This window comes from Triticum urartu, chromosome 2A (genome assembly GCF_056163025.1).
Source record: "Triticum urartu cultivar PI428250 chromosome 2A, HENAU_Tu73, whole genome shotgun sequence".
In the NCBI taxonomy this organism is placed as follows: domain Eukaryota; kingdom Viridiplantae; phylum Streptophyta; class Magnoliopsida; order Poales; family Poaceae; genus Triticum; species Triticum urartu.
The window spans coordinates 758,719,531-758,863,709 of record NC_141874.1 but is presented as its reverse complement, the minus strand read 5'-3'; the positions used below and the strand labels follow the sequence as shown (position 1 = coordinate 758,863,709).

Here is a 144,179-nt window from a genome sequence, read left to right as displayed (position 1 = left end):
ATATTCTGACGTGGCCACATGCCAAGACATCAGCATCCTTCTCAATTGTACTGAGAATCCGAGGGATGTGTATCAACAAGAGACAGTAAGAAAGGTTTACGCAGGGTCTTAATCTAAAAAGAATCCTTGGAACGGGTCCCTGCTGCACGTCTGCGCTTGTGTCTCCGTTGTGTCGTATTCTGGACGGGTGTAGCACGATGGTCATCTGAAAAAGAGAGGAACTTAGTTGAAAAGTTGTCGTGAAAAAAGGTAGGTTATACTAAATAAACTATATATAGTTCAAGATGAGTAGAGTTGAGCCTGATTGCCACTTGTTTGCGCGCATTGAGCCCCTTGTATTGTAATAGGGGTATAGCCATCAAACCTGTATCAATTACATATAACTGCGCCAGACTCATCTAACCGCGTCAGTGGTCTTAACGACCTGTCAGATGCTTTAGTTGGTGAGGCCGTTTAGTGTGCGGCTGCCAAGGCAGCCGCACGGTCTTCCGCGCGCAAGGAGCGCTCAATATTTCCATTTACTGTAATTATGCCGCGTGGACCGGGCATCTTAAGCATGAGAGAAGCGTAATGTGGTATTGCGTTAAAGCAAGCGAAAGCTTCGCGTCCGAGTAGTGGTTGATAGCCACTTTGGAATGGAGCGATGTGGAAGGTCAACGTTTCGCTGCGGAAGTTATCGGGAAAGCCGAATATAACCTCTAGTAGCAGGGAGCCCGTGCAATGGGTTTCTGGGCCTGGCGTTACTCCTTTAAAGTTAGTATTGCTATGGCTAATTTTTACTGGGTCTATCCCCATGTTGCGGACTGTGTCCTGATATATCAGGTTTAAACTGTTGCCGCCGTCCATCAGGACTTGTGTGAAGTGGTATCCGTCAATTATTGGGTCTAATACCAAGGCAGCCCATCCTGCACGCCAGATACTTGCCGAGTAATCCCGATGGTCAAAGGTGATCGGTTGGTACGACCAGTGGCAGAACTCCGCGGTGATAGGCCCTGGGGCATGTGTCTCTGGGAGTGCGACTTTGTTTCTCCCCTTTATCACGTGTAACACGTTGACTGTTTTGACTTTTGGTGGGAATTTCTTCTGTTCCCCAGTGCTTTGCTTGCGAGGCTCGTCCTTGTCTTCGCTTGGTATATCCTGCCCCTCATGTTCGGCGTTGAGCTTACCGGACTGCTTGAAGACCCAACATTCTCTATGGGTATGGTTTGTAGGTTTATCGGGGGTGCTATGGATCTGACATATTTGGTCCAGAATCTTGTTTAGGCTGGACAGTTCGTCTCTGTTGCCTTTGTGGGGGCGGCTTTTGCTGACCTGGCCGAGAGCTTTTGAATCCGGCGTTTACCGCCGTGCTCTTCGGGCTGTCTTCTTTATTCCGACGCTTGTTTTGCTGCGTCGTGATTTCCCGTTTCCGTCCCTGACTTCAGATGTACTTGGGTCACTGGTGCTGCATCGGGCCAACCAGTTGTCCTTGCCCGCGCAAAAGCGGGTCATGAGGCTTATTAATGCTGCCATTGTTCTCGGCTTTTCTTGGCCGAGGTGTCTGGCAAGCCATTCGTCTCGAACGCTGTGCTTGAAAGCTGCTAAGGCTTCTGCGTCTGGACAGTCGACTATTTGGTTCTTTTTAGTGAGGAACCTGTTCCAAAGCTTTCAGGCTGACTCTCCGGGTTGTTGAGTTATATGACTCAAATCGTCTGCATCCGGTGGTCAGACATAAGTCCCTTGAAAATTTGCCCAAAAAGCGTCTTCGAGCTCTTCCCAGCTTCCAATGGAGTTTTTCGGGAGGCTTTTAAGCCAGTGCCGAGCTGGCCCTTTGAGCTTGAGGGGTAAGTACTTGATGGCGTGGAGATCGTCTCCTCGAGCCATGTGGATATGGAGGATGTAGCCCTCAATCCAGACCCCAGGGTTTGTCGTTCCGTCGTACGCCTCTATGTTTACGGGTTTGAATCCCTCTAGAAATTCATGGTCCAGCACCTCATCGGTGAAACATAGGGGGTGTGCGGCACCCCTGTATTTGGGTGTACCATGCTGTTCAGATGTTTGTTGTGTTGCATTGCATGCTGGATCGCGCTTACATGGCCCATATATGGATCTGGTTGCGCCGTCCTTTTGATGCGAGCCCTCACGTGGATCGCGTACTGGTTTATGTGCGACGTCATTTACCGCTCTATGTTGGTCACGAGGTCGTCTATCCGACCGGATGGCCATTTTGCTTTTTAATTGCGGGGGATCTAAGGCCTCCTCATCAAATTCAGGTAGCAACTTTCACTTCGGCTAGCTCTTGGTGTGGCGATTATCGCCGTACTTCGCTACAGTGTTGAGTACTTCACTCCATCTGATTCTGAGTGTATCTTGTGCAGCCTTGAGCCTTTGCTTCTGCTTTTTCAGACTCCTCGCAGTGGCAACAAGTCTTTGATGGGCATTTTGTTGCTCCGGGTGCCTGTCCGGTGTGATGTCGTCCGGACTGTTATCTTCGATGGAGTTGGGTTGTTCGGTTTGATTCTCCATTTTGCCGTGGTCTGGCGATGGTTCACCCTGCTCTAACGCTGGGTCTATATGATCGTTGTTTCTGCCGAGGCTGGATTTGGAGCGGCGCCTACGCCGCCGCTTTGACTGCTTCTCGAGGGAACAACCCTTCGCTGCATCCTTCCGTTCCTCGTCGTCGTTTTCTTTGGGTGTGTCTGCCATGTATACGTCATATGATGAAGTGGGCGTCCAGTGCCCTGTGGGCAGTGGTTCCTGTTCGTCTCCTGCATCGTCGTCCATACCGTCGATGTCTTCGGAGTCGAAGTCGAGCATGTCGGTCGAATCGTCGACAGTGGCTACTAAGTGGGTGGTGGCTGGGCAGTGAATTTCTTCTTCATCCGCATCCCAATCCTACCAAACATAGTTCAGCCCGGACTCTCCTGACAGGGAGAGAGACCTTAATGAGTTCACTATGTCGCTGAAGGGCGAGTGCTGAAAGATATCCGCGGAGGTGAACTCCACGATCGGCGCCTGATAACCCACAAGTATAGGGGATCACAACAGCTTTCGAGGGTAGAGTATTCAACCCAAATTTATTGATTCAACACAAGGGGAGCCAAAGAATATTATCAAGTATTAGCAGCTGAGTTGTCAATTCAACCACACCTGGAAACTTAGTATCTGCAGCAAAGTGTTTAGTAGCAAAGTAATATGATAGTGGCGGTAGCGGCAACAAAAGTAAAGACAGCAAAAGTAATATTTTTGGTATTTTGTAGTCATTGTAACAGTAACAACGGAAAAGTAAATAAGCGTAAACCAGTATATGGAAAACTCTTAGGCACCGGATCAGTGATGGATAATTATGCCGGATGCAGTTCATCATGTAACAGTCATAACATAGGGTGACACAGAACTAGCTCCAGTTCGTCAATGTAATGTAGGCATGTATTCCGTATATAGTCATACGTGCTTATGGAAAAGAACTTGCATGACATCTTTTGTCCTACCCTCCCGTGGCAGCGGGTCCTATTGGAAACTAAGGGATATTAAGGCCTCCTTTTAATAGAGAACCGGAACAAAGCATTAGCACATAGTGAATACATGAACTCCTCAAACTATGGTCATCACCGGGAGTGGTCCCGATTATTGTCACTTCGGGGTTGCCGGATCATAACACATAGTAGGTGACTATAGACTTGCAAGATAGGATCTAGAACTCTCATATATTGATGAAAACATAATAGGTTCAGATCTGAAATCATGGCACTCGGGCCCTAGTGACAAGCATTAAGCATAGCAAAGTCATATAGCAACATCAATCTCAGAACATAATGGATACTAGGGATCAAACCCTAATAAAACTAACTCGATTACATGATAAATCTCATCCAACCCATCATCGTCTAGCAAGCCTACGATGCAATTACTCACGCACGGCGGTGAGCATCATGAAATTGGTGATGGAGGATGGTTGATGATGACGACGGCGATGAATCCCCCTCTCCGGAGCCCCGAACGGACTCCAGATCAGCCCTCCCGAGAGGTTTTAGGGCTTGGCGGCGGCTCCGTATCGTAAAACGCGATGATTTCTTCTCTCTGATTTTTTTCCCTCCGAAAGCAAACATATAGAGTTGGAGTTGGCATCGGAGGGTCAACAAGGGGCCCACGAGGTAGGGGGCGCGTCCTAGGGGGGCGACCCCACCCTCGTGGAAAGGGTGTGGGCCCCCTAGTCTTCATATTTGGCGAGGATTTTTTATTGTTTTTATAAGACCTCCTGTGGAGTTTCAGGTCATTTTGAGAATATTTGTTTTCTGCACATAAAACAAGATCATGGTAATTCTGCTGAAAACAGCGTCAGTCCGGGTTAGTTCCATTCAAATCATACAAGATTGAGTCCAAAACAAGGGTAAAAGTGTTTGGAAAAGTAGATACGACGGAGACGTATCAACTCCCCAAGCTTAAACCCTTGCTTGTCCTCAAGCAATTCAGTTGACAAACTGAAAGAAAGAAAGAAAAACTTTTACAAACTCTGTTTGCTCTTGTTGTTGTAACTATGTCAAGCCAGCATTCAAGTTTTCAGCATAAATCATAACTAACCACATTTGCAATAATTCTCAGGTCTCATCATTACTCATATCAATAGCATAATCAACTAGCAAGTAATAATAATAAATCTCGGATGACAACACTTTCTCAAAACAATCATAATATGATATAACAAGATGGTATCTCGCAAGCCCTTTTTGAGACCGCAAAACATAAATGCAGAGCACCTTTGAAGATCAAGGACTGACTAGACATTGTAATTCATGGTAAAAGAGATCCAATCATAGTCATACCCAACATAAATTAATGGTGATGAATGCAAATGATGGCCGTGCTCTCCAGCTAGTGCTTTTTAATAAGAGGGTGATGACTCAACATAAAAGTAAATGGATAGGCCCTTCGCAGAGGGAAGCAGGGATTTGTAGAGGTGCTAGAGCTCGGGTTTGAAATAGAGATAAATTGTATTTTGAGCGGTATACTTTCATTGTCAACGTAACAACTAAGAGATGGCGATATCTTCCATGCTAAACACATTATAGGCGGTTCCCAAACAGAATGGTAAAGTTTATACTCCCCCTCCACCAACAAACATCAATCCATGGCTTGCTCGAAACAACGAGTGCCTCCAACATACATCAGGTCCCAGGGGGAGTTTTGTTTGCAATTAATTTTGATTTAGTTTGCATAAAGCATGGGACTGGGCATCCCGGTGACCAGCCATTTTTTCGTGAGTGAGGAGCGGAGTCCACTCCTCTTGAGAATAACCCGCCTGACACGGAAGATAAGGACGGCCTTTGTTGATACATGAGCTATTCGAGCATACAAAACAGAATGTTCATTTGAAGGTTTAGAGTTTGGCACATACAAATTTGCTTGGAACGACAGGTAGATACCGCATATAGGAAGGTTTGGTGGACTCATCTGCAATAACTTTGGGGTATAAGGGATTGGATGCACAAGCAGTATTCCCGCTTAGTACAGGTGAAGGCTAGCAAAAGACTGGGAAGCGACCAACTAGAGAGCGTCAACAGCCATGTACATGCATTAAAATTAATAAACATTGGATGCAAGCATGCGTAGGATATAATCCACCATGAACATAAATATCGTGAAGGCTATGTTGATTTTGTTTCAACTACATGCGTGAACATGTGCCAAGTCAAGTCACTTAAATCATTCAAAGGAGGATACCACCCCATCATACCACATCATAATCATCTCAATAGCATGTTGGCATACAAGGTAAATCATTATAACTCATAGCTAATCAAGCATGGCACAAGCAACTATGATCTCTAATTGTGATTGCAAACAAGTTTATTCATAATAAGCTAAATCAAGAACGATGGACTCATCATATTTACAAAAACAAAAGAGGTCGAGTTCATACCAGCTTTTCTCATCTCAGTCAGTCCATCATATATCATCATAATTGCCTTTCACTTGCACGACCGAACGGTGTGAATAATAATAAGAGTGCACGTGCATTGGACTAAGCTGGAATCTGCGAGCATTCAATAAATAGGAGAAGACAAGGCAATATGGGCTCTTGGTTACATCAATCAATAATGCATATAAGAGCCACTTAAACAATTTAATTATGGTCTTCTCCTAGTGACCCCCAAAGAAAGGAAAAGAAATAAAACTATTTACACGGGAAAGCTCCCAACAAGCAAAAGAAGAACGGGAAATATTTTTGGGTTTTCTTTTTAATTATTACTACTACAGCAGAAAAATAAACTACTACTAATTTTTTTGGTTTTTCTTAAGGTTAAGCAAACACACAAGAAGAAAGCAGGAAAAAGAAAATAAACTAGCATGGATATTACAGTGAAAAAGTATGAGCACTGACATCTAGCAATGAGTGTGTGTGAACATAAATGTAATGTCGGTGAGAAATACGTACTCCCCCAAGCTTAGGCTTTTGGCCTAAGTTGGTCTATGGCCACGGCTGGCCTGGCGGATATCCATAATAATAGTTGTTGGGGTCGTACTGCGATGAAGAATAGTTGGGATCATACTGTGATGAAGAAGAAGACTCTGACTGCCACTGGCTGATAGTCATCTCTGGATCCCAAGAATAAACAGATTGTTGCGGAGGCTCATCTTGTGGTTCCTGTTCTGGCTCCTCGACTGGTGCAGGGTTTCGGTAGGTGTGAATAGCCGTCAACGGAACAAGGTACGTGCCTACAGTCAAATCAAACAAAGAAGGAGCAGGCAGGGTGAGGGAGTCCTAGATTAGGAGGTGTTCGGGTAGCCGGACTATACCTTCAGCCGGACTACTGGACTATGAAGATACAAGATTGAAGACTTCGTCCCGTGTCTGGATGGGACTTTCCTTGGCGTGGGAGGCAAGCTTGGCGATGCGGATATTCAAGATCTCCTACCATTGTAACCGACTCTATGCAACCCTAACACTATCCGGTGACTATATAAACTGGAGGGTTTTAGTCCGTAGACAACAATCATACCATAGGCTAGCTTCTAGGATTTAGCCTCCTTGATCTCGTGGTAGATCTACTCTTGTACTACCCATATCATCAATATTAATCAAGCAGGAGTAGGGTTTTACCTCCATCGAGAGGGCCTGAACCTGGGTAAAACAAAGTGTCCCCTGTCTCCTGTTACCATCCGGCCTAGACGCACAGTTCGGGACGCCCTGCCCGAGATCTGCCGGTTTTGACACCAACATTGGTGCTTTCATTGAGAGTTCCTCCGTGTCGTCGCCTTTAAGCCCGATGGCTCCTTCGATCGTTAACAACGATACGGTCCAGGGTGATATTTTCTCCCCGGACAGATCTTCGTCTTCGGCGGCTTCGCACTGCAGGCCAATTCGCTTGGCCACCTTGAGCAGATCGAAAGCTACGCCCCTGGCCATCAGGTCAGGTTTGGAAGCCTAAATTACACGGCTGACATCCGCGGGGACTTGATCTTCGACGGATTCGAGCCACAGCCAAGCGTGCCGCACTGTCTCGATGGGCATGATATAGCTCTGCCGCCGAGCAGCGCCTTGGAGGCCGCACACTTATCAGTTTCGACAATTGATTCGGAACCTACTGCGCCGATTGAGGATCAGTGGTTGGACGCTGCCTCAGGGGCTGCTATATCAGAGGCGATCGAGCCGAACTCCAGCCCTACACTCTGCATGGCCCGTGACTCCGAGGACCGGATTCCTCTTCGAACTCCGAGACCCCCGCACCCCTGCCAATCGAATCCAATTGGGCGCCGGTAATGGAGTTTAGCGCCGCAAACATCTTTCAGCATTCGCCTTTTGGCGACATCCTGAATTCCCTTAAGTCTCTCTCTTTATCAGGAGAGCCCTGGCCGAACTACGGTCAGCAAGGGTGGGATACAGACGGTGAGGAAATTCAAAACCCACCCACCACCCACTATCGACGATTTAACCGACATACTGGACTTCAGCTCCGAAGACATCGACGGCATGGACGACGATATAGGAGACGAACAGGAACCAGCACCTGTAGGGCGCTGGAACGCCACCTCGTCATATGACATATACATGGTGGATACCCCAAAAGACGGAGATGGCGATGGAACAATGGGGGATGACGCCCAAAAGAAACAGCCCAAGTGCCGACGTCAGCGGCGCCGCTCTAAATCCCGCCAAAGCAAAAATGGTGATTCCGGCATGGGAGATAACACTACCCCGGATAGCGCCGAAGAACACCCACCCCAACAAGATTCGGCACAGGAAGATGGAGAAGCCAGCCCCCATGAGAGAGCGGCAGACCGAGAGGTCGAGGATGATAACTATACGCCTCCCTCCGAAGACGAGGCAAGCCTCGATGACGACTAATTCGTCATACCATCAGACTCCGCCGAACAAGAGCGTTTTAGACGCAGGCTTTTAGCCACGGCAAGCAGCCTCAAGAAAAAGCAGCAACAGCTTAAAGCTGCCCAAGATTTGCTAGATGACAAATGGACTGAAGTCCTTGCGGCCGAAGAGTATGAACTCGAACGCCCCTCCAAGAGTTACCCGAAGCGTAGGCCGCTACCCCGATCAGAGGAGGAAGCACCTACATCACCTGTGCATGACATGGCAGACCGGCCACCTCGTGGCCGCGGCAGAGAGGCCTCTCATCCCTCCACCCAAGCCATGCCCCGACGTCGCACAACTAAGGCACGGGAAAATGCACCCGACCCGCGAGACATACTGGAGGACAAGGCAAGACAGACACGATCGATCTACGGATCGCGCAGGCGCCCTACGGCATGCGACCATGATCTTCACGCCGGATACAACAAATCCGGCCGGGCCGAACACAACAGACATAGCTCTTCCGAGCTGCGTCGTGATATAGCCCAGTACAAAGGTGCCACACACCCGTTATGCTTCACGAATGAAGTAATGGATCATAAAATCCCAGAGGGCTTTAAACCCGTAAACATCGAATCATACGATGGCACCACAGACCCGGCGGTATGGATTGAGGATTATCTCCTTCACATCCACATGGTGCGCGGCGATGATCTACACGCCATCAAGTACCTCCCGCTCAAACTTAAAGGACCGGCCCGACATTGGCTTAACAGCTTGCCAGCAGACTCAACTAGTTCTTGGGAGGACCTGGAAGCCGCATTCCTCGACAACTTCCAGGGCACTTATGTGCGACCGCCGGATGGTGACGACTTAAGACACATAATTCAGCAGCCAGAAGAATCAGCCAGACAATTCTGGACACGGTTCCTAACAAAGAAAAACCAGATAGTCGACTGTCCGGACGCAGAGGCCCTAGCAGCCTTCAAGCATAACATCCGCGACGAGTGGCTTGCCCAGCACCTGGGACAGGAAAAGCCGAAATCCATGGCAGCCCTCACGACACTCATGACCCGCTTTTGCGCGGGTGAAGACAGCTGGCTAGCTCGCAGTAACAACTTATCAAAGAACCCTGGTAATTCGGATACCAAGGAAAAAGGGGCAGGACACATCGAAACAAACAAAAACGCCGCGTTAACAGCGACAGCAATGAAGACACGGCAGTCAATGCCGGATTCAGAGGCTATAAATCCGGTCAGCGGAAAAAGCCATTCAAAAAGAATACTCAGGGCCCGTCCAGTTTGGACCGAATACTCGATCGCTTGTGCCAGATACATGGCACCCCCGAAAAGCCAGCCAATCACACTAACAGGGATTGTTGGGTGTTCAAGCAGGCAGGCAAGTTAAGAGCCGAAAACAAAGACAAGGGGCTGCACAGCGACGACGAGGAGCCCAAGCCGCCGAACAACAATGGACAGAAGGGCTTTCCCCCACAAGTGCGGACGGTGAACATGATATACGCAACCCACATTCCCAAGCGGGAGCGGAAGCGTGCGCTACGGGACGTATACGCGATGGAGCCAGTTGCCCCAAAGTTCAACCCATGGTCCTCCTTCCCGATCACTTTTGATCGGAGGGACCATCCCACTAGCATCCGTCATGGCGGCTTCTCCGCATTGGTTCTTGACCCAATCATCGACGGATTTCACCTGACAAGAGTCCTCATGGACGGCGGCAGTAGCTTGAACCTGCTTTATCAGGACACAGTGCGGAAAATGGGCATAGACCCCTCAAGGATCAAACCCACAAGAACGACCTTTAAAGGCATCATACCAGGTGTAGAAGCCAACTGTACAGGCTCGGTAACACCTGACGTGGTCTTCGGATCCCCGGATAATTTCCAAAGCGAAGAGTTAATCTTCGATATAGTCCCATTTCGCAGTGGCTATCACGCCCTGCTCGGACGAACCGCATTCGCAAAATTCAATGCGGTGCCGCACTACGCATATCTCAAACTCAAGATGCCAGGCCCTCGAGGAGTAATCACGGTCAACGGAAACACCAAACGCTCCCTCCGTACGGAGGAGCATACGGCGGCTCTCGCAGCGGAGGTACAAAGTAGCATTCTTCGGCAATTCTCCAGTCCGGCCATTAAAAAGCCAGACGCTGCCAAGCGCGCCCGGAGTAACCTACAGTAGGACCACCTGGCACACTCCGACCAAGCGTAGCAATGCGGCCCCAACCCCAGCTTTCGCGACCTAGCGAAACTACTACCTCGCGTACATAACTACGCCCTTGAAATACCATGGGCACAGGGGAAGGGGCAAAATAACGGCACGCACAAAATAGGGCTTAAAACGTACCAAGGGCTGCCGGATTCTTTTTTTAATTTTTTCTTACTTTCAGGACTCCATACTTCGGACGACCTGTTCGGCAATTAGATTGCCGCACAAACGATGCAAGATCCAGGAAGGCAGACAAGCCATGCCGCATTATGGAACTCCCAGGTGGTCTCTGTTATGAGCGATATACCTACTTTACATATAATTCCGCAGCCTGCCCCTGGTCAGGACATACTGAATAGTCCAATATCTTTTTCTTACCGCACCATCTGTATCGTTCGGCTTTGATAAATAGCCTCTCCATAAACAATGCCTAGCTTTTTGTCTATTTTTTCAATTACTCTTTTCATATATATGTTCATTAATGACATGTTGCACCCGTACATTGTGGTACGGCAAGTACGCCAGGGGCTTCAGTACCCTTTAACATGGTGTGAGAAGTCCGTACACTTTCACAAGTGCGGCACCCCGAACTTATAGCACTATATGCATCGGCTCCGAATCATGATTTGGGTCAATAGTTGGGTTTGCCCGGCTCCTATGTTTTGGTGCCTTACGTTCCGCTATATCGGCTAAGGTAGCACTAGGAGAACCACTGCGATTGTGCCCCGGTTGAGCTGGGTTAAGCACCTCAGTGGAGAAAGCTAAAACTGACTGTCATGATGAGGCGAGAGACCGGTCGCTGTTCGAGAGGTTTTTCGAGTCCCTAAAGGCTTATGCCGCTTCGAGCGAGGAGCTGGATAACTCCAGCCAAGGCGTGGATAGCGCCCCGAACTCGGACTTCCGAACTAGGGGCTTCGCCGAAATTTAAAATTATAAAGTTCTATGGCTAAGTGAGAGTGTTCAAGCATTATAGTCCGATTGCCTGGTTCGTCGTGCTGAGCGCCTCCCTCGAAGGACCCAACCATGGGAAAAAGAGCGCCCAGGTTTATCACCGAACACCCCAGCACTAGTGGCATGGGGGCAGAAGCCGACGACTGGCCATCTCTCAATTTTTAATAAACGGCCGCACAGAAAATAATATTTTAAATTCAATAAGCATTGCTTAGTGCATATGAACAAGTTTTCAGCGCACAGGATAAACACGAGCGAATTCATTCAAAAATTACATCCTTGGTGCACTCATCTGCCACAAGGCGGGCACCTGCAAGAACATCCTTATAGTAGTTCTCCGGCTTGCGATGCTCCTTCCCCGGCGGCGGCCCGTCTGTCACAAGCTTCTCACCGTCCAGCTTACCCCAGTGCACCTTTACACGGGCAAGGGCCCTACCGGCACCTTCGATGCAGGCGGAGCACTTGATGACCTCGAGCCTTGGACAGGCCTCCACCAGCCGCCGCACCAGCCCGAAGTAGCTCCCAGGCAAGGCCTCTCCGGGCCACAGCCGAACTATGAAGCCCTTCATGGCCTGTTCGGCCGCCTTGTGGAGTTCTACCAGCTGTTTCAGCTGGTCGCTCAAGGGCATAGGGTGTCCGGCCTCAGCATACTGAGACCAGAATACCTTCTCCGTCGCGCTGCCCTCTTCAGCTCGGTAGAACGCGGCGGCATCGGACACGCTGCGGGGAAGATCTGCGAAGGCCCCTGGAGAACTCCGGATTCGGGTAAGTAACAAGTAGTTTACTTTTATCACTAGTAGAAAACAGGGCTATGGTCCAGGCCGGCTCAGCCCATTAGTCCCGGTTCAGTCTAGAACCGGGACTAATGTGAGCATTGGTCCCGGTTCGTGCGGCTAAGGCATTAGTCCCGGTTCACTCGGGCACTTTAGTCCCGGTTTAAGACATGAACCGGGACTAAAGGGTGCGATGACCTTTAGTCCCGGTTCGTGCCTCAAACCGGGACTAAAGATTAGACCTTTAGTCCCGGTTTGAGGCACAAACCGGGACCAATGGGGTTGAGACCTTTAGTCCCGGTTCGTGCCACGAACCGGTACTAAAGGTCCCATTTACAAACTCTACCCCCCCCCCCCCCCCCCCGTGGATCGCCTTTTCAATTTACAAAAAATAAAAGAAAATAATGGAAATGTCAAAAAAATAAAAGAAAATAAGTTTCTCATGTGATATGTGGTCTAGTTGTTGGGAAAATTTGCAAATGTGAATTTTGACTTTATTTGCAAAATCTCTCTGAAATTTGTAAAAATGGGCATAACTTTTGCATACTAACTCGGATGAAAAAGTTTTTTATGTGAAAAAACATCTACTCGAAAAGTTACGGGGCTAATAGAAAAAAGTTCAGGGGCTTTTAAGATCTAGAGTGGAAAAAATTGAAAAATATTCAAACAGTGGGCAAACTGTGGTCAAACAATGGTCAAACTAATTATTCTAGATTATTAGTGTTACTAAATAATTATTTTAGTTATTTCAATTTTGGTCAAATCTGGTCAAACTGTGGTCAAACTGTGGTCAAACAATGGTCAAACTAATTATTCAAGAAATATTAGTGTTACTAAAGAATTATTGTTTTTTAAAACAATAGTTTCAAACTCAAACAGTGAAATGTGTCACTTCATGCTCAAGCAAAATTCCTGAAGGTTAATAGGATTGACATCTTAGTATTGTCAGGAAAACAACAAGTGCAGACTTGGAGCGAGGGAGAATAGAACCCGGAAGTTAAGCGTGCTCAGGCTGGGGAGTGGGAGGATGGGTGACCGTTCGGGAAGTTAGATGATTTGGAATGATGAGGGGTGATTAGAGGATAAATTGAGAAGTGATGAGGGGTGGTGATTACAGACTAGAGGTTAAAATAATTCAGAAATTTGAAAATAAAAAAATTCAAAAAAAAATTCAAAAAAAAATTCATAAAATTTCCTTTAGTCCTGGTTGGTGTTACCAACCGGGACTAAAGGTGGAGCTCCACGTGGCCGCGCCCTTTAGTCCCGGTTCTGGATTGAACCGGGACTAAAGGGTCAGGGCATTAGTACCGACACTTTAGTCCTGGTTCAGGAACCGGGACTATAGGCCCTTTTTCTACCAGTGTATGTTCCTGCTTTGCATAAAGAATGCCTTACCCGCTGCTATCTTCTTCATATACTCCAACTCTCGGAGAGCCTTTTGGGCTTCGGCCTTGGCAGACTTGGCAGTCTCAAGGGCCGTCGTGAGCTCGGACGCTTGGGTCTTTGACTCAAGCTCCAAACTCTCATGTTTCTTCATGAGAGCCTGAAGCTCTTGCTGCACCTCGCCGACCTGAGACCCAAGTTTCTCTCGCTCGGTGCGCTCCGCGGCCGTTTTCTTTTCGGCCTCGGACAGCGCCTGCTTGAGGGTCGCCACCTCAGTTGTGGCCCCTACAATAAGCAGTACAATCATGTTATTTTTTGCACCTTTTTATAAGGTATTTCTTACCTTCTTTCTCCTCGAGCTGCTGCTTGGCATGGCCGTGCTCTTGCTCGGACCGCTCGAGTCCCTGTTTTAGCGTATCCACCTCCGCAGTCAGTGCGGCGGTGGCTAGCAGCGAAGCCTGCATACGCATATTGGCTTCTTTATTATTAGACTCCTGCGAAATTTCATAGATCCTCTATTCGGCTTTTCTTTCCGAACGCCAAACAGAGCATCAGGGGCTACTGTCTATGCGGTAATATTTTACATATTTTTACTTCCCTCGAAGCCTGTTAGGAGGCCAGCGCAAGCTTCATTCAGCCCGCTCTTGGCGGAATGAACCTTTCGGATCACCGTACTCATAATAGTACGGTGCTCCTCGTCGATGGAGGCACCTTCAAGCTCCTCCAGCAGATTGTCCGGCGCCTCCGGTTGGACGGAGGCTGCCGGCTCAGAAGGCTTGCTCCTCTTGGAAGGAGTTCGCCTGCCGCGGTCCGGAATTGTTGAAGATTTCGGCACGGTGTCCGGCTTAAGGCCGGACTTGGAGCCCTGGGGGGTCTTGTCCCCTTCACTCCTGGGGTCCGGGAGGTCGCCTTGCGGCTCCTCCAGGACCACCTCCTCCTGCCCCGGAGCTCGTTGCGACGCCACTTCGGCGTCATCCGCGGTGCGGGGGGAGACAGCGGGCGGAACAGAGTTCACGTCCGATGAATCCAGGGAGCCGCTTGACGACTCGTTGAGTGCGGCCCGGGGTGGGCTGCATGATTATATTCGACATTAGGGGAAGTTGTGCAACAAAAGGAATATCATGAGTTACTCTGGTATATGAACACTTACAATTTTGCCGGACGCTTGGCCCTGTCTGGCCACTCCTCTTCGCCCTCTTCGGCGTCACGGGCGTAGTCCGGCGGAGGGGTCTTCCTTTTCCTAGACCCCTCGGCCTCCCCCGTTGGGGCGGCCTTCCTCTTCTTCCTCCCTCCACTGGAGAGGGAGAGTCTTGTTCTTCCTCCTCCTCGTTCTCGCGGGAGGAGGGCGCCTCGGACTCGTCAGATGACGAGTCTGACACCACCACGTTGCGGGCACTTTTTCGAGTCCCCGTGGTCTTCTTCTTCTTGACCTTGTTCTCCGGCACCACATAAGGCGCCGGGGCCAGCAGCTTCACCAGTAAAGCTGGGGTTGGATCTTCGGGAAGCTGAGCCGGACAGTTAATCGGCTCGGCTATCACCCGCCAAGCCTGTCAAAGGAAAGGGAGTTCAGATCCTGCATAGTGTCAAACTATGAAAAAAGGCTTAACATCCTGTGAAGGGTGTAGATGGCATACCTTGCTAGCGTGACGCTGCGAGCTGTATCCGCGGTCCTCGGAAGCGGATGCGGGAGCCTCGGCGCCCTTGAATAGCACCTTCCAGGCGTCTTCATACGTCGTGTCGAAGAGCCTGTTGAGGGTTTGGTGCTGCGCCGGGTCGAACTCCCACAGATTAAAATCCCGTTGTTGGCACGGGAGGATCCGGCGGACGAGCATAACCTGGATTATATTAACAAGCCGGACTGGCTTGTTCACCAGGGACTGGATGCATGTTAGCAATCCGGTCACCTCTTTTTCATCACCCCACGACAGGCCCATCTCTTTCCAGGACATAAGCCGCGTGGGGGGTCCGGATCGGAACTCAGGGGCCGCAGTCCATTCCGGATCGCGTGGCTCGGTGATATAAAACCACCCGGCTTGCCATCCCTTTAGGGTCTCCACGAAAGAGCACTCGAACCATAGGACGTTGGCCATCTTGCCCACCCTAGCGCCTCTGCACTCCGCCTGGCTGCCGCGCACCACCTTGGGCTTGACGTTGAAGGTCTTGAGCCAGAGGCCGAAATGGGGGCGGACGCGGAGAAAGGCCTCGCACACGACGATAAACGCCGAGATGTTGAGGATGAAGTTTGGAGCCAGATCGAGGAAGTCCAGGCCGTAGTAGAACATGAGCCCCCAGACAAATGGGTGGAGTGGAAAACCTAGTCCGCGGAGGAAGTGGGGGAGAAACACGACCCTCCCATGGGGCCTTGGGGTGGGGATAAGCTGCCCCTCTTCGGGAAGCCGGTGCGCGATGTCCTTGGACAGGTATCCGGCCTTCCTTAGATTTTTTACTTTACCCTCCGTAACGGAGGAGACCATCCATGAAAGTGCAACTATCCCTAGGTGGTTTTGGTAATTCATAACAACATATAGCTCATTGAGCTAATACTATTCCAAGATGATTATTTCAGGAAAGCTCAATGATTGGCATGGCATGGATGTGAAAGTGGAACCCTCAAAATGCTAAGGACAAAGGATTGGCTCAAGCTCAAAAGCTCAAGACTCTTCATTTTATATTTTAGTGATCCAAGATCACATTGAGTCTTTAGGAAAAGCCACTACTATTAAGGAGGGATGAGGTGTTGCCTAATGAGCCTCTTGCTTCATGTGCTTAATGATATGCTCCAAAACCCTCAACTATTTTCCCATATCCACATATGACCTAAACCCTAAGCCAAACTCGGTCCTACCGATTCTTCCTATCCGGTGCCACCGAGTTTCACTTGTCATTAGCCACTGCCAAACCCTAGCAATTCGGTTTTACCGATAAGGATCTCGATCTCACCGAGATGGGGTTGCAAACTCTCTGTTTCCCTTTCGTAACTTTTCGGTCCCACCGAAAGAGCGAATCGGTCCCACCGAGATTGCAATGTAAACTCAGTGTTTCCCCTTTGTAACTTTTCGGTCTCACCGAGTTCCACTCGGTCTCACCGAAAGAGCAAATCGGTCCCACCGAGTTTGTGTGACCAACTCTCTGGTTAGCTAATTACCAAATTCGGTCTCACCGAGTTTGTGTAATCGGTCTCACCGAGATTACGTTATGCCCAAACCCTAACCGAATCGGTCCTACCGAGTTGCATGTCAGTCCCACCGAAATTCCTAACGGTCACTAGGTTTACTATTTCGGTCAGACCAAGTTTTCTGATTCGGTCCCACCGAGATTGGTAAATTGTAACGGTTGGATTTTGTGTGGAGGCTATATATACCCCTCCACCTCCTTCTCATTAAGAGAGAGAGCCATCAGAACACACACACCATTCCAACTCATATGTTCTGAGAGAGAACCACCTACTCATGTGTTGAGACCAAGACATTCCATTCCTACCATATGAATCTTGATCTCTAGCCTTCCCAAGTTGCTATCCACTCAAATCTTCTTTTCACCAAATCCAAATCCTATGAGAGAGAGTTGAGTGTTGGGGAGACTATCATTTGAAGCACAAGAGCAAGGAGTTCATTACCTAGACACCATTTGTTACTTCTTGGAGAGTGGTGTCTCCTAGATTGGCTAGGTGTCACTTGGGAGCCTCCGACAAGATTGTGGAGTTGAACCAAGGAGTTTGTAAGGGCAAGGAGATCGCCTTGGTTTCACAACCTAGGAGAGTATGGCGTCTAGCGAGGGAAATTATCACCGTAGAGGTCCTTACTTTGATGGTACTAATTTTGCTAGTTGGAAGCATAAAATGAAAATGCATATTCTTGGAAATAACCCCGCTGTTTGGGCTATTGTGTGTGTTGGTTTGCAAGGTGACTTCTTTGACGGGAGAGAACTAAACCGTGAAGCTACCGCGCATGAGTTGAAGATGTTGCAATACAATGCTCAAGCTTGTGATATTCTCTTCAACGGATTGTGCCCTGAAGAATTCAACAAAATCAGCCGCCTTGAGAATGCAAAGGAAATTTGGGACACTTTGATTGATATGCACGAAGGTACCGACTCCGTCAAGGAATCCAAGTTGGATGTGCTTCAAAGCCAACTTGACAAGTTCAAGATGAAGGATGGTGAAGGTGTCGCTGAAATGTACTCTAGGCTTGCTCTCATCACAAATGAGATTGCCGGCTTAGGAAGTGAAGAGATGACCGATAGATTCATCATCAAGAAGATCCTAAGAGCCTTGGATGGAAAATATGATACCGTGTGCACATTGATCCAAATGATGCCCAATTACAAAGATCTCAAGCCAACGGAGGTGATTGGAAGAATTGTTGCTCATGAGATGTCACTTAAGGATAAAGAGGAACTTCACAACAAATCAAGTGGTGCCTATAAAGCCTCATGTGAAGCCCCTACATCATCAAGTGAGAAACAAGACTTCAATGAAGAATTGAGCTTAATGGTGAAGAACTTCAACAAGTTCTACAAGAGTAGAAGCAAAGATAGAAGCTCCAAGTCAAGGTCCTACAATGACAAAAGATCTTCTAGTAGAGAGCGAAACTGTTACAATTTTGGAAGACCCGGACACTATTCCAATGAGTGTACGGCTCCCTACAAGAGAAGAGAAGATTCTCCAAAAAGAAGAAGCAAAGGATCACCACCAAGAGAGAGAAGGAGTAAAGATGATCGTTATGAACGAAGATACTCACGGAGAAGCAAGGATTCGGAAAGGAAGGAAAAATCATCAAGGAGCTACACAAGACGAAGACATCAAGCTCATGTTGGTGAATGGGTATCCGGCTCCGACTCCGACAGCCACTCAGAGAGAAGTTATCACTCCGACTCCGAAGATACTCAAGATGAAGGTGTTGCCGGTCTAGCACTTGTGTCAACCAACTCCTACGACATATTTGACTCACCAAATGAAGGAATTGGAAGATGCTTCATGGCCAAAGGTCCTAAGGTAACACACCCCGAATATGTTGATTTCAATAGTGATGAAGATGACTTGTTAGGTGATGATTTGCTTGGTGACAACTCTAGTGATGAATACTATGATGGAAGACCAATTAATCATGCTAAAACGAGTGACAATGATAAGGAGAAGATTGAGGCTCTAACTAAAGAACTAAAAACTCTTAAGTTAGCTCATGACACTATCTTCGAAGATCATCGAGAACTTTTAAGAGCTCATGAGAAACTACGCTTTGAAAAGCTCAATCTTGAGCAAGAGCATGGGTTCTTAAAGGCAATCAATGATGATCTCCGCAAGAAAAGTTCTTCTTACATTGCCAAGCGTTTACTCTTATCCACTTACATGCCTCATGTCAAGTCTAACAAGAAAGATTCTTCTTCTAGTAGTAACAATGATCATGCTAAATCCAATATTGTTGCTTCTAGTAGTTCTCTTGATTCCACTAATGATCCTCTTAGCCAAGTTACACTTGAGCAAGAAAATAGCTTATTGAAGGGAATTATAGAGAAAGGAGTGTACAAAAGCCTTGCCGGGAGTAAGCAATTCGAGGAAATTGTGCGCAAGCAAGGAATGCACCGGAAGAATCAAGGTGTTGGTTTTGAACGAAAGTTCAATGCCAATGGAGTTGAATGGGAAGAAGATCAATACTCCAAGACAAAGTTTGTCCCTCAACAATAGAAGTATACTTCTTTCAAGGGGACACAAGCTCAAGATGATCTTCCACCACAAGACTACAAGCAAAAAGGCAAGGACAAGCTTCAAGAGGAAATTGATGCATTTGAAGAAGCTCCTAAGACCTTAGTCAAGTGGATTCCCAAGACTACTTCAAGTTCCACTTCATCAAGTACGACTACAACTCCAAGGATTCCCATCAAGATGATGTGGATCCAAAAGAAGAAGAACTAGAGAGTTCTTGAGGGTGACTCCGCCAACATACTTCACTCTTATCATTTTGGCAAGAACAAGTGCAATCAACTTCCACATCTTGCACTAGTTCAAGGAGTCACAAACCCTCTTGTTGGTAAGACAAGGGACAAGGTAACCTAAAAGTTTTCATGGACATCATCTTTTGTGTGCATCACTCTATGTCTATGGATATCCTTGTTTGTTCCTTGTGGGACTAACCCATGTAGGTACTGAAAGTGCAATTCACTCAAATGGATAGCTCCAAGAGATCTACATCAACATTGAGCATCCACATCTTCAATATCTACATGAAGTCATCATCGACAAAACCCAAGGTTAGTTCATCCCTCTTAGGGGGGATATCACATCTAGGGGGAGCTTTACTCTTAGAATTGAGCTAAAGCAACTCTAAAGATGTGAACACAACAATGCTTTATGTAAAAGTGGTAACCCCACTTGAGCTTAAACGATGAGGATGACCTATGATCAAGTGTTCTCACTTGACTCCTAAGTCAATATACTCATATATAGATGACCTAGTCATCGCAAATTGCTTGATAGATGCTAGAATTGGTTGTGCATGCCTTGCCACATATTTCATTTGCCATCTTATTGTGTGAGCATGCTGGTCGCATATTTACTCATTCAAGGACATCCACTTGTTGTTTTTGATTGTTCGGCTTTATTTCTTTTTGCCAAGTGGATGGACAAGAATGCCTAAGAACCTCCTCTAGCTATCTATGCTTTTCTCGTCTCAAACTCTATTCATGCTGGATCACAAAATTTGATCAAGTCAGATTCGAACCACTCTGTGTGAGGAGCGCTCGGAGTCCCTGATTCGTCATAGACTTAAACTTCCAAAACCTCTTTATGATTCTCGGTCTGACCGATACTCCACTTTCGGTCCTACCGAGATCATTAAGTTGATCTAGGTTTTCGATCTCGGTGCAACTGATTTGAACCTTTCGGTCACACCGAGTTTCAATAACTGCACGCAGTTATAAATCTCGGTGCCACCGAGTTGTTCCACTCGGTCACACCGACAGGGTCGGGCTATATATAGTCACGGGCAAAATTTGGAAATTTCTCCAAACCCCTTCGCCCGCGCGATAGCCTGCTCTGCCCTTGAGGTCTCCGGATCGTCTTCTCGCCCCCAGTCCATCACCGTCAACGGGAATTCTGCCCCGCCGTTGCCGCCGTAGCAAATCCCCGCCGAACTAGGGTATGGACTTGATCTTTGTGCTATTCCTCAATCTGATTCCTAGCACATTGTGATCATATTGTTTCTAGCCACGTTTGATAAACTTCTATCCAGTCAAAACGCTCATAGATTAGGTTTGATTCGAAAATTTCTAGGTTTAGGTTTCCGCCGAAACCATCTCGGACCCACCGAGTTGAAAAACTCGGTCCCACCGATTTGGCTTATGCCATTGCACAAGTGAGACTCGGTCTGACCGAGAATTACTTATCGGTGTGACCGATTTTTGAACTCAGTGAAACCCTAGCAGTCTCGGTGCCACCGAACTGTGACTCGGTCCTACCGAGTTCACTAGTTTAGGTTCCAAAACTGCTTCGGTATCACCGAGTTTGAAAATCGGTAGATCCGAGATGATTTCAGTGGGAAACTAAAACTAAGTTTTTGGATCATTCTTTTTGCAAAAATCTCTGCATTTTGTGATGCTCATCCACTCTATCTCCTCTATAATCTATTCATAGGGTTAGCAGTCAGTTTGCAGCATGTCAGACCAGAGTGATAGCCAGAATCTGTCAGAGCAGCAAGTGGTGATGAGTGAGGGCACTAGTCCCTCCAGCTCATCTGATGAAGGCAGCAGGAGCACTCCTAGCAATTTGCCAAAGGCTGCCACGAGACAAAGGAAGAAGAAAACTTCAGACTCTGAATATGAGGACTATGTGGCAGAGGAAGAGGCCACTTCCAAGAGAATTGAACCAGCTCAAGGCACTAAGCCAGGTCTGAAAATCAAAAGGCTAGCAGGCAGGCAGCCCATGCCAAAGGCTAGAGCCTCAACTGAGAAGCCCACTTCCCAAGAGCCAGCTGCAGCTGAGGGCAAGAAAAGGAAGGAGAGGGTGAAGAAGACTGTGGCTAGAGTGCTTGGCAAAGCTTCCATCATGGAAGAGGAAGAGGAAGAAGAGGCAGCTGCACCAGCGCCCAAGGCACCCAAGCTAATGGGAGATGCCATAAGGTCAGGGGGAGCTGCATCCAAGCCCAAGGAAGCACCTAAGGCTGCATCTAAGCCTAAGAGTGCACCAAAGAGAAACACAAGAAGCATCCCAGCCACTGAGAAGAACAAGGCCCCGGTGCCTGAAGCTGCAGAGGAAGAGGAAGAGAATGTCCTTCGGAAGCTCAAGCCCAAGATCCCAGACCACAACGATGCTCATCCTGTGGCTGAGGATATGAAGCTCAGGAGAGACTCAGGGCTCAGGAAGTGGAGAGAAGCAGATCCATATGCTTCTAGGAGAAGGACTGCAGTGGACTACAGGTTTCATACCAAGGAGCAGCAGGATTTCTATGAGACAGTGCTACTTGACAAGAAGCCAATTGTATGTGACATGAGATGGGTCGACTGGACCTATATCAAGGACAATGAAGAGTACTACCCTGGAGTATTTGATAGCTTTAGTGCGTGTGATTTTGCAGACTTTGTTGGGCAGAAGCTCACAAAGTGGAACGAGGAGCTAATCATGTAATTCTACTCCACAGCACACTTTTATCCGGATGGCAGGATCACATGGATGTCAGAGGGTACAAGGTACCACTCTACTGTTGAGGAATGGGCGAAGCTGATCAATGCCCCAGAGGAGCAAGCAGATGACTTGGACATTTATGCCAAGAAAAAGATGGACCACAACTCCATGTCCAACATGTACAAGGAGATTCTGAATGACGCACTTGACACGTTCAAGTTTGGCTCAGTGCATTATCTGCTATCAAGATTGCCTACGATCAACTGGATCCTTAGGCACACCCTTCTGCCCAAGTCTGGAGATCACAAGATGATCAGAGGTCACGCGATCAATTTGCTTCATGTCTTTGACGTGCCTCAAAAATTCAAAGTCATGAGCCTCATAGTGGAAACAATCAAAAGGACTGCGGCAGATCAGAAGAGGAGCTGTGGATATGCCCCTCAGATTCAGGAGCTCATCAACTCCAAGATGGGCACGGGCGTATATTTATTGGATAAGGAACACCTGCCCATCCGTCCAGATTTCGAAGATAATCAAGTTGTTATGACTGAGAATGAACCATCATCTGCCCATGCACAAGCTTAGAAGGAGAAGGCGAAGAAGGAGAAAGCTGCCAGGATGCCTACTCAAGCGGAGGCATCTGATTACTTCCTGAAAACCAAACAAGAGCAGCTTGGTTACCTGATTGCGTCCACCCTGCGGATTGAGCAGAGTATAGCCACCCTGACTCAGAACCAGGCGAGTTTAGAGAGGATCATGGAACAGAGGTTCTATGACTTGGACATCAAGGTGACAGAGGTACAGACTGTCGTGGAGCAGCTCCAGGAGGACATGAATGAGAGGAGAGGCAGGACCACGACTAATGCTTTTGCGAGGGTGCCACGAGGTCCGAGGTCGTCTGCACTGCCAGTTGCTGACACCAGAGCTACAACGTCTGCACCAGCCACAGCCTCAGTTCCACCAGCTCCAGCATCCACTTCAGCTTCGACTCCGACCACGTCTACCGAATGCTTCGTCCTTGCAGTGCTCTGGACTCCACCACCACCTGAAGATCAAGCCTGAGCATCGATCTAGTGCTATGCATTTTCTAGGAACTTTTTGGTAACTTGTTGCCAAAGGGGGAGAAGATGTATAGATCATAGGCTTCGAGAGAGAGAGTGTTGCTTTTCTCTCTTGCTTTATTTGGTGGTTTTTCGAACTTGTCTGCTTTTGAGTGCTTGAGATACTACGTCATTATTTGTGAGACATTGATGATCATGTGTTTGATCATAAGCTACACTTAATGCTTGCTTAATGCTATTATCTTATCTTATGTGATCATTCATTATTCTTGGTGATGAGTGCATGTATTTCATTCTTACCATTTTGAGCGCTCCACCAAGATGTATGTGACATGGAAAAGTAACCCATGACTCTAACTCTTTGTGCATTTGCAGTCCAAAGCAAATTTTAAATATGCACAAATTTAGGGGGAGCTCTTACTTATCACATACTTCTCAAAGCGACAATATATTTCATGATTATTATCTTTTGTCGAAGCTTTGATCTATATGTTGTCATCAATTACCAAAAAGGGGGAGATTGAAAGTGCAACTATCCCTAGGTGGTTTTGGTAATTCATAACAACATATAGCTCATTGAGCTAATACTATTCCAAGATGATTATTTCAGGAAAGCTCAATGATTGGCATGGCATGGATGTGAAAGTGGAACCCTCAAAATGCTAAGGACAAAGGATTGGCTCAAGCTCAAAAGCTGAAGACTCTTCATTTTATATTTTAGTGATCCAAGATCACATTGAGTCTTTAGGAAAAGCCAATACTATTAAGGAGGGATGAGGTGTTGCTTAATGAGCCTCTTGCTTCATGTGCTTAATGATATGCTCCAAAACCCTCAACTACTTTCCCATATCCACATATGACCTAAACCCTAAGCCAAACTCGGTCCTACCGATTCTTCCTATCCGGCGCCACCGAGTTTCACTTGTCATTAGCCACTGCCAAACCCTAGCAATTCGGTTTTACCGATAAGGATCTCGGTCTCACCGAGATGGGGTTGCAAACTCTCTGTTTCCCTTTCGTAACTTTTCGGTCCCACCGAAAGAGCGAATCGGTCCCACCGAGATTGCAATGTAAACTCAGTGTTTCCCCTTTGTAACTTTTCGGTCTCACCGAGTTCCACTCGGTCTCACCGAAAGAGCAAATCGGTCCCACCGAGTTTGTGTGACCAACTCTCTGGTTAGCTAATTACCAAATTCGGTCTCACCGAGTTTGTGTAATCGTTCTCACCGAGATTACGTTATGCCCAAACCCTAACCGAATCGGTCCTACCGAGTTGCATGTCAGTCCCACCGAAATTCCTAACGGTCACTAGGTTTACTATTTCGGTCAGACCGATTTTTCTGATTCGGTCCCACCGAGATTGGTAAATTGTAACGGTTGGATTTTGTGTGGAGGCTATATATACCCCTCCACCTCCTTCTCATTAAGAGAGAGAGCCATCAGAACACACACACCATTCCAACTCATATGTTCTGAGAGAGAACCACCTACTCATGTGTTGAGACCAAGACATTCCATTCCTACCATATGAATCTTGATCTCTAGCCTTCCCAAGTTGCTTTCCACTCAAATCTTCTTTCCACCAAATCCAAATCCTATGAGAGAGAGTTGAGTGTTGGGGAGACTATCATTTGAAGCACAAGAGCAAGGAGTTCATTACCTACACACCATTTGTTACTTCTTGGAGAGTGGTGTCTCCTAGATTGGCTAGGTGTCACTTGGGAGCCTCCGACAAGATTGTGGAGTTGAACCAAGGAGTTTGTAAGGGCAAGGAGATCGCCTACTTCGTGAAGATCTACCGCTAGTGAGGCAAGTCCTTCGTGGGCGATGGCCATGGTGGGATAGACAAGGTTGCTTCTTCATGGACACTTTGTGGGTGGTTGCTTCTTCGTGGACCCTTCGTGGGTGGAGCCCTGTGTGGACTCGCGCAACCGTTGCCCTTGGGTGGAGCCCTGTGTGGACTCGCGCAACCGTTACCCTTCGTGGGTTGAAGTCTCCATCAACGTGGATGTAGGATAGCACCACCTATCCGAACCACGGGAAAAACATCCGTGTCTCCAATAGCGTTTGAATTCTCCAAACCCTTCCCTTTACATTCTCGCAAGTTGCATGCGTTACTTTCCGCTTCCCATAAATTCTTTGCATGCTTGCTTGAGTGATGTGATGATTTCTTGACTTGTCCTAAATTAGCTAAAATCTGCCAAGAACTAAAATTGGGAAAAGGTTAAGTTTTATTTGGTCAAGTAGTCTAATCACCCCCCCTCTAGACATACTTTCGATCCTACAAGTGGTATCAGAGCCTTGGTCTCCATTTGCTTGATCTCCATAGCTTTTGGTGGTCATAGCCTTGGTTTCACAACCTAGGAGAGTATGGCGTCTAGCGAGGGAAATTATCACCGTAGAGGTCCTTACTTTGATGGTACTAATTTTGCTAGTTGGAAGCATAAAATGAAAATGCATATTCTTGGACATAACCCCGCTGTTTGGGCTATTGTGTGTGTTGGTTTGCAAGGTGACTTCTTTGACGGGAGAGAACCAAACCGTGAAGCTACCGCGGATGAGTTGAAGATGTTGCAATACAATGCTCAAGCTTGTGATATTCTCTTCAATGGATTGTGCCCCATCATTGCAGCCTGGTTCAGGGGCTACTGAGGGAGTCCTGGATTAGGGGGTGTTCGGGTAGCCGGACTATACCTTCAGCCGGACTCCTGGACTATGAAGATACAAGATTGAAGACTTCGTCCCATGTCCGGATGGGACTTTCCTTGGCGTGGAAGGCAAGCTTGGCGATGCGGATATTCAAGATCTCCTACCATTGTAACCGACTCTATGTAACCCTAACCCTATCCGGTGTATATATAAACCGGAGGGTTTTAGTCCGTAGACAACAATCATACCATAGGCTAGCTTCTAGGATTTAGCCTCCTTGATCTCGTGGTAGATCTACTCTTGTACTACCCATATCATCAATATTAATCAAGCAGGAGTAGGGTTTTACCTCCATCGAGAGGGCCCGAACCTGGGTAAAACAAAGTGTCCCCTGTCTCCTGTTACCATCCGGCCTAGACGCACAGTTCGGGACCCCCTGCCTGAGATCTGCTGGTTTTGACACCGACATAGGGTAATAGTCTCAGGATGATGTTTATTAAAGAACAATTGATATCTAAGCTCCCCTACCATATTCTTAACAATAAAATCATGTGCCACCATACTTTTATGATCTAGATAAATATGGGGTAGCACTTTTTCTTCCTTATCAGCATGCCTAATAGGTATGTTAAAATGTGCGGCTAGGCGTGTGGCATAAATGCCTCCAAAGATGGGGCCCTTAGTACGGTTCATATTTAACCGTCTAGCAATAATACCGCCCAAACTAAAAGTGTTATCACTATATAAACCTTGGAGCAGAATAATTAAATCAGGGATACTAAGGTTTCTAGAATTTCCGCATCCAATTAAACAACGACTAGCAAATAATGCAAAGTAACGCAAAATAGGAAAATGTATGCTAGTGATTCGTGCATAGGAAACCTTCCTGGTTTCTCCTACAGTGATATTATCAATAAATCTAGCCACATCATCATGATGTGGTTCTTCTGTCTTGCCCTCAAAAGGGACTAAACAAATCCGACAGAAATCATAAAGCGACATCTCCTTAGGCTCATCACATAAATGAAATTCCACCGTGGGTGGTGAGTTCCTAGGATAAAAATAAAAGTTTTGCACAAAGGTATTTGTGAGTAAGAGATACTGATCGCATTGGTCGTGGAGGAAAGCGGTGAGGCCTGCATTGTGGGCCAATTCATGAAAATCTTCATAGATATCGGCTGCTCTCAAGAAATCTTCAGAAGGCCATTCACACGCCCGAATCTCCGAGGTGCGTGGGAAATTATACTTAGGCTTAGGTGCCTTTTCCTTTGATCTTCGGCTTGATGAGCCCCTCAATAATCTCCTCATCATTTTTCTAAAACAATCTCAAATTTTTAGTAAATTCAAAATAAAAGTAAACCAAACTCAATTAAACTGATAGCAACTACTCCTACAAGTGCCTAGAGCCTATATCAAGCATTAGAACTACTAGGAACCATATAAATTTGGCGTGCAAGCTCAAGAACATGGTCACCTATGCAGCACAAATTTGCAAAGAATAAACCACTAGAACAAAAACTAATTGGACCAATGGAGGAGTCACATACCAAGGAACAATCTCCCCAAGTAGTTTTGCGAGAGGTGCTTTGAGCAAGGATATCGAAAATCACAGCAAAAGTGGCTGGAACTCGTGCTCGAGTTGGTTTTTCGGGTTTGTGTGAAATAGAGGAAGAAGATGGGTGTTGGAATAAGTGGAGGAGGGCCACCGTGGGCCCACAAGGCAGGGGGCGCGCCCTATAGGGGGGGCGCGCCCACCACCCTCGTGACCAGGTGGCAGCTCCTCCCGTGGTAATTTTTGCACAGTAAATCCTCAAATATTCCCGAAAAATCATATTAAATTGGCATGGCATTCTGAGGACTTTTATTTTCGGGATATTTTTATATTGCACGGATAAGTCAGGAAACAGACAGAAAAATACTATTTTTACTTTATTTAATATGAATAACAGAAAATATAAAGAGGGTACAGAAGTTTGTGCTTCTAGTTTCATCCATCTCATGCTCATCAAAAAGAATCCGCTAACAAGGTTGATCAAGTCTTGTTAACAAACTCATTCCGATAATCATGAAACCGGAGAAATTTCGAATAACACTAAGTTACCTCAACGGGGATATGCACATCCCCAATAATAAGAATATCATATTTCTTTTTGACAGTGGGAAGAGGAAATTCAAAACCTCCAAATATAATCGATGGAATTTTTCCAATAGAGTTGATACTATGAACTTGAGGTTGTTTCCTCGGAAAGTGTACCGTATGCTCATTACCATTAACATGAAAAGTGACATTGCCTTTGTTGCAATCAATAACAGCCCCTGCAGTATTAAGAAAAGGTCTTCCAAGAATAATAGACATACTATCATCCTCGGGAATATCAAGTATAACAAAGTCCGTTAAAATAGTAACGTTTGCAACCACAACATGCACATCCTCACAAATACCGACAGGTATAGCAGTTGATTTATCATCCATTTGCAAAGATATTTCAGTAGGTGTCAGCTTATTCAAGTCAAGTCTACGATATAAAGAGAGAGGCATAACACTAACACCGGCTCCAAGATCACATAAAGCAGTTTTAATATAATTTCTTTTAATGGAGCAAGGTATAGTAGGAACTCCGGGGTCTCCAAGTTTCTTTGGTATTCCACCCTTAAAAGTATAATTAGCAAGCATGGTGGAAATCTCAGCTTCCGATATCTTTCTTTTATTAGTAATGATATCTTTCATATATTTAGCATAAGGATTTGTTTTGAGCACATGAGTTAATCTCATACGCAAAAATATAGGCCTAATCATTTCAGCAAAGCGCTCAAAATCCTCATCATCCTTTTTCTTGGATGGTTTCGGAGGAAAAGGCATGGGTTTCTGAACCCAAGGTTCCCTTTCTTTACCATGTTTACTAGCAACAAAGTCTCTTTTATCATAATGTTGATTCTTTGATTGTGGGTTATCGAGATCAATAGCAGGTTCAATTTCTACATCATTATCATTACTAGGTTGAGCATCATCATGAACATCATCATTAATATTTTTACTAGGTTCATGTTCATTACCAGATTGAGTTTCACCATTAGACATAGAAATATCATTTGGATTATCAGGTGGTTCAGCAATAGGTTCACTAGAAGTTTGCACAATTCTATCATTTTTCTTCTTCTTCTTTTTAGAAGAACTAGGAACATCAATATTATTTCTTTGAGAATTTTGCTCGATTCTCTTAGGGTGGCCTTCAGGATACAAAGGTTCCTGTGTCATTCTACCAGTTCTAGTAGCCACTCTAACAGCATAATCATTTTGCTTACTTTTTTTGCGGGAAATCAGAGAGCTTTTATTCATTAAACGCATTCTTGGGACAGTCAGCCAGTAGGCTGGTCACCAAGAAGCTAGGGGTATCATCGTGCCAGCTTTCCATAACATTCAATGTGCAAGCGCGCTTGGCACATAGATGCATCGGAAGGTTCGCCGACCGATTTACATGCTGAATATCAAAAGAAGAAAAAGAAGTACATAGCTCTCCTATTTCTAAAAGTAAAGGAGCCACAACAGACCGAGCATTGTGGCGAGTTTGCCAGAGCTTCACCAGCTCCAAGCAGTCGACTTCCATAGTCACTTGCGGGAACCCTCGAAGACAAGCGAATCGGACTCCATCTCGCAAGGACAAACACTCCATCATCAAGGGGTCCGAAACCCCCACGTATGGTTTGCACCATGAACGCAAAAGGGCCGTAGAGGAACGAGCCACTCCTCCAGCACCACCCCGCCCTTCATCAAAGTTTAGGGCTCCATCGGTTGTGATTTTGATCATACCCTCTTCCGGGGGTTGCCAGCCGTGACCCGGGAGAATCATAGCGTCCTTCCGAGGCAGCTGTAAGAGGGAGATTGCTTCCTTGATGGATCTCATGGTAGCTGAGGGATCCCTCCCCTCGTCGCCATGTCTGATGCGGTTCCTTGAATGCCAAATAGACCACATTATGGTAGTGATCTTCGCTCGACTGTCTGAAGAAAACTGTGGGTGACAAGTTACATCTCGCGCCCAAGTATCTGAGTGTAGGGGAGCCAGGCGAAGGCCAAGCCACGTCCACTCCTCTTCCCAGAAGCCCTGCGCATGTGGGCAATGAATTAGCGCGTGCTTCAGATCCTCCTCCATGGAACAGCACACTTTGCATTGTCGAGCATCTGTAATATGTCTGTAATTAAGTGTAGCTTCATCTGGGAGTATGCCACGCAACACTCTCCACCAAAAAACTCTCACTTTGGGAATAACCGGTAATTTCCACAGAGATTTCCACAGCTGTTGGTCGTCCGTTGAAGCTTCGGTAGCCGCCCCTTCCTCTTGAGACAAAAGCTCAGACTGAGTCACTAGAGCGCGGTACGCCGTCTTAACAGTGTAGTTCCCTGATTTTTCAAATGCCCATGCGAGAAAATCTTCACCCCCGCCCTGCCTGATCGGGATGTTGAGAATGGCAGCGGCATCCTGGGCGGTGAAGGTGTTCCTCACCACTTCATGTTTCCATGACCAAAGATCACTGTCAATTAAGTCCGACACCCGGTCGATGGTTGTACCTGCAGGCCTCAGAGTCGGTGTCATGGAGACCGTGCCCGGTATCAATTTATCCTCCCATACTGAGATGGTGGATCCGTCTCCAACCCTGGATATTAGCCCAGTTTTTAGGGCATTCCTTCTTGCCACGATTGCCCTCCATGTGGCCGAAGCTGACTTGGGTATTGTGGCATGCAAGAAATCCGTGTCCGGAAAATACCGGCCCTTCAGAACTCGAGCACAAAGTGAGTTTGGGATGGTAATAAAATGCCAGCCGTGTTTGCCCAACATAGCCATATTAAAAAGATGTGGGTCACGAAACCCCATCCCTCCCTTGCACTTCGGTGTAGCCAACTCTTTCCAGGACACCCAGTGCATTGCTTTTTTGTCAAGAGAGCTACTCCAAAAATATTTTGCCATGGGAGAAGTTAAACTCTTGCAAACTTTCTTGGTGAGGAGGAAAGTGCTCATGGGGTAAGTTGGAATAGATTGTATGACAGACTTGAGCAGTGTTTCCCTTCCCATGAAAGCAAGCAGCCTTTCAGACCACCCTTGCATCTTCCCACGAGCTCTCTCGCTGATATGGTCGAAGGTGCCACTGGTGATCCGACCAACAGCAGTAGGGAGCCCAAGGTACTTCTCATTGAATGCCTCTGTCTGGATATTCAGTGCTGATTTTAGTGCTTACGTGACAGTATCCGGAGTATTTGTGCTGAAATATATCGAGCTCTGCTCTCGATTAATGCACTGTCCTGAGGCGGCTCCATATATCCTCAAGATCTCGTTCAATCGTGCCGCGCTCAGAGTACTTGCATTGATGACGATTAAGCTGTCATCTGCAAACAACAAGTGAGAGACCCAAGGTGATCTATAGCTCACTCTTAGTCCTTTATTAATAGATCCACCATTGTAATATTTTAACAACGAGGAAAAACCCTCCGCGCATAGCAGAAAAAGGTAGGGGGATACTGGATCACCTTGTCTGAATCCTCGAGTTGGCGTGAAGTAGGGGAGAAGTTCGCCATTGACCCAGACGGAAAAATGGACAGAGGTTACACACTTCATAATCAGGCGAATGAATCTGATGCTGAAACCGAGGCAAGATAGGATTGCCTCAAGATAGTGCCACTCGATGCGATCGTAAGCCTTCGTCATGTCTAGCTTGACCGCACAAGAGAAATTCTTGCCCTTCTTTCTTCTCCTCATCGTATGTATGCTCTCATAAGCGACTGGCACATTATCTGTGATGAGACGTCCGAGAACGAAGGCACTCTGTTCTTCACTAATGATTGCGTCCATATTGCCTCGCAAACGGTTTGTGATAACTTTTGCGGCAATTTTATAGAGCACCGAGCATAGAGCAATAGGACGATACTGGGAGATCGACTGCGGGTGTCGTACCTTGGGGATAAGTGTTATGGAAGTGTCATTCAGGCCGGACGGTAGCTCACCCCCGTTGAGAAAATCCAGAACTGCCAGGGTAACATCTTGTCCCAACAGATCCCAATGCCGTTGGTAAAACCCAGCAGTAAACCCATCAACACCAGGAGCTTTTGAAGGTGCCATTTGAAATAGAGCTAGTTTAACTTCCTCCGGGGTGTAGGGTTTTGTAAGATCATCATTCATGGCCCGTGACACCTTAACAGGCACATGTGATAATAGGTCGTTAGCATCCGCAAAGCCCTACGTTTGATACAGGTCTTCGAAGAAAGCTAACACCTCCGCCTTGTCCTCATTTTCGTTTGCACAAACTGAACCATCTGCTTGGCGAAGGCCAAGGATTTTATTCATGCGCTTGCGTTGGGCAGCTTGTGCTTGAAAATAGGAAGCATTCCGATCGCCCTCACGGAGCCAAGGAACACGAGATCTCTGTCGAATCCATACCTCCTCGCAGTATCGAGCTTCCTTCAGTTTCTGAACTGTGGCTTTCTCCTCGTCTGTTGGTCCCGAGCCCATCGAGTGGCACCGAATGCGCTCGAGTCTCTTTTGAAGTTCTCGTACCGTACGAGCCAGACAGCCGAATTCCTTAGAGCCCCATTGCTCTAGCGTAGCCTACAGGGTCCCCAAGGCCGAGGCAATCCCCTGGAGCCCCGGCGAGCGCTGAATGCCCCGCCAGGTATCTCTTACCAAGCGGTCATAGTCAGTATGTGTCTGCCACACGTTCTCATACCGGAACTGTTTCTTGAATCTTGGCCTCTGTGGCAAAGTCTCCATTACCTCTGCCATGACAAAACAGTGATCAGACTCAACTGACGGTAAGTGTCTGACTCGTATGTGATGGAAGAGTTGCCTGAACTCCTCGTTTGCGAAAGCTCGGTCTAGTCGTGCCTTGACATTTGTCTGAGACGCTTGATGGTTATCCCAGGTATAAAGCATTCCTGACCAGCCTAAATCTTGCATGGCTATCTCGTCAATAACCTCACGAAACGCTCTCATCTGCGCTTCGGGTCTCGCTCGTCTGCTATAGTGTTCAGAAGCAAATAACGTTTCATTGTAATCCCCCATACTCATCCAAGCAGCATGGGGTATAGCATAGAGATTGCGGAGAAGCTGCCATCGATCGCTGCGATCGGCAGCTCGCGGCGCCCCGTAGAACCCCGTGAATCTCCATGAGGGAGAAGAATTCTGAGCATTCCCATTAACCACAACATCAATATGATAGTTGATAAAGTTCTTTAATTCAACATTCACTTCGCGGGACCAGAACAAGCCGATGCCGCCACTAAGGCCGACACTATCGACAGCAAAGCAACCTCCAAAACCTAGAGTATACCTCAACTCCTCTACTCCTTTTGCTTTAATCTTGGTCTCCATTACGAAGAGTAGAGTGGGTCCTTCCAGCTTCACAATGCTGCAAAGCTCGCGAACTGCCTCGGGGTTCCCAAGCCCCCGGTAGTTCCAGCTCATACATGTCATGATGACGGGCAGGACCGCGGTGCGGTCTCTGCCGAGTTCTCAGGTGTGGGTTTCTTCTTCTTTGCGTTCCGGGTGAAATCATCATGTTCTGTGTCATTACTAGCAGAAGTCTCGTCGTCCTTGGCAAGGATTCCCTGCCCCCCATCCGCACTCGGCCCCCCGACCGTGAGCAGCAGGGTTTTCACCACCGGTTTGTACACTTGGTGCAGGGCATCTTTTCTCTTCGGTGGCTGCTTACTCTTGACCGGGGAATTAACTTCCTCTCCTTTGTCCTTGTTCGTGCTTGAATTCCTCGTGGCTGGCTTGCTGGCGCCAGTCCTCGAGGTGTTCTCACTGCTAGCTGGCTTCCGAGATTCATCTGGAGCCCTCAGTTTAGGGCCAAACGGTAGCTCGCCCTTATCATCCCTAGAGCCAGGGTTAGGGCAGTAGATCTCCGAGTGCCCAAGTCTGCCACAGGAGAAACAAAAGTAGGGTATCTGTTCATACTGAATATCATACATATCCACCTTTTTCCTCCGGGCCGAATCAATCAAAATCCAACGCCGTAGCGGCTTGGCAACATCTATGGCAATCCTAGCTCTTAGGAACCCACCATTCTGGTCAAAATTAACCGAAAGAGCGTTCTTGTCCATCTGCTGAGCTATCGGTATCCACCAGGCTTCATCCCTTAAATTATATGGCAGATTAACAACTCGAGCCCAAACCAGCAGCTTGTCAAACTTCACTTCATCAGGTCTCATGCACTCATCAAATTCAGCCAGCACCACGGCATTCTTATTGATATGCCATGGGGATCCGCCCCAAACTCGATCTCTATCTCTCTGGCTCTCAAATTCTGCCACAAAGACATTTATCACGGCAGATCTGAACTGAAGACCTCGTGGGTTTCCCCACGCCGGCCGAAGGGCGTTGATGATGGTCTGGATGTGGAGTTGATTTCGGTGCAGCACCTTACCAGCCAACAACCACTTCGCCGGTCCTCCGTCGATGCGATCATCGAGGATCAGGGGAGTCGCTTCTTCCTCAGAGATGTCAAGTTTTCCCAGCGCCTCCTCCAGTTGTTTGCGGGCGGCGCGACCCTCGATTGGATCGCTCCCCGCCCCTGCCCCCGCCGCAGAGTTGGGCATTGCCATGCAGGTCCCCTCCCTTGGGTCTCTCTCGCACCGGCGATGGATCGCCGGGCGAAGGCTAGTTTCCACATCCAAGCCCTAATCGCCTCGAGCGCCGCCAGAGGGTTTTAGGGTTAGGGGAAAAAACTCATTACGTACTACGTTCTACAAAATCTTGCAAGTTCTGTTCTAGTTGTGCGCCCGGCGTCCTAATCATTTTTCTTACTATTCATTTCATTAAGCACTTCTTTTTGAGATTTAAGTACTTGTTCTACTTGGGTGGTAACCATAGAAGCATGTTTGCTAAAAAGTTTAAGTTCACCTTTAATATCAGCCATATAATCACCCAAGCGTCTAATCATATAAGCATTTTCTTTCAATTGTCTACCAAAATAAGCATTGAAGTCATCTTGCTTATACATACAGTTATCAAACTCATCCAAGCACCCACTAGCAATTTTAGTTGGAGGGACTTCAGCTTTATCATATCTATAGAGAGAATTTACCTTTACTACCTATGTCATGATATCGGGATCAGGAGGTTCTTCAGTAAATAAATGATTGAGATCATAAGTTTCTTCAACAGGCGATGAATTCAGACCATGTATTTCTTCAATAGGAGGTAAATTCTTAACGTCTTCAGCTTTAATACCTTTTTCTTTCATAGATTTCTTTGCCTCTTGCATATCTTCGGGACTGAGAAATAGAACACCTCTCTTCTTCGGAGTTGGTTTAGGAAAGGGCACAGTAATTGGAGCAGGAGACGGCTCAGGAGCTGGCTCAGGAGGTGCCCAATTATTTTCATTTGTCAACATATTATTCAATAGAATTTCAGCTTCATGCGGTGTTCTTTCCCTGAAAAGAGAACCAGCACAACTATACAGGTAATCTCTGGAAGCATCGGTTAGTCCATTATAAAAGATATCAAGTATTTCGGGTTTCTTAAGAGGATGATTAGGCAAAGCATTAAGTAACTTGAGAAGCCTCCCCCAGGCTTGTGGGAGACTCTCTTATTTAATTTGCACAAAGTTGTATATTTCCCTCAAAGCAGCTTGTTTCTTATGAGGAGGGAAATATTTAGCAGAGAAGTAATAAATCATATCCTGGGGAATACGCACACAACCAGGATCAAGAGAATTAAACCATATCTTAGCATCGCCCTTTAATGAGAACGGAAATATTTTGAGTAAATAGAGGTAACGTGATCTCTCATTATTAGTGAACAGGGCAGCTATATCATTTAACTTAGTAAGATGCGCCACAACAGTTTCAGATTCATAGCCATAGAACGGATCAGATTCAACCAAAGTAATTATATCAGGATCAACAGAGAATTCACAATCTTTATCAGGAACACATATAGGTGAATTAGCAAAAGTAGGATTGGGTTTCATTTTATCTCTAAGCGATTCTTTGTTCCATTTAATTAATAACCTCTTAAGCTCATATCTATCTCTGCAAGCTAAAATAGCTAAAGAAGCATCTTGATCAAATAAATAACCCTCAGGAATAACAGGCATATTTTCATCATCACTATCATCATCGTATTCAGATTCAATAATTTCTTTTTCTCTAGCCCTAGCAATTTGTTCTTCTAGAAAATCACTAAGTGGCACAGTAGTATCAGGCACAGAAGCAGTTTCATCATAAGTATCATGCATAGCAGAAGTGGCATCATCAATAACATGCGACATATCAGAACGAATAGCAGAAGCAGATTTAGGTGTCGCAAACATACTCATAACAGAAGGTGAATCAAGTGCGGAGCTAGATGGCAGTTCCTTACCTCCCCTCGTAGTTAAGGGATAGATCTTGGTTTTTGGATCTCTCAAGTTCTTCATAGTGTCTAGCAGATATAAATCCCAAGTGACTCAAAGAATAGAGCTATGCTCCCCGGCAACGGCACCAGAAATTTGTCTTGATAACCCACAAGTATAGGGGATCGCAACAGCTTTCGAGGGTAGAGTATTCAACCCAAATTTATTGATTCGACACAAGGGGAGCCAAAGAATATTCTCAAGTATTAGCAGCTGAGTTGTCAATTCAACCACACCTGGAAACTTAGTATCTGCAGCAAAGTGTTTAGTAGCAAAGTAATATGATAGTGGTGGTAGCGGCAACAGAAGTAAAGACAGCAAAAGTAATGTTTTTGGTATTTTGTAGTGATTGTAACAGTAACAACGGAAAAGTAAATAAGCGTAAACCAGTATATGGAAAACTTGTAGGCACCGGATCAGTGATGGATAATTATGCTGGATGCGGTACATCATGTAACAGTCATAACATTGGGTGACACAGAACTAGCTCCAGTTCGTCAATGTAATGTAGGCATGTATTCCGTATATAGTCATACGTGCTTATGGAAAAGAACTTGCATGCCATCTTTTGTCCTACCCTCCCGTGGCAGGGGGGTCCTATTGGAAACTAAGGGATATTAAGGCCTCCTTTTAATAGAGAACCGGAACAAAGCATTAGCACATAGTGAATACATGAACTCCTCAAACTATGGTCATCGCCGGGAGTGGTCCCGATTATTGTCACTTCGGGATTGCTGGATCATAACACATAGTAGGTGACTATAGACTTGCAAGACAGGATCTAGAACTCTCATATATTGATGAAAACATAATAGGTTCAAATCTGAAATCATGGCACTCGGGCCCTAGTGACAAGCATTAAGCATAGAAAAGTCATAGCAACATTAATCTCAGAACATAATGGTTACTAGGGATCAAACCCTAACAAAACTAACTCGATTACATGATAAATCTCATCCAACCATTACCGTCCAGCAAGCCTACGATGCAATTACTCACGCACGGCGGTGAGCATCATGAAATTGGTGATGGAGGATGGTTGATGATGACGACGGCGATGAATCCCCCTCTCCGGAGCCCCGAACGGACTCCAGATCAGCCCTCCCGAGAGGTTTTAGGGCTTGGCGGCAGCTCCGTATCATAAAACGCGATGATTTCTTCTCTCTGATTTTTTCTCTCCGAAAGCAAATATATAGAGTTGGAGTTGGCATCGGAGGGTCAACAGGGGGCCCACGAGGTAGGGGGCACGCCCTAGGGGGGGCGCCCCCACCCTCGTGGAAAGGGTGTGGGCCCCCTGTTCTTCATATTTGGCGAAGATTTTTTATTGTTTTTTCTAAGACCTCCCGTGGAGTTTCTGGTCATTCCGAGAATATTTGTTTTCTGCACATAAAACAACATCATGGTAATTCTGCTGAAAACAGCGTCAGTCTGGGTTAGTTCCATTCAAATTATACAAGATAGAGTCCAAAACAATGGCAAAAGTGTTTGGAAAAGTAGATACGACGGAGACGTATCAGCGCCCAGTCGGATTCGATAGGCGCAGGCGCAGGCGGTTCGGAGTCCGTGGCCGAGGAAGAACCCGGTAGTTCGGCGTCACGGCTCCCATGAAGGGTAAGGTCGATATTCGTCTCGATCGCTGCTGAGAATACGGCCTCCGTGGCAGGGTATATCCACCCGTCCATGGATGGCGCAATTGGCTCCGAATTGAGGGTCGAAGTGGTTGCCGTTGCGGTCTCCTGAACACTGTCCGATGGTAGAGCTAAATCATGCTCATCGTGACCGTGCGGCGCACTCGGCAGGGGCTCGAATCCGTCGAAGATCAAGTCTCCACGGATGTCGGCCGTGTAGTTTAAGCTTCCAAACCTGACCCGGTGGCCAGGGGCAAAACTCTCGATCTGCTCCAGATGGCCAAGCGAGTTGGCCCACAGTGTGAAGCCGCCCAATACAAAGATCTGTCCGGGGAGAAAAGTCTCACCCTGGACTGCATCTCTATCGATGATCGAAGGAGCCATCAAGCCTAACGGTGACGACACAGAGGAACTCTCAATGAAAGCACCAATGTTGGTGTCAAAACCGGCGGATCTAGGGTAGGGGGTCCCGAACTGTGCGTCTAAGGCGGATGGTAACAGGAGGCAGGGGATACGATGTTTTACCCAGGTTTGGGCCCTCTTGATGGAGGTAAAACCCTATGTCCTGCTTGATTATTCTTGATAATATGAGTAGTACAAGAGTTGATCTACCACGAGATCGGAGAGGCTAAACCCTAGAAGCTAGCCTATGGTATGATTGTATGTTGTCCTATGGACTAAAGCCCTCCGGTTCATATAGACACCGGAGGAGGCTAGGGTTACACAAGGTCGGTTACAAAGGAGGAGATATACATATCCGTATTTCCTAGCTTGCCTTCCACGCTAAGTAGAGTCCCATTCGGACACGGGACGAAGTCTTCAATCTCATATCTTCATAGTCCAACAGTCCGGCCAAAGGATATAGTCCGGCCGGAGACCCCCTAATCCAGGACTCCCTCAGCTGGAAAATCAGTTAATGCTTCAAAAATAGCAAGCCAACTCAAAAAGTGGGAAACTTTGAGCATGCCCAATTGGATTTTTTGCATTAAAAAATATTAAATTTAAATGATGTATAAGAATGGAGTTTTCTTTGGAAAGCATCGGTTTCTACTCGAAACCTTGATACTTCATTGAATATTATTTCGTTTGTACACAAAGTGCATCAAATTTTCTTTGTAACGCTCTCAGATATCAATTCCAAGTTTCATCCTCTTCCGCGCTTGTTTGCATGTCATTTTAGCCGAATGGTTTGCCCTTTTTAAAGGCTAAAAATCAGCTAATGCTTCAAAAATAGCACACTAACTTAAAAAGTGGCAAAATTTGATCATGGCACTGTGAGTGGTGTGTATTAAACATGAAAAGGTATGAAGTTAAGATGATGTAAAAATGACCAAGTTTCATCTTCTTCTAAGCTCGTTCGCATGCTATTTTGAACCAAAGAGCGTTCTGCCCTTTTAAAAGGCCAAAAAATAGCTAATGCTTCAAAAAAAATTAAAACCAAGTCAAAAGGTGGCAAAAATTTATCATGTCACTATGAATGTTGTGTATTAAACATGGAAATACTTTAGGTTGCAAGGATTGAAAAAAGGAGTTGCCTGTTCTAGGCGCTAGTTTATTTTGAAACTGTGATATGTCATCGGGGAGTGTTCACTTTGTACACAAAAGTGAACCAATTTTTCCCGTCACAATGTAAAATTTTTACGACATCTAGGGGTCATAAGATGAAGCGATGCCAAGTTTCATTCTCTTCTAAGCTCGTTTGCATGTAATTTTGAAGTAGAGACCGTTCTTTTGATTTTAATGGCTAGAAAATCAGTTAATGTTTCACGAATAGCAAACCAACTCAAAACATGGCAAATTTTAGCATGGCATTATGAACGGTGTGTATTAAACATGAAAAGGGTTGTTTGTGGAAGGAGACGATTTCTGTTCAAAACCCTGATACTTCGTTGGGGTGTGTTCCATTTGCACACGAATTGGATCAAGTTTGTTCATAACACTGTTAAAACTCTACTAGATTCTATTGGGGTCACAAGATGAACGCATGCCAAGTCTTATCCTCTTATGAGCTCGTTACATGTCATTATCAGTTGAACATTGCTCTGCACTTTCTAATGGCTGGAAAATGAGTTAATGCTTAAAAAATAGCAAACCAACTATAAAAATAGAAAACTATAAGCATGACAGTATGAATGGTGTTTTTTAAACAAGGATTTTTTTGAAGTCTAAATGATGTAAAAAATTGAGTTGTCTGCGGAATGCGGCGGTTTCCCTGAAGATTGTACATGAAGTGCATGATGTTTTTTCCTTAAGGCTCTCAAAATATTTATCACATTCTATGGGGGTGATAAGATGAACCCGTGCCAAGTTTCATCGTCTTTTGAGCTCGTTTGCATGACATTTTGAACCGAGGAGCATTCGATCCGTTTTAATGTCCGGAAAATCAATTAATGCTTCAAAAATAGCAAACGAACTCAAAAGGTTGCGAAATTTGAGCGTGTCACATTGAATCATGAAAATAAAACATGGAGAGAAATAATGTATAAAACATACCTTTAAAACAAGAAATGCACAAAAGTAGTATGCGGCGGGTGCTAGAAAAAGCCCGCCACTGTGGAGTTGCTGGATCGAAGTATGTCTACTAGAGGGGGGTGAATGGGAGATTTAAAATTTCTTTCAGGAAACTTTAAATCTCTCGGAACCCAGCAGCGGAAAGATAATAAACAATGCACTGAACACGAGAAGTAACTATCGAATCAGAACGAAGGCAGGCATCGAGAAACAATCCAATGGCCGAAACATAACGCATGACAAATAATCAAAGTTAAATTAAGTACAAAGGTACTAGTGGTGCTCGATGGCGCCAGAGAATTTGGTAGACCAGTTCACCGTCTGCAAAATGGATTGGAGAGACTTGTGATTGAACATAGAAGATAAACTCTCTTCATTCTATTCTCCTCAATAACTAATTCATCAACTAGTGTCGATCATTTTTGGTAGGTTCTTGAGGTGATGTCGAAACCTTCACAGACATTGTCTTCGTGAACCACAATCACTCTTTTTCACTAAAAGACATTACACCTAACTGCCTAGAGAGTTTGCAAGTCTCAAGAGTAATAGGTGGAGCATACTGGACTTAGTTTTGAGTGATGCGAAACAATTATCTATTTTTTCTGCCGTGGGGTTTTTCACTCGGTGGATTTTAAACTCAAATCACTTCGGAGAGAGCGTGCTCAAACAATCTTCTCAGAATCACACGAAGTAGCCAAAGGTGCATGTTTGATGGGTGGGATATTTATAGTGTTGGTCTTTCGAGAGGTAAATGACCATTTTGGACATTGTTGTGGATCTAAGACTGATAGTAGAATGGAGGGTAGGTATGAGGAGGCAAGATCCTAGATATGGAGTAGTTGTACACACGAGTTTTACGAGTTCAGGCCCTTCTCGGAGGAAGTAATGGCCCTACGTCTTGGTGCCCTGAGGCGGCTGACTGGATTATATGTGTGTGTGAGTTTACAAAAGTGTGAACCCTTGTCCCAGAGGAGGGGGGTGGCTTATATAGAGTGCGCCCGGACCCCAGCTCCCCTCCGTTACACAGGGTTCAATGTTCATAAAGGTGGGGCGTTACTGGTAACGTCTACAATAAAGTGTTATAAATGCCCATAAAGCTATGGTTTAAGTCACAACCATTGCAGAGTGGAGGGCTTCTCATCTTCTGGTGGTCGAGTGTCTTCAAGGTGGTCGAGTGTCTTCAAGGAAGTCGAGTGAGCACATCTTCATGGTCGAGTGGATGATGTTTTCTCTTCAACTGCTTCTGATTCTTTGTAGAGATGTCCTTGGGGAGGGTATGTTGGACAGGTCCATGACCCTACCACAGGTACATAGCTTCATCATTAGCCCCCAAATGGATTAGGGTTTGAGTGGGGAAAGAGTTGGGAACACTCCCGACCCATTCTTTGTGCTACGAGTATATCTCATTCTGGAAAAATGAGTTGAGGTGAGGACGTCGACTCCTTTCTCAGTCGCCTTGGTCCATTCCTGGTTTTTGTCGAGTGAATTTTCACGATAGGATTTCGATTGATGATGTAGAGGATGTTTTTCTTCGGTCTGACAGGTTGTTCTGCTCTCCGCGGATCTCGCGGGATTCGAATTTTGGGAAGTGCACCAGACGGACGGAATCGAGGTTATCGGGACGGATTAGGCAAGTCTCCTCGATCCCCGCACCACCTTTTTCGCCACATATTGCGCGCGCGACTATTGCGGGATTTGTTTAGATCGCCTGGGTCCACCAGTCAGTCACTCGGACGACGACCTTATAAAAGGCCTCGAACCAGGCCTCTGCCCTGTGCGCTCCCATTCTCTCTTCTTCTTCTCTCAATCTCTCCGCCACGCTCGCTTCCTCCTTCGTCGCCGGACCTTTACTCGAGCTCGACCCGCCACCATGGGGAAGGAGAGGACGGTGGCGCTGGAATGCGCGAAGAAGGCGACAGCGAAGGCGAAGGGCAAGCGGACCAGCCGGGGCGGATCCTCGTCGAGATCCGGCCTGCCGGCGGGCTGGATCCAGGGCGACTGGATCCGCTCGACAATCACCCAGGACGACCTCGACGACCTGGTGGAGGGAGACTGATCCCCCACAAGTCAGCACGGCTGCCGGGGAACGAAACCGAGGCGCAGCCGAGGGAGGGTGAGTGTGCTCTCCTCGCCACCCACGTAGATCGCGGATTCTCACTTCCTCCCCATCCTTTCTTCCGGGGTTTTTTGAACATCTTTGGGGCTCAACTCCACCATTTCACTCTAAACACCATAGTCTATCTGGCCGCTTTTGTGTTGATGTGCGAAAACTTCTTGGGTTGTCGACCGCACTGGGGCCTTTTCAAACACATCTTCACCCGCCGATCCCAGTCGGTCAAAAAGGCCAAGTCGAGTGACGATAAGACACAAGTGATCCAGATGTGTGGGGGTCTGGGGATCCAAATGAGGAGCAAGAGTACTTTCCTAGCCATGATTCTTCCCGACTCGGTCCGGGGCTGGAAGTCGACTTGGTTCTACTGCAAGGATCAGCCGACCCCGGGCCAGTCGACTGGACTTCCTCCTTTTTCTTTGGCTCGAGTGGAGAAGCCCGCCCCCTGAAGGTAGTTCGAGAAGAGAAGGCGCAGGTCAAGGTGTTGGTCGAGCGGGTCGTCCAGCTTGTCCGTGACAGGGTGACTGGGATGGACCTGCTGGAGGTCTTTCTCGGTCGACGCATCCAACCTCTTCAGGCGCGCGATCATCCGATGTGGATGTACTATGGGCTCGAGGATTCCACTCGGATCCACCTGGAGGACGTCAGCGAGGATACCTTGGAGAAGTGGTTGATGGGGATCACCAGCAACAAAGACAACCCTCGGGGGTCTAGGAGGGTGATTCCATTCGACAACTCGCACCAGCCGGAGCAGGTATAATTCTGTCTTATCAAGTATCTTTTCGATTCACCGAGTGACATCTTGTTTATGGTCGATTGAATTTCCTTTGATCGTTGTCCTTTCAGGCCCTCATCAACATGTACTCAATGCCCAACGGAGTGCAGGACCAAGAGGCTGAGGAAGAAGGGAGCGGTGGCGAGAGCGGCGAGGAGCATTCGGAGGCCGAGGAAGACGAGGAGAGCGATGAATCGACTGGTGACCAAGAAGTCGACTCGCCTCCTCGCAGGGAGAGGAGATCCAAACAAGCCCACGACCCGGCAAGTGCTCCGGACTTAGTGGCCGCGCCGACTGGTTAGTCTTCGAAGCGTCCTAGGACGTCTTCCCCAACGCCGACTGAAAAGGCTCCAAAGCAGTCCAAAGTTGTGCCGCCTTCAGCGCCGAAAGCCACCTTCTCCAAGCCACCAAAAGCTTTGCCCGGGATCAAAGTGACCGTTCCTACTATCTCCGGGTAACCATCTGACTTGTCCTTCTCGTCGACTCAAATAACCGGACGTAATCGATTGAATGTGGGTCTTCGCAATGCTGCTACGTCAGAAACCTCCTCTCTCCAATACCAGGACGAGGAAATGGAAGATGCAGTAACCTCCAACCCAGGTATAATCTCTTGTGATTTGATTCTTTGGTCGATTGCGTTTGAGTGGCTCACTTGGGGTCGAATGATCTGCCTTGCAGCTCCACCCAATGTCATCGATCTTCTAGATGACGATGAAGATGTGGCTCTTAAGCCCAGGAAAAGCAAGAAGGTAACCGCTGGTAGGATGTCTCGGCAAGAAAACACTACGACACCTCCCGTTCGTCAACTTGAAGACGCGGGCAGGGCTTCTGTGACCTTCGCCGCACCTTTGTCGAGTGGGCCTCCCGCACCGTCGACTGCACCTGTGATTCCTTCAGCTGTCCAACTCCACGCCACGGAGCTCCAAGCCGCCGCACCTGGGTCGTCTGCCCATTTTTTCACCAGCTACCCCGCCCCGGACAACTAGTCGGAAGCGGCTGCGGAAGCCATCCGACAAGCTGACATGATGATGGAGCGGGTGAAGACAGTGCATGAGAACATCCAGGCTGCCTACGACGCCTGCACTGCTCCTCGGGCCAATGTCCAGGTGAGTAAACTTTCCGACTGTTTTTGCTCTATGAGGAAATGTTACTCGAAAAATCTTCGTCTACACAATCTCCTATTGTTTGCGTCGAATTAGAGCACCCACGGACCGGTCGAGTAGTTTCGTTCTTCCACTTGGTCTGGGCGAGTGGGATCTGAACCGGTGGGGGCACGCCAAGTGCACCCAATGGGTGTAGTCCCCGAGACCGCAGTCGACTGGGGTATGAGCAGTTTTTTTTTTGAGTTGAGTCTTAGTCAGCGGGGGCACGCCAAGTGCACCCGCTGTGTGTAGCCCCTGAGACCGCAGTTGATTTTGTGCAGTCAACTGAGGTCTAAGCGAACTTCTTTAGGCTTTATTCACTCAGAAGTAAACAACCTTTGATCTTATCAACAGATCCGTCTTTTGCCTTCTGCAAAAGTCTTGTACTCTTATTTCTAAGTTTGCTGAACTTGAGGAGAAGCAGAGGCAACTCAACCTCAACTTGGAATTAGCCCAGGAGAATCTGAAGAAAGCTCAAGACGAAGCCGTTGGTATGGAAGGTAACTGAATGTCGACTGACTTTCAATACATTTCTTTGATCTCTTCTTTGATTCGATTGCTCCTTTTGCGGAGAAAATGAAGTTGGCTCTAGAGAAGAAGGACTCGGACCTCGCCGCCGCGCAAAAAGTAGCTCAAGATAAAACTGCTCTCGCAGACCAGAAGCTTGCTTCAATCGGGACGCTGGAAGAAGAGGTGACCAAACTGAAATCTTGTCTTAATGAAGCTAACCGCGAAGTGACCAGTCTGAAGAAGGACAAGGTCACCCTGAATGAAAAGCTGGAGTCTGCGATCTGCAAGAGGAATGACACGAAAGCTTATCTGAGGACTCTTGCCAAGAAGCTTTATCTCATGCTGGAAGGTATTTATTTTAATCCGACTGTGTTGATGCTTGAGATCGGATCTTGCTTGGTCGATTGACTATTTTTTGCTGCAGAATTCTGTCAAGACTTCGACGAGGAAACTGGAAGGGTCGAGATGGGTCTGGACCCTATCGCTTCTCCAGTCTGCGACGAAACTGCAATGAACGTGCTCCGACTGGAGTCCCGTATCGCCAGCGCCATAAGCTACGTCACGCGCCTGAAGGAGGTAGTCTCCCGAATCGACTCATCGCTTTGGCCGGGGGCGACGCTTCAGAACGACTTGGAATCCTGGATGACTCGACTAAACGAGATCGCTGACCGAGTGCAAGAATGGAAGAAATCCTCCGCCCGGTGTGGTGCTGATGTGGCGCTGTCCTTGGTGCGAGTCCATTGCAAGGAAGCTCGTGAAGACAAGCCGGCTGCCATCAAAGTTGCTAACACCAAAAAGCATGACTTCCAGTCCTTCATGGAGACTTTCATTGCTGCGCCACTCGGATCATTGATGGGATCGACCTGGACTCATTTGTGGCGCCTGCCAGCCCTCCTTCGGCCGAGCGAACAAACTTATGAAACTTGAATCTGCTTTAAATTTGCCTCGGAATGCCGAGTGACTGTTGTAACCATTGAACTCCTTCGGGCTTGATGCCCGAGCACTTTTGATTTGCTGCTTGGAACTTTTAGGATTTATCTGAATTTAGTTTATCTCCGAATGTGCTTGCGTTTGCCTTCGAATGGACTTTGCTCACTGCCTGGAATCGTTTTTGTGCTGGAGGCGCAGCTCTGAGGGGGCAGCTCCAGTCAACCCGCGCTTCATCGTCCTCGCGGATAGGGATGGAGCAGACGTTGTATTTGCGTCGTAGCTCCGAAGGAGAAGGTTGCAGTCGACCTGCACCTCGTCATCCTTGTGGATGGAGATGGAGCGGACGTTGTCTTTGTGTCGTAGCTCCGAAGGAGAAGGTTACAATCGACCTGCACCTCGTCGTCCTTGCGGATAGGGATGGAGCAGACGTTGTACTTGTGCCGCAGCTCCGAAGGAGAAGGTTGCAATCGACCTGCACCTCATCATCCTTGCGGATAGGGATGGAGCGGACGTTGTATTTGTGCCGCAGCTCCGAAGAAGAAGGTTGCAGTCGACCTGCACGTCGTCATCCTTGCGGATAGGGATATGTTTCAAACTTAGGCGAGTACTGGACTGCAGCTAAGTCTCCTAGTGAGAGAACTTAGGCGAGTGCTGGACTGCAGCTAAGCCCCCGAGTGGGAGGGTTGCTCTCCACTCGGTAGGATTTTTTTAAACTTAGGTGAGTACTGGACTGCAGCTAAATCTCCTAGTGGGAGAACCTAGGCGAGTGCTGGACTGCAGCTAAGCCCCCGAGTGGGAGGGTTGCTCTCCACTCGGTAGGATATTTTCAAACATAGGCAAGTGCTGGACTGCAGCTAAGTCTCCTAGTGGGAGAACTTAGGCGAGTCCTGCATTGCAGCTAAGCCCCCGAGTGGGAGGGTTGCTCTCCACTCGGTAGGATTTTTTTCAAACTTAGGCGAGTACTGGCCTGCAGCTAAGTCTCCTAGTGGGAGAACTTAGGCGAGTGCTGGACTGCAGCTAAGCCCCCGAGTGGGAGGGTTCCTCTCCACTCGGTAGGATTTTTTCAAACTTAGGCGAGTGCTGGACTGCAGCTAAGTCTCCTAGTGGGAGAACTTAGGCGAGTGCTGGACTGCAGCTAAGCCCCCGAGTGGGAGGGTTGCTCTCCACTCGGTAGGATTTTTTCAAACATAGGCAAGTGCTGGACTGCAGCTAAGTCTCCTAGTGGGAGAACTTAGGCGAGTCCTGCATTGCAGCTAAGCCCCCGAGTGGGAGGGTTGCTCTCCACTCGGTAGGATTTTTTCAAACTTAGGCGAGTGCTGGACTGCAGCTAAGTCTCCTAGTGGGAGAACTTAGGCGAGTGCTGGACTGCAGCTAAGCCCCTGAGTGGGAGGGTTGCTCTCCACTCGGTAGGATTTTTTTCAAACTTAGGCGAGTACTGGACTGCAGCTAAGTCTCCTAGTCGGAGAACTTAGGCGAGTGCTGGACTGCAGCTAAGCCCCCGAGTGGGAGGGTTGCTCTCCACTCGGTAGGATTTTTTCAAACTTAGGCGAGTAGTGGACTGTAGCTAAGTCTCCTAGTGGGAGAACTTAGGCGAGTGTTGGACTGCAGCTAAGCCCCCGAGTGGGAGGGTTGCTCTCCACTCGGTAGGATTTTCTTTCGAACTTAGACGGAACGGATTCGCAACTAAGCCACCCACTGGGGGATTTTAGAAGTAAATAAGAACACAACAATTGAATGATAGGACCATAAGCTCTTGTCTTTGATAAACAAATTACAAAGGTGTTTCTTATTACATTTTATTCGAACGAGTGCTTAAGTATAAAAGGGGCGGAGTAGCTCCGCATTCCAATCCCGTGGCTCGTCTTTCTGATGCTCAATATTGTAAAGATGGTATGCTCCATTGTGGAGAACTTTGGTGATGATGAAGGGGCCCTCCCAAGTCGGGGCAAGCTTGTGTGGTTTCTGTTGATCCACTCGAAGAACTAGGTCTCCTTCTTGAAAGGCTCGACCCCTCACATTTCTGGCGTGGAATCGACGCAAGTCTTGCTGATAGATGGTCGATCGGATCAAGGCCATCTCTCTTTCCTCTTCCAAGAGATCGACTGAATCTTGCCGGGCCTGTTCTGCTTCCTCTTCGGAGAAGAGCTTGACTCGGGGTGCGTTGTGGAGCAGGTCACTTGGCAGAACAGCTTCGGCCCCGTAAACCAAGAAGAAAGGGGTTCGTCCGGTCGACCGATTAGGGGTTGTCCTCAAGCCCCACAGAACTGGCGGAAGTTCATCAACCCAAGCGCCTGCTGCGTGTCTGAGATCACGCATCAGTCGGGATTTCAGTCCTTTGAGAATTAGGCCATTGGCTCTTTCTGCTTGTCCGTTCGACTGCGGGTGAGCGACCAAAGCATAGTCGACTCGAGTGCCCTGAGAGGCGCAGAAAGCTCTGAACTCATCAGAATCGAAGTTCGACCCATTGTCCGTGATGTTGTTGTGTGGGACTCCATATCTGAATGTCAATTCTCTGACAAAACTGACAGCGGTGCTTGCATCAATGTTCTTGATAGGTTTAGCTTCGATCCATTTGGTAAACTTGTCGACTGCAACGAGCACATGAGTGAAGCCGCTCTTGCCAGTTCTCAGTGGTCCAACCATATCCAGACCCCAAACAGCAAAGGGCCAGATGAGGGGGATGGTCTTCAGGGCTGACGCCGGCTTGTGAGACATGTCGGAGTAAAACTGGCAGCCTTCACACCTATCGACTATATCTTTCGCCATTTCATTTGCTCGTGGCCAATAGAATCCAGCTCGGTATGCTTTAGCCACGATGGCCCGAGAGGACGCGTGATGACCACAGGTCCCCGAGTGGATGTCATTGAGGATCATTCGACCTTCTTCTGGTGTTATGCATTTATGACCGACTCCAGTCACACTTTCCCTGAACAGCTGCCCTCTTATCACAGTAAAGGCCTTGGATCGACGGACGATATGTCGAGCCTCTTCTTCATCCTCCGGGAGTTCTTTCCTAAGGATGTACGCAATGTAGGGCACCGTCCAGTCGGGAGTAATGGCCAGAACCTCCATGATCAGGTCGACCACGGCTGGGACCTCTACTTCAGTCGGATCTGTGGTGCTCTTAGGTTGCGTGGGCTCTTCAGTAAAAGGATCTTCCTGAATTGTCGGCGAGTGGATATGCTCCAAAAATACATTGCTGGGAATGGCTTCTCTCTTGGAACCTATCTTTGCCAAATCGTCGGCTAATTGATTTTTCAGTCGGGGTATGTGTTGGAGTTCTAACCCCTCAAATTTCTTCTCAAGCTTTCTCACCGCGTTGCAGTAACCAGTCATGGCTAGGCTTCTGACATCCCACTCCTTCATCACTTGATTAACTACCAAATCTGAGTCGCCATAGACCATGAAGCGATGGACGCCGAGTGAAATGGCCATGCGCAACCCATACAGGAGTGCTTCATATTCTGCTTCATTGTTGGAGGAATCAAAGTGAATCTGGAGGACATATCTGAGCTTGTCTCCTCGGGGGGATACCAGAACTACTCCAGCACCAGAATCGTTCGGCATCTTGGATCCGTCAAAGAACATGGTCCAGTGCTCAGAGTGAACTTGAGTTGGCAGTTGGTGTTCGATCCACTCGGTGAGGAAATCTGCTATTGCTTGGCACTTGATAGCTTTCTTTGCCTCAAACTTGATATCCAAGGGAAGGAGTTCAATCGCCCATTTGGCCACTCGACCAGTTGCATCTCTATTGTGCAGAATCTCTGACAATGGAGCGTCGCTGACGACTATAACAGAGTGATCCGAGAAATAGTGTGCAACCTTCTTCATGGTCATGTAAATCCCATAGACGAGCTTTTGATAATGAGGATATCTCTGCTTTGACGGGGTCAGGAGTTCGGAAATATAATAAACTGGGCGTTGAACCTTATAAGCTTTTCCTTCTTCTTCCCGCTCGACTGTAAGTACTATACTGACGACTTGTCCAGTGGCTGCTATATAAAGCGGTAGAGGTTCTTTGCTGATTGGAGCTGCAAGCATCGGCTGGGTGGAAGGCAGGGCTTTTAGCTCTGCAAACGCTGCATCAGCTTCTGGGGTCCACTCGAACTTGTCTGATTTCTTCATCGGTCGGTATAGTGGCAGCGCCTTTTCACCAAGGCAAGAAATTAATCGACTTAGGGTGGCCAAGCAACTAGTAAGCTTCTGAACATCATGCACACGCACAGGGCGCTTCATTCGGAGTATAGCGCCTACTTTCTCTGGGTTAGCATCGATTCCTCGTTTGGAAACAAGAAAACCGAGTAACTTTCCGCGTGGAACTCCAAACGTGCACTTTGATGGATTGACCTTGATATCATACCTTCTGAGGTTGGCAAAGGTTTCAGCAAGGTCAGTCAGTAGGTCGGAACCTTTATGTGACTTGACTACAATGTCATCCATGTATGCTTCCACATTCCGACTGATCTGAGTGAGCAGGCACTTCTGAATCATCCTCATGAATGTGGCTCCGGCGTTCTTCAAACTGAATGGCATTGTGACATAACAGAAGCACCCAAACGGGGTGATAAAAGCTGTCTTTATTTTGTCGGGTCCGTACAGACGGATCTGGTGGTACCCGGAATAGGCGTCCAAAAAGGACAAAGGCTCGCACCCTGCAGTCGAGTCGACTATCTGATCGATGCGAGGGAGAGGGAAGTGATCTTTCGGGCAGGCCCGAATGATATGCTTGAAATCAATACACATACAAAGTGAGTCATCTTTCTTTGGGACCATGACAACATTGGCTAACCACTCGGAGTGATAAATCTCTCGGATAAACTCAGCTGCCACAAGCCGAGCCACCTCTTCACTGATTGCTTTTCTTTTCTGGACGGCGGACCGTCGAAGATGCTCTTTAACTGGTTTCACCTTCGGGTCGACTCTCAAACGATGCTCAGCCAGTCCCCTGGGAACACCCGGCATGTCAGAAGGCTTCCATGCAAAGATGTCCCAGTTCTCACGGAGGAACTGGATGAGCGCTTCTTCCTATTTGGAGTTGATTGAGGTTGAAATGTGAGTCGGAGCAGCATTGGGGTCTGTCGGGTGAATGTGAATCGACTTCGTTTCACCAGACGACTGGAATGCTAAATCGGTGGCTAGCTTCTTGGCTCGCAGCATGTCACTCGGATCTGCATTTTTCTGGTATTCTTCCAATTCTACCACTGCCATCTGGGCATCGGCGATCTTTGAGACCTTCTGGAAGCACTCTTCTGCCTTCTTCTGATTACCAAAGATAGTGATCACTCCTCTGGGACTAGGCATCTTCAGTTTGAGGTACACGTAACATGGTCGAGCCATAAATCGTGCATAAGCTGGCCGGCCCAGAATTGCATGATAAGCACTCTGGAAATCCACAACTTCAAACGTCAAATTTTCTTTGCGGTAATTTTTGGAATCACCGAAAACCACGTCGAGTGCAATCTGACCGAGGGATGCAGCCTTCTTGCCTGGAAGGAGCCAATGGAAACTCATATGGATTTCACCGAGTCTGGACATCGGAATGCCCATTCCTTTCAACGTTTCTGCGTACAGTATGTTCAGACCACTGCCACCGTCCATCAGGACCTTTGACAGTCGAGTGCCTTCGACCACCGGGTCGACCACCAGTGCTTGCCTCCCAGGGGTGGCGATGTGCGTTGGATGATCAGACTAGTTGAATGTAATGGCAGTCTGTGACCACTTCAAGTAACTGGGTGTCGCCGGAGCGACCATGTTCACTTCCCCGTTCATAACTTTCAATCGTCTTTTGCTCTCAACATCAGCAAAAATCATCAGAGTGGAATTCACGTGGGGATAACCATCATCATCCTCACTCCTTCATCACTTGATTAACTACCAAATCTGAGTCGCCATAGACCATGAAGCGATGGACGCCGAGTGAAATGGCCATGCGCAACCCATACAGGAGTGCTTCATATTCTGCTTCATTGTTGGAGGAATCAAAGTGAATCTGGAGGACATATCTGAGCTTGTCTCCTCGGGGGGATACCAGAACTACTCCAGCACCAGAATCGTTCAGCATCTTGGATCCGTCAAAGAACATGGTCCAGTGCTCAGAGTGAACTTGAGTTGGCAGTTGCTGTTCGATCCACTCGGCGAGGAAATCTGCTGTTGCTTGGGACTTGATAGCTTTCTTTGCCTCAAACTTGATATCCAAGGGAAGGAGTTCAATCGCCCATTTGGCCACTCGACCAGTTGCATCTCTGTTGTGCAGAATCTTTGACAATGGAGCGTCGCTGACGACTATAACAGAGTGATCCGAGAAATAGTGTGCAACCTTCTTCGTGGTCATGTAAATCCCATAGACGAGCTTTTGATAATGAGGATATCTCTGCTCTGACGGGGTCAGGACTTCAGAAATATAATAAACTGGGCGTTGAACCTTATAAGCTTTTCCTTCTTCTTCCCGCTCGACCGTAAGTACTGTACTGACGACTTGTCCAGTGGATGCTATATAAAGCGGTAGAGGTTCTTTGCTGATTGGAGCAGCAAGCACCGGCTGGGCGGAAAGCAGGGCTTTTAGCTCTGCAAACGCTGCATCAGCTTCTGGGGTCCACTCAAATTGTCTGATTTCTTCATCGGTCGGTAAAGTGGCAGCGCCTTTTCACCAAGGCGAGAAATGAATCGACTTAGGGCGGCCAAGCAACTAGTAAGCTTTTGAACATCATGCACATGCATAGGGCGCTTCATTCGGAGTATAGCACCTACTTTCTCTGGGTTAGCATCGATTCCTCGTTTGGAAACAAGAAAACCGAGTAACTTTCCGAGTGGAACTCCAAACGTGCACTTTGATGGATTGAGCTTGATATCATACCTTCTGAGGTTGGCAAAGGTTTCAGCAAGGTCAGTCAGTAGGTCAGAAACTTTACGTGACTTGACTCCAATGTCGTCCATGTATGCTTCCACATTCCGACTGATCTGAGTGAGCAGGCACTTCTGAATCATCCTCATGAATGTGGCTCCGGCGTTCTTCAAACTGAATGGCATTGTGACATAATAGAAGCACCCAAACGGGGTCATAAAAGTTGTCTTTATTTTGTCGGGTCCGTACAGACGGATCTGGTGGTACCCAGAATAGGCGTCCAAAAAGGACAAACGCTCGCACCCTGCAGTCGAGTCGACTATCTGATCGATGCGAGGGAGAGGGAAGTGATCTTTCAGGCAGGCCTGAATGATATGCTTGAAATCAATACACATACGAAGTGAGTCATCTTTCTTTGGGACCATGACAACATTGGGTAACCACTCGGAGTGATAAATCTCTCGGATAAACTCAGCTGCCAAAAGCCGAGCCACCTCTTCACCGATTGCCTTTCTTTCCTAGACGGCGGACCGTCGAAGATGCTCTTTAACTGGTTTCACCTTCGGGTCGACTCTCAAACGATGCTCAGCCAGTCCCCTGGCATGTCAGAAGGCTTCCATGCAAAGATGTCCCAGTTCTCACGGAGGAACTGGATGAGCGCTTCTTCCTATTTGGAGTTGATTGAGGTTGAAATGTGAGTCGGAGCAGCATTGGGGTCTGTCGGGTGAATGTGAATCGACTTCGTTACACCAGACGACTGGAATGCTGAATCGGTGGCTGGCTTCTTGGCTCACAGCAAGTCACTCGGACCTGCATTTTTCTGGTATTCTTCCAATTCTACCACTGTCATCTGGGCATCGGTGATCTTTGAGCCCTTCTGGAAGCACTCTTCTGCCTTCTTCCGATTACCAGAGATAGTGATCACTCCTCTGGGACCAGGCATCTTCAGTTTGAGGTACACGTAACATGGTCAAGCCATAAATCGTGCATAAGCTGGCCTGCCCAGAATTGCATGATAAGCACTCTGGAAATCCACAACTTCAAACGTCAACTTTTCTTTCCGGTAATTTTTGGAATCACCGAAAACCACATCGAGTGCAATCTGACCGAGGGATGCAGCCTTCTTGCCTGGAAGGAGCCCATGGAAACTCATATGTCTTTCACTGAGTCTAGACATCGGAATGCCCATTCCTTTCAACGTTTCTGCGTACAGTATGTTCAGACCACTACCACCGTCCATCAGGACCTTTGACAGTCGAGTGCCTTCGACCACCGGGTCGACCACCAGTGCTTGCGTCCCAGGGGTGGCGATGTGCGTTGGATGATCAGACTGGTCGAATGTAATGGTAGTCTGTGACCACTTCAAGTAACTAGGTTTCGCCGGAGCGACCATGTTCACTTCCCCGTTGATAACTTTCAATCGTCTTTTGCTCTCAACATCAGCAAAAATCATTAGAGTGGAATTCACGTGGGGATAACCATCATCATCCTCACCCTCATCCTCAGCCTTGTCTGCTTCTTTCTCCTTCTCCTTGGGATGTTTCTCTCGAAACTGCTGGATTAGGAGACGACACTGCCGAGTGGTGTGCTTCGGGTAAATGAAGTTGCCTTCTTCATCTTTTTTGGTGTGGATATGGCACGGCAAATCCAACACGTCATTCCCATCTTGATCTTTTACTTTCTTGGGGTTCTATGGCCCTTTGGGCTTCCCCTTGAACTTTCCTTGAACCACAGCCAAGGCTTCACCCAGAGCAGCTGGCTCGGCCTTGCGCTTCTGTTTCCGACTGGAGTTTCCTCCTCCGGCTTCGTGGGCGACTGCTCTGTGCTTGCCGCTCCGGAGTCGCTCTTCTTCTTCACCATTGGCATACTTGGTGGCAATTTCCATCATCCGAGTCAGAGTCATATTTCCTATCCGGCCGAATTTCATATTCAACTCCCTATACCTGACGCCTTCCTTAAAGGCACATATTGCCTGATGATCTGACACATCTTCTACCGTGTGGTGTAAGGTGATCCATCTCTGGATATAATCCCTCAAAGTTTCATTCGACTTCTGAACACAACACTGTAACTCTGTCAAACCTACCGGTCGTTTGCAAGTGCCCTCGAATGTTCTGACAAACACTCGGGCGAGATCTTCCCAAGTATAGATGTTGCCAGGCGCTAACTGATTCAGCCATGCTCTAGCTGAGCCCTCCAACATCAGAGGAAGGTGTTTCATGGCTACTTCATCATTGCCGCCACCGATCTGGATAGCCACTCGGTAGTCTTCAAGCCAAGTGTCCGGCTTGGACTCTCTAGTGAACTTACTAACTCCAGACGCCAACCTGAAGTTGGGGGGAATCACCGCAGCTCTGATAGCTCTGCTGAAGCACTCTGCACCAGAGACATGCACCCTGTTGCTGGTTTGTGGACCTCCATCATGGCCCTCTCGGTGAGCTCTGTTTCTTTCGACCAAGCCCTGCACGAGAATAGATCTCGCATCAAAGCCTGGCTCCCCGGGTCAATTGGAATACCTCGCCCAACACTGTGAGGGCGTCTGTCTTCATGCTGCCGAGGCACGTACGACCCACTCCTCGGGGGAGGCGTGGGCACTCGACGGCGATCATTATGATCGACTCGGCGATCATACTGCTCTCTGTTTTTGTACTGATCTCGTCGATCCCCACGTCCCTCACGCCTCGGAGGCGATCTTGGGCTATGGGCCGACTGAATTGTGTCTGCCATCACGGATCTGCTGTGGATCCTATCCAGCGACTGAGATACAACTATATTCTGCTCTCCCGCCGCCCGGAGCAAGGGTCGGATCTGCACCAAACCTCGACCAGCTTCTGACTGGGAGGGTTGGATCGACTCCGCTATCCGGGCAGCAGCAGCTAGATTCTGAATCGGGGTTCGGTATACCTGAGTCGGAGGAGAAAAAAGCTGGCGTCGACTGGATTCGGAAGCGCGCTGTCGAGCGCGATCGTCGAGTGCGCGCTGGAGGTTCTCCAGTCGAGTGCGCTCAGCCAGGTTGGCCAAGCGCACCTGCTCCAAGGCCTGGGCCTCAGGGGTTTCTCCAACTATGGGAGTATGCAATGTATCCATGTTCCGGCGGCGAAGTTCCTCCCTCTGCTGCGAGGAGAGGGGTTCGGGGCGGTACTCCTCGTGAACGCGCGACGGATCGCCGTCCCCGTCACCTCCGTCTTCACGGTTGAAGCTAGGAGGGCTGCGTGGTCCATTGACCATCAGAACTTCAACCGCTGGGTCGCTGCTGTCACACTCGGGTGCGGTCTCTACGGAACCAGTCGATAGATCGAACAGGCTGTAGAGAGTTTCGTCTGGCTCGATCGCCGCGACTTGAGGGGTGGTTGACTGGCGGGCCACCGCATGCCTCACCCACCGCTGAAGCCTCGACCGACCGGAGCGTTTACTCCGGTGAGCCGCAGGGAGGGGGAAATCTGAGGGAGTCGACTGGTACTGGGTCAACGGTTGCCGCAGGAGGACGCCACGGACGCACGCGCGAAAGTGCGTCGCCCCGCGGGCGAGGAGCGCATCGGCGTCGAGTGGAGCCTCCTGAAGCCAAGCGGAGTCGTCGGCGACAAACACGAGCGCACCGAGACGGATCTCGCGGCCCTCAACCAAACCTCCGCCTAGAACCATGATGAAGGGGATCGGAAAAATCGCAACTTCTCCAACAAGTCGCTAAGACACCTGCCCCAAGGTGGGCTCCAACTTTCGTGGATCTAAGACTGACAGTAGAATGGAGGGTAGGTATGAGGAGGCAAGATCCTAGCTATGGAGTAGTTGTACACACGAGTTTTACGAGTTCAGGCCCTTCTAGGAGGAAGTAACGGCCCTACGTCTCGGTGCCCTGAGGTGGTCGACTGGATTATATGTGTGTGTGAGTTTACAAAAGTGCGAACCCCTGTCCCAGAGTAGGGGGTGGCTTATATAGAGTGCACCTGGACCCCAGCTCCCCTCCGTTACACAGGGTTCAATGTTCATAAAGGTGGGGCATTACTGGTAACGTCTACAATGAAGTGTTATAAATGCCCATAAAGCTATGGTTTAAGTCACAACCATTGCAGAGTGGAGGGCTTCTCATCTTCTGGTGGTCGAGTGTCTTCAAGGAAGTCGAGTGAGCACATCTTCATGGTCGAGTGGATGATGTTTTCTCTTCGACTGCTTTTGATTATTTGTAGAGATGTCCTTGGGGAGGGTATGTTGGACAGATCCATGACCCTACCCTAGGTACATAGCTTCATCAGACATGACAGCTAGCCAATGCCCAACCGACACGTATACAACAGTCGGATTTTTTAGCACAACTGTAGTATTACTTGCATATCATGTAATGCTAACTCGGTGGTCCGAATCAAATCACTCGAGCGAAGAAGAACTACGTCTCTTGGTAGCAAGTATTTATTTCGAACAAAAAGAGATTTCTCTCAACTCACATAGGTTTTGGTTTAGCATCAGAGGCCGAGGAAGACGAGGAGAGCGACGAATCGACTGGTGACCAAGAAGTCGACTCGCCTCCTCGCAGGGAGAGGAGATCCAAACAAGCCCACGACCCGGCGAGTGCTCCGGACTTAGTGGCCGCGCTGACTGGTCAGTCTTCGAAGCGTCCTAGGACGTCTTCCCCGACACCAACTGAAAAGGCTCCAAAGAAGTTCAAAGTTGCGCCGCCTCCAGCGCCGAAAGCCACCTTCTCCAAGCCACCAAAAGCTTTGCACGGGATCAAAGTGACCGTTCCTACTATCTCCGGGTAACCACCTGACTTGTCCTTCTCGTCGACTCAATTAACCGGACGTAATCGATTGAATGTGGGTCTTCGCAGTGCTGCTACGTGAAGAACCTCTTCTCTCCAATACCAGGACGAGGAAATGGAAGATGCAGTAACCTCCAACCCAGGTATAATCTCTTGCGATTTGATTCTTTGGTCGATTGCGTTCGAGTGGCTCACTTGGGGTCGAATGATCCGCCTTGCAGCTCCACCCAATGTCATCGATCTTCCAAATGACGACGAAGATGTGGCTCTTAAGCCCAGGAAAAGCAAGAAGGTAACCGCTGGTAGGATGTCTCGGCAAGAAACCACTACGACACCTCCCGTCCATCAACTTGAAGATGCGGGCAGGGCTTCTGTGACCTTCGTCGCACCTTTGTCGAGTGGGCCTCCCGCACCGTCGACTGCACCTGTGATTCCTTCAGCTGTCCAACTCCACGCCACGGAGCTCCAAGCTGTCGCACCTGGGTCGTCTGCCCATTTTTTCACTAGCTACCCCGTCCCGGAAAACCAATCGGAAGCGGCTGCGGAAGCCATCCGACAAGCTGACATGATGATGGAGCGGGTGAAGACGGTGCATGAGAACATCCAAGCTGCCTACGACGCCAGCGCTGCTCTTCGGGCCAATGTCCAGGTGAGTAAACTTTCCGACTATTTTTTCTCTATGAGGAAATGTTACTCGAAAAATCTTCGTCTACACAATCTCCTATTGTTTGCGTCGAATTAGAGCACCCACTGGGTGTTTTGTTGATTTTGGTAGTTTCGCTCTTCTACTCGATCTGGGCGAGTGGAATCAGAACCGGTGGGGGCACGATAAGTGCACCCACTGGGTGTAGTCCCCGATACCGCGGTCGACTGCTGGCAGTCGACTAGGGTCTGAGTTCTTCTTTCCTTTCTTTTTTACTCCTTACACTCGACTCAGGCGGACCGGTCGAGTAGTTTCGTTCTTCCACTCGGTCTGGGCGAGTGGGATCTGAACCGATGGGGGCACGCCAAGTGCACCCACTGGGTGTAGTCCCCGAGACCGCAGTCGACTGGGGTCTGAGCAGGTTTTTTTTGAGTTGAGTCTTAGTCAGCGGGGGCACGCCAAGTGCACCCGCTGGGTGTAGCCCCTGAGACCGCAGTCGATTGTGTGCAGTCAACTGAGGTCTAAGCGAACTTCTTTAGGCTTTATTCAGTCGGAAGTAAACAACCTTTGATCTTATCAACAGATCCGTCTTTTGCCTTCTGCAAAAGTCTTGTACTCTTATTTCTAAGTTTGCTGAACTTGAGGAGAAGCAGAGGCAACTCAACCTCGACTTGGAATTAGCCCAGCAGAATCTGAAGAAAGCTCAAGACGAAGCCACTGGTATGGAAGGTAACTGACTGTCGACTGACTTTCAATACATTTCTTTGATCTCTTCTTTCATTCGATTGCTTATTTTGCAGAGAAAATGAAGTTGGCTCTAGAGAAGGACTCGGACCTCGCCGCCGCGCAAAAAGCAGCTCAAGATAAAACTGCTCTCGCAGACCAAAAGCTTGCTTCAATCGGGACGCTGGAAGAAGACGTGACCAAATTGAAATCTTGTCTTAATGAAGCTAACCGCGAAGTGACCAGTCTGAAGAAGGACAAGGTCGCCCTGAATGAAAAGCTGGAGTCTGCGATCTGCAAGAGGAATGACACGGAAGCTTATCTGAGGACTCTTGCCAAGAAGCTTTATCTCACGCTAGAAGGTATTTCTTTTAATTCGACTGTGTTGATGCTTGCGATCGGATCTTGCTTGGTCGATTGACTATTTTTTCCTGCAGAATTCTGTCAAGACTTCGATGAGGAAACTGTAAGGGTAGAGACGGGTCTGGACCCTATCGCTTCTCCAGTCTGCGACAAAACTGCAATGAACGTGCTCCGACTGGAGTCCCATATCGCCAGCGCCATAAGCTACCTCGCGCGCCTGAAGGAGGTAGTCTCCCGAATCGACTCATCGCTTTGGTCGGGGGCGACGCTTCAAAACGACTTGGAATCCTTGATGACTTGACTGAACGAGATCCCTGACCGAGTGCAAGAATGGAAGAAATCCTCCACCCGGTGTGGTGCTGATGTGGCGCTGTCCTTGGTGCGAGTCCATTGCAAGGATGCTCGTGAAGACAAGCTGGCTGCCATCAAAGTTGCTAACACCAAAAAGCATGACTTCCAGTCCTTCATGGAGACTTTCATTGCTGCCGCCACTCGGATCGCTGATAGGATCGACCTGGACTCATTTGTGGCGCCTGCCAGCCCTCCTTCGGCCGAGTGAACAAACTTATGAAACTTGAATCTGCTTTAAATTTGCCTCGGAATGCCGAGTGACTGCTGTAACCGTTGAACTCCTTTGGGCTTGATGCCCGAGCACTTTTGATTTGCTGCTTGGAACTTTTAGGATTTATCTGAATTTGGTTTATCTCTGAATGTGCTTGCGTTTGCCTTCAACTAGACTTTGCTCCCTGCTTGGAATAGTCTTTTTGCTGGAGACGCAGCTCTGAGGGGGCAGCTCCAGTCGACCCGCGCTTCATCGTCCTCGCGAATAGGGATGGAGCGGACGTTGTATTTGCATCGTAGCTCCGAAGGAGAAGGTTGCAGTCGACCTGCACCTCGTCATCCTTGCGGATGGAGATGGAGCGGACGTTGTATTTGTGCCGTAGCTTCGAAGGAGAAGGTTACAGTCGACCCGCACCTCGTCGTCCTTGCGGATAGGGATGGAGCGGACGTTGTACTTGTGCCGCAGCTCCGAAGGAGAAGGTTTCAGTCGACCTGCACCTCGTCATCCTTGCGGATAGGGATGGAGCGGACGTTGTACTTGTGCCGCAGCTCCGAAGAAGAAGGTTGCAGTCGACCTGCACATCGTCATCCTTGCGGATAGGGATATGTTTCAAACTTAGGCGAGTACTGGACTGCAGCTAAGTCTCCTAGTGAGAGAACTTAGGCGAGTGCTGGACTGCAGCTAAGCCCCCGAGTGGGAGGGTTGCTCTCCACTCGGTAGGATTTTTTCAAACTTAGGCGAGTACTGGACTGCAGCTAAATCTCCTAGTGGGAGAACCTAGGCGAGTGCTGGACTACAGCTAAGCCCCCGAGTGGGAGGGTTGCTCTCCACTCGGTAGGATTTCTTCAAACATAGGAGAGTACTGGACAACAGCTAAGTCTCCTAGTAGGAGAACTTACGCGAGTGCTGGACTGCAGCTAAGCCCCCGAGTGGGAGGGTTGCTCTCCACTCGGTAGGATTTTTTTCAAATTTGGCGAGTACTGGCCTGCAGCTAAGTCTCCTAGTGGGAGAACTTAGGCGAGTGCTGGACTACAGCTAAGCCCCCAAGTGGGAGGGTTCCTCTCCTCTCGTTAGGATTTTTTCAAACTTAGGCGAGTGCTGGACTGCAGCTAAGTCTCCTAGTGGGAGAACTTAGGCGAGTGCTGGACTGCAGCTAAGCCCCCGAGTGGGAGGGTTGCTCTCCACTCGGTAGGATTTTTTCAAACTTAGGCGAGTGCTGGACTACAGCTAAGTCTCCTAGTGGGAGAACTTAGGCGAGTGCTGGACTACAGCTAAGCCCCCGAGTGGGAGGGTTGCTCTCCACTCGGTAGGATTTTTTCAAACTTAGGCGAGTGCTGGACTGCAGCTAAGTCTCCTAGTGGGAGAACTTAGGCGAGTGCTGGACTGCGGCTAGGCCCCCGAGTGGGAGGGTTGCTCTCCACTCGGTAGGATTTTTTCAAACTTAGGCGAGTACTGGACTGCAGCTAAGTCTCCTAGTGGGAGAACTTAGGCGAGTGCTGGACTACAGCTAAGCCCCCGAGTGGGAGGGTTTCTCTCCACTCGGTAGGATTTTTTCAAACTTAGGCGAGTACTGGACTGCAGCTAAGTCTCCTAGTGGGAGAACTTAGGCGAGTGTTGGACTGCAGCTAAGCCCCCGAGTGGGAGGGTTGCTCTCCACTCGGTAGGATTTTCTTTCGAACTTAGGCGAAACGGATTCGCGACTAAGCCGCCCACTGGGGGATTTCAGAAGTAAATAAGAACACAACAATCGAATGATAGGACCATATGCTCATGTCTTTGATAAACAAATTACAAAGGTGTTTCTTATTACATTTTATTCGAACGAGTGCTTAAGTATAAAAGGGGCAGAGCAGCTCCGCGTTCCTAGCCCGTGGCTCGTCTTTGTGATGCTCAATACTGTAAGATGGAATGCTCCATTGTGGAGAACTTTGGTGATGATGAAGGGGCCCTCCCAAGTCAGGGCAAGCTTGTGTGGTTTCTGTTGATCCACTCGAAGAAATAGGTCTCCTTCTTGAAAGGCTCGACCCCTCACATTTCTGGCGTGGAATCGACGCAAGTCTTGCTGATAGATGGTCGATCGGATCAAGGCCATCTCTCTTTCCTCTTCCAAGAGATCGACTGAATCTTGCCGGGCCTGTTCTGCTTCCTCTTTGGAGAAGAGCTCGACTCGGGGTGCGTTGTGGAGCAGGTCACTTGGCAGAATAGCTTCGGCCCCGTAAACCAAGAAGAAAGGGGTTTGTCCGGTCAACCGATTAGGGGTTGTCCTCAAGCCCCACAAAACTGACGGAAGTTCATCAACCCAAGCGCCTGTTGCGTGTTTGAGATCACGCATCAGTTGGGGTTTCAGTCCTTTGAGAATTAGGCCATTGGCTCTTTCTGCTTGTCCGTTCGACTGCGGGTGAGCGACCGAAGCATAGTCGGCTCGAGTGCCCTGAGAGGCGCAGAAAGCTCATAACTCATCAGAATCGAAGTTCGACCCGTTGTCCGTGATGATGCTGTGTGGGACTCCATATCTGAATGTCAATTCTCTGACAAAACTGACAGCGGTGCTTGCATCAATGTTCTTGATAGGTTTAGCTTCGATCCATTTTTAAAACTTGTCGAGTGCAACGAGCACATGAGTGAAGCCGCTCCTGCCAGTTCTCAGTGGTCCAACCATATCCAGACCCCAAACAGTAAAGGGCCAGATGAGGGGGATGGTCTTCAGGGCTGACGCCGGCTTGTGAGACATGTCGGAGTAAAACTGGCAGCCTTCACATCTGTCGACTATATCTTTCGCCATTTCATTTGCTCGTGGCCAATAGAATCCAGCTCGGTATGCTTTAGCCACGATGGCCCGAGAGGACACGTGATGACCAAAGGTCCCCGAGTGGATGTCATTGAGGATCATTCGACCTTCTTCTGGTGTTATGCATTTCTGACCGACTCCAGTCACACTTTCCCTGAACAGCTTCCCTCTTATCACAGTAAAGGCCTTGGATCGACGGACGATATGTCGAGCCTCTTCTTCATCCTCCGGGAGTTCTTTCCTGAGGATGTATGCAATGTAGGGCACCGTCCAGTCGAGAGTAATGGCCAGAACCTCCATGATCAGGTCGACCACGGCTGGGACCTCGACTTCAGTCGGATCTGTGGCGCTCTTAGGTTGCGGGGGCTCTTCAGCAAAAGGATCTTCCTGAACTATCGGCGAGTGGATATGCTCCAAAAATACATTGCTGGGAATGGCTTCTCTCTTGGAACCTATCTTTGCCAAACCGTCGGCTGCTTGATTTTTCAGTCGGGTATGCGGTGGAGTTATAACCCCTCAAATTTCTTCTCAAGCTTTCTCACCGCGTTGCAGTAACCAGTCATGGCTGGGCTTCTGATGTCCCACTCCTTCATCACTTGATTAACTACCAAATCTGAGTTGCCATAGACCATGAAGCGATGGACGCCGAGTGAAATGGCCATGCGCAACCCATACAGGAGTGCTTCATATTCTGCTTCATTGTTGGAGGAATCAAAGTGAATCTGGAGGACATATCTGAGCTTGTCTCCTTGGGGGGATACCAGAACTACTCCAGCACCAGAATCGTTCAGCATCTTGGATCCGTCAAAGAACATGGTCCAGTGCTCAGAGTGAACTTGAGTTGGCAGTTGCTGTTCGATCCACTCGGCGAGGAAATCTGCTATTGCTTGGGACTTGATAGCTTTCTTTGCCTCAAACTTGATATCCAAGGGAAGGAGTTCAATCGCCCATTTGGCCACTCGACCAGTTGCATCTCTGTTGTGCAGAATCTCTGACAATGGAGCGTCGCTGACGACTATAACAGAGTGATCCGAGAAATAGTGTTCAACCTTCTTCGTGGTCATGTAAATCCCATAGATGAGCTTTTGATAATGAGGATATCTCTGCTTTGACGGGGTCAGGACTTCAGAAATATAATAAACTGGGCGTTGAACCTTATAAGCTTTTCCTTCTTCTTCCCGCTCGACCGTAAGTACTGTACTGACGACTTGTCCAGTGGATGCTATATAAAGCAGTAGAGGTTCTTTGCTGATTGGAGCAGCAAGCACCGGCTGGGCGGAAAGCAGGGCTTTTAGCTCTGCAAACGCTGCATCAGCTTTTGGGGTCCACTCGAGCTTGTCTGATTTCTTCATCGGTCGGTAAAGTGGCAGCGCCTTTTCACCAAGGTGAGAAATGAATCGACTTAGGGCGGCCAAGCAACTAGTAAGCTTTTGAACATCATGCACACGCACAGGGCGCTTCATTCGGAGTATAGCGCCTACTTTCTCTGGGTTAGCATCGATTCCTCGTTTGGAAACAAGAAAACCGAGTAACTTTCCGAGTGGAACTCCAAACGTGCACTTTGATGGATTGAGCTTGATATCATACCTTCTGAGGTTGGCAAAGGTTTCAGCAAGGTCAGTCAGTAGGTCAGAAACTTTACGTGACTTGACTCCAATGTCATCCATGTATGCTTCCACATTCTGACTGATCTGAGTGAGCAGGCACTTCTGAATCATCCTCATTAATGTGGCTCCGGCGTTCTTCAAACTGAATGGCATTGTGACATAACAGAAGCACCCAAACGGGGTGATAAAAGCTGTCTTTATTTTGTCGGGTCCGTACAGACGGATCTGGTGGTACCCGGAATAGGCGTCCAAAAAGGACAAACGCTCGCACCCTGCAGTCGAGTCGACTATCTGATCGATGCGAGGGAGAGGGAAGTGATCTTTCGGGCAGGCCCGAATGATATGCTTGAAATCAATACACATACGAAGTGAGTCATCTTTCTTTGGGACTATGACAACATTGGCTAACCACTCGGAGTGATAAATCTCTCGGATAAACTCAACTGCCAAAAGCCGAGCCACCTCTTCACCGATTGCCTTTCTTTTCTAGACGGCGGATCGTCGAAGATGCTCTTTAACTGGTTTCACCTTTGGGTCGACTCTCAAACGATGCTCAGCCAGTCCCCTGGCATGTCAGAAGGCTTCCATGCAAAGATGTCCCAGTTCTCACGGAGGAACTGGATGAGCGCTTTTTCCTATTTGGAGTTGAGTGAGGTTGAAATGTGAGTCGGAGCAGCATTGGGGTCTATCGGGTGAATGTGAATCGACTTCGTTACACCAGACGACTGGAATGCTGAATCGGTGGCTGGCTTCTTGGCTCGTAGCAAGTCACTCGGACCTGCATTTTTCTGGTATTCTTGCAATTCTACCACTGCCATCTGGGCATCGGCGATCTTTGAGCCCTTCTGGAAGCACTCTTCTGCCTTCTTCCGATTACCAGAGATAGTGATCACTCCTCTGGGACCAGGCATCTTCAGTTTGAGGTACACGTAACATGGTCAAGCCATAAATCGTGCATAAGCTGGCCTGCCCAGAATTGCATGATAAGCACTCTGAAATCCACAACTTCAAACGTCAACTTTTCTTTCCGGTAATTTTTGGAATCACCGAAAACCACGTCCAGTGCAATCTGACTGAGGGATGCAGCCTTCTTGCCTGGAAGGAGCCCATGGAAACTCATATGTCTTTCACTGAGTCTGGACATCGGAATGCCCATTCCTTTCAACGTTTCTGCGTACAGTATGTTCAAACCACTGCCACCGTCCATCAGGACCTTTGACAGTCGAGTGCCTTCGACCACTGGGTCGACCACCAGTGCTTGCGTCCCAGGGGTGGCGATGTGCGTTGGATGATCAGACTGGTCGAATGTAATGGTAGTCTGTGACCACTTCAAGTAACTGGGTTTCGCCGGAGCGACCATGTTCACTTCCCCGTTGATAACTTTCAATCGTCTTTTGCTCTCAACATCAGCAAAAATCATCAGAGTGGAATTCACGTGGGGATAACCATCATCATCCTCACCCTCATCCTCAGCCTTGTCTGCTTCTTTCTCCTTCTCCTTGGGATGTTTCTCTCGGAACTGCTGGATTAGGAAATGACACTGCCGATTGGTGTGCTTCGGGTAAATGAAGTTGCCTTCTTCATCTTTTTTGGTGTGGATATGGCACGGCAAATCCAACACGTCATTCCCATCTTGATCTTTTACTTTCTTGGGGTTCTATGGCCCTTTGGGCTTCCCCTTGAACTTTCCTTGAACCACAGCCAAGGCTTCACCCAGAGCAGCTGGCTCGGCCTTGCGCTTCTGTTTCCGACTGGAGTTTCCTCCTCCGGCTTCGTGGGCGACTGCTCTGTGCTTGCCGCTCCGGAGTCGCTCTTCTTCTTCACCATTGGCATACTTGGTGGCAATTTCCATCATCCGAGTCAGAGTCATATTTCCTATCCGGCCGAATTTCATATTCAACTCCCTATACCTGACGCCTTCCTTAAAGGCACATATTGCCTGATGATCTGACACATCTTCTACCGTGTGGTGTAAGGTGATCCATCTCTGGATATAATCCCTCAAAGTTTCATTCGACTTCTGAACACAACACTGTAACTCTGTCAAACCTACCGGTCGTTTGCAAGTGCCCTCGAATGTTCTGACAAACACTCGGGCGAGATCTTCCCAAGTATAGATGCTGCCAGGCGCTAACTGATTCAGCCATGCTCTAGCTGAGCCCTCCAACATCAGAGGAAGGTGTTTCATGGCTACTTCATCATTGCCGCCACCGATCTGGACAGCCACTCGGTAGTCTTCAAGCCAAGTGTCAGGCTTGGACTCTCTGGTGAACTTACTAACTCCAGATGCCAACCTCAAGTTGGGGGGAATCACCGCAGCTCTGATAGCTCTGCTGAAGCACTCTGGACCAGAGACATGCACCCTGTTGCTGGTTTGTGGACCTCCATCATGGCCCTCTCGGTGAGCTCTGTTTCTGTTGACCAAGCCCTGCACGAGAATAGATCTCGCATCAAAGCCTGGCTCCCTGGGGTCAATTGGAATACCTCGCCCAACACTGTGAGGGCATCTGTCTCCATGCTGCCGAGGCACATATGACCCACTCCTCGGGGGAGGCGTGGGCACTCGACGGCGATCATCACGATAGACTCGGCGATCATACTGCTCTCGGTTTCTGTACTGATCTCGTCGATCCCCACGTCCCTCACGTCTCGGAGGCGATCTTGGGCTATGGGCCGACTGAATTGTGTCTACCATCACGGATCTGCTGTGGATCCTATGCAGCGACTGAGATACAACTATATTCTGCTCTCCCGCCGCCCGGAGCAAGGCTCGGATCTGCACCAAACCTCGACCAGCTTCTGACTGGGAGGGTTGGATCGACTCCGCTATCCGGGCAGCAGCAGCTAGATTCTGGATCGGGGTTCGGTAAACCTGAGTCGGAGGAGAAAAAAGCTGGCGTCGACTGGATTCGGGAGCGCATTGTCAAGCGCGATCGTCGAGTGCGCGCTGGAGGTTCTCTAGTCGAGTGCGCTCAGCCAGGTTGGCCAAGCGCGCCTGCTCCAAGGCCTGGGCCTCAGGGGTTTCTCCAACTATGGGAGTTTCTCCCTCTGCTGCGAGGAGATGGGTTCGGGGCAGTACTCCTCGTGAACGCGCGACGGATCGCCGTCCCCGTCACCTCCGTCTTCATGGTTGAAGCCAGGAGGGCTGCGTGGTCCATTGACCATCAGAACTTCAGCCGCTGGGTCGCTGCTGTCGCACTCGGATGCGGTCTCTACGGAACCAGCCGACAGATCGAACAGGCCGTAGAGAGTTTCGTCGGGCTCGATCGCCGCGACTTGAGGGGTGGACGACTGGCGGGCCACCACATGCCTCACCCACCGCTGAAGCCTCGACCGACCGGAGCGTTTACTCCGGCGAGCCGCAGGGAGGGGGAAATCTGATGGAGTCGACTGGTACTGGGTCGACGGTTGCCGCAGGAGGACGCCACGGACGCACGCGCGAAAGTGCGTTGCCCCGCGGGCGGGGAGCGCGTCGGCGTCGAGTGGCTCCTCCTGAAGCCAAGCGGAGTCGTCGGCGACAAACACGAGCGCACCGAGACAGATCTCGCGGCCCTCAGCCAAACCTCCGCCTGGAACCATGATGAAGGGGATCGGAAAAATCGCAACTTCTCCAACAAGTCGCTAAGACACCTGCCCCAAGGTGGGCGCCAACTGCCGTGGATCTAAGACTGACAGTAGATTGGAGGGTAGGTATGAGGAGGCAAGATCCTAGCTATGGAGTACTTGTACACACGAGTTTTACGAGTTCAGGCCCTTCTCGGAGGAAGTAACGGCCCTACGTCTTGGTGCCCTGAGGCGGTTGACTGGATTATATGTGTGTGTGAGTTTACAAAAGTGCGAACCCCTGTCCCAGAGGAGGGGGTGGCTTATATAGAGTGTGCCAGGACCCCAGCTCCCCTCCCTTACACAGGGTTCAATGTTCATAAAGGTGGGGCGTTACTGGTAACGTCCACAATAAAGTGTTATAAATGCCCATAAAGTTATGGTTTAAGTCACAACCGTTGCAGAGTGGAGGGCTTCTCATCTTCTGGTGGTCGAGTGTCTTCAAGGTGGTCGAGTGTCTTCAAGGAAGTCGAGTGAGCACATCTTCATGGTCGAGTGGATGATGTTTTCTCTTCGACTGCTTCTGATTCTTTGTAGAGATGTCCTTGGGGAGGGTATGTTGGACAGATCCATGACCCTACCCTAGGTACATAGCTTCATCAGACATGACAGCTAGCTAATGCCCAACTGACACGTACACAACAGTCGGATTTTTTAGCACAACTGTAGCATTACTTGCATATCATGTAATGCTAACTCGGTGGTCCGAATCAAATCACTCGAGCGAAGAAGAACTACGTCTCTTGCTAGCAAGTATTTATTTGGAACAAAAAGAGATTTCTCTCAACTCACATAGGTTTTGGTTTAGCATCTGAGAACCGTAAGTTTTTCACACCAAACCCCTCTTAATATTATAATAGTCCTATGACTCAAGAGCGAGAAGAAGAATAGTGAAAGAATACTACATCTTTTCTCCGGCTTCAAACTTCTCGACTACATTCAATTTCTTTGGACAGACACTGCACCAATTGCTTTTCATAAATAGTAGGACAGGAGTGATGAGAATATATTTTTGGAATTGTCCAATAAATATTCGGATTAGTTTTGAGAGGATCCAGAAGCATTTCAGGGTCATCGGAAGGGTTTCAGAGAGTATTGGGTAATACCAAGTATTACCGATATATATAGAACACTTTTCTATTCAATTATATATATATATATATGGAAAGTGTTTCTGGGATGTTAAATTATATATAAAAGGGTCTAGATATTTTTAGAACACTTTTCTATTCAATTTAGTATCAACGGGCCTAAAAAGGCCAAAAGGTGGAAGGCAACTTGGGCCACAAGGGCCCAATTGGAGGTGGTGCCTCCCTTCCCTAAGGAAGGAGGCCGAATTGGAGTGAGGGAGGGTTTCCCCTCCCCCTATGACCGGCGCACCAAGGAGGGAAGGTTTCCCTATTTGTGTGCAACCCCTGCTCTCCCCTCAAACCTATATATAATAGGTGATTTTGTCCTTGGAATATACAAGGTTGGAGCCTCATCTAGTCCCTATAGTTCTAGTTGTAGTTAATCCTAGTTGATCTAATTAGAGCTAGACAAATCATGTAATCCTCATAACTAGAAGCCCAGTGTGGTTCTAATCTACTCCCTCTAATTCTCGGGCAACGGTTAGCTCTGGACGGCGAAGCGCTGCCGGATCATGAAGGATGCACGCTTGCAACCAAGTATATAGGCCGTGCTTTCGTTCTTCAGTTCGAGGGACTGTTCATGGGTGGTTCGCAAGATCGTTCATCGACGGTTTGAGGGACTCCAAGTATGATCTACACCAACACGTTCTTCTTTCGCAGCAACTCGATGACGGTAATGATCATAATACCAACCGGTTATGCATCTTCATATTGATCTTGGGTGTGTGTAGGCATGAATTTTTTTGTTTTCTACTACGTTTCCCAATAGGTGGGTTGACCGGTTGATGTTAATCCGTCCTGCCCCATCAGTGGTGAAGGTGAGGGAGCCAAGTGTGAGGCTCTCTCCTGGTGTGAGACCTCTGGAAATTGAGAAAGATCCGATATGATATTGGTATCCAGCCGACGCGGCCCATGCTTCGTGTGCCAACTGACAGCTACAGAAAACCGTAAGATCCCTCAATAGGGTGCCTTGCTTAGATGGAAGTCACATCTCAAAGGTTGCACGAGGGATTTACCCAGGATCGGGCCTCCATGGTGGAGAAATATCGTACATCATGCTTGCTATTATTATTCTTAATGTGATACCTCTAAGCCTTGTGGCTATTGTACACTCGAGAATCATTGATATTCGAGAGAAGTCTATATTACAACCCTGAACTATCACCAAAGTCTAAGATACAAACCCGAACTCCATAAATATCAACCTTGAACTCTAAAAACCAGACATGATTCAACCCTCTCCTCCCCCAACCGTGGTTTTGACCCTGTTGACCGAGTTTGAGTCATTGACTGTCTAGTTAGATAAATAAAAAATTCCATCTCTCACAGCCACAGTCATTTACATGTTGGACCTTAAAAAAGTCGTATCCTCAATCCAGCCCTGGGCAAAGGAGCACAGCGGTGGAGGCCGGTGCACGGATGGTGGAGGAGCTTCGACGAGTTGTGCAAGGCGGCGCTCGACTGCGGTGAGCATGTGTGGGGAGTCCAGGCGGCGCTCGACTAGAAGGCAGAGTGGTGAGTGAGCCCCTGAGGCCATGGCTAGCTAGGAGCTTAGCATCCCCCAAATCGACGCTTGCAGAGAGGGAAAAACGTCGGGAATGAGAGAAGAAGGTGCCGCTCACCACGGGGAAGTCCAATCGGTGGTTGGAGAGGAAGGGGGCAGCGAGCTCGGAGGTGGCGGCTCTGGTCGGACTTGGAGGAGCAGGAGGACGTCGGCGTGGGGCATCCCGAGCGTCCAGATGAAGAGGTCGATTAGGCGTCCCATGGATACCTCGTTTTATTTGGAGGTCGTCATTGGCCGCGCATATCAGTGATGACCTTATCCTCAGACATTGGTGGTTGTGGGCTCGGCGAGGTGCAGGGCTGGCATGGAGGAACGGGAAGGAGGAGAAGGGCTGGTGGCGGTGGCTGGACGAAGCACCAGCACCGGGGCGCGGGCGGCACGACTGCTTGTGCTGCCTGATGGGGCTATATCAATGGGTGGCAGCTGCGTGACCATGTCTGTTGTAGTTGTCGACCAGAGGAGGGGGTGGCACAGGGAAAGGGGAGGAGGCTATGGGAGCGACTGGAGGCAGCGGCGCTGCTCGCTGTCGGTTGGCCGGGTGGTGCGACCGTGCCGCAGGATCGAGCGAGGAGGAGGTGGTGGCGGAGGCTGGGTCAGGCGAGATGAGTGAGGAGAGAGAAAGGAGCTAGGATTACGTAGATCGCTGATGTGGCAGGCTGACTAGGTTACTGCTAGGCAATCAATGGTTAAAACTGAGTCAAAACCGGGCCAGGTTGATTTTTGTCCGTGTTGAAAGTTTGAGGTTGTAAAGTGAACAGTTTTGAAGTTCGGAGTTGTATCTTAGACTTGTGTGGTAGTTCAGGGTTATAACATGGACTTCTCTCTTGCTATTCTAGCAAAGAACATACACATTAATTACGAACTTGGAAATAAATAATAACATTTATTGTTGTCTCTAGCGTATGTTTTCATCATGTAAATCTCAACGTAGCAATAGTTAGGCTCGTATTTATATTCTGCATAGCCTAAAGTTGCTAATTAACAAGGTAAAATTTATTATGGCAGCCCCACCATTCTACATCCAATCGCAATAAAAAGAAAGCAAAGTAGCTTTAATTAGGGCAGCCCCAACGTTGTACATCATATCAACACCAAACTTTTCGACCTCCCTGCTCGAGCCCGTTTTGAGATCCAACATGGAGCGGCAAACATCCAAAGACACGTCCGCTTGTCAAATTACAGTAAACCGAGGGGAAGTTTGCGGGCGTCCGAACCATCACCATGTAGGCACTCAACACCTCTAAAAACCCATTCAGAGTCGCGGATTTCTTACTTTGTCCCTTCCTTCGCTCTGTATCTACGGTCCTCCTAGGTCGACACAGCTCGTGTATCACCCTGACCGGCCGCCCAGGCCTTGCCGATACTCCACCCGGGTGCCAGGCCGACTTTTCCTATGTCGCGATCACCCCTCGTTTGTTCGTCACATAGGTACACTCCGCCCCTGCTGATGCCTGTCATGGTGGAAGCCATGCTCGACAAATGTTTGTCTAAAGGACGTAGCCAAATTGTTGACAAGTTTTTTCTTATTTTGAAGCAAACATGATGGATTCGGACATGGAGTACCTCTACAACGAGTTCTTTGATTCGTCCTCGTCGGATGAGGACAAATATGAGGACGAAGCGACGATGATGCAGCATGTCCTGGCAGACACAAAATGTGCGGAGGAACATATTCTAAATTTCAATGGATCAATCAAGGGGCATGAGTGTTGAATCAGAGGAGGGCACGGGCCATTTCATGCTGATGAACTACTACTTTTTCACTGATGCCCTATCGTGGATCATTTTTGCGCTAGTTTTGGATGTGAAAAAATGTGTTCGATTGCCTCAACAATGGTTCCCAGTTCTATGATGACTACTTCATCTTGAAGGATGTTCTTGGAAGAAATGGATTCTGTGGTGGCCAATAGTGCACGACTATAGTGAGGATGTTTTTTATAGCGTAGCCGCAGGTTCATAGGACGAGTACCTCCGAATGTCTGACAGCACATACGAAGATGCCATGGTCAGGTTTGCTATTGCGGTGGTCGCGGTGTTTGGACCGCGGTACTTGAGAGAACCAACCGCTGAAGACACCGCAAGGCTTCTGGCACTGTTGAAAGCAAGAAGATGGCCAGGATTACTCAGATCCCTTTATGGCAAGCACTGGAAACGGAAGAACTGCCCGTGAATTGAACAAGGGCAATATCAATGCCATGTGAAGAAGCCACCATCATTCTTGAAATTCTTGCATCACAACACGTCTGGATTTGGCACTCTTTCTTTGGCATGCCCTGGTCTCACAATGATATCATCGTGTTTCAGTGGTCTACATTATTCGCTAGGTTGACTGCGGGACAAGCTCATCCAACTATGTCTTCAATGATCATGACTATACTATCTTTTTTATTGTATCTACCGTCCTTGGGCAACCTTCGCAAAACCATCTCTGAGCCAACAACTCAAAAAAGAGCTCATTTTCCCCCAATGACAAGGATCTAGAAAGGATGTGAATACTACATTTGGAGTGTTTCTAGCCCGTTTTGCAGCTGTTTGAAGACGTGCGAAAATATGGTATCTGGAGACCCTATGAGTGTTGATGACATGGTGTGTGATCTTGCAAACACAATTGTGAAGAATGATGGTGAAGATGATGCCGAAGGTGTGGAATTTGAGAATATGGGTGATCCTATCAAATTTCCGCCTCTGAATCCAACCACATTTGAGGAGTTTTACAAATACATTAGCAAATTCGACATGGAGGAACTCAGGAGCAACTTCAAAATGGTATGACTCTGTATCCATGGGCGATTAAAGGGGACATGTAGAACATGTGTGTTGGCCCAGTCCCGACATCGAATACTTCTGACGACAGTGATATGACCAACGACGAACGACGATGAAGCGAAGCGAAGCTGGTTGAACTTGGTTCCTGCCCCAAGCGGACAGACCTTCGAGAAATCAATTAGCAACACCGAGATAAGACTCGCACGTACACAACCTGCTGAACGATCTTTGCTTTGATCGTTACAGCGCTACTAGTAGTAACGTACGCGTAGACGATTCGGCTGATTGCCACAGGAGCGTATCGCTCCTGGTTTGATTTGTATTACTTCACAAATCCAAGGTACTGTTTACAGGGGGTCTACATGGATATAAATATCAGCTAGGCTGCCGTAGTTCCTAGACCGAATCAGCCAAGAATACTAATCCTACAAGGATACTAATTGGTGCACTAGTTGAACACGTACACACACATGTAGTCGGACTGGACGTTGGGTTTACTTCCAACAATCACTCCTTAAACACGACGTCGTCAAGTTACAGCTCCGACGCCAATCCTTTCTTGCATCTTCAAGAACTTCTCTCGGTCCAAGGACTTGGTTAGCATATCCGCCAGCTGATCGTCGGTGCGAATGTAGTTGACCTTCATCTTATCTTCTTCCACGCAGTCCTTCTTGTAGTGATACATCGTATCAATGTGCATGCTTCTATCATGCCGCATTGGATCCTCACGTAGAAAACTTTCAGACTTGCTATCAACATTAAGCACCACTTGTTCCATATCTCAATCCATGAGATCACCGTGTAGCCTCCCTAGCCACACATCTTGACACGCCGCAGTGGCCGCTGCAATACACTCTATTGCATCAACTCCGGGTACTTTACTCTTCTTGCTCAGCTCAAGACGAGGTTTCATTGGAGCAGCAACTAGATTGCAATCTTTCATGCCACGGCTTTCAAGTACCTTCCTTGTGTATGCCTCCTGGCATAGTGTGATCCCCTCCGTCTTTTGATGTATCTCTATCCCGGGGTCGTAGCTCAAAAGACCGAGATCATCCATCTTGAAAAACTCTTTCATCTGTAGCTTGAACTTTGCAATCACCTCTTCATGTGCTCCAGTAATCAATAGGTCGTCGACGTAGATGCCAACCAGTAGACGATCCCTTCCTTTACCTCTCTTGTACATTGCATGCTCTAGTGGGGCTTTCTCAAATCCAAGAGAAACCAATGTCTGATCAAGTTTGACGTTCCACTCTCGAGGTCCTTGCCATAGCCCATACAAGATTTTGTGTAATTTCAGTACCTTGTGCTCCTCTCCCTCTTTGATGAAACCTGGTGGTTGATTAACATACACATCTCCTTCTATCTCGCCATTCAAAATCGCGGATTTTACATCCATGTGATGTACTTTCCATGATTCCTGAGCCGCGAGAGCGATGAGTAATCTCACCGACTCCATATTTGCAATGGGAACAAACACTTCTTCGAAGTCCATACTTTTCTCTTGCACATACTCTTTGGCCACAAACCTCGCTTTATGCTTCATGCACCCTTCAACGTCTTTCTTGACCTTAAATTCCCACTTGAGCTCTATGGCATCATGTCCGTTGGGAAGATCCAGGAGCTCCCATACTTTGTTGTCTCGAATCGACCTCAAGTCTTTATCCATAGCATGATGCCAACACTCTTCTGTCTTTGCGCCTTCAAAATTTTCCGCTTCCTTGATGTGCAAACATTGTTGCCCTTTACTCCTCAGCTTCATCGAATTTATTTGAAGCGCTTCCTCTGAAGATATGTCCAACATGCATCGTTCTCGTGCTACCGAAGAAGACACACTATCGTCTGGACTTGCCAAAGTTCCTGTTGCTGGTGATTTGGGCTCTTCAACTGCTCCTCGTAAGCCCTGCACAGTTGCTGCTAATTTCTAGCTTGCCTTCCGTGAGTATCCCCTTGCATCTCTTCTGGCATGCTAGAAAAACCTTTATGGGTAGTAGTACCTCCGTCCAGAGCTCTCACTTCTAGCCCATCTCCTTTTTCTGGAATATGCTCACGTTCTAGCCCAAGCACTAGGAGGGTGTTTGTTTCCAGGGATTTATTGGTTTAGGGACTTAAATAAGTCTTTATAAGTCCCATCTAAACCAAACAGGAGGGACTTATAGGGATTTAAAGTGGGCATTTGGGACTTATGAAATAAGACTTTTAAGGAGGGACTTATAGGGACTTATAGTTGTAATATGGTCTTATAGAGATTTATAAGTCCCAGAACCAAACAGATAGGGACTTTTTAGGGACTTAGAACTTATAAGTTGAGACTAAAAAAAGTTCTAAAACTTATGAACCAAATAGGGCCTAGGCCTCCACGTGATATTAGGCTTCCTTGTGGAACGCTTATTGTAGCCGGCCTGCTAGATGGAGTGCTAGCCATCGACGCTGCACCGGCCACACCATCGCACCTCGTCTCGGCCACCTGCTCGCGCGAGCTGGCTGGCTTGCCGCTCGTTGCAATGCACACAACGTTTTGACTCGCCATGTCGTATCCATCGTAACTTGCTGCGTCTGGACTGTCTAACATCACGCTGTCTGATCCGACTGCAACTCGCTGCGTGCCTTGGCCCGTCTCTGTTTTGACCATGCTGAGACGTTGTACGTCATCGACTTCTGGCGCCACACCTTCGTCTATCTTCGGAATTGCTGAACTGTTCTTTCGGCCGCAGCTGGCCACTCTCGGACGCGCCGTGCAAAGGCTACTTTTCCATGGACGAGCACACGCAGCTTTCGTTGCATCCGCTTCAGCAAAGTTAGCACTTACGTCCATAGCATTGTCGTAAGTTTTGGAATCACCCCCGCATCTGTAGCTTCGATACGAGTTTTCGAAACATGATCATGATGGCAAACTTTTCCTTCCGCAAGCTTGACAATTTCTTTAGTCAACGCTTGAGAGTCTGGATCCTCCTCGTCCACGAGTTCACTCATTAACATCATGTCACCATCATCTCCTTGCTGGGCCATGAGCGCCTTCTCCTTCGGTGTTTCCTCGCAGTCAGCCTTGAAGTGACCGAGGAGGCCACAGTTATAACACCTCACTTTCCTGATGTCAAAATTTCTCCTCGGTGGTGGTGCAGCCTCATCGTCTGAGTCGTCGTCCGAGTCGGTGAAGTTCTTTCTCGCCGAAGGCTGCTTCCCCTTCTTTTTGCTGCTGCTCGTGGATCCGCCTTGCTTTTCCTTTGACAAAGCGACCCACTGCGCCCTTGTGAGCATCACAATCTCGTCGTTCCTCCCGTCCCCAAGACTGTACCGCATACGCTCGTCGTGAGCCTTGTAGCGTCCGACGAGATCATCAATGGAGAGAGTCGCGAGATCGACGCACTGCTCGATCGCCGTGACAATTTGCAGGTACCGGGGAGGGGCCGCGCGCAAGAACCGCCGGACAACCGAGGTCTCCGTGAGGTTTTCTCCAAGCGCACGAATCCGATTGACAAGAGTTACTACCCGTGAAGCGAACGCATCCACAGACTCATCGTCCCCCATGACCAAAGTCTCGTAGTTTCTTAGGAGAGTTTGGAGATTAGCTTGCTTGACGCGGGTGTGCCCTCGAACATGAGCTTCAGCGTATCCCACACCTCCTTTGCCGTTGCTTTGGCGATTAGGTGCTGGAGGACATCCATCGGCATCATTGAGTAAATCGCCGCCGCCGCCTGCCGATCCTTCCGGTGCTCGGCTCCCTCCTTCTTGAACGCGTCGCCTCCGGGATCCACCGCGTCCCATAGCTCGTTGGCGCGGAGACCACACTCCATGAGGGCCTTCTAGACCCCGAAGTTCTCGCGATCAAACCGTGGATACGACGAACTCGCCGGAGCAGCAATTACTTTAGCCTCACCGGAGTACTCCGCCAGCTGCTTGTTCTTCTCGTCGTCCGCAAGGACGATTCCAAGGGGGGACGAGGGGGGGCTAGACCCCCCCCCCCCCCCCCCCGACGAACTTGTTTCGCCTCAATAGCGATTAGGCAGGCTGGTATTTAGGCAGTGTTTTGACTCAATTTTCCTCAATTCGCCCCCCCTGTCCGGCTGTCGTGCGTAACCACGTGAAACCCCAGGGCCGCCCTAGCTCATGTACACTACGTACATAGCAGATCCAAACCAAGAAAAAAGAAAAGGCCCACCATCGAAGAGAAAAGGGGCCAGGGTCTATTGGTCCTGGGACATGCGGCTGCAGCAGCACGTACACAACCGCCTTTTTCTCAAAAAAAAAGTACACAACCGCTTTGATTCTCTGCTGCTGCGATCGCCACGATTTTAGCGCCGCCAATCTTCCTAACTGTCGTGCGATCCAATCTCCATCCACCGCTCGCCGTAGTAGAGCCTGCCGTCGCGGCCGGCAAGGCTGTCCGTGAAGGAGAGGAGCACGGCAAATGTGCTCCAACCTCCCAGCGAGAGTCACAAGAGATTGATCCAGATCCATCATAGCTGCACCTGCACGGTTAGTACCTTCTTCATCTCTTGATCTTTAATCTGTTCAAATTTGTGTGGTTCTGCCATACAAAATCTACAAAGATCAGAAATAAATTACAACATATTGGCTGTCCATGTATTGTTATACTCGTGTATAGATAAAACGAGGATGAGAAACTGAAAAATGTTTGCCAAGAGCATTTGCGTCCAACTGTCCAACCCTACAGACCCCAATCGATCATTCCTCTGAGACAGTAAGGAGATTACGGAAAGCACCACCACCATGAGCGACCATGGAGACGACGATGCACACCATTCTCAATAATTAACCTTAGCTTCAAATCTCTGTTTTTTGCTGGTTAATATGAATGATAATTAATTGATTGACATGAAAATCAGAGTTGGTCAATTCAACATAGTACCGTCTGCCAAATTATGTACTATAACTAATTTAGATGCTTTTTTTTGTCAAAGATGAATATTAATTTTGTAATGTTTAGCTGTTTACACTAGCGAACACGAGTCTGGGCTTATGTTTCTTTGCACACTTTAAACTTCTGAGTGATCATCCGGTGCCCATCGGTCTATAAGAGCTCAAGTCTGAAACTCACCCCCCCTATGTCAAATTCCTGGCTCCGTCCCTGGTCGTCCGCCATGATCCTCCGTTACTAGAAGATCAACCTTACTCTGATACCAATTGTTGGCCCAGTCCCGACACCGAATACTTCCGACGACGGCGATACGACCGACGACGAACGACGATGAAGCAAAGCGAAGCTGGTTGAACTTGGTTCCTGACCCAAGCGGCCAGACCTTCGAGAAATCAATTAGCAGCACCGAGATAAGACTCGCACGTACACAACCTGCTGAACGATCTTTGCTTTGATCGTTACAGCGCTACTAGTAGTAACGTACGCGTAGACGATTCGGCTGATTGCCACAGGAGCGTATCGCTCCTGGTTTGATTTATATTACTTCACAAATCCAAGGTACTGTTTACAGGGGGTCTACATGGGTATAAATATCAGCTAGGCTGCCGTAGTTCCTAGACCGAATCAGCCAAGAATACTAATAATCCTACAAGGATACTAATTGGTGCACTAGTTGAACACGTACACACACATGTAGTCGGACTGGACGTCGGGTTTACTTCCAACAATGTGTGCCCATAAGTTGAATTGAAGTTTAAACTATTTTATTTCAATGTAATATCTGAATTTGAACTGGTGCTACATTTGAATATTTTCACTACTTCAAAAATTATGCTATTTATCTATAATTATTTGAGCAATGTGGACATAAAGAAACATGGGCGAAAGTTGATGCGCACGGTTGGATGACGGCTCCTGTAGCCATGTCCGTAGACACATCCAGACATGTCCGCTATTGTTTGGTGTGTCCGTTTGGATGTACGCCCTATTGGAGATACCCTTAGAACATCTACAACCTGAGATATCCTCCTCAAATAATTGGACAAAAGAGAGAAAGGAAAAATTCATCAAACCAGACCCCTCACTCTGTCCTCATTTGCCTAAGTTGTCCGCAAACTCCATGCTCAGTCCATACATGGGGAGGATATGAAAATGTTCGGGTGTGTCAGCAATATAGGATGTGGCTCACCACGGACCATTTTTTTTCTCTCTTCATCTCCATCAATTGCATGCATGTGACCGGACAAACTTACGAACAAAGTGAGAGATCCGATGTACTCCCTCCGTAAACTAATATAAGAGCGTTTAGAACACTATTTTAGTGATCTAAACATTTTTATATTAGTTTACGGAGGGAGTATTTATGAACAAAATGGGGCTTGAAACTGACACACCCGACACTGATTGTACGCATGTGCGGACATTTGAGGGTCAAATTTCCCCATTATGGTACTAGATGCCCGTAGGAGGCCATCCTCTCCCCCACCTACCACTCAACCCGCGCACAGAGCTAGCTGTCCTTTGAAGCAAGAGGCCATGGCGGACCAAGCCATCGTGGAAAGGACGTGCACGAAGCTGAGATCCGCCATCGGTGATGATGAGGCCACCGAGTCCACAGGCGACCTGCGGGAAATGCTGGACACGCTTGAGGCCATGCATGCGGCGATGGTCGACAAGGAGAGATTATGGGACGGTTTCAAGTCCAAGTCCGGGAAAGAGTGGGTGAAGAAGGTCAGGACCGCCGCCAACGGGGTCTCGGACCTCGTGGACGAGTTCAAGATGCAACCCGCCGCAGGGACACCGGCTACAGGAAAGGTATGCTAGCTGTATCTGCTCCATAATTTTGGTGGCCAATTAATAGGGTTCCGACGGATCTTGAATCGTGAGGATTGATTTCTTGACAGACGACGACGAAGAGTGTCGAGCTCCCTGAGAAGATGAAGCAGATTAAAGAAATACTGAAGGGGGTACTCAAGGAGTGGAATGATTTCCAAGTTAAAAATCGTGCATCAAATCCAATTACTGTAGGTGCTATTGTAGGAAGAGATGAAGATAGAGAGAAGATAATTGCTCAGCTATCTGCACGCTGCCCGAGTGAAGAGCCCATCATTCTTCTCATCGCTGGTGAGGAAGGCGTAGGCAAGACAACAGTAGCAGAAATGGTTTTCAACGATGTCCGATTCAGATGCTATTCTCGGGCATGGGTCAATAACTCACTGGAATTGCATGAAATAGGCAAGTCGATAATTTCTCAATTATCTGGGAAAGAAGAGTTGAGCCATGCTTCAGAGGACGACATGGACTCTATAAGGGACCGCCTTCATAAGCTACTCAATGGCATGAAGGTACTCGTCGTTCTAGATGACTTATTTATGGCTTCCTATGAGTGGGAGCCCTTGAAGCAGATGTTTTCTGTAGATGGCAAGGGCAGTCAGGTGATTGTAGTGGCAACAACAACACAAACATGGACAGATTCTGTGATTCATGTACACACTCTAGATCTTTTGAGTAAGGACATGTGCTGCACAATAATCAAGCAACTGGCGGGTGGTTCCAAGGATCCATCCACCAAGAAGGAATTGGAGCAGATAGCACCAGCGATTGCAGAGCGCTGTGGGGGTTTGCCATTAGCGGCTCAATTATTTGGCCGCTTGCTAAAGTTCAAACATTATGAAGCATGGCCGACACTACTGGATAAAAGTCTCTGGTCAGATAACGCTGTTGATCTATCCTTGGAATTGAGCTACAGAAGCATGCCACCAAATTTGAGATTATGTGTAGCTTACTGCACCCTCTCATACGTGGCAGCTCATCAAAGATTAGTCAAAGAAGATCTGATTCATCAATGGATAGCTCTCGGTCTTATTGAGCCATCTGACGGTACTATTTCGGCTATAAAACTTGCCGAGGAGTATATTACGAGGCTTTTGGACATGTCATTCCTGCAAACTGCCAACTTGCCACCGGTGAGTGACCAAATTCATCTAAGAAATTTCATTTCCTATTCTTTTGGTTTGATGAAAGTGATATACATCTCTACTGAAAGCAATTACGCTTTCCTAATTTCATCGCGAGGCAACTCACATTAGGACACGTTTATGTGGCTCTGCAGACAACACATTTTGCATCATACTCTGACTAGCATTTTTAGGAATGATAGAGTTATAATATAAGAAATCTGTTCGGTAATTTATCAACTGTGTATGGAGGACTGCACACAGCTGGAGTACAGGACTTTTTCCTATCTGTAGCTAGTGGAGCCTCAGTTTAATTGCATCAACGAGACCAGTAGTATCCAAACAGTATCTTTGAAAGAGATGTTTATTACGCAAAGATAAGAATGATTACAACAGAAGATCCATTACTAATGCATTTATGTGTCATTCCTTTGTTGCAGGCCAGTGGAAAGGATGACACGACGGAAATATTATTCAAGATGCACGACAGTATCCTTCAATTCGGACGAAATCTTATAGAAGCCGATCTGGAGGAAGTGTACGATCCAGAGGACTCTAGTGTGACTGAACACTGCCGCTATGTAGTGATAGTCGAATGTGACGCCTGGCCATCCAAGTCATTATTACCTGCCCGGAAAATAAGCGTGATACATTGTTTCCTCTGTAGTGAAATGGACCTAAGTGATGATTCATTTTCAGTTCCCAGCTGCCTGCGTGTCTTGAATTTAGAGAGGACGGCCATACAGAGGCTACCAGATTCGATCTGTTCAGTTGAGCAATTAGGGTATCTTAATTTATCAGGCTGCTCTGGACTAGTAGGTCTGCCAGCAAAATTTGGGGAATTAAAAAGGCTGCTGCATATCAACTTATCAGGCTGTTCTGGACTTGAAACTCTGCCTGAATCATTTGGGGAGCTAAAAGATCTGCGGTATATCAACTTATCAGGCTGTTATGGACTAGAAAATCTGCCTGGGTTATTTGGGACGCTAATAAATCTGGTGCGTGTCAACTTATCAGGTTGCCGTGCACTGAAAAATCTGAACAAAAAAATTGGGAAGCTGGCAAATTTGATGCATCTCAACTTGTCAGGTTGTTCTGTCCTAGTAACTCTGCCAGGGTCATTTGGAAAGCTAATAAAGTTGGTGCATATCAACCTATCTAACTGCTCTAGTCTAGGAAAACTGCCACCATCATTTGGGAAGCTAGCAAGTTTGAAGAACATCAACTTATCAGGTTGCTCTGGACTAGTAACTCTTCCCAAATCTTTTGGGGATCTAAGAAATTTATTGCATATTGATCTGTCCCGCTGCTATGGATTAAAAATGCTGCCAGAATCATTTGGGAAGCTACCAAAATTGGAGCATATTGGCTTGTCAGGTTGCTCTGGACTGGTAGCTCTACCCGAATCCTTTGGAGGGCTAACAAATTTGTTGCATATTGATCTGTCACGCTGCTGTAAACTCTCAAAGCTGCCGGGATCATTTAAAAATCTGTCAAAATTGGTTCATCTAGATTTATCATTTTGGTGTTGTTTCGAAGGGATCAAGATAGCTCTTGGTGGCCTTACCAGTCTCCAGCATTTGAACTTGTCACACCCTTGCTGCTATGGTGCTGACCACGGCTATCTTGAAGAGCTAAAAGGGGTTTTGGGCAATCTCAGTGGACTCCGGTATTTAAACATATCCATGTTTCTGAACCCTCTCTCTTACCGCCTGTCAGAAAAGGAAAATCTTCAACAGATTGGATCTTTTCTTGAACAATATATTGGATGTATCAGCAGCTTGCACAGTCTAGAGCATCTGGATTTATCTCATAACATTTTTCTTTGTGATCTAGCTGAAAGTCTGAGTGGCTTGCATAGCTTGGATACACTGGACCTCTCAGGCTGCATTAGACTGAAAAAATTAGAAACATGGATGACTAAAATGGACTCTCTGAAGTCAGTAATTTTGAGGGACTGCGACGGTCTGGAAATTTACGAGTTTGAAGTTGGTGTTGATGATAATATTAACAACTATGTACAGCTACAGGATGTAACATCAAAAGTGTTGGAGATAAGATGTCTTGAGAAAATGAAGTGTTTGGAGGAAGCTGAGAGAATAAAATTGGTAGAGAAATCAAAACTTCAGAATTTGAAGCTTTGTTGGACTGTGGACTCTGAACCTGTCCAGTCAGTGGATGATAATAAACCTGACAGGTCCGTACAGGGTAATGAACCTGAGGATTCTGTGCAGGAGAATAAACTTGACAGGCCCGTGGAGAAGAATGAATCTGAGGTATCGGTGGAGAATAATAGACCTGACAAGTCAGTTAAGGAGACGGAACCTGAGATCTCTGTGGAGAGAAACAAACCTTGCGGTCGCGGGTCAGCCGAGGAGATTCAACATGAGGTCTCTGTGGAGGAGAACAAACCTCGCGGGTCAGCCGAGGAGATTGAACCTATGGTCTCTATGACTGACGGGTCCGTTGAGGAGATTCAACCTGAGGTCTCCATTGAGGAGAATCAACCTCACAAGTCCGTCTTCGTCAATGAAATTCAACCTGAGGTCTCTGTGGAGGAGAATAAACCTGACAGGTCCGTCAAGGAGATTGAACCCAAGGTCTCTGTGGAGATGAAAAAATCTGACAGCTCAGTGGAGAAGAATAAACCTGACAATTCGGTCAAGGACAATGATTTGTTAGAAGCATTCATGCCACCACAAAATCTGCAGTGCCTTGAGCTACATGGTTATAGGGGCAAAATATTCCACACTCATTGGTTGTCCAAGGCTAAACTTCTTAATCTTGTAAAGGTTACCATGGAAGGCTTCCCGAGTTGCGACATCCTGCCACCATTTGACATGTTACCTAACCTGCAGCACTTGGTTGTGAGGAGGATGGCCAGCATCAAGCGAATTAACGCCGGTTACCTGATTGGGAACAAACCAATAAAGTTTACAATAGAAGATATGCCTCTACTGGAAGAATTCAACACCACACACAGCAGTGCTGGTAAAAAGCTTGCTTCCTCAGCTATTGATGAACTGGTCGTACACAAATGTCCCCGCTTGAGGTTTGAAACTCTCTCCACGAGATTTCAGAAGCTGGTAATATCAGAATGTAAATTTTCGAAACGGGTAATATCAGAATATGATCAAGGGAAAAAGCATGAAGGATATGAATATGAAGAGGAGGGCCCTTCTCAACTGGTGGCCAAAAGCTGCTCTATGCCTATATACCAGTGGAGTCTGTTTCACCACCGCTGTGTCCTCCACAAGTTAACTATTGAGAAGTGTTCCCTCCATGCACTGCTACTGCTAGGGGTTGATTCTGACGACACTAGTTCACTACCAGAATACATGGGTCACCTCGCCTCTCTCCAGGAACTGAGTATCGTGTCCTGTGAAGATGTCAAACATCTTTGGGGGATCATACAGAAACTGACCTCTCTCAAGTCTCTGCACTTAAGTGCCTGCCAGGATTTACGTAAACTTGATGAAGTATTAGGAGATCTCACCTCTCTTGAGAAGCTTTCCGTCAACAGATGCCGCGAGATTGAAGTTCTCCCGCAAAGCATCAGTAAACTCACCAACCTCAAGGATCTGTATATTTTAGAGTGTCCAAGTTTGAAGGGGTGGTGTGAAAAAAAGGAAAGCAAGAAACGTCTCGGCCACGTCCAACCAACATACGAGTATGTCACCTTCAGTTCATTACTTCCTCGGTACTGGTTTTTTTATTGTTCTGCTTTACATTCCATTTCTTCCTTCACAGCTCTCTTGGTGTAACTCTGCAGATTACCTAATACCAGTGAGCTAGGCGAACAAATTAAGCGAAGCTAAGCGGATGTCTTGGCTCTGTTAGGAACATGGAGCCACTGCTTGAACATGGCCAGGCGACCTTCGAGTTATCACCGCAGGTTAATGTTTTCTTCTGATGATAATTAACGTGACTCAGGACATGATTTTAGACAACCTTTCAAATCGATCTCGTGTGTGTACTTGGATTGTTAGTTAATCTCGTTTTTCTCTCGGTTAGCTAGCTAGCTAGTGCTTGTTTAGGGAAAAATAAACGCACCTTTGCCTGTGAACGATGCTGGCCGTGGCCTGTGGCATGTAACGGCCAAGGCCCCAAGCCAATTCCTTCGCTTTCAGTTAAGAATTGATTAAGGCCTCCCAGTGTACAATTGGTGTGTCTCCCAGTGTAAAATTCGTGTTGTGTTCTTCAGCGCCACTGCAACTACAGTTGGCATCAGAGCTTTGTTGTTTGCTCCTGATGCATGGCAGGCTCCGGCGGCTCACGAGTTCAGGCCAGCGTCACTGACTCTAGAGCGCAGCGGCACTGCTTGGGTTGAGGGGTTGTTAGAGTTGTGTTGAATATTGTGTACAAGATAGGTTATAGTTGAACTTGTAGTTGTATTGTGTTTAGATAGGATATGGAGTCGTGTCCTAGTAGAACGCTTGTATCCTAGGCCTCTTTTATATAGCGGGGATAGACACACGATGTAACCTATGCCAACATAATAGCACAAGCACGCGGGGGAGCCGGCGCCCGGGCGGCCAGGGTGTGGTATTGTGACGGTGTCACGGAGAGGAGCGCCCGTAGTCAGGCCCCGGGGATGTAGCCATTTCGGTGAACCTCGTTAACAAATCTCGGTGTCGTGATCGTGTGATTGCTTGATCCTCAGTAGATCGACGAAGCGCCTCGGATTTATTCTAACAGGGGTATTTTTTGTGTGATCCTTATTGTTTAGCCCAACCTTAAGCTATATACCGAAAAGCACGTAAACATTACACTCAATCCAAGCAGGACCTTACGATATTCTATTGGTTGCACAGGTTTGCTGCGAATACATCGAATTTGAGCAGCACGAGTTATGCAGTCATTTTCCTTGTTCTGGCTGAGAGATGTTGCAGGGACTGGCATCACATATGGATAGCTTCACGTTCTCCATGTTCATGCCAGCGGCTGGCCTTGGACTGTAAGATAGCGTGAGGCAACTAGAGATAATTTTTTATATATATACCACAAATATAACACGCAAGGATAATCTCCCTTTGAGGAAGGGGAGATCTAAAGGAGGGAGGTAGCGGCTCCTGCGACTAGGGTTACCCCCGCTGCCGCCGGCCGCCCCCTCCTGCCGCCGCCACCCGCCAGCAGCGCTCTCCCCGCCTCCCTCTTCCCCTCCCCCTTCCCCTCCCCCGCGCTCCCATCCGCCCGCTCGCCCCCCCCCCCCCCCCCGCGGGCGACGGGCGGCCCCCTTCCCCCTCTCCTTCGGCCTCCTCCCCGTCGCCGCCGGCCAGAGTCGACGGGCCCTGCCCGCGCGGCGCTGGCGGCGGCGGGCCGTCCCTTCCCCGCTCGCTCTTGGGGGGTGCGGGGGCCTCCCGATGGCGGCGGTGCTGCTCGGCCGCTGTGGTGGGGTTCGGCGGCGGGAGTCCGACGAGCTTCGTGGTTCTCGGTGCGGCGGCGCGGCCGTTGGACGCGGGGCGGCGTGGCGGTGCTGTTGGCCGGCGACGCCCGAGCGGCCCAGATCTGGGCCCTTTCGGGCTCCATCTGGGCTAGGGCGGGCCGACGACTCGGTGCGTGGCGGCGCTGCTCCCTGGTTGGTAGTGAAGTGGCGGTGGTGTGCGGGCGGTGGCGGCTTCGTCGGCCGGCGAGCTGCAGCGTGACGGCAGGGGCTGTCCGGACCCTTTTGGGTTCGGCCGGGCCTCGGTGCCTGACAGGCCCCTTGTTCACGCGTCCGGTCGGCTCCGCGGTGGCGGTGATGGTTGTTCCCTCACGTCGGTGATGTTGCGGATGCCCCCAAGGCCACCCTCCCTTCTCCCATCCTCCAGGTCTCGTGTCGGTGACCTCAAGAAGACGACGAAGTTGATTCGGTGACCGTGGTGGCACATGTTGGTGGGCGGCGCAATGGGCGGTGCACTATGATTCGTCTGGGGTGGTGGTGGGGGTCTGGGTTGGGAGAAATCTCTGGCGGCTCGTCCGGCCCCGACGCGGCGACGCCTGTGGGTGCCGACGGACCTTCCTCAAGGGTGTCGGGTACACCCCTCCCCTCACTGCCCCCCCCCCCCCCGCCGTACCGGGGGAAACCCTAGGACTAGTCCGGATAGCAGCGGCATCGTCGTCGACTCCTTCTTGAAGGTGTTGCTTGGTACGCGGTGCTTCGGGTGCTGGGAACGTGGTGGTACTTCTCCGGAGGGTGCAGCGGTCGCCGATCATCTTCGTTTCGTCGATCTGCCGTTGTTGGTATTTGTTTCTCTTCCTTTCTTCTTTGTTTTCCTTTGGGCTTGTTTGTGATGCGGCCCCGGTACCTATCGTTGGATGTATCGGTGGTTGCTTTGTAATACAAAGGGGGACCCTTTTTCGTAAATATAACACGCAAGTGTATAGGTATTGGGTATATATATAATTTGCTATACACGGCGGTCATATCTGAAATTTGCAAAATAGGAACATACCAGTAATTAACGCTTTTATTACTTGTGAATCCTTGAGTGGAACTGAAGTTTCAAGTGGAGGCGGCGGCGACGATCATATATCTTCAAGTGGAACTGAAGATGCAATATTCTTTGATATTTCCAGAAAAGAGATGCAATGTCTCCATTCATATTCACGTTTCAACAGTTGTACAACGCAAAAGTACAAGTTAGTTCATCAGCTATGGAGAGGGAGCCAGTGGCGCCGTCTCTTTTTTTTCTGGTGTTTCCTCCGACAGCCGTCCTCGCGCGCATGCATGATCGCTGAAGCATCGCTCAGCTGCCGTCTCTCCCACGCGGCACCTACTGCTATTATCTCTCTCCCTCCCATGAGCGTCTACTAGGGGTGAGCTGCCGCTGCTGCTTTATCACCCTCCCTGGCTGCAGCAGCATCTCTCTCTCTCTCTCTCCTCCTGACCATCGATGCTGCGGTGCCTGCTGCTCTTTCTCTCATGCCACAGAAGCTTCTCTCTGGCAACGATGGCTGTTGCTCCTCCTCTTGTCTGTCTCATAGCCAAAACACCAGGTTTTGGAAAAATATTAGTGTGCATCAATTTGAAATCTGAATTTTGTTATTGTTATGACAAATGGTGGTGTGATGTGAGTTTAATGCGCAGAAATCTTCACTAAAATATGCACGTACTGTATTTTAATGTTGTAATTTCATGCTCTCTATCTGTTTGTTAATATGTCTACAAAAACAACATATTTTTTATGTTTTGTCCTTTTAAATCAATCTAATATTTTTGGACAGCTGCATACAATCTTCATCGTTAAGTAGAAAAGAGATATAAAACTTTTTAGAGTTGCAAAACATGAATCTTATAACTGTGTATCTCCTTTTTTCTAGAAAATGATTCTTCCTCCACTTTTTTGTCCATCTACTGCTGCTAAACTACGCAACCTGCAATTCATGGTTTGGAGTCCATGTGCTACGCAGACAGGGACGTCGCTGCATGCAGAGCTGCCATCTACAACATGCACAAGGTTGAGAGCTATCCGGGTTATGATCAGATAAGGATTAAATACTGGGTGACTTACTCGGTGCCTGTTCTACTTGAGATGATCCACCACATCTAATTAGCAGATTAGGACATTGGATAGTGAATTTTTAGGTGGTATATCTGAGATACATTGGTATCAAAATAAATTTTTACCATACTCTGTACTATGCTATTCCATCGCTCCGAGACGGCACTCCCGAATGTCTCCATTCCACCTTCATGGCGACCAAATTCCTTTCCTCCTGTTTTGCAGGCATATGCAGGATCGCCCTGAAAAACTGGTTGCTCTGAATCGCCCCTAAAAACCATTCGACATGACATCCACACCTGTGCACTCGAGGGCTACGCCCGAAGATGACAAGGGGACTATATTGATGAAGTGTGTATGGCGGCGCCAAGGCGGCGTGACAGCTTGCGCAGCGGAGTCACACGAGGAACCAACTGAAGAGGTCGAGGGAGAGCTTATGTAGCGAACACGTCAGCTGGGTTGGCTGGCGCACCGCTCTAGCATGGTCGAGCTGGTGGCTTTATCCGTGAGGCACTCGCCGGCATGAAACAAAAAGGCGGCACTTGGGGAGTTTGTTGTGAATAATAAGGAAATGCACCGCCTCATATGTTAATACATGATTTTTGATGGACCACATGAAGATGCATGTCACACCAACACAGAATTACAAGTCGGTGCAGCGATGGTCTCGAAGTATTTTTTTTCGATTTACAACCTTTTGAATTTTTTCCGTGGTAGGCACAACGTGGTATGCTAGAGTGTGATGATCAAGCTCACCGTCTTTAGACAGGCCATGTTTCGCCTTTAGACCGGTCATGTTTATCATACAGAGAGAAAAAGTGGCAACACAGATGGCTCACTAGAGATGTGCGACTGTTTGTTTCTCCCATTACAACAAACGGGCATGTTTGCTAGTAAAGATAGAATTGACTAGTTTTCGGTTTTCTCATGTTTAGAAATAGAAGGAGTTCTATCCTGGTTTTGCTCATGTCTTGCAAACTGTTCCGCCACACTCAATTTTCTATTCTAGGAGTGATGAGCTCTGCCGGCGACATGGTTGTGTGCATCGCTCAATACAGAGGTTGGTGGTTATTCTTCTTTTTGACAAAAGCTCAGCCGGTGGCAAATATACAATGTCACGTCATATGGCACAGCAAGTAATGCCGCCAATGCCAACACAGTATGCTCACGTAGGCTGCATCCACTCTAGAGGCACCGCGGCGAGGCGGGTGACGCGGTAGGAACTGTGCAATGCGGCCCATCTCTCCGTGTTCATCAAGTCGGACGAGGCGTCGGGCTGGGTCGGCTACCACCTAGACCTGGCCGCGGCCTGGGCTATCGACATGTCCGTCAGCATCGCGGAGACAATCATGCGGTGCCGTTGCATCGACAGCGACACCTTCGTCAATGCCGGCAAGGGCAAGGCCACCGCCAGGGCACCACGAGCGTGGTCGTCATTGATCGTGGCAGCCCTCCGCACCGTGTAGGATGAAGCTAACCGGCTCCGCCACGAGCGCCAAGCGGCAGACGAACAAGGCTGTCGCGGCGGTCCTGGGCCCTTCCTTCGCTGGATGCACGATGATGGCACATAAAGCGATAGTGGTGTGGCCGGGCAAGACGGCTAAGCGTACAAGATGTTCGCATTCGAAAAGTTAGCCTCCTAGTATTTTTTTTCTTGTTCTTTAGTTAAACGGTTGAAACATCGGCCGTTTTATGTAAACTATGTCCGAACATTAATGAAATTCATCGCGTGTGATTTCATTTGTCTAGTATTCAATTCGGTTTAAAATGTATGCACGTAGTTTTGGATGGCCGGCTTCTGCATCAGTGTCCGCAGACTGGTGTCCGGTTTGAGATGGAGATGCCCTAACCTCTTGTTTTATTTATTTAATTTTAGAATCCGTCGTAACCTCTAGTTTTTTTTTAGAATATCGTAACCTCTAGTTAGTTGCTGGGTACGGGAGGTCCTATGTGACGCATTTTGCGTCAAACTGCTGCGGTATCGCACAGGCGCACCTCCTTGACGGGCTTTGTGGGCCACGCGCGGGCGTTCTCTTTCAACGCGCCGTGAGAAAAAACCATAAAAAGAGTGCCGTGGTGGAAATCGAACCCGAGATCTGCAGCACGCAAGGTCAAGTACCTAACCAGTGCACCCGGCTGCTTTGGTGGAAATATAACAGCGCGACTGTTAAAGGAACAAACAACAGCGGCAAACTTTGTTGTCTAAATCTGGCAGCTCAGTTTATATAAACTGTAGGGAGCGAAAGATTTAAATTTTTTTTGAAATTTCGAACAGAATTTTTATTTTTCACAAAATTCAATGTTTTTTGAAAGTCTAATACAATTTGTATGACTTGAACATCTTTCGAAATCTCAAACCATTTTTCAAAAAAGGAACAAAATTGAAAATGAGTACATTTTTTGAAAGTACTAATAACTTTTTGAAAATGTGAACATTTTCGAAAAAACAGGAACGAAAAATGGGAAACACAAACATTTTATGAAATTCCCCCAAAAAAATCTAATTAGTGAAAAAAATATGAAAACATGAACTTTTTAAGTTTCAGAACAAATTTTGAAAAACATTTTTTGAAAAACACATACATTTTATGAAAATTGCCCAAAACATTTGAATGTGCGCACAAAATTTAAAAACATAACCATTTTGGTTTTGGTTTTCTGAAAATTGCCTAAAATGTTTTTGGTTTTGTGAATAAAACATTAAAAGGTGAACAGTTTCTGAAACGATGCGAACAATTTTTGAAAGCACGAACAATTTTTGAATGTTAAGAACAAATTTTGAAATGGAGAACAAATTTGGAAGCTCGAACAATTTTTGAAAGCACGAACAATTTTTGAATTTTGAGTACAAATTTTGAAATGGAGAACAAATTTGGAAGCTCGAACAATTTTTGAAAGCATGAACAATTTTTGAATGTTGAGAACAAATTTTGAAATGGAGAACAAATTTGGAAACTCGAACAATTTTTGAATGTTGAGAACAAATTTTGAAATGGAGAACAAATTTGGAAAGCTCGAACAATTTTTGAAAGCACGAACAATTTTTGAATGTTGAGAACAGATTTTGAAATGGAGAACAAATTGAGAAGCGCGAACAATTTTTGAAAGCACGAACAATTTTTGAATGTTGAGAACAAATTTTGAAATGGAGAACAAATTTGGAAGCGCGGACAATTTTTTAAAGCACGAACAATTTTTTAATGTTCAGAACAAATCTTGAAATGGAGAACAAATTTAGAAGCGCTTCCAAATTTGTTCGCGTCCATAGCCACTGTATGAAACAAATTTTAGAAAACAAGAACATTTTTTGAAAAAATAGGAACATTTCTTTGCGTTTTCGGAAAATCCTAAACATTTTGTAGAACTGCGAACTTGTGTTGAAAAAGAAAAAAGAAACAAAAAGAAAAACAAAAAGAAAGGAAAAGGAAAAGAAACAGAAAAAAGAAAAAGAAACAGAAAAGTGAAAAAAAAACCGGAAAACCGATAAAAGAAACGAAAACCCGGTTCAGGGAACCTTCTAGAAGGTTCACAAAACCGGATTGGGCAGTTCCTAACGTATCTACCTAAGTGGGCCGGCCCAAGCAGCGTCGCTCGGTCGTTCCCCTGTGCGAAGCGGCGGCATTTTGCCGCAATGAGCGGCCAATAGGAAATTCCGCTGGGTACACGCACGCACGTGATAGAGAGAAATGGGGAGGGAGATGGGCCAGATGCTAGGCCGACGAGCCCATGCACAAACACGCATCACAGCTCCCTTCCAGAATACTTCGTCGCCGAGTCGCATACGCTGGCGGCTAGGGTAGCCAAAAATATCTCAAAAGATCAGATCGATAGATGCCCTTGCCGGCGAAGCGCCCTCCGGCGACCGATGCGGCCGCCTCCATCCCGGGCGCCGACGACGTGTTTCCGCTGGCGTCCATGCCCGCTGACTTGGTCGAGCTCGTTGGCTGGCTGGTGCTTGCGGACGACGATCTGCGAGGCTACGTCCGCTTCCGCTCCGTGTGTACGCACGTGCGGTCCAGCACGCCATGCCCGCGCGCAAATGGCATCGCCGTCGCGCGCTTCCACCCACGCCGGTGGACGATGCTGCCCGAGGGCCACGAATTCCACCTTGAAGATGGCCGGATGCGTTTCCTCAACCTTGACACCGGAGCGTTCGTCCGCCCCCGGCTCCCTCTTCTCGACGACCACCGCGTCCTCTGTCCGGTCGACGGCCTCCTACTCCTGCAGCGGAGCCGGCAACACGATAATGAAAACAGCGATGATGTTTGCCTACTTCACCCCTTCACTGGGACCGTTGCCAAGTTCCCGCCAATCACATATGTCACGATGAGCTTGGGATCAATCCATTGGAGTTCCCGCATGAACCGTCCTTACTTGTCGCCAGGCAGGGTGACCGCTTCCTTGAGCATTGGTGCTGACAGAGTTCCCATGCTCATGATCATGCTTCTAGATCTGCGGCGCATACTATTTGCTACCACCAAGGACAAACAATGGAGTTTCTCGGCCTGGAGCTTCTCCCCAGATAACAGCATCATATCATCCCAAGGAAAATTTTACATGCTCCACAAGCCCACGCCAAGCACAGATGAACTATGGATTTTTCAGATCGACCCGCCTCGCCACGAGAAGACGTCGGTATTAACTTCATCTTCGTTTTCGTTTCAGCCACCAAAGGTGATCACCATATTATGTCCCAAGGCCAAGATCCGCAGCCCTTTTGAACTGGTAGAATGTGACTCAAAGATCTTGCTCGTCGGTTCCAGCAGCGATCACTCCAAGCGCATGCTGGTGTACAGCATAGCGGATCTCATCCATGGAAGACTTGTCCCATTAAAAAGCATCGGGGGCAATACTCTCTTGATTGATATTGCAAGCAGTGAAAGTGTCATCAGAAGGAGCTTGAGTGTCGGTTTTATGGCCGTTCCTACCATTACAGGTGACACCATTGTACGCAGGGATCTTACACGTTATAGATATCTTGAACAGTATCACCTCGGTAATGTCACTTGGTCATCAAGAGCGGTGGTGTGCACGAAACATAATGCGTACTGGCGTTGCACCTGTGGCCTCATTAACCATATCTACGGCGTCTGCCATTGTTTTTTTTATTAATCAGTGAGCTATTGTAGTTGTTTTTGTCCTAATTTACTTGAGTACTCAAAAACTGTAGAATCATTTTTTATTAGCACCTATATATTGTATGTATGCGTCCATGCAGGAACCACGGATGAACAATCCTTCCGTAGCTAGTGCCGAACAGAGGAGATTGTACTGTGACGAGGTATGGGTGGTGCTGCTTGTTTATTATGTGTAGATTTGCATTCTTCTCATGCATGGAAAGATGATTCACTTTATTCCACAATTATATGTAGAGCCCCTTTTTTATGCCAAAAATACACGTAGCCTTGCTGTGCATGTAAGGTGTAGGTAAAAAAGCACTGGTCTTTATTATTGCAATCATACACATATGAGATGAATGAATCAATTATCCCCAGCCCTAGCAATTGTTATGCAAAAGGGTGAGGATGTGAGAGAACTCCGCTTCGTAAAGTTGAAACCGCTCGAAGCGAAGTGAATTGGAAAACGGGACTCTCAGCCCGAACCAAACAAAGACTGTCTTAGGTAAAAAAAACGATTGGAAACGGTGCTTTCCGATACGAGAAAACGAATACATCACGGAAGCTGAACCAAACGCGTCGTTTGTTTCCTTCGCATCTCCATTCATAGTACTTATTCGTAGTTCACGCTTCACGGTTCCTCGAATCCTTGCTCGGAACATAACACATTTTTAACATTTGCTTGGAAACACAACTTACTAGCAGTGATCTCTACCAAATAAGTATCATTTGCCACACGTCTATATTTCATAGCTTATAACTTGAATTTTAGATATCTGCATATAAGGCCAACTCCATCGTGCGACCCCATCCTGTCCGATCCCATCCGTTTGGGGTAAAAAGGACAAACCAGATAGCCCAGCGCGTGAAAGCAAACGGACTTTTGTATGTTTTCTGTCCGCTTTCGACCCATCCCCGGCCCAAGTTTGCGCCGATTTTAGGGTGAAACGGACAGCGCGCGGACGGGCGGGACGCGCGCGCTTGTCCTCCCCTGGCCCGCCTATCGGTGTCATAAAGCAACCCCCCCCCCCCCCCCCCCGCACCCCATTTGGCGCCATTTCCCCCAAACCCTCCAACGTCCCTCCTGCCGCCCCCTCCCACCCCCGTCCATGGCCGACGCCCAGGGGAATTCTGACGGCCTGGCCGTCGACCCCCCCCCCCCCCCCCCAAAAGGTGAAGAAGAAGGCGGCCAAGGCGCCAAGGAAACCGCGGTCGGAGTGCACGCCGGAGGAGATCGCCAAGTTGGACGCGGAATCGGCGAAGAGGAGGGGCCGAAGAGTGGTCGTCAACGTCAATGCCGCCGCGGCCAAGTTCGCCGCCGAGCGCGATGCAATGGAGGCCGTGGTCAACGAGATGGGGGACATCGTCAACAAAGCGCACACCCTTCTCATACTTGGCATGTGCCGTCCGGACGGTTTCCATGCAGCAGTCGTCGGCCCGGCGAGCACAGGTTCGTCGGTCGCCCGGCCTCCGCACTGCCAGTCGCGGACCACGCCCATGTCGCCCGACTTTCCCCCGCCAAGGCACGACGGCCAGACTCGTTTGTCGGGGTCGCCGGACATTGGCGTGATCGCGCCGTCCACACCGCGCCCCTCGGCCGTCATCGACATCAACGTCACGCCTGGGTCTAGCAGCGGCGGCCGGCCGGCCGTCAAGATGCAAAGAAAGCAAGCACGTGCACCATGTCAAGATGCAAAGAAAGCGAGCCATTGTTCATCGACGAGCTCACCCAAAGAGCGAAAGCACAAAAAAGGAGGAAGAGCATTCGCATGAGTTCATATACACAAGATGAGGACAAGTTGATTTGCCAATGTTGGCTGGAGATTAGCCAAGATCCGAAGACCGACGCGCAACAAAAGGGCCTTGTTCTTTGGATGAGAGTCCACAAAACATTCCATGAAAGGAAGATGTTTGAGCCCCCTATCAAATGACAAGCAACCATGGCATCACCTCGATTCAAAAGAGATGGTTGTTCATCCAACAAGAGTGTAACAAGTATTGCGCCGCACTTGAGAGTGTTGAAGCACGGCCCGTGAGTGGTCTCGGCATTGAGGACATGGTATGCTCTCCTTATCCTAGTCCTTTTCCTTGCTACGACCATGTGAGACTTCGGCCTTGTATATGTTTGCATGTTCAATTGTTGTTGATCATGTGGTGTAGGCATTTCAATCTTTGGAAGCATTCAAGGCCCGGCACAATGACAAGCCATTCACTCTTACACATTGTTGGACGATCATCAACAATTGCCCTAAGTTCAAGGATCAATGCCGTGAACTGCAAAGGAAGCGAGGCAAGAAGACGGCCAAGTTCGCTGGAGGTGGAGATGGCGAAGCGTTGAAGAGGCCGAGGGGCAAGACCAACTCCAAGGTGGACGACATACGTGATGCCTCATCCATGGCCTTGCATGACACTTTGCATGGCATGATGTCTCAAAAGAATATGAGGGACGAGAAGAAGCGGCAAAGTAAGGACGAGCAAATGAAGCAATACCTAGAGCTTCAAAGGAAGAAGCTTGAGATGGAGGAGGCGGCCAAGAGGAGGAAGATCTGCATGGAGGAGGCGTCCCGGCAAAGGCAGATCGACATCGAGGCCGCCATTGTCTCGGCCAGGCAGAGGCAGCTCGAGATCGAGGCCATCAATGCCGCAACCAAAGTAGAGGAGGTGGCCTTTGCGATCATGAGCGTGGACTTGTCCAAGATGAGCAAGAAGACGAGGGCCTGGTTCGAGGCCAGGCAGAAAGAGATGTTGGACGCCGACGGCCTGAACTAGGTCGTCCGATCGGCCGTAGCCATTCTTTTTGGAGGCTGGCATGGGTACCGTCCGCCCGCTGGGCTGCTGGCTGTGTGCCGGTGAGAAAAACATTCATTTTGGAGGCCGGCTGTGTTGCCGGCCGCTGGCTGTGTTGCCGGTGAGGACAACTATTCATTTTGGAGGCTGGCTGTGTTGCGGCGATGGACGTGTAAGCCGCTGGCTCTGTTGTCGGCGTGGACTAGGGCCGCTGGCCCGATGAACTAGGGCTTGTCATTTGAAACGTTGCTCTCTTTTTAAAATAAAGACGGACAAAATGAGGCAAACGGATGCGGCCGCGCTGGGCACACGATCACCGCATCTCAGGACACGCTTGAATATGACTCTACTGCCCTACCCTAATGGATAGAATCGGACAAAACGACGTCTGTTTGGGGTCACGCGGTGGAGTTGGCCTAACTACTGGCCTCGGCGTACTGTTCGTTGACATGCCACGAGCAGAAACACGGGATCCGGGAGCTTGGTCGGCACAAGTACATTACGCACATGACTTCTGCAATCTGCATCACCACGTACGTGATCAAGCATGTGCACTTGGATCGTGGTGTAGCTTGCCACCTACTCGATCTCGTTTTGGATCTCTGCTCCCGCTTAATTACTCCGACGACTTTGATGTCAAGCATCGATCGATCGATCATCTAGTTCCTCTATAAATAAGGGCATCTCGTTGACGTGAGGAAGCCACACTCCATTGCAGCTAGTGCCAAAGTAGCACTAGTACTCTGCAGGCACTAAGCTCATCAAGGTAGCTTAGCTAGGATCAATGGCGTCGAGCAGGACAGCAGCGATGCTGGTCCTCGTGGCCGCGGTGCTGTGCCCTGCAGCCTTGTCCAAGCCGTCGGCGGCGTTCATCTCTATGCCCACCGACCACGTCGGTGGCCGTATTCCTCCCGTCTCCCCCGCCGATGGACTCGCCTTCGACTTCCATGCCGACTCCTGCCCGCAGTTGCAGGACGTGGTGCGCTCCGCCGTGGAGACCGCGCTCCAGAGCGAGATCGCCCTCGCCGCCGGCCTCCTTCGCATCTTCTTCCACGACTGCTTCCCTCAGGTAATTTAATCCAGCTAGCTAGATCTCATATTAAAGGAAAGTGTGATCTATCTAACTGATGGCAAAGATGGTAATGGTACTCCCTTCGTCCGAAAAGACTTGTCCCAATTTTGTCTCTTAAATGGATGTATCTAGCACTACCTTGATGCTAGATACATCTATTTGAGGGTTAATCTTTTTCGGACGAAGAAAGTACTATAGTAAGATTCGTCACAATGAAAAATAATATTTTTATTAACATATTACCTTGGTCTTAAAGTTTTTGTTTTAGATTTGTCCAAATACAGATATGTCTAGATACAAATCTAAGATAAGAATTTTAGGAGCGTAAAATGTACGCATATATATCGACTAATGGTAAAAAAAATAAATATTTGAGAGCATAATTTGTTTCGTGGTTGTACAGGGCTGTGACGCGTCGGTCCTTCTGACGGGAGACGGCAGCGAGCTCCAGTTGCCGCCGAATCTGACGCTCCAACCGCGGGCGCTGCAGCTCATTGAGTCCATCCGTGCCCAGGTGCACGCCGCCTGCGGACCCGTCGTCTCCTGCGCCGACATCACGGCCCTCGCCACCCGCGATGCCGTTGCCTTCTCCGGGGGTCAGGGCTACGACGTGCCGCTCGGCAGGCTCGACAGCCTCGCGCCGGCGCCGAGCTCGGCCGTCTTCGATCTCCCCCAGGCCAGCTCCAACGCCTCCACGCTCATCGACGTCTTCGAGACCCGCAACCTCGACAATGTCGACCTCGTCGCGCTCTCAGGTGGCCACACCATCGGGAAGGGCCACTGCAGCTCCTTCTCCAACCGCTTCTCCGAGGACTCCGACTTCGTCCGAAGCCTCGCCTCCAACTGCTCCAGCGACTTCAACCGGCTGCAGGACCTCGACGTCACCACCCCGGACGTGTTCGACATCAAGTACTTCACCAACCTGCAACAGGGCAAGGGGGTCTTCACCTCCGACCAGAAGCTCACCGCGGACTGGCGCACCGAATGGGTTGTCAACGGCTTCGCCGGGAACCATTGGTGGTTCTTCGGCCAGTTTGCTGCTTCCATGACCAAGCTCGGGAATCTCCAGGGGCCCCAAGGAAACGTCGGCGAGATCCGTCGCAACAGCTGCTTCGTGCGCAATGGACAGAGCATCCTCACCACCACCAGCGACGAGGGGCTCGCCGCCTCTGCTTGAGATCACCGATGTTAGCGAGATTAATGTCTTAATAAGAGCTCGCTAGCTAATGTAGCCCATGTTATTCTAGATTTACTCTTGTTTAAAATCATATTATAGCACTTTGTTCTGGGACTCCTAAAAGGCGCGCTTCGCCTCGGTGTGCTATAATTCTTTTATAGGGCCAAAACAGTATTTTTGTCTGCGGGTGCGACGAAGATATTCTCGAAATGCACAAAAACACGGTGTCCAATCCAACAGCTCCACCTGCACAGTGGCGGAGCGTCGTGGGAATAATTTCGGGCCCGGGCCCCCCTTTCAGGAGGAAAATTTACCAAATACACTTACTAATCTACTAATTACTCTATTAATCCTCCGGCGTATCTGATCACCCTAGCCTTTTTTTATGTCATACACACTCATTTGGCTCCCCCTAATATTTGATTCACGCTCCGCCACAGCACCTGCAGCACCCCGCACGCACAATTCGGCGCCCTAATTTGCAGCCCCGTAGCTCACGCGCACACCCGTGCGTTAATTTTTTTTTGAGCATGCTCTACTTTACAGCGACTGCATGAGTGATGTTTTTGTCTCCAGCGTAAAAAACGAGGTGTTTTTTGCGTGTGAGGCAATTTCGGGGTGCCTGTTAGAGATGCTCTAATTGTCTAATTACTCGTCTTTTTTTGAAAACATACATAGTGGTTATGCAACTCAGATCCACCCAACGAACGTGAGTAATTTAACCGGAACCGTACTAGGATCCCACAGTCGTACGTCCAGCTAGCTTTCAGTCAAATGCATGCATTTCTCAAATGAGAAAAATTTGGAAAAACCTTGAATTGGTAGAGGAAGTCTGAATTTAACCTTGATCTCTCAATCCCTGAACCGGAGCCGGAGACTAAGGACCCGATCCACACCGTGCTCTAGCTCACCGCCCATGAAGCTCGGCGTGCATCATCTGTGAGTGCGGCCCGGTACTTACTGATGAGGAGGAGCAGCCGCGGCCTGTTGCTGCCGCTCGTCAGCCCAACCCGTATGCCTACTTCGAGGATCTCTCGTCCCTTAGAGTGTGAAGAGGACATCGACACATGGAGGAGGAAGACGACGACGGCGGCGAGGGCGGCGACTAGACGGCGCCGGCCACTGAGTAGATTAGGTAGTGTCTAGGTAGCAATGTTATTGTTTATTTTGAAAATGTTGTTAAACAATATTTTTCGTCACTAATTATAGTTCTTATAAAATTATCTTGCTGAAACATGCGTATAGTATGTCTACTTTGAGCTCCATATGGAGGATGATGATCGTAGATGTGGCCAATGTGCTAGAGTTGTGTTTAGCTACATGAGATGGGGTCCGCCTAAAAGAGGATGGAGAGAGGCATGATGACACAAGTTCATCGGGAAATTAAGTGATCCTCAACAAATTGTCATGCTCTAGGATCCCCAGACTATAACAGATCAGAAGTACTAGCACGCGCCTTGCAAGTAATTGGATAGATTAGTGTGAACTTTGCCAGATTTAAATCGAGCTTTGGAATTGAGAAGAGCTAGTGAGGGTTCGCTGTCTCGCTAAAGATCTAGAGGTCTAGCTCACAACTCTAGTACGTAGAGTCGTCATACCGACAACTTCCATATCGCATATAAAGCGCTCCATATGAAACATTGATAAAACATAGAATACTATTTTCGAAGTATGACGATATGGAAATTGGCAAGGCCCTCTTCCAACTGCTCCAAGGAGGGGTCCAGAGGACCCCACGGTGATTTCCGGAACATTTTCTGGGAGGCGAAACGGAGGCTGGCCTAAAAGATTTGGGAGACGCCAGGAAGAGTAATGGGAGAGAGGAGAGGCGGTGTTGGCCTTTTATAGGCCGTCGGAGCCACTATTAAGAAGCAGTTGAGGAGAGTGCACTTGACGGACGATCAACAAGGGGCGCACTTCCCGGTGAGAAATGCAGCGACGCTCACACGGCTCTGGCCTTCTCGCACGTGTGGCTCCCGTCTTCTCGCACAGTCCTGCCTGTTCGCATGGATCCTCCCGGCTTGCTTGCATGTAAGCCATGAGATGATGTCGTGTGGTGGCCATCCGACATTGGATCCGGAAGGCGTGGGCAGGGCATTAACGGCCGGGTGTCGTCCCCGATGGTGAGGGAGGCGGTGCCATTTCAATCGTGTGGGCAGCGCAAGGAGGCATAATCTGAAACTTCGCTCATGTGCTGGCGGTTGGGTTTGAAGTAAGCTCCATATTGGCCTTCCCGAGACTCCATATATGGAGGCTGCGAGCTCGTTTATGGAGAGAGCTCCATGAATTATATCGGTTGGGAGCCATACGGCGAGTAGGCTAGAGTGTGATTTTGGCTCAAAATCGTTGGTGATCGGAATCACATGGCCCACTCTGCTATAGTTGCTCTAATCGGCAGGTGGATCGTTGGTGATCGAATCACATGATGATCGGAATCGGTTTTCGAAAATATATGTGCTTGTTGTGCTGCTCAGATAGTCAGATCCACACCCCAGTACCCCACGTACGTGACAGTAACTTAATCGGAACCGTACTAGGTTTCCACGTGAGGAGTTACATGCATGTGGTCGTTTTGCTACCGAAACTGCTACTCAGACGAGAGTGCTGCCCGATCTATGCACGACGTGCTAATCCAGCTGCTGGTGCCTTTCTCAATCATGTGCATGTCCGGCTGGATTTAAGTATCGTGCATGAATCGTGTGCATTATGTCGTGTGTATAGCACTCCTGTTTTGCTACTCAGATTCAAAATGTCACACGCATGTACGCAGGGAGGAGCTGGGCATTGACTTGTTGTGTAGGAACGCGAGTGATTTGCGTTGCAAGTGGTTGGCATGCAGACGCAAGCATGTCGTCCAAGAGACGACCAGGCACGCTCTTCTCTCTATCGATCCCTCATAGGGGAGGCCAATTAGTGGAGGGCACGCAGTATACCTGGCCATGGGAAGCCCGGCCCGGCCAACCTGACCCGAAAAAGCCTGACCTGGCCCAGCCCGACACTGCTCCTGAGCCAGGCTCGGGCCTAGATTTTGAGCCTGATGGCCGAGCCAGGCCCGGCCCGGGTCCATCATTTTTTCGATTTCCTGAAGGGGCCCGACCCGAGACCCGATGGCCGGGCCGGGCCAGGAATGACCTGGGTTTTTTGCCTCAGGCTTGGCTAGGCCTAGCCCGAAGCCCGGCCCGGACTGAGGTCTGGCCAGGTATAGCACGCAGGGAGGGTCCGTAATTGTCCATTGTTTCCCTGCGTGTGTGTAGTATTATCGCCGTCTGGCTACGGCTAGCTAGCAAGATTGGAAATACCCGCAATAAAAAGGTTAAATCTTAAAAAAATGTTAATTACCGATAACAATGGCTTAGTGGGCAGGTAGCTTGAGCAGGCCACACAGACGGTCATTCGTGTATTTGCAGAGCTGAGCCCAACCACAGCTCAAATAGAACAATTTTTTCTCAAATACGCACGAGCAGTGCGTATCATATATTAAAAAGAGAAACGGTTTAAGAGCCCCCTCCACCTGGGCGATTACAACAAGAACACACCCAAGTCCACCCTTACAACACGGACAAGATTACTCCTCACGCCTAACCCACAAGTACAACTCCACAAAGAATCGGTCAAGGTCGCCTCTGAGCAGTCCAGCTTGCTTCCAGGCCCTTGCTTCTGACAGTATTCTCATGCCTATACTCTCCAAAAAGATGTCGATGACGGTAATTTAACTGGACTGTGGTACGTAGTAGCTAGCTAGAATGCCTTCAAATCGAGAAGCGCAATCAGATATGCAAAGAGAAGCGCACGACTGGCTCCATCTAGTCTAGATTTATAATTGGCTTCACTATGATACAGTGAAGGTGCATCACGTGGCCGACCTAGCTAAGAATTTTCAGCGGATTTCTAGCATGTCGATCTTGCAGGTGCCATTCAAAATTATTCCTCCCGGAGATGAGACCACACTCCATGGATCGATCCCATCTATCTAACCAGCCCTAGCTAATTAATCCGCCATCAAGCTGTCACTCAACTCCTAGATGCCATCTGAAACTATTCCAAAATCCGTTAAGCATATCCAGGTCTCCATTCTTCATAATATCCTACTTGATCTTGATTAGCAATCTATGCCCGACAATATATACATTAACAAGTGGATTTGTACTAATCTTCTGGTTTCTCCATCCATGGAATCAATCCGGTCAGCTCTTTGCGTGCCCACTCGCCCTTAATTGCATACACATGTATGCTAGTTTGGTAACATGTCACCGTTGGTTAGGTGCAAATGCGTGTGCACGAAAGCTCCAGGAAAGCGACACCATCGATGCATGCATTATCAAACTCTTTTATCACAACGGTAGGTCTTAATCAGCTCTTCTGACTTCTAGGTTCAAGCAATGCAACTTGCACATGTCGATCCACTTTTGTAAGTAATCTCTGGCTGCGACTTGTCGATCTGTGTGGAATTGTGGATCAGATCGAGCTATGCGGCTAACTACTTGCATCGGAGACATTTGGCCGAGGACCGACCGATTATAAATACCTTGGGGTGCTTTGCTTGAGGAAGCCACACGACACGCTTTAGCTCCATCCATCTGCTGCAGAGTGAGAAAGATGGCGTCCAAAGCAGCAGCGGCACTTGTCATCCTGGCCTTGGCCTGCGCGGCCGTCCATTCGGCAGCGGCAGGGCTCTCGCCGGACTTCCACGCGGTGTCGTGCCCGGACCTGGAGCACATCGTCATGTACCACGTCGCCGAGGCCTTCAGGAAAGACGTCGGGGTCGCCCCCGCACTCATCCGCATCCTCTTCCACGACTGCTTCCCGCAGGTAGGTATACGGCACAAGTATACAATTTACGTATGTACATGTGTGCTTACGTGACTAAGTGAACATATGTACACTTTTCGTCATAGTTTAGAAGGCACAGTTGAATTTATGTGCGTTTCCATAATTGACAAGGTTTAGGGCGCATTGTATTTATTTTTAGTAGCTAACTAGTACTCCGATATACTATTTTTATATGCATGCGTAGTGTGAATGTTATTTTTTTAGCCCATCTCACAACCAATAGATAACCACCTAGACCTCAGAGAATTTCCAAGCGCGCCTTTTAAACCGTGACAGAGGGAGTAGTATGTATATATGACACTTGTTACTATCCTAAAAAAAAGTAGGAGTATGACGCTTCTTACTTATTTACTGTTGTTACAGGGCTGCGACGCCTCGGTGCTCCTAACCGGGAACAACAGCGAGCAGGGGATGGGGCCCAACCTGACGCTCCGGCCGGTGGCGCTCAACCTCATCGAGAGCATCCGCGCCGCCGTGCACCGCGCCTGTGGCCGGACTGTCTCCTGCGCCGATCTCACCGTCCTTGCTACCCGCGACTCCCTCGTGCTGGTACGCTACGTACCCTAGACCTTGATGCCTGCCATGCAGCACGCAGGGCCATCAATCCAAATCTGAATGTTCAGATTGGATGCCGACTGCCGACTAACATATACGTCTACGTGGTGAATATAGGCTGGTGGACCCCACTTCGACGTGGCCCTCGGCCGACGTGACGCGCTAGCCCCAGCGTTGGAGGATCTCGTCTCCACCCTACCGGCGCCCTCCTTCACCGTGCCGGAACTCCTCAAGTCTTTCGGCGACCGAAACCTCGACAAGGCGGACCTGGTGTCCCTCTCTGGCGCGCACTCCTTCGGCATCGCCCACTGCTCCTCCTTCTCCGACCGCTTCACGCCGGTCGACGACACCGACCTAGTCATCGACCCCAATTTCGCGGCCAAGTTGAGGGCCAAGTGTGCTAAGGACATGCCTGCGGGCACCGTCAACCAGACCCTCGATTTGCGTACGCCGGACGTGTTCGACAACAAGTACTACTTTGATCTCATTGCCAAGCAGGGTCTGTTCAAGTCGGACCAGGGCCTCATCGTCCACCCCAACACCACGCGCATGGCGACGCGGTTCTCGCTCAACCAGGGGGCATTCTTCGAGCAGTTCGCCAAATCCATGGTGAAGATGAGCAACATGGACTTGCTCACCGGCAGCCAGGGCGAGATCCGGTTCAACTGCGCTGTCCCCAACAGCCGTGTCGAGGGCATCGAGACCGCCAGCGACGAGGGCCATGCCGCCGCCATGTAAGAGATTGGTTAGTCGCCGTGCTTGCTGAAGCGTGTGAGTCGTGTGTGCGCTATGATCGTGTCATGGTGCTAGTGGTTTTGCGTAATCGTGATGTTGTAATAAAGTGAGTGAACAGACATCATGCCCCAAGTATATGATTCCTACCGTATCAGTGTGATCACCATACATCGTAAAATATGTCTTTAGCTATGGACTATGGTTCCAGAAATGCTATCTCAGTCACTGTCATCCTGCTACTGGATGATGGTCAATGCAGCATAAGGCCAAACAAATGCTACCAAAACTTACCATTTCAAGTGTAAGCCACGGTGTATAGATATGATATAGAAAATTGATGTACCACACCGGAGTGAAAGGGCTGCTCCGGAGGTACAGACGGACGTTGCAGATCGATCTTAGCAGAAATCAGACGGACACACTGATCGCTGATGCCCGATGGCCTGGGGGGTGAGGCGCGGGAGAGGACGAGAAGACATGCTACCTAGAAAATCTGTCACGGCCACAATACTTAAATCATTCACAGATAAAAATCAAGCATGAATGCGTTGCAGCTGAAATATCATACAGATCCTCTAGTTAGCTACAAATACCTCAAACCCAACGATGAATTGTCGTGTGTAGGAACGCACGCATCCATGACTAAGACTGAGGCGGCCCGCCTAATTAGTTAGCAGGTTTTCTTTTCTCATTTCCGTTTTTGTACCCAAGCTGCCCGGAAAAACCAGTTACCGAAAAATACCGGAAATATCATGTTTTACCATCTGAAATTTTTGAACGAAATGTTATTTCAAGGACTGGAACAACTTTATTTAGACCTTCAATGGGCCCCGTTAGTAGGAACCAGTTTTTGCCAAACTTTTGAGTTCGAACCCTTGAAGCTGCTGCCAAATTTTTCCCACTGAACCCATTTTTTTACGCTGTTCTTCCTCTCATAGGGACACTTGGCAGTGAGAGTAAACATCTTTGCAAAAAAAAAATCACAGGAGTGGGATCCATTGTTTATATTGTTCTTCCTCGTAGGGCAACTTGACAGGGGTGTAAAAAACTTTGCAAAAAATCACAGGCATGGGACCCATTTTTATGTTGTTCTTCCTCATAGGGACATTTGGCAGTGAGAGTCAAAATCTTTGCAAAAAAAATCATAGACATCGGGCCATTGTGAGAGATTGGTTAGTCGCCGATGCTTGTTGAAGCATGCATGCGCGCGCTGCGTCGTGTCATGGTGCTAGTGCTTTTGTATAATTGTGGATTTGTGGTGTCGCAATAAAATGAGTAAGTGATTCTCCTACCATGCATGGGAGGTTATTTCCATTTGGATAACAATGTTTTCATCTTACACTGTAAAATTTGGCTCACCTATAATATCATAAATGTTACCTTGTCACTATCTCCCCCAATTGTTGTCATTGTCATTGTACAATGGTCAATAAAGCCAACATAAGCATACAGATGCTACCCAAGCTTGCCATTTCAAGTATATGCAATGGCGTATGGACATGATAAAAGCAGGCGAGCCGATGGTGACAATCGGACAAGAGATACACCATAGATGGAAAGGCAGCTCAACTAACACGTTGATCATGGATGGCCTGAGGAAGCACACAGTTAAACCAACATGAGGTGGTACTAGAAGGTGGCGCACGTCTTCGCCATGCTATTCTTCTATTTAGGGTTTTGAGGTTAAGGTTAGTGAATTCTTAAATCTATTTTTTCTCGGCGGCAACTGAATTTTCACGGGCTTGTAGATGTATGGCGACCTCGGTGGGCCTATAAATGGGCTTCCTTTGCGGCTGTGTCTCATCGATTTTTAGCCGAAATTAAGTATGTGGTTCAGTGGTTATTGGGTGACCGAAACAATTCCATCAGAAAAGCCGAAGCTGTCAGACAGAAGGGGCCAATAGCGGCCAAAGGAGTCAAACCAAATGTGCAAAGTTCACACAGTGTAGAAATCTAAGCAGCATAGGGAGTTAACTGATAAGACGAAGGGGATAGATGTCGTCCTGCCTAGAAAATCTGTCATGACGACGACATTTATTTATTTTGACGAAATAAAAACAAGGAATTGTCGTGCCTTGCAAGCTGCAACAATAGTATCCACGTCTTCTAGACACAACAACTAAAAGCCATTAGAGCAAAATTAATAAAAGGAGCTAGGCCGTGCTTGGATTTGTTGTAATTAATACAGAGGTGTATATTTTACGCCCATATCTTACCAGCCGCTTAGCAATTCTCCGAGGAAAATAAAAAAAAATGAGCCGAGACCTGTATTCTTTATGCGTGTATTTGAAAAGAACACGACGAGCCTAATAATTAGTTGGTGTACGAAGGTACGGCAAGACTAGCTAGGAACTTTCAACGGTTCATGCAAGTCCGACATACGTCTCCTACAAAAGTAAAGATTGTGGTATATACATCAGCAGCACATAGATCATCCTCTCCGAGAGACAAGCAAGGCATGGTCCATATAGAAACTTGGAGGAAAATTCTAGGATGTGATGACGCATTAGTTAACAAGCATCATTAGTTAAAGTGCAAGAAGCACATCTTGTTCAACTTTGCTTAGTCTCTGCGACTTGTCTTCTTGATGATCAAAATTGGGGTTTAGTGAGCAGCTTGAGCAGAGCCACACGACCGTCTCGTTTGTACTAGGTGCAAAAAACTCAGCTACAACTGCAGGGCGACGGGGATGACGCCCAGGGCAGTAGCGGCCGTCGCCGTCCTGTCTTGGTCTCCGTTGCACAATCGCCCCTCCCGGCGGTGGCCACCGGGGGATATCGCGGGGCTTCTATGTGGCGCGTCGTGCCCGAGTGTAGAGGACATCTTGGAATTGCACAAACTCAAAAAATATATAGAGGACCAGCTCCCCATATCACAAGGTCAAATAATGTAGACGCTCCTGCGATGACTGCCGAGGCTCTGCAACAGCTGTCATTATCCTTGCAGGAAGGCCAAATCTATCACAATCTATTTGCACAAGTATATCCAACCATTCATTAATATAAATATACACATTCATATGCAAGCAGGTGCAATTATCATGATCGATGAGTGAAGCACTTTCATGTAGTTATAGTTCTTCGAAGAGAGATGCTAATTCCAAGAGGTAAACCAACCCAGCCACCCAGATAGTATCCTCTAGACTCTATATGATGGTAATTTATGCTCAAGTCCAAATGCCTTAGATCGAGGAAAATGCCATGGGTTCTACTAAAAAAATTGTACCTGGAAAAGATATAATGCACAACTCCAATAAACAAAGTAATATGAGATGGTTCGAGGTGGCAAGTCAAATACTCAACATGCACATAAATGTAGATATCTTGATAGAAAAATAACAAAAGAGACATATTGGCCTATAGGTTCGCCTGAACCGGTAAGCATAGTTATTGCCGGGACTGCCCATCAAACCGAAGCCCGGAAGCAGGGACAAGGTCAGTTTTGTAAGCTCTCAGGACCTTTCCACTATCAAACCAAAGTGGACCGGTTGAACCGAGCGGTTCTTATGAAAATTGGGAGGCAAAACAGAAAATGTTGAACCGGACTAGGTGCGAAAATAGGGGGTGTTCCAGATGATTCGATCACGGATCGCTAGGAAAACATGTCATAGCTAACAATGCGGCCCAATAGCCAACGGTCAAAGAAAATGTACTACTCCTGATAAATAGATTTTTTGACTGAAAATTAGAACATGGACTTGTAAAGGTGAAAACCTGAACCGACTACCTTACCGATTTAGTTACTGATCTGGCTTTTCAAACTGTCGGCAACTGCCCTTGGCGTTGGCTTAGCTAGCCAAGCATAAAGTTGACGTAGAGATGTAGAGTAAATACAAGAGGAAGAGGACAAACCAGAGGATGTACTTACCTAAAAAATCCATCGTGACCGCAGCAGTTAGATTATTCATAAATAAGTAAAGAAACCAAAGAATTGTCGTGTGCTACAACAATAGCAATGCACATCCTCTAGCGACAAAATCTAAAAATCACCACCACAAAAGATATAGGTGGCCGGAGGAAACATTCGAACTCGGTCGACAGCCACCACCAGTAACCCACCACCCCCCGCGGTAAGTGAGACCGACATGACCATATTCCATGGTTGTACCTACAGTTTCCAGTGGATCAAGTTACCTGCATGCTTGCTTGCATTGTATGGAAGAATATGATTTCATCTTCTATTTTATTTTTGAGAGATGGGCGAAGAAGAGCTCATGTTTTTTCTTTTGGTCGTGCTGTTTTGGCTTGGTCGCGTCTTCTTTGATGAATATACACTCATACATGCAGCTCTCCTGCATGGTTCGAGAGAAAAAAAAGGTTGTTTGGAAGAAAAGAGCTAGACCATAGTGTGGGAACACACACATCGATCCATGACCCAGACTGATCCGATCCAGGTAGGTCATACCTAGCTCGGCGTACGTCGTTCTAAATGATTCCAGACCCCTTATGTATATCCAACTTGCATTGGATGTCATATCCTGATCCTAAATTATGTCAAATCCAGCGATGCGCAAATGGAGTTAACATAATAACATGTCGTTGTGCAGTGAAGGGTTGTTGGGTGCAAGGCATATGGAAAGTTCTGGGAAATTTCTTGGCATTAGTTAACAAGCAGCATCGACCATTCTCACCGACCGTTCTCCCCTCACCTTAACCAGTCATTAGTCAATGCGACTAATTGACAATTGCACATGTTTTCCACTGTGTACAGTCTCTGATCATATCGAGCTAAGCTTGGGGGTGTACCAACCCAGGTTGGGGGTGGTTAGCCGTGTATAAATAACAAGGGTTTAGTGTCCATAGCTTGAGCAAGCCACACGACCATCGTGCAGAAAGCTCAGCTACATCTGCAGCGCGGCAGCCATGGCGTCCAGAGCAGCAGCGGCCGTCCTCGTCCTTGCAGCCTTGATCTGCGCCGCACACTCGTCGGCGGCTGCTGAGGGGCTTTCGCGGAGCTTCCACGCGGCGTCGTGCCCGGAACTGGAGGACATCGCGGGATCGCTCGTGGCGGAGACCTTCCGCCGCGACGTCGGCGTCGCCCCGGCCCTCATCCGCATCCTCTTCCACGACTGCTTCCCGCAGGGCTGCGACGCGTCGGTGCTCCTCACGGGGAACAACACCGAGCTGAATGCCGTGCCCAACCAGACGCTCCGCCCCGTGGCTCTGGACCTCATCGAGCGCATCCGCGCCGCTGTCCACGCCGCCTGCGGCCCGACCGTCTCCTGCGCCGACATCACCGTCCTCGCCACCCGTGACGCCCTCGTCAACGTACGTACAATTATTCTTTCTTTCTTAGCGTCGACTCCGGCCGGGAGAGTTACTCTCAACAGAACCGATTAATTAACTAGCATATATATGCGGGTACGTGGTGGATGCAGGCTGGCGGGCCCCACTTCGACGTCGCCTTCGGCCGCCGCGACGCGCTCGCCCCGGCGTCGCAGGACCTCGTGGACACCCTGCCCGCGCCCTCCTTCGACGTGCCGACGCTCATCTCCTCCTTCGGCAACCGGAGCCTCGACGTGGCGGACCTCGTCGCCCTCTCCGGCGCGCACACCTTCGGCGTCGCTCACTGCCCCTCCTTCTCCGACCGCTTCACTCCCAACGTCGACCTCAACCCGCTCATCGACCCGTTATTCGCACGGAGGCTGCGGGCCAAGTGCGCCAAGGACGTGCCCCAGGGCACCGTCAACCAGACCCTCGACGTGCGCACGCCCGACGAGTTCGACAACAAGTACTACTTCGACCTCATCGTGAGGCAGGGCCTGTTCAAGTCGGACCAGGGCCTCATCGACCACCCCGAGACGAGGCTCTTGGCTTCACGGTTTGCGCTCATCCAATCCGCCTTCTTCCGGCAGTTCGCCAAGTCCATGGTGAAGATGAGCAACATGGACTTGCTCACTGGCACCCAGGGTGAGATCCGGCAGAACTGCGCCGTCCCCAATAGGCGCGTCGAGGGCATCGAGACCGCCAACGACGAGGGCCACACGGCCGCCATGTGAGAGATCAGTTAGTTATCGATGCTAGCTCACGCGTGTGTGTGCTTCCATGTGTGTGTAGCACTGGAGATGGTGTCCTTGTGCTAGTCGTTTTCTGCAGTTGTCGTACGTGTTGTAATAAAATGAGTAAGTGGTCAGCAGAGCAAGAGTAGGAGTATATGCTTCCTACCGTAAGAGGTTCCATTTGGTTACCGGTGTATGATCGCCATCAGTACATCACACTGCCTCCATTCTTCGTCTTGGAGCTAGCACATTTAGTTTTGTTAAGTTAAATGTTTGGCCTATAATTACTCTATCATTATGCAATTTATGCGACATGAAATTGATGTCTTAGATTCATATTAAAGAGTAATTACATATAAATATAGTTGTTTTCCCCGCAAAAAAACATAGTAATAGTAATAGCAATAGCTTCCTTTTTGTGAAGAACATAGTAATTGTTTTCACGCAAAAAAATTCCATAGTAATTGTTGGTCAAACCTCACTAGTAGAAAACAGGGCTATGGTCCAGGCCAGCTTAGCCCATTAGTCCCGGTTCAGTCTAGAACCGGGACTAATGTGAGCATTGGTCCCGGTTCGTGCGGCTAAGGCATTAGTCCCGGTTCATCTAGACCTTTTGGTCCCGGTTGGTGGGATGAACCGGGACCAATGGGCCTCGCTCCTGGCCCAGAACCATTGGTCCCGGTTCGTGCCACAAACCGGGACTAAAGATTAGACCTTTAGTCCCGGTTTGAGGCACGAACCGGGACTAATGGGGATGAGACCTTTAGTCCCGGTTCGTGCCACGAACCGGTACTAAAGGTCCCATTTTCAAACTCTACCCCCCCCCCCCCCCCCGGACCGCCTTTTCAGTTTAAAAAAAAATAAAAGAAAATGATGGAAATGTCAAAAAAATAAAAGAAATAAGTTTCACATGTGATATGTGGTCTAGTTGTTGGGAAAATTTACAAATATGAATTTCAACTTTATTTACAAAATCTCTCTGGAATTTGTAAAATGGGCATAACTTTTGCATACGAACTCGGATGAAAAAGTTTTTTATATGAAAAATCATCTACTCGAAAAGTTACATCCGATGGAGACGGCCTATGGCCTGTTTGCAAATTTCTAGAATCCTCAAATTCCAAAAGGAAAAAAAGTTATGCTCAAATTTCAGTTTTTTTAAATTTTTAGTAAATCTGGTCAAACTACTTATTCAAGAAGTATTAGTGTTACTAAATAATTATTCAAGAATATTAGTGTTATTAAATAATTATTTCATCTTTTTTGAATTTTGGTCAAATCTGGTCAAACTTTGGTCAAACAATGGTCAAACTACTTATTCAAAAATATTAGTGTTACTAAATTATTGTTTTTTAGAACAATAGTTTTAAACTCAAACAGTGAAATATGTGACTTCATGCTCAAGCTAAATTCCTGAGGGTTAATAGGATTGACATCTTACTATTGTCAGAAAAACAACAAGTGCAGACTTGGAAACGAGGGAGAATAGAACCCGGAAGTTAAGCGTGCTCAGGCTGGAGTGGCTGGAGTAGTGGGAGGATGGGTGACCGTTCGGGAAGTGAGATGATTTGGAATGATGAGGGGTGATTAGAGATTAAATTGAGTAGTGATGAGGGGTGATTAGAGATTAGAGGTTAAAACAATTTAGAAATTTGAAAATAAAAAAATTTCAAAAAAAATTTCAAAAAAAATTTCGAAAAAATTTCAAAAAAAAATTCAGGAAATTTCCTTTAGTACCGGTTGATGTTACCAACCGGGACTAAAGGTGGACCGGCCACGTGGAGGGCCTTTAGTCCCGGTTCTGGATTGAACCGGGACTAAAGGGTCAAGGCATTAGTACCGACACTTGTCCCGGTTCTAGAACCGGGACTACAAGCCCTTTTTCTACCAGTGCCTGTACGTGGTGATGAAGTGCAGCATAACCAGATGAGCTCGGAGAACTGCTACCTTGTCCGTGCCAGTGATGCCGGATGATGGTCAGCACAACATAAGCCTAGAGATGCTACCAAAACTTGCTATTTCAAGCATAAGCAACAACGCAATACATACATGGTCAGAAAGCATACTGCTGCGGATGAAAGGTAAAATCCCATCATCTCTCACTCAACTACTTAGCTACCAACCTAGAGCAAAAATCCATCGATCGCTACATAATCTGAAGCTGGGAGAAGGACAGACGGATGGCAATTTCTTCATGTAGTATAGTATATGCATTGTTTTAAATAGCGTGTTATAGTGTTGCGCTAAGAGACTTTGGTCCTACACCGCAAGTAAAATTTTATAGCGTGCTGGCGCTATAGCATTTAGAGAAGTCCGTCGCTAAGAGGCATAACTGCTATTTAAAACAATTTAGTATGTTTCACCAACTAATTAACCACCTATTGCTTCGCTAGCTAGCCACCTTTACTTAGTCACTGATCAGGTACTCAACTGTTAGGGTGTCATCCAATTTTTTTTTCCAGATTCGTCAAGCATGTATATCCAACTTGGATGGCACAACTTGTAGTAAACTATGTCCGACCATATTAACATGTACCCCATGGAACCGAATCAATCGAGCAATGTACTCAATTTATATATGTCTTCGTACCTAACCAGCTGCTATGCACTTTTTTTTTTGCTATTCTCTACGACTTGTCTTGTGGATCAGATCGAGCTAGCTAGCCAGCTTGGAGTTATCCAACCACTTACAAAATAGGTAGGGTTTAATTAGTGGGTAGCTTGAGCAGGCCACACGACCTTCCGTCGTAGCTAGGAACAAAATTAAGCTCAGCGACAGTAGTCCTGGCTGAAGACAAATAACTAATTTTTTCAGCAAACATTGATTCTTTACTGTTCTTCCAGCAGCCGTGTAAAAATGGTTTACCTTGGCTTATGCCTAGTTCCCTACCCTGTTTGCAGAACCGCATGTAGTAGAAGTATCTGATGAGTTTGTAACAGGAGCATCGCTGGCTTTTTTTTCTCGAAAAAAGATTGTTTCCCAAATGGATGTAGAGGTCATCTCAATCTAGGAGCGTAAATCGGCCGAGAATTAGCATTGCATCACTGTCTTTGGTTTGTTTATCATCACTAATTAGAGCCTTAGTACCACTCCATTAAACCGCTAGTATGGTCAGGGGAGATGAGAGAAAGAAACAAGCTATTTTTTTTCAGTCCTTGACTGTTGAGAATTAGAAACTGCTGAGATGGGGGGCAGCAGAAGAAAAAAACTGAGTGAAGGAAAAAAGCAGCTCAACTTTGAGGACCTCTATACAAAAAAAATCGGCTCAACATTGAAAATAAGGTATTTCAGTGACCCGTTTCTCTCTCAAGAGCTCCTCGAATGTCATTTCACCACAAAAAATTGCATCCTCCAAGTACAGTCAAACATCTCGGTGCCCAAATATTACAAGGGTTTCTTATTTTATTTTACTATTTTCCCGAATTTACTTTTGATGAGTGAGTATCGTGTTTCCTGCTGATTTGTTTTATCTTTTGATGAAGGAGGTGGGTGCTTTTTTAAGAAACGGAAGGAGGATGGCAACTCTGAATAAGAGATACTGGGCTTGGTCGGGCTGGGGAATGTGGTTGCCCAGCCAGAGCACCACTCGTCATTGACAAGAGCAAAAATCAAAAGAAAAGAGAACGTTCATGGTTTGACATTCCAGACTACAAAGGGAAGAACAAAAGAAAAGCAAGTACCAATATATCATCTCTGTCACGATCAACAAGTTAGTCCCAAGAACAAAAATCCATGGCGAGGATGCCTTCTTGGCAGTGTTGCAGACTGAAAGAACGAACTTTTGTTTTAAAAAAAGTGCAACGGAACCTCACCTTGGCCTATCCCTTGTTTCCTAATTATTACCCTAATTGTGGAACAATATGTAGCAGCAGCAGCGGGAGGTGGGCTAAAGCAAGCAATCTTCTAAGCAAAAGGAGCCGGTATTTTGTCCAAACTCGCAGAATTTGGCGCGAGGGGGGATGCAAGGCGGGTTGGACATGGGGTGTCGACACAGCTGAATTTCTGAGAGCGGACACACTACTTGTCTCTAACCATTCAGCATGTACATGCCTCTTCGGACTGATCCTTATTGTTAAGAATCAAATGACGTGTCCCTACTGAACCGTCATAGCGAGCCGTCATTAGAATTAGTGTAAATACAGTTATTAATGTCCAAAGCGCCGTACGGACGCCTTCTCGATGCCGGACAGGCACCTCTTGTAACAGGCGCCTCAAATTGAGGTGCTAATCCTTGTATATAAAGGGCTTTGCGCAACTATCAATGATACAAGTTTTTCCATCAAATTCTTACACGTTATCAGCCTCGACCAACAGAGCACGAACAGGACGAGACGAGAAGGTGAGATGGCAGGGATGAACCTGCATAGAATCACCTCTGCCCTTGTTCGATTCATTGGACGGGAGATCCGCCGATCTGCCAGACGCCGCAGTGCTGGTGTTCCTCGCCATTGGGGCCCAGGCAACGGCCGCCGTGGTCGTCAGGATCACCCTGGCCCCGCCGCCGCAGAGCAGGCAGGAATAAGCAACCCATCTGCCGTCGTCCACCACGCCTACCAGGCACCCCCGATGCCGGCCTTCGTCGCTCCACCAATGGACTAGGCTCCCGCCGACGCAGCAGCCCCGTTCCCGGGAGAGGAGGACTACTTCGACGCCGCTCAGGCCCCGCCATCGCCGGGGATCTTCTTCGGCAACGGCATGGATGCGGGTGTGGCCTTCTGTCCGGTGTACGGATACAGACCTTGCCCTGCCCGCGATTTCTACCCCGTGCACGGGTACGGGCCATGCCCTCCACTGCCGACCGCTCCACCACCGAAACCGGAGGTCATTGATGAGCCTATCGCCTACCCGGACCTTCCAACACGGACTCCCACCGACGAAGACGAAAAGGACTTCGCCCCTCCAGGCTATGGCCCTGTGCCCGCCATGATGGAGTGGGAGGCAACGCCGAACGAAGAGGAGGAGCAGCGGCTCAACTCCGTTGTGAAGCAGGAGCCAACCACACCGGCAGAGACCAACGAACCCGGCGCCACCGTCCCCGACCTCAACACTGCCACCGGCGTGAAGATCGAGGATGAGGCGTCATCTTCCACGGCCCCAGCATCTCCGCCGCCTCCGCCCCTGGCAAGCCCACGAATGCCGCCACCGGCGGCTCGCCGAATCCTTTGCCATTTCACGGCGGTGCTGGAGCAGCACCGCCCCGGCCTCCGCTCCGGCTCCTGGGCCCCTGCAGGCCTCCACCTCCCCAGCTATGCTGCGGGGGGGGGGGGGGGGGGGGGGGGGGGGATCCTCCTCCTAAACATTGTCGGCGCTGGGCGCCATCGGCGGCGGCCGGCAGGATCCCATGGATGCGGTGGTGGAATGGGGGGGATTGACCCCAACCGCCCCACCTCCCAGTCCCCCCTTATCCGCTCGATGTCTCCATCAGCGGCGCCGCCATGGGCCTGGGCCGAAAGGCCTCGTGGGCTGTGGCCCACATTGCAACGACAAAAAAAAACCAACGGGTAATAGGCTAGATTGCAGAAAAACCCTCATATTATCGGGATTTCGTGCATTAGTCCAACTACTAGTACTAATTTAGTGCTTGTCATGTTTTATCCACGTAAATTTGGGAATTCGCAGATAGATTCAACTATTAGTGTTGTAATTAAGTACTTGTCATGTTTTAGACCTTGTATCTCGATGTGATTATATATTGTACTCAATTAAATGGTGTATTGATTTTTACACCATATTATGTCTATAAATCATTATATGTTCAACGTGTTTGCAATTCACAATCCCTATAACATGAACAAATTGTACAATAATATTATTTTGCAATTGAAAATCATTTATTTTTGCAACTCAAATATTAATTCCCCATCAATTAAGTCCAAAAATGCCTATGAAGCACAAAATAGACTTAATTCGAATAGAATTAATATGCAAAAATATAAAATAAACAAAGTTCAAGTCTTTACTTGAATTCACAACAATTGCAAAATTTTATTACAACATGACCATGATGATTTTAATTGACATACAAGTAAATTGATCAAATATTTGGTTCTCAATCTTGTAGGACAAAATGACCGTCAAAGAATTTGAAGAGCTTGCGCTCGACGGACACAACTATCCTACATGGGCTATGGATGTTAAAATCAGTCTTTCATCTTATGGAATTGCAGCTGCACTCATACTTCATGCAGACCTTCCCCAAGAGGGAATTGAACAATTAACCGAGCAGCAACAATATGCTGTACATAATAAGGCACCATATCCATCCATATGTGAAATATGAATATTTGATGGAGGAATCTCCAAGCAATATGTGGCAATCACTTAAGACTAGATATGAACAGCAAAAAGCAGTTATACTACCTGAAGCTAGGCATGAGTGGACCCATTTAAGACTCCAAGATTTCAAATCGATCGGAGCTTATAATCACGAGGTTCATAAAATTTGTTCAAAGTTGCGGTTTTGCGAGAAGGAGCATACAGAAGCAGATAAGATAGAAAAGACTCTATCCACTATGCTCCCGGCTGACAGGATCCTACAACAACAATATCGTGCCCGCAATTATACAGTTTACTCTGAACTTATACATGTGCTCCTCCAGGCTGAGAAACACGATGAACTTCTGCTAAAGAATAGTAATCAATGCCCAGTTGGGGCCGCTCCTCTGCCTGAAGTACATGCAAATTTTCAAAAAAACACCAAGTTTAATGGTTCTTTCAAAGGCCAAAACAAGAACTTTAAGGGTAAGAGCAAGCACAACAAGAAGAACAAGCCACAAAATTCAGACAAGGGGAAGGGCATAACAAAGAATAAGTTTGATAAAACTAAACTTTGCCAGAAATGTGGATGCTACAAGCATGTCACCAAAAAAATTCGCACCCCAAGACATCTAGTAAACCTCTACCTGCAATCCATGGGACGTAACAGACCTGCCCAAGGAGTAAGATATGAAGCTCACTTCAATCTTCAACCTGATAACAAAAAGGTAGCTGGTTGTTCGCAAGATGTTCAAGGAGCACCAAGTAACAACAAGGAATTCCATCTATCGCAGGACTCCATGGACACGGACAATATGATGACCGAATACACCGCCGACATGTTCGGGGATTTTGACTAGTCAATTGACCCCATTTAGATATTTTATTTGTTTACATCCATCGGATTGTTGTAATAAAAACATATAATTATTGTTGTTGTCAACATTCTATATTGTAAAAACACAATATATATTGTATCCGCACTTTGATATCAATAAAATTTTATGTATTCTATATATCCAATAAAGTTTTTTTCATTAAACTGAAAATTCCACATTTCAATATATAGATTTCTACGGGAGTCAATCCAATGGAGGAGGAAATGTGCCTTGTGGACAGTGGCATGATACGTCTCCAACGTATCTATAATTTTTAATTGTTCAATGCTATTATATTATCTGTTTTGGATGGTTAATGGGATTTATTATGCACTTTTATATTATTTTTGGGACTAACCTATTAACCGAAGGCCCAGTGCAAATTGCTGTTTTTTTTCTATTTTAGTGTTTCGCAGAAAATGAATATCAAACGGAATCCAAACGGAATGAACCTTCGCGAGGATCTTTTTTGGAACAAACGCAATCCAGGAGACTTGGAGTGGAGGTCAAGGAAGCAACAAGGCATCCACGAGGTAGGGCGACGCGCCCCCACCCCCTACATAGGGCTCTGAATGTGACAGGCCCATTGACTAAGCTTCTCTCCCAAGCAAAACATGATCACACCTTAGTACTCTTTGGGTGTTAATCACATAGCGATGTGAACTAGATTATTGACTCTAGTAAAACCCTTTGGGTATTAGTCACATGGCGATGTGAACTAATCACATGGTGATGTGAACTATTGGTGTTAAATCACATGGCGATGTGAACTAAATTATTGACTCTAGTGCAAGTGGGAGACTGAAGGAAATATGCCCTAGAGGCAATGATAAAGTTGTTATTTATATTTCCTTATATCACGATAAATCTTTATTATTCATGCTAGAATTGTATTAACCGGAAACTTAGTACATGTGTGAATACATAGACAAAACAGAGTGTCCCTAGTATGCCTCTACTTGACTAGCTCGTTAATCAAAGATGGTTATGTTTCCTGACCATAGACATGTGTTGTCATTTGATGAACGTGATCACATCATTAGAGAATGATGTGATGGACAAGACCCATCCGTTAGCTTAGCATAATGATCATTTAGTTTTATTTCTATTGCTTTCATCATGACTTATACATGTTTCTCCGACTATGAGATTATGCAACTCCCGAATACCGGAGGAACACCTTGTGTGCTATCAAACATCACAATGTAACTGGGTGATTATAAAGATGCTCTAAAGATGTCTCCGAAGGTGTTTGTTGGGATGACATAGATCGAGATTAGGATTTGTCACTCCATGTATCGGAGAGGTATCTTTGGGCCCTCTCGGTAATGCACATCACTATAAGCCTTGTAAGCAATGTGACTACTGAGTTAATCACGAGATGATGCATTACGAAACGAGTAAAGAGACATGCCAGTAACGAGATTGAACTAGGTATGATGATACCGATGATCGAATCTCGGGCAAGTAACATACCGATGACAAAGGGAACAACGTATGTTGTTATGCGGTTTGACCGACAAAGATCTTCGTAGAATATGTAGGAGCCAATATGAGCATCCAGGTTCCGCTATTGGTTATTGACCGAAGATGTGTCTCGGTCATGTCTACATAGTTCTCGAACCCATAGGGTCCGCATGCTTAATGTTCGATGACGATTTGTATTATGAGTTATGTGATTTGATGACCGAAGTTTGTTCGGAGTCCCGGATGAGATCACGGACATGACGAGGAGTCTCGAAATGGTCGAGAGGTAAATATTCATATATAGGACAATGGTATTTGGACACCGGAAGTGTTCCGGGTGAGACAGGGTCACCGGAAGGGGTTTCGGGCAACCCCCGGCAAAGATATGGGCTTAATGGGCCAAGTAAGGGAACACACCAGCCCACAAAGGGCTGGTGTGCCCCCTATAGGGCCAGCCACGTGGGGAGAAAGGGAAAGGAGAGGAGGAAAAGGAAAGTATGAAGTAGGACTCCTACTTCCTTCCCCTCCCCCCTCCTTCCTTTCCCCCTTGTCCAAATATGGTAGGGGGCGAATTGGACTAGGGACCCAAGTAGGATTCCTCCTACTTGGGCGCACCCTAGGATGTCTCTCTCTCTCTCTCTCTCTCTCTCTCTATCCCTTCTTTATATACGTGGGGAGGGCACCCCTAGAACACACATCAATTGTTCCTAGACGTGTGCGGCGCCCCCCTCCACAGTTAACACCTCGGTCATATCGTCGTAGTTCTTAGGCGAAGCCCTGCGCCGGTAACTTCATCATCACCGTCGCCACGCCATCGTGCTGACTGAACTCTCCCTCGTCCTCAACTGGATCAAGAGATCGAGGGACGTCATCGAGCTGAACGTGTGCTGAACACAGAGGTGTCGTACCTTTGGTGCTTGGATCGGTTATATCGTGAAGACGTTCGACTACATCAACCACGTTACTAAACGGTTCCGCTTTCGGTCTACGAGGGTACGTGGACACACTCTCCCCACTCGTTGCTATGCAGCTCCTAGATAGATCCTGCGTGATCGTAGGTAAAATTTTGAATACTGCGTTCCCCAACAGTATTGAATACAAGGTCCTTAGGAAGCGCCAACTATGATGCCGGTCCTCCACTCTCGGCACACAATAAAAACCCGTAAACCTCCAGACATCTGATTCATCATCAAATCTCTGTACCGCAACATCAATGTGGCAGGTACTGTAATTCTTCAGCTCAGCAGACACATCCTTGGACCAGAACAGTCCTATGCCTCCACTGAGCCCCTGACTATTCACCGCAAAACATCCATAGAAACCTAAAGTGAGTTTCAGATTCTCTACTCTCTCTGCCCTAATCTCCGTTTCCATCATAAAGAGAAGGACGGGAACTTCTTGCTTCAGCACATTGCGAAGCTCACGAACTGCCTCGGGGTTTGATGTCTACTACACAACCTTCTTCTTGTAGACGTTGTTGGGCCTCCAAGTGCAGAGGTTTGTAGGACAGTAGCAAATTTCCCTCAAGTGGATGACCCAAGGTTTATCAATCCGTAGGAGGCGTAGGATGAAGATGGTCTCTCTCAAGCAACCCTGCAACCAAATAACAAAGAGTCTCTTGTGTCCCCAACACACCCAATACAATGGTAAATTGTATAGGTGCATTAGTTCGGCGAAGAGATGGTGATACAAGTGGTATATGGATAGTAGATAATAGTTTTTGTAATCTGAAAATATAAAAACAGCAAGGTAACTAATGATAAAAGTGAGCACAAATGGTATTGCAATGCGTTGAAACAAGGCCTAGGGTTCATACTTTCGCTAGTGCAAGTTCCCTCAACAGCAATAACATAATTGGATCACATAACTATCCCTCAACATGCAACAAAGAGTCACTCCAAAGGAACTAATAGCGGAGAACGAACGAAGAGATTATGGTAAGGTACGAAACCACCTCAAAGTTATTCTTTCCAATCAATACGTTGGGCTATTCCTATAAGTGTCATAAACAGCCCTAGAGTTCGTACTAGAATAACACCTTAAGACACAACTCAACCAAAACCCTAATGTCACCTAGATACTCCAATGTCACCTCAAGTATCTGTGGGTATGACTATACGATATGCATCACACAATCTCAGATTCATCTACTCAACCAACACATAGAACCTCAAAGAGTGCCCCAAAGTTCCTACCGGAGAATCACGACGAAAACGTGTGCCAACCCCTATGCATACGTTCATGGGCGGAACCCGCAAGTTGGTCACCAAAACATATATCAAGTGAATCACGTGATATCCCATTGTCACCACAGATACGCACGGCAAGACATACATCAAGTGTTCTCAAATCTTTAAAGACTTAATCCGATAAGATAACTTCAAAGGGGAAACTCAATCCATTACAAGAGAGTAGAGGGGGTGAAAACATCATAAGATCCAACTATAATAGCAAAGCTCACGATACATCAAGATCCTATCACCTCAAGAACACGAGAGAGAGAGAGAGATCAAACACATAGCTACTGGTACATACCCTCAGCCCCGAGGGAGAACTACTCCCTCCTCGTCATGGAGAGCACCGAGATTATGAAGATGGCCACCGGAGAGGGATTGCCCCCTCCGGCAGGGTGCCGGAACGGGTCTAGATTGGTTTTCGGTGGCTACGGAGGCTCCTGGCGGCGGAACTCCCGATCTATTGTGCTCCCGGATGTTTTTAGGGTATACGGAGATATATAGGCAGAAGAAGTATGTCAAGGGGGCCACGAGGGGCCCACGAGGGTGGAGGGCGCGCCCAGGGGGGTGGGCGCGCCCCCTGCCTCGTGGCCTCCTCGTAGATCCCTTGACGTGCACTCCAAGTCTTCTGGGCTTCTTCTCATCCAAAAATAAGTTCCGTGAAGTTTCAGGTCAATTGGACTCCGTTTGGTTTTCCTTTTCTTCGATATTCTAAAACAAGGTAAAAACAGAAACTGGCACTGGGCTTTGGGTTAATAGGTTAGTCCCAAAAATGATATAAAAGTGTATAATAAAGCCCTTAAACATCCAAAACAGTAGATAATATAGCATGGAGCAATCAAAAATTATAGATACGTTGGAGACGTATCAGCATCCCCAAGTTTAATACCTGCTCGTCCTCGAGTAGGTAAATGATAAAAACAGAATTTTTGATGCGGAGTGCTACTTGGCATAATTTCAATGTAATTCTTCTTAATTGTGGCATGAATATTCAGATCTGAAAGATTCAAGATAAAAGTTCATATTGACATAAAAATAATAATACTTCAAGCATACTAACTAAGCAATTATGTCCTCTCAAAATAACATGGCCAAAGAAAGTTTATACCTACAAAATCATATAGTTTAGTCATGCTCCATTTTCGTCACACAAGAATGCTCTCATCATGCACAACCCCGATGACAAGCCAAGCAATTTTTTAATACTTTAGTAATCTCAAACCTATAAACTTTCACGCAATATATGAGCGCGAGCCATGGACATAGCACTATGGGTGGAATAGAATATAATGACGGGGGTTATGTGGAGAAGACAAAAAAGGAGAAAGTTTCACATCAACGAGGCTAATCAATGGGCTATGGAGATGCCCACCGATTGATATTAATGCAAGCAGTACGAATTGCCATGCAACGGATGCACTAGAGCTATAAATGTATGAAAGCTCAACAAAAGAAACTAAGTGGGTGTGCATCCAACTTGCTTGCTCACGAAGACGTAGGGCACTTGAGGAGGCCCATTGTTGGAATATACAAGCCAAGTTCTATAATGAAAATTCCCACTAGTATATGAAAGTGACAAAACAAAAGACTCTCTATCATGAAGATTATGGTGCTACTTTGAAGCACAAGTGTGGCAAAGGATAGTAGCATTGTCCCTTCTCTCTTTTTCTCTCATTTTATTATTTTTTTTACTTATTTTTTTATTTTGGGCCTTCTCTTTTTTATGGCCTTTCTCTTTTTTTTATTCCTCACTTGGGGCAATGCTCTAGAAAATGATGATCATCACACTTCTATTTATTTACAACTCAATGATTACAACTCGATACTAGAAGTATGACTCTATATGAAGGCCTCTGGCGGTGTACCGGGATGTGCAATGACTCATGAGTGACATGTATGAAAGAATTATGAACGGTGGCTTTGCCACAAATACGATGTCAACTACATGATCATGCAAAGCAATATGACAATGATGAATGTGTCATGATAAACGGAATGGTGGAAAGTTGCATGGCAATATATCTCGGAATGGCTATGGAAATGCCATAATAGGTAGGTATGGTGGCTGTTTTGAGGAAGATATAAGGAGGTTTATATGTGAAAGAGCGTATCATATCACGTGGTTTGGATGCACCGGCGAAGTTTGCACCAACTCAATGTGAGAAAGGGCAATGCACGGTACCAAAGAGGCTAGCAATGATGGAAGGGTGAGAGTGCATATAATCCATGGACTCAACATTAGTCATAAAGAACTCACATACTTATTGAAAAAATCTACAAGTCATCAAAAACCAAGCACTACGCGCATGCTCCTAGGGGGATAGATTGGTAGGAAAATACCATCGCTCGTCCCCGACCTCCACTCATAAGGAAGACGATCAAATAACACCTCATGTTTCAAATTTGTTACACAACGTTTACCATACGTGCATGCTACGGGACTTGCAAACTTCAACACAAGTATTCCTCAAATTCACAACTACGCAACTAGCACGACTTTGATATTATTACCTCCATATCTCAAAACAATCATCAAACATCAAACTTCTCTTAGTATTCAACACACTCATAAGAAAGTTTTTACTATTCTTGGATGCCTAGCATATTAGGATTATTTAAGCAAATTACCATGCTATTTAAGACTCTCAAAATAATCTAAGTGAAGCATGAGAGTTCATCTATTTCTATATAAGAAAACCACCACAGTCCTCTAAAAGGATATAAGTGAAGCACTAGAGCAAATGACAAACTACTCCGAAAGATATAAGTGAAGATCAATGAGTAGTCGAATAATTATGCAACTATGTGAAGACTCTCCCATTTAATAATTTCAGACCTTGATACTTTATTTAAATAGCAAGCAAAACAAAATAAAATAAAATGACGCTCCAAGCAAAACACATATCATGTGGTGAATAAAAATATAGCTCCAAGTAAAGTTACCGATGAACGAAGACGAAAGAGGGGATGCCTTACGGGGCATCCCCAAGCTTAGGATTTTGGTTGTCCTTGAATATTACCTTGGGGTGCCTTGGGCATCCCCAAGCTTAGGCTCTTGCCACTCCTTATTCCATAGTCCATCGAATCTTTACCCAAAACTTGAAAACTTCACAACACAAAACTTAACAGAAAACTCGTGAGCTCCGTTAGCGAAAGAAAACAAAACACCACTTCAAAGTACTGTAATGAACTCATTCTTTATTTATATTGGTGTTAAACCTACTATATTCCAACTTCTCTATGGTTTATAAACTCTTTTACTAGCCAAATTTCTGGACGTGACGAATTTATCTATTAATCATCTGCAAAAAGAATTAACTAAATAGCACTTTCCAAGTAAAAATGGCAACAGTTCTCGTGAGCGCTAAAGTTTTTGTTTTTTTACAGCAATATCAACAAGACTTTCCCCAAGTCTTCCCAACGGTTCTACTTGGCACAAACACTAATTAAAACATAAAAACTCAATCATCACAGAGGCTAAATAAATTATTTATTACTAAACAGGAGCAAAAAGCAAGGAACAAAAATAAAATTGGGTTGCCTCCCAACAAGCGCTATCGTTTAACGCCCCTAGCTAGGCATGATGATTTCAATGATGCTCATATAAAAGATAAGAATTGTAACATAAAGAGAGCATCATGAAGAATATGACTAACACATTTAAGTCTAACCCACTTCCTATGCATAGATATTTTGCGAACAAACAACTTATGGGAGCAATAATCAACTAGCACAGGAAGGCAAAACAAGCATAACTTCAAAACTTTAACCACATAGAGAGGAAACTTGATATTATTGCAATTCCTACAAGCATATATTCCTCCCTCATAATAATTTTCAGTAGCATCATGAATGAATTCAACAATATAACCAGCACCTAAAGCATTCTTTTCATGATCTACAAGCATAGAAATTTTATTACTCTCTACATAAGCAAAATTCTTCTCATTCGGAATAGTGGGAGTATCATAAGAAACTCGAATACTAAAAATTGTTTCCACATTAAAAGAGTAATGTTCAGAAAAGGGGTAACCATAATCATGACAAGTTTTATAAATATAATCACTAATTTTTATAGCATAAGTATCCTCACAATAATCATCATAAGTAGGAGGCATGCTATCATCGTTATAAATTTGCATATCAAAACTTGGGAGACTAAAAATATCATCTTCATTAAACGTAGCATCCCCAAGCTTGGGACAAACCTTAATTGCAGCAAATATATTCTCAAAAACATCATCTTCATAAAACATAGCATCCCCAAGCTTGGGCCTTTTCATATCATAAGCATAATCACTTTCACCATCAATAGTATGGATAGCACCAATAGTATAGCAATTATCATATTCTTCCAAGCAAATGCCAAAAAGATTTTCAAGATCATAAGAAGTATCAATATCTTTCACAATTATATTTTCATGAGGCACAATAGTAATAGGAGCAGCATTATTTGGGGGAGATATCTTTTTACCTCTCTTCCTTTTTCTTTTCTTCTTCTTCACCACATCATGTGTGGGTTCAATCCTCTTTTTGGAGCTCCTTATTAATGAGATTGGTTGAATAGGAGGCTCCTCCTCGTTACCTGATTCATCATAAGAAATAATAGGAGGGTATTGGGAAGTCTCTTCCCTTTCATTAGTATTCTCTTCATCTTCTATTTGTTTTGTTTTCTTTATGTAATTGGCAATATAAGGATTTTCAATGCAATTCACCGCACAATACATATAAATTTCCTCTAGATCAAAACCAAGAAGTTTATAACGGGAAAATTCTGGAAGATGCCCAGTTATATGTTTCGTTTCTTCGCAGCCCATAAGCAAGCTAAGTTCATTATAATGTGCAAGGGAAATCAACTCATCACAATTTTTGGATACAATTAGATCATGAAACAATTTGCATCGGATAGCTAAATCACCACTTTCATTGCAAAGTCCACAAGTACGGCAAAGAAAATTTAAATTTTTAGCACAATCATCTAGCCTTTCTTGCAACAATTTAGTTTCTAAGTGCTTATGCCTCTCGCAATATCCATCTTCCCTATTTGGTGTGTACTTGCAAACCCAATGCACTCCACAAAAATTGACATGTTTATAGGAGACATTTTCATCATAACTAGTGCAATCATCATTAGTACCATGGATATTCAAGGAGTTCATACTAACAACATTGCAATCATGCTCATCATTCAAATATTTAGTGCCAAATATTTTATAGACTTCTTCTTCTAGCATTTGAGCACAATTTTCCTTTCCATCATACTCACGAAAGATATTAAAAAGATGAAGCGTATGAGACAAACTCAATTCCATTTTTATAGTTTTCTTTTATAAACTAAACTAGTGATAAAAAAGAAACTAAAAGACTCGATTGCAAGATCTAAAGATATACCTTCAATCACTCACCTCCCCGGCAACGGCGCCAGAAAAGAGCTTGATGTCTACTACAAAACCTTCTTCTTGTAGACATTGTTGGGCCTCCAAGTGCAGAGGTTTGTAGGACAGTAGCAAATTTCCCTCAAGTGGATGACCTAAGATTTATCAATTCGTAGGAGGTGTAGGATGAAGATGGTCTCTCTCAAGCAACCCTACAACCAAATAACAAAGAGTCTCTTGTGTCCCCAACACACCCAATACAATGGTAAATTGTATAGGTGCACTAGTTCGGCGAAGAGATGGTGATACAAGTGGTATATGGATAGTAGATAATAGTTTTTGTAATCTGAAAATATAAAAACAGCAAGGTAACTAATGATAAAAGTGAGCACAAACGGTATTGCAATGCGTTGAAACAAGGCCTAGGGTTCATACTTTCGCTAGTGCAAGTTCCCTCAACAACAATAACATAATTGGATCACATAACTATCCCTCAACATGCAACAAAGAGTCACTCCAAAGTCACTAATAGCGGAGAAGGAACGAAGAGATTATGGTAGGGTGCGAAACTACCTCAAAGTTATTGAGGGAGTCCTGGATTAGGGGGTGTTCGGGTAGCCGGACTATACCTTCAGCCGGACTCCTAGACTATGAAGATACAAGATTGAAGACTTCGTCCCGTGTCCGGATGGGACTTTCCTTGGCGTGGAAGGCAAGCTTGGCGATGCGGATATTCAAGATCTCCTACCATTGTAACCGACTCTGTGTAACCCTAACCCTATCCGGTGTCTATATAAACCGGAGGGTTGTAGTCCGTAGGAAATCAACTCCATACACAACAATCATACCATAGGCTAGCTTCTAGGGTTTAGCCTCCTTGATCTCGTGGTAGATCTACTCTTGTACTACCCATATCATCAATATTAATCAAGCAGGAGTAGGGTATTACCTCCATCGAGAGGGCCCGAACCTGGGTAAAAAACATCGTGTCCCTTTTCTCCTGTTACCATCCGGCCTTGACGCACAGTTCAGGACCCCCTACCCGAGATCCGCCGGTTTTGACACCGACATTGGTGCTTTCATTGAGAGTTCCTCTGTGTCGTCGCCTTTAGGCCCGATGGCTCCTCTGATCATCAACAACGATACGGTCCAGGGTGAGACTTTTCTCCCCGGACAGATCTTCGTCTTCGGCGGCTTCGCTCTGCGGGCCAATTCGCTCGTCCACCTTGAGCAGATCAAAAGCTACGCCCCTGGCCATCAGGTCAGGTTTGGAAGCCTAAACTACACGGATGACATCCACGGGGACTTGATCTTCGACGGATTCGAGCCACAGCCAAGCGCGCCGCACTGTCTCGATGGGCATGAAATAGCTCTGCCGCCGAACAGCGCCTTGGAGGCCGCATACGCATCGGTTTCGACCATTGATTCGGAGCCTACTGCGCCGATCGAGGATCAACGGTTGGACGCTGCCTCGGGGGCTGCAATCTCAGAGGCGATCGAGCCGAACTCCAGCCCCGCACTCCGCATGGCCCGTGACTCCGAGGAGCCGGATTCCTCTCTGAACTCCGAGCCCCCCGCGCCCTTGCCGATCGAATCCGATTGGGCGCCGATAATGGAGTTCACCACCGCGGACATCTTTCAGCACTCGCCCTTCGGCGACATCCTGAATTCTCTTAAGTCTCTCTCCTTATCAGGAGAGCCCTGGCCAAACTACGGTCAGCGAGGATGGGATACGAACGATGAAGAAATTAAAAGCCCACCCACCACCCACTTGGTAGCCAGTGTCGACAATTTAAACGACGTGCTCAACTTCGACTCCGGAGACATCGACAGCATGGATGACGATGCAGGAGATACCGACGAGCCAACGCCCATAGGGCATTGGACAGCCACCTCATCTCACGATGTGTACATGGTGGATACCCCTAAAGGAAGCGACAACGAGGAAAAAGGGGATGGGACGGGAGATCGACCCCCCGAAAAACAATCAAAGCGTCGGCGTAAATGCCGACCCAAGCCCCGCCTCGACAAAAACCCAGCCATAGAGCAGGACGAGCCGGTAGACGACGAGTAGGCCTTAGAGCAACCATCTGAACAGGGCAACACGGATAGAGAAACCGAACATCCCTCCCCCAGCGAAAACGACATTCCGGACGACCTCATGCCGAATAAACCTATGGAGCAGAAGAATCTCCACGAGAGGCTCGTTGCAACTGCACGCAGCCTAAAGAAGCAGAAGCGGAAGCTAAAAACAGCGGAAGACGCACTCCGGATTAGATGGAGCAAAGTAATCAATACCACAGATAAGTACGGCGACAGTCGCCGGACTAAAAGCTATCCGAAAAGAAAGCTACTGCCTGAATTCGACGAAGAGGACCTAGAGCCCTCGCATTCAAAAAATGAAAAAGCCACACGGTCGGATAGACGACCCCATAAAGTAGCAAGCGGCGCCGCACCTAGATCGGCATGCGACCCACTTAAGGATCCGCATCATGGCCCAGTCAGGTCCATTTATGGGCCAAAAAAGCAAGCTCTCGTAAGCAGCGCTATGAAGCCATCATCAGAATCCGACACACCCAAATACAGCGGCGCCGCACACCCCCTATGTTTCACCGATGAGGTCCTGGACTATGAATTCCCAGAGGGATTCAAACCCGTAAACATAGAGGCATATGATGGAACAACAGACCCTGGAGTCTGGATCGAGGACTATATCCTCCACATACACATGGCTAGAGGAGATGATCTCCATGCCATAAAATATCTACCCCTTAAGCTTAAAGGGCCAGCCCGGCATTGGCTTAAAAGCCTTCCCGAAAACACAATTGGAAGCTGGGAAGTGCTCGAGGATGCTTTCCGAGCAAACTTTCAAGGGACCTATGTCCGCCCTCCGGATGCAGACGATCTTAGTCACATAACTCAACAACCCGGAGAATCAGCTCGGCAGTTCTGGAATAGATTCCTCACTAAAAAGAATCAGATAGTCTACTGTCCGGACGCCGAAGCCTTAGCAGCTTTCAGGCATAATGTCCGAGACGAATGGCTCGCCAGACACCTCGGCCAAGAAAAGCCAAGAAATGGCCGCACTAACAAGCCTCATGACCCGCTTTTGTGCAGGGGAGGACAGCTGGTTGGCAAGGTGCAGCCCCAGCGACCCAAGTACATCCGAAACTAGGGATGGAAACGGAAAACCGTGACGCAACAAGGACCGTCGCTGGACTAAAGACAAAAGTCCGAAGAGCACGGCAGTCAATGCCGGATTCAAAGGCTCACGACAAAATAAGGAAAAATCGCCCCCCAGGATAACAAGGACGATCCATCCAACCTAAATAAAATCCTGGACAGGATATGTCAGATACACAGTACTCCCGGGAAGCCTACTAACCATACCCATAGAGACTGTTGGGTTTTCAAACAATCCGGCTGACTCAATGCCGAACACAAGGGGCTCGACACACCAAGCGAAGACGAGGACGTACCCCAAAAGCAGAGTACCAGGAAACAAAAGAACTTCCCACAAGAAGTAAAAACAGTGAACTCACTTCACATAACAAAACGTGCGGCGCCCGTAAAGGTACGCACCACACGGCCCATCCCCAAAGGGTCCTGCGACTGGTTGTCAAAACCGATCATCTTCGATCAGCTAGATTATTCTAGGAACATCAAGAATGCAGGCTGGACTGCCTTGATACTCGATCCAATAATTGGCGGATTCCAGTTTTCAAATGTCCTTATGGACGGCAGCAGTGGACTAAACCTGATATATCAGGATACAATCCAGCACATGGGGATAAACCCAGGAAGAATCCACCGCAGCAAAACCTCCTTTGAAGTGGTAATACCTGGTCCGGACACCCATTGTACGGGTTTTCTCCGGCTCACAGTCACATTCGGCTCTGCCGATAACCTCCGTCGCGAAAAGCTGACCTTCCATATCGTCCCATTCTCAAGTCTCTATCAAGAACTACTGGGACGCGAAGCTTTCGCTCGCTTTAACACAATACCGCATTATGCATCTCTTATGCTTAAGATGCCCGGTCCACGAGGCATCATCTCTTTAAGGGGAAGCACTAAAGTGCGCCTCCCCAAGCGGAGGACTGTGCGGCCGCTTTGACAGCCGCACAGCAAAATGGCCTCATCGGCCAAAAAACTTCGAAATAGGTCATTCAAGACCACGAACGCGGACACACGAGTTCGGTGCAAAATCATCATTGACGCGGGCCTAGAAGCCATATACCCCCGCACTAGGGGCTCCACGCATATACAATAAGAGACAATAAAGCTCAATCTTATATATCTTACTTTATACTTTGCTTATTTTAAACTTTTTCGGCATGACCCATTTTTCAACTCAGTTCCTCTCTTTTACAGATGAACGTCGTGCGGCGCCCGTCCAGGATACGGCACAACGGAGACACAGGCGTAGACGTGCAGTAGGGACCCGTCCTAAAGGATTCTTTTTAGATTAAGACCCTGCATAAACCTTTTTTACTTTCTCTTGTTGCTACACATCCCCTGGCTTTTTCTTTCTGATATAACCAAGGAGGAGGCTGGCGTCTTGGCATGTGGCCACGTTAGAATTTTTGCATGTATCTGGACGCTAGGGGCTTTTTTAATAAAGAGTGTTGTTTCGCCCGCACTCATAAAGACCGAACACCTTAGGGAGTGTTCGGCGTTGCGAGTTTTGGCATTATATGCATCAGCTCCGAATCATGTCTTTGGTCAAATGTTGGGTTGCCCGGCTCCTGAGTTCGGCTACCTTACGTTCCGCTCTATCGGCTAAGGTAGCACCAGGAGAACTACTGCGATTGTGCCCCCGGTTCGGCCGGGCGAGCACCTCAGTAGAGAAAGCCGAAAACTGACTGTCATGATGTAGCGTGAGACTGGTCAGCCACTCGATGACCTATCGGAATCTATCGGATTCCTCCGCTTTAACGAAGGGCCGCTTCCCGGTCAGGCACATACGTGCCCCGAATTCGGACGAGCGCAGTTGCCACCAAGGAGCTACCTAAAGAGTCTCATTGTCAAACTCCTATGGGTAAGTGAAAGTGTTAAAGCATTATAGTCCGGTTGCCTGGCCCGCTGCACTATCACCTCCTTTGTAGGACCAAGACGTTGGGTTAAGTGTGAAAATGCGTCTTCTGCGAGCACCCCCGCACTATGTGCGTGGGGGCTGAAGCCAATGACTGCCATCTTTCACATTTTGTATATATATATATATCTTAAAACGGCTGCACAGGAGGTGTTCCCAATACTTGAAGGCACAAGTATAAAAAGGCCACTACAATTTATCAAAATATTACTTTATAATTACATATGCTATCTTAACATAGCATCCTTCGAGCACTGCGTCTCTATTACACGAGCGCCTTCAAGGACTTCCTGAAAATAGTGCTCGGAGGGTACTCGGCTTTCGTCCGAGTCTCGGGACGCAACAACGGTGGTCTCCATCCCTGCCCAGTAGGTTTTGACACAGGCAAGAGCCATCCGTGCGCCCTCTATGCATGCTGACCTCCTCATCGCATCAATACATGGCACCGCGTCAAGGAATTGCTGCACCAAGCTGAAATAACTCTTCGGCTCCGATCTCCCCGGCCACAGATAACCCATGACGTACTTCATGGCGAGTCCGGACAACCTATTCAGTTCGGCCCATTGAGCCAAACGATCGTCTACTGCTAGTGGATGCTCTGGATTGTGAAACTGCGACCAGAAAAGCTTTTCCACTTCGCGATCTTCTTGATCTCGAAAGTGTTCGCTTGCATCAGCAGCACTCGCTGCCAAATCCAGATAGGTGTCCTCCACACACCACATCCGGTCCAACGGAGCAAACTTCGGATCGCAAAACTTCCTCCGCAGCATAAAGGGCTTTCCAGCCGCAATCTGTTCGGCCTGATGCAGCTCCTCCTTCGCAGCTCTCATCGCAGAGCGAGCATCCTTGGCATCGGCAACGGCCTTCTCTAAGTCCGCCTGTCTCGCCCAGTCTTCTTTCTCAAGAAGTTTGCAATGGTCTGCAGCGCTCTTTAACTTCTCGGCCATCTCGGCCATTTCTTCTTTGCTTCGGCAGTGAGCAGCCTGTTCGGCTTTCAGCTCTTCAAGGGCCTTCTCGGCAGCCGCATCGCTTTTTCTGGCTTGCTCCTTAGCTCGGGCAAGTTCTGCCCTAAGATTCTCCACGGCGGCCGTACCATCTGCGTCAAGCACACACATTGTAAGACACTAGCATGAAGCTCCTCTTACTTGATGCCGCCCGAAGAATTACATACCTTGAGCCTCATCAAGCCGCTTGTTGACAAGCGCGATGTCGGCATCTGCCACGTCCAGTTGCCGCTTTAGTTCAGCCACATCATCAGTTCGGCTTGATTCCGAACACCTCGCCACCTACATTCAAAGGCGACATCTTAGACCTAGGTTTATGATCCTCTGCGTGCTGTCATTTCTTGACAACGCGCAGAGTCTCAGGGGCTACTATCTATACAGGGCACATCTTACTTATGCGCAACTCGCAAAAGTGTACATTATCTAACGTACCTCAAAGCCCGTCAGTGAACTTTTGACGGCCTCATGCAATCCGCTTTCTGCGGATGAAATCCTTTCAATCACCGTGCCCATCAATGCACGGTGCTCCTCTGAGATAGAAGCTCGCCCCAGCAGAACCTTCAGCTCCTCCGGCCGAGCACTAGACGGTGCTGGACTTGTCCTATGGCCTCTTTCGAAGGCCGGACGCGGAGAGCCCTGGGGGGCCACATAGCTATCTTCTGCCCCTGCCGGATTTAGAGAAACCCTCAGCGATGACACCTCAGGGTTGCCCGCCTCGCTAGGCGGTACGGCAGGGGGAGGCGTCCCGCTCTCCATCATCTCCGGAAGAAGATCCCCCGAAGACGAGCTCTGCTGAGAAGGGCTGAGGTCCGAGCTACAAGGTAAAAATTTCGGTTAATCTTCTCAGATATAAATCAAGGATTTCTCTCATCCCTCAAAAGGAAAATCTTTTCTCCACTTACGGCTCGCTGGACGGCTGATCCCCTTGAGGGTGTAGTCCGGCCGAGGAACTCCCCGGCGTCGGACCCTCTGACGAGGATTTTCTCCCCCGTTTCGAGGCCATGGTTTCCGGGTCATCAGAGGTGGCTCTCTTCTTCCCCTTAGGAGAGGAATTGTCGGTTCCTCCCTTCGGAGCAGCCTCCTTCGAGGAGGCCATAGCTTCCTTGTCCTCCCCCTCCAAAGGCATTATCTCCAGCATCCTGGCTAGCACAGGATCCGGCCTGGTTTCAGGAAGGGGAGCCGGACACCTGATCAGCTTTGCCTTCGCTATCCACTCCTGTTTAAAAGGACGGCTCTTTTAGGGGCAAGTTTATGACAATTATATGGATAGAAGGTCCGGGCACAAGGTTGCTTACTTGAGTATCCGGGCGATTGCAGCTTAGGCCTGCGTCCTCGGTTAAATCCGGACACATCTCTTGTGATCCGAAGAACAGTCTATACATCTCCGTGGGCGTTGCGCCCATAAAATTCTGGAGAGCTCGCAGTCCCTCTGGATTAAACTCCCACAGGCGAAGGGGGCGACGTTTGCCGGGCAATATTCGGCGAATCAGCATGACCTGCGTCACCTTGACCAAACTGAGGTCTCCTTCCAAGAGATCCTTAATTCGGCCCTGTAACAGGGGCACATCTTTGGATAACCCCCAATCTAATCCTTTGTTGACCCATGACGCTAGCTGTGGTGGGGGACCCGAGCGAAAGGCAGGAGGCGCCGCCCACTTGGCGCTCCTGGGAGCGGTGATATAGAACCATTCTCGTTGCCACGAGCCGAGCTCCTCTTGAAAGGAGCCCTTGGGCGATGGAGCATCTGCATTCTTGCTTATGACAGCGCCTCCGCACTCTGCGTGCCGTCCCTCTATCATCTTCGGCTCCACTCCAAAAGTCTTGAGCCATAATCCGAAGTGAGGAGTAACACGGAGGAACGCTTCGCACACAACAATGAATGAGGAAATGTGGAGGATGGACTCCGGAGCTAAGTCATGAAATTCCAGCCCGTAATAAAACAGCAACCCCCTCACGAAGGGATCCATCGGGAAGCCTAACCCCCGAAGGAAGTGAGACATGAACACTACGCTCTCACCGGGCTGGGGACTGGGAATAGCCTGCCTTTGAGCAGGCAACCTATGCGGAATTTCAGCGGTCAAGAACTTAGCCTCTCTCAACTTTAGCACGTCCTCCTCCGTGACGGAGGAAGGCATCCATCGGCCTTGAAGGTCGGAACCGGACATTGTCGAAGGTCCGAAGCGCCTGGAATCTGGAGCCTAGGGTGTTGGAACTCGAGGCGACAGGCGAACTCGTTTGATATTGAAAAAAAGAGTAAGGCCTTGGTCTCTTTATAAGAGGTTGAATACTAGGAGCCCTCCCCGTAACCGTTTGGGACTCGCCTTTAATCGAGAAAACATGCTAACGGGCACGATTGGGTTACCCATGTCCGTATTGATGAGAATCCCGTAAAAGGGGGGCACACGATCTCTGCTTTGACAAGACGTGCCAAGGAAACCACCTCGCAAAACACGCTGAGGTGGAAGAGTGAAAATGATCCGAGTGAAGGACTTGGCTGTAGTGTGATGATGCACTGCGGAATACGTTAGCAGATTTGATTTGTGTTAATATTATTCTCTCTATGGCAATATGTGGAAGCTTATTTTGCAGAGCCGGACACTACTCTTGGTGTTTACAATCATCTATGAAGGACTTGGAGGAGGAACCCGCCTTGCAATGCCGAAGACAATTTGCGTGCCAGACTCGTCGTCATTGAAGCCTGGTTCAGGGGCTACTGAGGGAGTCCTGGATTAGGGGGTGTTCGGGTAGCCGGACTATACCTTCAGCCGGACTCCTAGACTATGAAGATACAAGATTGAAGACTTCGTCCCATGTCCGGATGGGACTTTCCTTGGTGTGGAAGGCAAGCTTGGCGATGCGGATATTCAAGATCTCCTACCATTGTAACCGACTCTGTGTAACCCTAACCCTATCCGGTGTCTATATAAACCGGAGGGTTGTAGTCCGTAGGCAATCAACTCCATACACAACAATCATACCATAGGCTAGCTTCTAGGGTTTAGCCTCCTTGATCTCGTGGTAGATCTACTCTTGTACTACCCATATCATCAATATTAATCAAGCAGGAGTAGGGTATTACCTCCTTCGAGAGGGCCCGAACCTGGGTAAAAAACATCGTGTCCCTTGTCTCATGTTACCATTCGGCCTTGACGCACAGTTCGGGACCCCCTACCCGAGATCCGCCGGTTTTGACACCGGCAGTTATTCTTTCCAATCAATCTGTTGGGCTATTCCTATAAGTGTCACAAACAACCCTAGAGTTTGTACTAGAATAACACCTTAAGACACAAATCAACCAAAACCCTAATGTCACCTCAAGTATCCGTGGGTATGATTATACGATATGCATAACACAATCTCAGATTCATCTACTCAATCAACACATAGAACCTCAAAGAGTGCCCAAAAGTTCCTATCGGAGAATCACGACGAAAACGTGTGCCAACCCCTATGCATACGTTCATGGGCGGAACCCGCAAGTTAGTCACCAAAACATACATCAAGTGAATCACGTGATATCCCATTGTCACCACGGATACGCACGGCAAGACATACATCAAGTGTTCTCAAATCTTTAAAGACTCAATCCGATAAGATAACTTCAAAGGGGAAACTCAATCCATTACAAGAGAGTAGCAGGGAGAAAACATCATAAGATCCAACTATAATAGCAAAGCTCGCGATACATCAAGATCGTATCACCTCAAGAACACGAGAGAGAGATCAAACACATAGCTACTGGTACATACCCTCAGCCCCGAGGGAGAACTACTCCCTCCTCGTCATGGAGAGCACCGGGATGATGAAGATGGCCACTGGAGAGGGATTGCCCCCTCCGGCAGGGTGCCGGAACGGGTCTAGATTGGTTTTCGGTGGCTACAGAGGCTTTTGGCGGCAGAACTCCCGATCTATTGTGCTTCCGGATGTTTTTAGGGTATATGGAGATATATAGGCGGAAGAAGTACGTCAGGGGTCCACGAGGGGCCCACGAGGGTGGAGGGAGTGCCCAGGGGGGTGGGCGCGCCCCCCTGCCTCGTGGCCTCGTCGTAGATCCCCTGACGTGCACTCCAAGTCTTCTGGGCTTCTTCTGATCCAAAAATAAGTTCCGTGAAGTTTCAGGTCAATTGGACTCCGTTTGGTTTTCCTTTTCTTCGATATTCTAGAACAAGGTAAAAACAGAAACTAGCACTGGGCTCTGGGTTAATAGGTTAGTCCCAAAAATGATATAAAAGTGTATAATAAAGCCCTTAAACATCCAAAACAGTAGATAATATAGCATGGAGCAATCAAAAATTATAGATACGTTGGAGACGTATCAGGGTTCCCAACCCCCCGGCAGTTGCAGCTTAAACAAATCATTGATCCTGGCAGGGCTGACTCGCAGCCGCTGCTGAATTTTTAGAGTTTGTTGGGGTTGGTTTCTTTTTCTTTGCTTATGTGACTGTGCCATCATCCTCAGCTCCATTCCCCTCAACAACCAACTCTTGTTCGGTGGTTTTGCCCTCCCCCTCATTTGCTGCGTGATTCATCAGCAGGGGCATCTCCACCTTCATGTATACCTGAGGCGGCGGCCCTCCCTTGCGTTTAGGCACCTTATTCCTCTTCTTTGGTGAGTTCACCTCAGTACCTCCATCAGCTGCCGTGCTTGAGTTCATCGATTCTTGCTTACTATTTTTTTGCTTGCTGGTTCTTAGACGACAAACTATCCGACGATGCAGCCCTCCTTCCAGCGGCCGGAGTCCTTTACCAAACGGCAGATCACCGTTCTCATCCCTCATGCCCGGCGTCGGAAGGAACAAGTCGAGTGGCCTAGCCAGCCACATGAAAAACAGAAGTGGGGGATGTTCTCATACTGAATGTCATAAGGATCGGTTTGCCTCCTCCTTGCTGATTCGATCAAAATCCACCTCCTCAATGGTTTGGCCACATCCAGGGTTATTCGAGCACGCAAGAAGCCTCCATCATGATCGATGTGAATTAGGGTTGCATTCTTGTCAATCTGTTTAGCAATCGCCTTGTTCCACCGCTTGTCCTCTCAGTAGCTGAATTGTTCGAGGATCCCAGCCTCTGATCAAGCCATTCCTCTCTCCATTTTTTTTCTTGTGTCGACAATCATTCTATACGCTGAACAACCACTGAATTTTACTATTTTTTCATAATTCCATGACCAGTAGTCCTGGGCCTTCCTTGGAGAGTATCATTGGAGGTGCTCTGTGCGAGGAAGATTTTACCTTCTGGGCCTTCCTTGCCTCGCAACCGACACTACATTACACTACACGCGTGTTGCTCTGGGCCAATAATGAGCTCTGAGCTAAAAAATACTCACCTAGCCACTACTTGAGCTGAGATCCACATGCCTCGGACACACACGTTACATCTAGCTAGTTTCTTGACTAATTTTAAACATGACCGACTCACTCGGCTAACTCCGATGCAGACTATTGGTTTCAATACTTGCGTGCACCACCGTTTCACACGGTAATGATGCCGGCTTCACGCCGCTCTCGCCATGCATGCACGGACATCTGACACCATCAGCTCATAGCATCTCACGTACATCTGCGTACCCAAACAAACTGACTGGCTAAATGCAAACGGAAATAAACATGCAGATACAAATATCAGAATTTGTGCTAACACAGGTTCCCTTGTTTTTTTAATTACTAGATGACGCTCCGCACGTTGTTGCGGGAATGCATTTCTCCAAATACCCAAACAAACTGACTGCTAGCATTATTGTGTTTGATTATTGTATTTTGTAAAATATTTATTAAATATAGCATGCATGTTTGCATGTTGAGGTGAACCTTTTCTCTGACTCATTGAATGTTTAGGTGGTTTTTTTAATGCATGTTACCTGATGATGTGTCATACTTGCAGTCGGAAAGAGAATATGAAGTCAAAGCTTCAGGGTTTTCGGATTTCTCACACAAGGCTGAGAACCCGGTAAAGATCAGATCATCCCGACCATCAGTGACGTACTCTAGGTTACCGAACCTAATCTGGTGCTCGGGAGCAAAGTTGTTGACATGGTCGAGGTGACCAACCGAGTTGGCGTGCAAAACGATGCTGCCGAACATGAAGAGCTGGCTGGGAACGAAGATCTCCCCGGTGCGGGTGCTATCTCCGATGACCAGGCAAGCCATTGGTCCTTCGGCGATCCAATAGTGGAACTCTCACTGAAAGCATCAATGTCGGTGTCAAAATGGTGGTTCTCGGGTAGGGGGTCCCGAGCTGTGGATCTTGGATCAATGGGGAACATGAGACGAAGGAAACGGTGTTTACCCAGGTTCGGGCCCTCTCGAAGAGGTAAAACCCTATGTCCTGCTTGATTATATTGAAGTGTATATGATGGTTACAGAGTCGATCTACCACGAGATCAGATGAACCATACCCTAGGTGAGTAGGATGATGGTTCTTCTTCTAGCATCTCCAGACTAAACCCCCCTGGTTTATAAAGACACTAGGGGTACTAAGGTTACACATGGTCGGTTACAACAAGGGAATAAATATCCGATTCTTTCATCTTGACTTGGAGGACAAACCAAGGTTTTGAAGGTTTTCTGTCCGGACATGGAGTCGCCTTATAGCTCGGCCTTCTAGTAGCTGCAGAACAACCCATCAATCCGGCCCATAAGAGAAGGCCGGCAGCCCGAGGACCCCTTAGTCCACGACTCCCTCACTCCCCTCTTTGGAAAGGTATTCTTTGGGCTATTAATGCATCCGGGATATTCCTCGAGAGTTGGTAATGGCAAGAGCATGCGTTTTTCGGGAGGACCAGTGGTTTGGCTCTGCTCCCCTTTCCACTCAGTTATGGGGCCTCTACTCCTTAGCTAATGAGCACGACATTTCTACAGATAGAGTATGGGAGGGGGATCAACTCAAGCTTACCTTTAGGAGATCCTTGCCCAATGAGCAGTTGTCTGAATGGATGGACCTGATCTCTATTGCTAAGTCTATTGTCTTTATTAACAGTGAGGATGTGCCAGTCTGGAATTATACTGCTGATGGATCCTACTCGATTAAATCCTTTTATAATATTGTGAATTTTAGGGGGGTCATTCATGTTAATATCTTGTGGGTTCGGAAGATTAAGATTACCCCTATAGTGCAATTTTTTCAATGGTTTCTTTATAACAACAATGTTTCACTAGAGATAATCTAGCAAAGAGACAACATGTGTGTGATATGACATGTGTTTTCTGCTCTGAGTTGGAATCCTGCCACCATTTAGTTTTTTCATTGTGTGGTTTCGATTGAGCTCGGGAGAGTTATTAGAGGTCTGTCAGGTTTTAGAGATGTGCCTAATATCAGGAATATCTCTTCTTGGTGAAGCTCCAATAGTACACATAAAGCTGCTAACATTTTACATGTTGCTGCAATGTGGGCACTTTGGAAGACAAGGAATAACTTGCTACTTGGGAGGTTCTACTCCTTAGGTCGTGCAAAAGAACAGTTGGTTGCAATGGTCACGAGACTGGAGAGTTTGGCCAGAGTCCCTCCTTTGCTACTATGGCCAGATCCGGGTTGACGCTCTCAAGCTGCTTAATGGGTCATTGAAACTTTATGTTGAACCCTGGTTTTTTAGTTTCTTTTCTTTTGCGTTTTTGACTGAGGCAGCGTTTGTGTTGCTATTGGTGCTGCCGTACTCTAGTGGATTTATACTAAACTAGTAAGTGTGTACGTGCAACGCACGTATGGCCACAAGAGTAAACTTTTATGTACATCGTAGTTATGAGACAATTATTTAAATAAACACCGTTGCTAAGTGGATCGTCTATATAATCATCCTCTTAACTCGTTTTTTTGGGATAAAATTTGCCATGTTATGTAGGATGTCATGAAATATGAATGAATATGCAGAAGCTATATAGTGGTGCAACAATATATAGTGGTGTCAAAAGTTGGTTGTAAAAAGGGTCAAAAGTTGGTGATGTCAAAAACTGTCAAAAGAAGATCTTCACAATCAAATGATAAATGCCACACATGTGGCACAAAGTAACGCCACCCTGACGTTTTTACAACTAAAATTGCCATACAAACCACAGATGCCCACCTTGGGATGGTCGGAGCAGACCCGGAGATCCACGAGGAGCAACATGTCCCGAGGAGGACCAAGTCAAACTCCTGCCCCCATGACCAGCATGTGCCATCGACCCTCTACCAGCGAACGCACCCAGAGAGGCAGACAGCCGCCACAACGGAAGAGAGACACACCGGTCGCCGAGTATCCACTCTAGCGCCCAGGCTCGTCATCGACTCCTCAAGCAAGCTCCTTCCCCGTGGTCCAATGCCAAGATCACCACCGAACACCCTTTGCCCCGCCTCCACGCCCGCAGGAAGGAACCATAGCAACACCTCAGGCCGCTGGACGCTGGATCTGGTGCCAGCCACCGGGCACGGCCCATGCTTGCAACCCAAGGACACATAGAGGAACATATCCCGGGTAACCGTGTCGTCCGATGCACCGGCCCCCGCATGGCCCGGCGCCTGCGGAGCATGCCGGTGCGCCGCCTCCGGCAGCTGCACCACGCGCCCACCGCCGCGTCGCAGGGCCCCGCTGCAGCCCCTTGCCGCCAACAATGAAGGAAATATGCCCTAGAGGCAATAATAAAGTTATTATTTATTTCTTTATATCATGATAAATGTTTATTATTCATGCTAGAATTGTATTAACCGGAAACATAATACATGTGTGAATACATAGACAAACAGAGTGTCACTAGTATGCCTCTACTTGACTAGCTCGTTAATCAAAGATGGTTATGTTTCCTAACCATGAGCAAAGAGTTGTTATTTGATTAACGGGATCACATCATTAGTTGAATGATCTGATTGACATGACCCATTCCATTAGCTTAGCACCCGATCGTTTAGTATGTTGGTATTGCTTTCTTCATGACTTATACATGTTCCTATGACTATGAGATTATGCAACTCCCGTTTGCCGGAGGAACACTTTGGGTGCTACCAAACGTCACAACGTAACTGGGTGATTATAAAGGAGTACTACAGGTGTCTCCAAAGGTAGATGTTGGGTTGGCGTATTTCGAGATTAGGATTTGTCACTCCGATTGTCGGAGAGGTATCTCTGGGCCCTCTCGGTAATGCACATCACATAAGCCTTGCAAGCACTGCAACTAATGAGTTAGTTGCGGGATGATGTATTACGGAACGAGTAAAGAGACTTGCCGGTAACGAGATTGAACTAGGTATTGGATACCGACGATCGAATCTCGGGCAAGTAACATACCGATGACAAAGGGAACAACGTATGTTGTTATGCGGTCTGACCGATAAAGATCTTCGTAGAATATGTAGGAGCCAATATGGGCATCCAGGTCCCGCTATTGGTTATTGACCGGAGATGTGTCTCGGTCATGTCTACATTGTTCTCGAACCGTAGGGTCCGCACGCTTAACGTTACGATGACAGTTATTATGAGTTTATGCATTTTGATGTACCGAAGGTTGTTCGGAGTCCCGGATGTGATCACGGACATGACGAGGAGTCTCGAAATGGTCGATACATAAAGATTGATATATTGGAAGCCTATGTTTGGATATCGGAAGTGTTCCGGGTGAAATCGGGGTTTTACCGGATTACCGGGAGGTTACCGGAACCCCCCGGGAGCCACATGGGCCTTATTGGGCTTTAGTGGAAAGGTGAAAGGGGCTGCCCATGGTGGGCTGCGCGCCTCCACCCTCCCCTAGTCCTATTAGGACTAGGAGAGGTGGCCGGCCACCTCTCTCTCTCTTTCCCCCTTGGGAATCCTATTTGGAATAGGATTGGGGGGGGAGTCCTACTCCCGGTAGGAGTAGGACTCCTCCTGCGCCTCCATAGGGCTGGCCGCACCCCTCCCCCTTGCCTCCTTTATATACAGAGGCAGGGGGCACCTCTAGAGACACAAGTTGATCGTGAAGATCGTTCCTTAGCCGTGTGCAGTGCCCCCTGCCACCATATTCCACCTCGGTCATATCGTTGTAGTGCTTTGGCGAAGCCCTGCGTCGGTAGAACATCAAGATCGTCACCACGCCGTCGTGCTGACGGAACTCCTCCCCGACGCTTTGCTGGATCGGAGCCCGGGGATCGTCATCGAGCTGTACGTGTGCTAAGAACTCGGAGGTGCCGGAGTAACGGTGCTTGGATCGGTCGGATCGGGAAGACGTACGACTACTTCCTCTACGTTGTGTGATCGCTTCCGCAGTCGGTCTGCGTTGGTACGTAGACAACACTCTCCCCTCTCATTGCTATGCATCACCATGATCTTGCGTGTGCGTAGGAAATTTTTTGAAATTACTACGTTCCCCAACAGTGGTATCCGAGCCTAGGTTTTATGGTTTGATGTTATATGCATGAGTAGAACACAAGTGAGTTGTGGGCGATATAAGTCATACTGCCTACCAGCATGTCATACTTTGGTTCGACGGTATTGTTGGACGAGACGACCCGGACCAACATTACGCGTACGCTTACGCGAGACCGGTTTCCCCGACGTGCTTTGCACATAGGTGGCTTGCGGGCGACTGTCTCTCCAACTTTAGTTGAACCGAGTGTGGCTACGCCCGGTCCTTGCGAAGGTTAAAACGGAGTCTATTTGACAAACTATCGTTGTGGTTTTGATGCGTAGGTGAGATTGGTTCTTGCTTAAGCCCGTAGCAGCCACGTAAAACTTGCAACAACAAAGTAGAGGACGTCTAACTTGTTTTTGCAGGGCATGTTGTGATGTGATATGGTCAAAGCAAGATGATGAATTTTATTGTATGAGATGATCATGTTTTGTAACCGAGTTATCGGCAACTGGCAGGAGCCATATGGTTGTCGCTTTATTGTATGCAATGCAATCGCGATGTAATGCTTTAATTTATCACTAAGCGGTAGCGATAGTCGTGGAAGCATAAGATTGGCGAGACGACAACGATGCTACGATGGAGATCAAGGTGTCGCGCCGGTGACGATGGTGATCATGACGGTGCTTCGGAGATGGAGATCACAAGCACAAGATGATGA

The 144,179-nt window shown here is 47.8% G+C and overlaps 5 protein-coding genes and 2 pseudogenes across 5 annotated transcripts; all 7 read left to right on the top strand.

Annotated features, from left to right (window-relative positions):
• The first annotated feature begins 79,624 nt into the window (after positions 1-79,624).
• LOC125540345 (uncharacterized) lies at positions 79,625-85,665 on the top strand. The gene is made up of 4 exons (XM_048703955.2): positions 79,625-79,966; positions 80,056-81,117; positions 81,549-84,778; positions 84,881-85,665. The coding sequence occupies exons 1-4, from the start codon at positions 79,688-79,690 to the stop codon at positions 84,924-84,926; spliced, it is 4,617 nt and encodes a 1,538-aa protein (XP_048559912.1). The 5' UTR covers positions 79,625-79,687; the 3' UTR covers positions 84,927-85,665.
• Positions 85,666-92,329: 6,664 nt separating this feature from the next.
• Positions 92,330-93,842, top strand: LOC147987910 (uncharacterized). The gene is made up of 2 exons (XM_087542544.1): positions 92,330-93,588; positions 93,811-93,842. Exons 1-2 carry the CDS (start codon positions 92,424-92,426, stop codon positions 93,840-93,842), a joined length of 1,197 nt encoding a protein of 398 aa, XP_087398670.1. The 5' UTR covers positions 92,330-92,423.
• Positions 93,843-97,174: 3,332 nt separating this feature from the next.
• LOC125534536 (cationic peroxidase SPC4) lies at positions 97,175-98,836 on the top strand. Its single transcript, XM_048697733.2, has 2 exons — positions 97,175-97,565; positions 97,972-98,836. Exons 1-2 carry the CDS (start codon positions 97,281-97,283, stop codon positions 98,743-98,745), a joined length of 1,059 nt encoding a protein of 352 aa, XP_048553690.1. The 5' UTR covers positions 97,175-97,280; the 3' UTR covers positions 98,746-98,836.
• Positions 98,837-103,286: 4,450 nt separating this feature from the next.
• LOC125540346 (peroxidase 12) lies at positions 103,287-105,000 on the top strand. The gene is made up of 3 exons (XM_048703956.2): positions 103,287-103,554; positions 103,939-104,124; positions 104,248-105,000. The coding sequence occupies exons 1-3, from the start codon at positions 103,342-103,344 to the stop codon at positions 104,866-104,868; spliced, it is 1,020 nt and encodes a 339-aa protein (XP_048559913.1). The 5' UTR covers positions 103,287-103,341; the 3' UTR covers positions 104,869-105,000.
• A 4,655-nt stretch (positions 105,001-109,655) lies between these two features.
• LOC125534539 (peroxidase 12) lies at positions 109,656-111,127 on the top strand. Its single transcript, XM_048697734.2, has 2 exons — positions 109,656-110,132; positions 110,243-111,127. Exons 1-2 carry the CDS (start codon positions 109,728-109,730, stop codon positions 110,861-110,863), a joined length of 1,026 nt encoding a protein of 341 aa, XP_048553691.1. The 5' UTR covers positions 109,656-109,727; the 3' UTR covers positions 110,864-111,127.
• Positions 111,128-115,430: 4,303 nt separating this feature from the next.
• Positions 115,431-116,841, top strand: LOC147987909 (uncharacterized; annotated as a pseudogene).
• A 90-nt stretch (positions 116,842-116,931) lies between these two features.
• On the top strand, positions 116,932-118,803 carry LOC147987908 (uncharacterized; annotated as a pseudogene).
• Positions 118,804-144,179: the final 25,376 nt, after the last annotated feature.

Bases quoted from the DNA above. Each gene is read 5' to 3' on its own strand.
- LOC125540345 (XM_048703955.2), top strand. From the start codon at position 79,688: ATGGCGGACCAAGCCATCGTGGAAAGGACGTGCACGAAGCTGAGATCC. The intron at 81,118-81,548 runs GTGAGTGACCAA...CCTTTGTTGCAG, and splicing joins AAACTGCCAACTTGCCACCG to GCCAGTGGAAAGGATGACAC. The intron at 84,779-84,880 runs GTATGTCACCTT...GTAACTCTGCAG, and splicing joins CACGTCCAACCAACATACGA to ATTACCTAATACCAGTGAGC.
- LOC147987910 (XM_087542544.1), top strand. From the start codon at position 92,424: ATGCCCTTGCCGGCGAAGCGCCCTCCGGCGACCGATGCGGCCGCCTCC. The intron at 93,589-93,810 runs GTAATGTCACTT...GCGTCCATGCAG, and splicing joins TCTTGAACAGTATCACCTCG to GAACCACGGATGAACAATCC.
- LOC125534536 (XM_048697733.2), top strand. From the start codon at position 97,281: ATGGCGTCGAGCAGGACAGCAGCGATGCTGGTCCTCGTGGCCGCGGTG. The intron at 97,566-97,971 runs GTAATTTAATCC...GTGGTTGTACAG, and splicing joins TCCACGACTGCTTCCCTCAG to GGCTGTGACGCGTCGGTCCT.
- LOC125540346 (XM_048703956.2), top strand. From the start codon at position 103,342: ATGGCGTCCAAAGCAGCAGCGGCACTTGTCATCCTGGCCTTGGCCTGC. The intron at 103,555-103,938 runs GTAGGTATACGG...CTGTTGTTACAG, and splicing joins TCCACGACTGCTTCCCGCAG to GGCTGCGACGCCTCGGTGCT. The intron at 104,125-104,247 runs GTACGCTACGTA...TGGTGAATATAG, and splicing joins CCCGCGACTCCCTCGTGCTG to GCTGGTGGACCCCACTTCGA.
- LOC125534539 (XM_048697734.2), top strand. From the start codon at position 109,728: ATGGCGTCCAGAGCAGCAGCGGCCGTCCTCGTCCTTGCAGCCTTGATC. The intron at 110,133-110,242 runs GTACGTACAATT...TGGTGGATGCAG, and splicing joins CCCGTGACGCCCTCGTCAAC to GCTGGCGGGCCCCACTTCGA.